Source organism: Hypanus sabinus, chromosome 8 (genome assembly GCF_030144855.1).
Source record: "Hypanus sabinus isolate sHypSab1 chromosome 8, sHypSab1.hap1, whole genome shotgun sequence".
Taxonomy (NCBI): Eukaryota; Metazoa; Chordata; class Chondrichthyes; order Myliobatiformes; family Dasyatidae; genus Hypanus; species Hypanus sabinus.
In genome coordinates this window covers 157,215,194-157,351,652 of record NC_082713.1, presented here as the reverse complement: position 1 = coordinate 157,351,652, position 136,459 = coordinate 157,215,194, and the positions used below count along the sequence as shown (strand labels likewise).

At 40.2% G+C, this 136,459-nt stretch overlaps 2 protein-coding genes across 9 annotated transcripts; one reads left to right on the top strand and one right to left on the bottom strand.

Moving 5' to 3' along the window:
* Nucleotides 1–15,920: 15,920 nt before the first annotated feature.
* ing3 (inhibitor of growth family, member 3) lies at nt 15,921–59,298 on the bottom strand. The gene is made up of 12 exons (XM_059978317.1): nt 59,135–59,298; nt 58,917–58,988; nt 56,067–56,167; nt 48,724–48,789; nt 41,867–41,963; nt 39,650–39,721; nt 39,059–39,175; nt 35,544–35,707; nt 29,701–29,888; nt 18,614–18,797; nt 16,919–16,957; nt 15,921–16,647 (listed from the first exon to the last, which is right to left on the bottom strand). Exons 1-12 carry the CDS (start codon nt 59,160–59,162, stop codon nt 16,531–16,533), a joined length of 1,245 nt encoding a protein of 414 aa, XP_059834300.1. The 5' UTR covers nt 59,163–59,298; the 3' UTR covers nt 15,921–16,530.
* On the top strand, nt 58,943–132,112 carry tspan12 (tetraspanin 12). 8 transcript variants are annotated; one of them, XM_059978323.1, is made up of 9 exons: nt 58,943–59,070; nt 70,465–71,118; nt 87,058–87,186; nt 89,227–89,309; nt 96,904–97,039; nt 98,030–98,104; nt 110,942–111,049; nt 114,684–114,827; nt 128,582–132,112. In XM_059978323.1, exons 3-9 carry the CDS (start codon nt 87,121–87,123, stop codon nt 128,876–128,878), a joined length of 909 nt encoding a protein of 302 aa, XP_059834306.1. In that variant the 5' UTR covers nt 58,943–59,070; nt 70,465–71,118; nt 87,058–87,120; the 3' UTR covers nt 128,879–132,112. The 8 variants fall into 8 exon arrangements, with proteins under 8 accessions (XP_059834306.1, XP_059834308.1, XP_059834301.1 ...); XM_059978318.1 differs by lacking the exon at nt 58,943–59,070 and adding an exon at nt 59,474–59,833; XM_059978319.1 differs by lacking the exons at nt 58,943–59,070; nt 70,465–71,118 and adding exons at nt 85,780–86,190; nt 86,369–86,591.
* The last annotated feature ends 4,347 nt before the right edge of the window (nt 132,113–136,459 follow it).

The following is a 136,459-nucleotide window of genomic DNA, read 5'->3' as shown; positions in this document are numbered from 1 at the left end:
CAAGCACTTAGGCCTGCAAGAACTGCGCTTAAACGAGAGAATCTGCAGATGCTGGAAATCCAGAGCAACATACACAAAATGCTGGAGGAACTCAGCAGGCCAGGCAGCATCTATGGAAAAGAGTATACAGTTGCCGTTTTGGGCCGAGACCTTTCATCAGGACTGCGCTTTCCCGCACCGTCAGGAGGGTAAAATAGGATTATTCAGAGAGAATATACAGGCCTTTTGTGACACCAGAGACACGAGGCGCATGGGGTGAGGTGCTCGGACTATATTGGACTACAAGTCTACCATGCATGTCTATGACAGTGATGCCTCTCTTCCAAATAAACTGAATGTATTTTATTCATGGTTTGATGTATGGTGAGGAAGGCCCCTGTCCCCTCAAGGAGCAGGTACTCTGGCTGCAGCTAATGTGAGCAAGACCCTAGCCAGGACCAACCCATGTAAAGCTGTGGGGCCTAATAATATGCCTGGTTGGGTATTGAGGGACTGTGCATCTCAGTTAACTGAGGTTCCAATAGACAATCTGCTCGGCACGGACTAGAAGGGCAAAGATGGCCTGTTTCCGTGCTGTGGTTGTTATACGGTTATATGGTTATATCTCTCAAAAACAGTTCACTGTCCCTGCAGGGGCTTCAAGGCAGCCACCATCATCTCAGAGGGCAATGGTAACCTGCCTTAGTGTTTATCATCTGTTGACACTGACCTCAAAAATAATGAAGTGCTTTGAGCTGCTGGTTATGGATCACATTAAATCCCATTTTCCTGCTACGCTGGATCTTTTTGAGTGATTTGCTTATCACTCAAATTGGTCCACTGCCATACCTCTGCCCTCCAGTCCATCCTGTCCCTCCTGGAAAACGGAGCCTTGTATGCCAGGATGCTGCTTATCGACATCGGCTCAGCTTTTAATATGATCATCTCTCAGAAGCTGGTGGTGAACTGTCCTTGTTGGGTTTCAGCGCCTTTCTCTGTAACTGCATCTTGGACTTCTTGACAGGAAGACCACAGTGTTGGCAGCAACATTTCCAGCCCCGTCACTCCGAGCATCTGCAGCTTGCGCAACCCGCTGTTGCCGACACGGCTCAAAAAGTTCGCTGATGACACAACAGTGGTTGGCCTAATCAGTAATGACAATGAGACAGCATACAGAGAGCAAGTGGAACAGTTTATATAATGGTGCAAGCACAACAACTTGAGCCCCAACATGGACAAGACTAGAGAGATGAACTGACAACTCCTCACTGCACAGTAACATCCCCTCTGTGGAGTGTTGGAGTCTACTTCAGCCAGACAAGTTTCTGGGAGTGCACATTATGAACAATATCACCTGATCCCTCAATACCGCCTCTTTAGTCTTATAAGTCTGCACTTATTGTCAATCTTCTGGAATATATTTTAGTATTTGTTAGTTTATTTGTTGTCATATTCTATGTGTTGTGGGTGAATTATATGTACTGTATTGTGCACCTTAGAGCATTGTTTTGTTTGGTGGTATACATGTATACAGTTGAAACCAAGTATGATGTTATCAAGGTTCTGTTCACTGAAGGAAGGTTTCTCTACCATTTTACTTAAATCCTATTCCAATCAGTTTCTTGCAGCGATTCATGTTCAAGGGCAAATGGGTATCTCTTTCATTCACCTAACCTTCAAAAATACTCTGCCTTTCCATTTTTCTGTGGCCCGTTCCTGTTCTGTACTGCTCTATAGTCTATTATATCTGATCGTTCATCCTAAATATTTGATATAGATTGTAAATGGTGGGGCCTCAGTAAAAATTCTTGTGACATTCCACTTGTCATAGCCCCTCAACCCAAAAATTACCACTCTGTTTCTATTCCCCATTTTCTGTTCATTAACAAATCCTCAATCCACTCAGGCACCTTTTTCCTAAAATCTCAAGCTCTAAATTTCGCTTAATAATATTTTGGGCCTTGTCTTACTGAAAGTTCAAGTATACCGCATCGTTTGATTTGCCTTATTCATTCTGCTAGTTACAACTTTAACAACATTTAAGTTTTGTTAAATTCATGTTGGCTCTGCCTAAGTCTGTTATTGTTTTCCAAGTGGCCTCTTATACTTCCCTTATTAATACTACTCTCAGCCTGAACACAGTAACATTGCAAAACCATTTGTCCTATTAATATAATTAATATTAAATTCCTGTAAATCAATAGCAACAAAAGAAATGAATTTACTATAACTTTCAAAGACTGGCTATGTTAATCACCCATGTCTTTTCTGATGTCCCTATCTTCCTCTATTTCTTACTTAATGTATTTTGTATGGAGGCATTCCCGAAGCATTCTGGTGGTCCTTTTTGACTCATGGTGTATGTGCACTAGCCCGGATCTTCACGGAAACCCTGACACTTCTATTTACTAATATGGCCACAAACACATATTTCAAGCCCACTGACAGATTCATGGTGCCTTATTTCCCACGGAGTCACAGGATTGGTGAGATTTCCTAGGATTTCTGCTTGGGGATCGGTTCTTGGATACTGTGTGTATTTAGACATAATGCAGGATCCAGAACTCCAGCGATCTCAATGATAAATGAAAGACTGGCCGATCAAAGAGCAGAATTTATTTTTGGTTTTGATTTAGTTTATACTGTTTTAAGTAACTGTGCTTGCTTAATGTTTTTTTGAATACTGTCTTAAATATGTTTTAATTCTTTGCTTGAAGCTGTTAAGTGCTTTTGAATGTTGGGCTTTGCCAGATGTTAAAACTTTAAATGCATTTTGGCAGTGGGGCATCTTCTATGTGCCTTTGAAGGCAATGTTACCTTTAGACACATCAAAAACTCAAGAGATTCTGCGTGCTGGAAATGTTGAGCAACAGGCTCAGAATGCTTGAGAAACTCAGCAAGTCAGGCAGCATCTGTAAGTGGGTATAAATAGTCAACATATCAGTTCTGTGGAGGGTCTTGGCATGAAATGTTAACTATTTATTCCCCTCTACAGATGCTGCCTGACTTGCTGAGTTCAGACACATCAAGATGGGCCTCCACACCTGAACCTGGTAAGTAGAGACATGGAGTTGCATGAGCAGTGATGCTGGTCAGCTGGCCCAGATCAGGAAGATCTGTTGCATTGTCTCGTGGCCAGAAAATATTATTTTGTTATTATTAATCCTCTGCATTTTCACTTTTCCAGTGTTCCTCTCAAAAAATTCACCTCTACTAGTCAGAACTCTTCATCAACTTTTCACTTTCCACACCAATATCCAATAATGTGAAACATTCCTTTACAAGTTCTTGTCTTCATTAAAAAAAAACCTTAAACAATCATAAGTGGTTTATCTTCAAGAGCTGAAAAAGGAAACCTTTCTTTTGATGTCTTCTTTCCTACTCCTGTTCTCTATCACTGACACTTCAAGGTACAGATAGGTTTTCAAGCAATTCAACTACATTTCCTTCATTCTTTATAAACCATTCTCAACTTAGATATGTTGGCTTCTTTATGTTTATGGTTAAAGTTTCTCCTCTTCCCGTTTACCTTATTAGTTAGTCTCCACAAATACTATTTAAAATGTACCCAGCTTAAGTAATGCCTCTAATATCAACTGCTGGGGTAAAAGTTATTACTGTTTACAGTACTAGATTAAATGGATCAGCTGGCAGCACACATTACAGTCTCAATCAAAAAGCTGACCAAAAGCATACCACCGAGAGGACGAACACTGAGTATCTCAGGTGATGAACTAATTTCAGTTTTGAAAGCCAATATGTTGAACAGTTCATTCAAGTTAACTGATTTTTGGCAAGAATTTTAGTACTTGAAATGCACCTTATTTCTAATTACCAGGTGCATATGTTGAGGGAGAAATTACCAAACTATATTAAAAAGCTGTCAGTCAAATGTCATGAATTTTCTTTCCAGATGAATTTTATACCATTTTACTTTCATTTTAAAGTTCAGTGCATGTCCATTCATATTGAACATTTGGATTTGAACCAGGCTAACGAATGAAAGATGTTGTTGAAAGATTACAAAGTAAATAATGAGGTTCAGATTCAACATAGATTCTTGGAATCTTGAATTTGACACCACAGAATCAAATATGGTTTTAGTTCACATTTCAGGATGTGAAGATGCATTTATTAATAATCTCTGTGCCCTTGCAAATGTGATGGTGAGGTGTCTTTGCTTAAACCACTGTAGTCCTTCTGGTGAAGATACTTACATATTGCCCATTATATCACTTGCGCGTAGAGCAACAATGAAGGTCCTCCACATATGATGGCGTTCAGGCCTTCTTTCATTGTGCCAGTAGCTTCCTCTCAGTTTTCACTACTGTCAGTCCTGTAAGTCCTGGGTGTAAACCCAGGAATACCGTCACACTCAGATGTAGGATGATTCATCATTGCTGTTTCCATAGCAATTTTGTTTCACAACTTGGGGCTTTTTGCCCTGAGCTGAACCCCTGACCTGGACTGGTGGACCACTCTTTGTCTGGCTTCTACCCTTTGACCTGGTTGTCATGGGTGACCCTACCAAGAGTCAAAGCATAAAGCGCTGACTCCAGCCAACATAGCTCTCTGGGTCATTGAGGCACGTAAGCCTCCAAACCACAACATGGTTATAGTCTTCTTGGAGGTCTGGTGAAGATACTCCCATAATAATGTTGAGTACTGAATTCTAGGTTCACACACAGCAATAATGAATTGGTGACTTATTAATCAGGGTGACATATGGCTTGGAGAGAAATCTGCAGGTGGTGGTGTTCTACTTGTCCTTCTTGGTGATAGAGGTCATAGTAATGGAAGATAGTGCCACCATAGTAGGGGGTGAGTACCATATTTTGTACATGGTACACATTGCAGCCACGGTACAACTGTGCTAGATGGAATGTGAAAGAGCTGACGGTGGATTCCAGAAGGGTCAGACAAAGGAACACATACCAAGCGTCATAGAGGGATCAGAAGTGGAGAGAGTGAGCAGTCTCAAGTTCCTGGTTGTCAAGATCTCTGAGGATCTAACCTGGTCCCAACATATCGATGCAATTATAAAAAAGGCAAGACAGCAGCTATACATCATTAGGAGTTTGAAAAGATTTGGTATGTCAACAAATACACTCAAAAACTTCTATAGATGTACTCTGGAGAGCATTCTGACAGGCTGTATCACTGTCTGTTATGGTGGGGGGTTGGGGGGAGTTGCTACTGCACAGGACCAAAAGAAGCTGCAGAGGGTTGTAAATTTAGTCAGATCCATCTTGGGTACTAGCCTACAAAGTACCCGGGACATCTTCAAGGAGTGGTGTCTCAGAAAGGCCAGGGCATGCCCTTTTCTCACTATTACCATCAGGTAGGAGGTACAGAAGCCTGAAGGCACACACTCAGTGATTCAGAAACAGCTTCTTCCCCTCTGCCATCCGATTCCTAAATGGACATTGAAACCTTGGACACTACCTTAATTTTTTAATATATATTATTTCTGTTTTTTGCACAATTTTTAATCTATTCAATATACGCATACTGTAATTTATTTATTTATTATTATTATTTTATTTTTTTTTCTTCTATATGATGTATTGCATTGAACTACTGCTGCTAAGTTAACAAATTTCACGTCACATGCCGGTGATAATAAACCTGATTCTGATACTGATTCTGATGAATGCTAAGGGTGGTCAGTGGAGTCCAAATGGCTACTTTATGCTGGATGCTGTCGCGCTTCTTGGCCTGCACTGATCCAGGTGCAAATATTAACTGCCCCTTTTTAACCCATAACTAAACGTTGCCTAGATCTTACTGAGTGTAGGTATGGACTGCTTCATTTGCTGAGGAATTCCTATTGGAATTAACATAAAGCAATTGTCAATGAATATCCCAACTTCAGAACTAATGATAGAAGGAAAGTTATTGACGAAGCAGCTGAGAGTGTCCCTGATGTGAAGGTGGGATTTAGCATCCGCAAGAATTGTGCAGTGGTCGCTTCTAACAATTCTGTCACGGACAGGTCATTCTTTAAGGAATTTAGTTGCATCTCTCAATTTTATATACTGCATTTGCTGACTCTAGTCTGGTCTGCCCTTCAGTGAAGAGACCAAATATAGATTCTATTTCCATTTCATTGACTACATGTGACCCCAAATTTTGTAGTCACTCATTTTAATCCCCATCACTCCTCTGTAGTAGGCCTTCACTGCTTCAAGTGATAGAAACTCATTCAATTGGACGCATCACAGCCTTCTGTACTCACAATGGTTAGTTTAACGTGTTATGGCTTTACCTTCAAATTTCCAGCATCCACAGCGTTTTCCACTTCAAATTCAGGATAACAATTCTACTTCTATGATCTACGTGCCCTAAACAGATTTTCTGCTACTTTGAATCCCAATACCTCTCCTTATCTCATTGCATCATCAAACCTTCTGTCATTTTGTTTGCCCCCTGCCCTACACCTTTTCACCTTTTACCTACATCTTAAAACCTGTTTGTAACTTCTCCCACTTTTGATGAAAGGATATTGACCCAAAACATTAACTGATCATGTTTGTACAGGTATTGCCGACCTTCTGATAATATTAAACATTTTCTGTCCTCTTTAAAAGAGCTGTACTTTTTCCAGCATATTGAGGAAGTTGTGGATATTTGAATTACAAAAATTAAATTATACATCAAAAACAGGCCATGTAATCTTGTAATAAGCATGGGTTGAAGATTGTTTATCTTTTCAGTATGACAATATAATAGTGGAATATATTGTAAGTTTGTGCAGTGAGCAAAAATTTCCTGCTACGTTGAAACAGAAGCTGGTAGAATCACCAGAAGCAGATAACATCACTTCCTGTGCAGATAATAGTTTGGTAAAGTTCCTTCTGATCACTTTTGTCATGCAACCAAAAGCTCTGTGGGGATTGTAGTCAGAAAGGAAGCTTCCCTCCCACAATTGTCTGACTTTTTCTGTTTTTTCAGTTCGTTGCTGTCCTGCCCAAGAGATTAAATGCCTTCTAGTGAATTTTTTTAATATTTGTTTCTGTCCTGTTCAGGAGATTACATTGGCATCTAGTAAAACTGTGGGGCTAGAAATTAATTCATATGTCTCCAAACAAAAGGCATTGGAGATTTGAAAGAAGGTTTAACATGGGATTCATACAACTTGGCCTTTTATGTCAGCGTCTATTAGAATTAACAGTTTTTTTTCCTGAAGATTGTCTGCATGATCATTTCCTTTCCTAGATTGTTGGACTAAAAACTTAATGATTCAGGAAGTAGTACAGTAGAAACACCTTCCGTTCTTTGCCACTTACATTACTTCTCACCCTATTTATCTTTTGATGCTATTATTATGGTCGTGCAGTTTTATTACATGTTGTTCTTCTTGCTTTCACTGCAGGATTGTTGACCATATTTTTCACTTCCTTTGGTGTATTAGTTTCAATCCTGTCCAGTAGGGTGGCTTTTCTCCTGGTGAGAACAAAAGTCCTCATCCTACTCCAGTGAATTTGATTCTGCTTTTCAGGCCATCTCCTTTCTACAGACTAATACTGGTGTTCCAAAACAAAACAGATTTTTATTTATCATATCTCTCTGGAGTTATGCTTCCTTTGTTTTACCATCCCTATGCTTAACCAGTGTATATATAAGCAGAACCTATCTTGATATTAATACCTTAAGTATCACACTTTTTAATCCATCTCATTTGGTAGACAACAGTTTTATTCTTAGTGTATTACTTGTTCCATCATGTATATAATAGATAAATATCTCACTTCCTCAATGAATATTGTGTATTTCTTGGCCTAATTCTTCGCACTTCTTAGCAGCAGTTACAAAAGTAATTAATTTATTTCCCCCTGCAACTCATCCTTTTTCCACTCTTCCCTACTTTGTACTCCAGTCTTTCTGCCTTTCTCAAAAGTGTTTTTGTAATCAGGGTATTGTATGGTAGAATTTGGTTTAGTTACAAGAGGAGTATCCTAAGTTCAAATTCCACCATGGCATCTAGGAAACATAGATTGAAATAACTCTGGAATTGTAAACAAAACTAATGGTGACTACTCCACTGTGATAAAATCTTAGCTGCCTATTTTTTTAAAACAATTTTTGCCTTCTGATCAGGATTTAGCATGATGCTTGACTCTTCAATGAACCTGAATAGAAATGGCCAAGTAAGCCTCTCACAATAATGCCCATATACTCTGATGGACCTTTTCTGAAGGAAATAACTCTAGACAGATTTAACTTTTAGTTGGGCAATCTGTTCCTTTTCTAACTTGACTGATGGCCACTTTCATGACTAGCTTACTTTCCCTATGGGATGACTACTTTATCAAATATACGTTCTCCACAGCTTACTGCAAGTACTCTTCAAACTCCAGGACATTGCACTGTGCATTTAATCATCTCAAATACACAAAACATCCAAGGCATGGCATTTCAAATACCACAGGCTTGATAATTTTTTCCTATCCAATCTAAACCGTACTGTCATAAAATTTTAATTAAAGGAAACATAGTCTCTGGAGTATAATTTAGGCCAACTGCAAATCAAATGTAAACTCCATCCCATGATGCTCTCTGGCTGAACTGAAATCCATAATAAACTAACCCTTTACAGTCTGTTGGCTTATTGCTGCCAAGACAGGTGGACACCAATCTACAGGATGATTATCATTCTCTGGGCTGATGTATTGTACTCCTGATAGCTTGCTGAACAGAATTAATAGTCTATAATAAAAATAACATCACATGGCTCTACAGGAAATGTACAAAAAGTTTGGTTTTATTCATTATCTGATCCATCCTGTACTTAATTGGAGAGAGAATAAAATAAATTTTTGATTTTTCAATTATGATGATGTTCCAGACGGATTTAAAGTGTTAATTGTTCATATTTTATTTTCATCAAATCACTTACTTATTTTTGGCTTCTTAGATTTCATTATACAATTAGCAGAAATTTAACCATCAGTCATATTTTAGTTGCCATCTCACCAATTTAGCATACAAATGAGTTACTTGAACTATATAAATAATATGACTAGAAATATTAGTGACATATGCAAGTGCCATGTGAGAAAATACAGCACGATGGCTAAAATAGATTGGGCTGTATAATTTCATATACTTACAATATTTAATTGCAATCTACGTGAAAACAAATGTGGACTGTATTTTTTTAATTCAGTACAATCTACAGACTAATGAGTGAGTCATAAACACAGGAGATTCTGTACTACTTCCACATAGAAGGCAGAGGGACCTTGTAGATAGAGCGTATTCTGCCTGAAGGTTGATAACCAGTTGTGTTCTGCTGGAATCTGTCTGGGACCCCTGCTCTTTGTGATTGTTGTAAGCAACTTTAATGAAGAAGTGGAAGGGTGGGTCAGTAAATTTATAGATGACGCGAAGGTTGGTGGTGTTTTGGATAGTGTAGAAGGTTGTTAAGGATTATAATAGGACATTGATACAATTTAGAGCTAGGCTGAGAAGTGGCAGGTAAAGGGTTCAATTCAGAAGTATGTGATATGATTCACTTTGGAAGATCAGATTTGAAGGCAGATATAGGATTATTAGTAGTATGGAGTAACAGAGGGATCTTGGATCCCATAGTTGTTGAGCAGGTTTATTGGGTTAAGGGGTATGTTCTCTTGCCTTTCATTAGTCGGGTGATTGAATTTAAAGGCCACAAGGTAATGCTGCAACTCTGTAAAACCCTAGTTAGTCCACACATGGAATATTGTGTTCAGTTCTGGTTGCCTCATTATAGAAAGGATGTGGAAGCTTTAGAGGGGATGAGGAGGAGATTTATTAGGATGATACTTAAATTGAAGAGCCTGTCTTACGAAGATAGGCAGAGCGAGCTAGGGCTTTTCTCTTTGGAGTGTAGGATCAGACATGATTTGATAGAGGTGCAAAGATGATAAGAGGCATAGAACAACTGAACAACCAGAGCTTTTTATCCAGAACGGCAATGGCCAATATGAGGGTCATAATTTTAAGGTGAGTGGCAGAAGGTAAAGGGGTACGATGTCAGAGTGGTGGATGTGTGCACTGCCAGGGGTCGGGGTGGAGGTAGAGGCGGATACATTAGGAACATTTAAGAGACCCTTGTTAAGTACACAGATAGTAGCAAAATAGAGAGTATTGTGGGAGGAAAGGGTTAGATTACTCTTAGAGTAGGTTAAAAGATCAGTACATCATTGTGGGCTGAAGTAGACAAGGCTTTACTGGCAAGTTTGTAAAGAATTTGGGATACTGAGACTCATGAGGGTCTAGATCATCTGAATAACAACATTATGCTGAGTTAATTAAATTAGCCACACCTAATAGCTTCTACCCGCACACGGTCCATATCCATCTATTCTCTGCATATTTAAGAGCTCCACCACCACTTTTGGCAGCGCATTCTAGACACTCAGTACTCTCTGTGTATTTAAAACAAATTATCTTCCCTTGCCTTAAATGCATGCCGTCAAGTATTAGGCATTTAAACCTTGGGAAAAATATACCTGTAGTCTCTCTATGTTTCTCATAATTTTATTAACTTCTGTTAGGACTCCTCTCGGCCTCTGTGACTGAGAGAAAACAACTGTGATTTCTCCTTATAATACCTGTATAGGCTCAATCAAGGTCTGGGAGAATCCGAAACTCACTACAAAGACCAAGATTTCCCTGTAGAATGCATGCATTATCAGCACCCTCCTTTACAGTAGTGAGAGTTGGACCATCTACTCCAAACAGGAGAGGAAAATCGATATCACCTGAGCAGCCTTCGCTGCATCCTCGGCATCACCTGGAGAGATGAAGTCCCAAACTCTGAGGTCCTCTCCTGCGTTGGACTTCCCATAATGTTTACGCTTTTAAGACAAAGCAGACTGTGCTGGCTGGGCCACGTCCGTCGTATGAAGGATGGTAGACTGCCAAAGGACATCCTCTACAGAGAACTAGCAACAGGCAGGAGGAATGTTGGTAGACCCCAGCTTCGCTTCAAGCTGTAAGCATGACATGAAAGCCTTAAAAATCAACACAGAGTGCTGGAAGGATACAGCAGATGACCGTAACAAATGGCAAGGTACTCTTCAGCAATACCTCAAGCAAGGCAAAAGAGTGATCCTGAGTCAGTTTGAGGAGTAGAGAGCTAAACGGAGAGCACAGCAGACAGCGGACAACAATTTCATAACACCCTACACATGCAGCAACTGTGGCAGAGCCTACCGTTCCAGGATCGGCCTCAATGGCCACAGTTGATGCTGCTCAACAAACCAGTGACTACCAGAGGCGCAGTACCCATGGTCGACCATGACCAACAGAGGCCACACACACTTAGTGGTATTGGCTGGTAAACCTCCTTGGAACCTTCTCTACAGATTCCACATCTTTCCTATATCTGGTCAATCAGAATTCATTATGATACTCCAGATGCAGCCTGATCAGAGTTCTATAACACTGCAACGTAACTTCCTGAGACTTGAACTCAATGCCTTGACTAATACAGACAATTATTGGCATGCACCTTCTTTACCATGCTATCAACTTGTGACACCACTTTCAGGGAGCTATTGACTTGGACTCCAAGATCCCTCTGTACATCAGTGCTATTAAGATCCTACCATTAACTGAGTACATTCCCTTTACATTTGATCTCTCAAAATGCAACATCTCACACTTAACTCCATATGTTATTTCCCTGCCCATAACTATATTGTGCTGAATCCTTTGGCACTCTTCCACCAAAGCACAAGTATTTAATTATCTGTAAACTTACTAACCCATGCACTGCCATTTCATCCAAGTTGTATCACGAACAGCAGAGATCCCTGCAAAACATTACTTGTCAGAGACCATCAGACAAAGTAAGACCCATTGACCACTACACTGTCTTCTATGGGCAAGTCAATTTTGAACTCAAACAGCTAAGTCAGTTTTGATCCCATGCATCTTAACCTTTTGGATTAACCTACTGTAGTGTAGTGGTTAGCACAATGCTTTACAGTACCAGTGACTCGGGTTCAGTTCCCGCCACTGTCTGTAAGGAGTTTGGATGTTCTCTCCGTGACCACGTGGGTTTCCTCCATGTTCTGGTGTCCTCCCACAGTCCTACGATTTATAGGTTGGTGGGTTAGTTGGTCAATAAATAAATAAATAAGTTGAGGGAACTTGTTGAATGCCATACTAAAATCCACTGTTCTACCTCATCAATCAGCCTGGTCAACCCTTCAAACACTATCAAATTGTTTGTCTAAATACTAGCCAACTAAATGGGGGAAGAATTGCTCCTAATCTTGAAAAGGTTTTAAAATTTAAATTTTTTTTAAAGTCCTTCTTTTTCCCGGATAACAATGGTGTCATTCCAAGTTGTTTACTTATTTTCTAATTGCCAAGTGCATGGCCACCTTCATGATCAAAGGACACCAGACAAGTGACTTCATTAAGATTTTCCAAGTCAATCTCCTGCAAGGGCTAATTGAGCCATGATTAGTCCGGGGTATTTAGAGGGAAGCTTGTGTTGAGGAGTTCCAGGGCAGATATTTAGCACTTTGGGCAAAGATTTTGAATAGTTGTAACACTTACCCAACAGGCTGGTATGTGACTAGGGGGAAAAGGAGATCCAGCCACTCACCAACCCCACCTCCCGTACACGCAGGTGCTGTGAGAATCAAGTTTATGCCGCGCGCACACACACTATATCAAACTCACACCAGATACTGTTACGGAATACACTTTAAGATTTTACTAGAAGAGTACTATGCAATACAATACATTTGAAGGAAAAGAAAATAAAGTAAAAGGAGCCAACTTATCAAAGTTCAGTCAGTTTAGTGCACATTGTTGGAGCTCAACCATCGAACCATTCGACCCTCTTCACTTTCCTCCGACCTCCACGTCCTCGCAACTGGGACCACCCCGGTGGTCGACTGAGCCGTGCAGCGCCTGTCCACCTTCCTCGGAGTCTTTTTCCCGACTCCCCTGAAAAGACCACGTAAACCCCCAAGCTCCCAGCCTCACAAGACAAAATAACATTCCCCATTGGTTAACAAATGAATACAATCCCGATATCACAAGTCTAAAGCTAAACAACTGCGAGAGAAAGCACTTATCATACAAAGCATTCCTACTCTTAACATAACAAAGAAGCCATTTTAATTAACATACACAGTACATTGTACTTAGTTAAGATCTGAATCTTATTATCTGTAATTGTGGTTGAAATAAAATCAATCAGTGCCTTCTACAGGAAATGTATAAGCACCTTAAGAGAGAATAAGTTGGAAAATGGAGAGTCATCAGATTAATTAATTTATTTATTGAGATACAGTGCCGAGTAGTCCCTTCGAGCTACACACTTCAGCAATCTCCCAATTTAATCCTAGCCTGATAACAGAACAATTTATAATGACCAAGTAGCCTTTCAACCAGTATGTCTTTGGACTGTGGGTGGAAAGCAGAGCACCCAGAGGACACCCGTGCAGTCACGGGAGAAAGTACAAACTCCTTACAGGCAATGGTGGGAATTGAACTCTAGTCACCTGCACTGCGAAGTGCTAACCAGTATGCTACCGTGCTGCCCTACTGAAATTAGTATGGATTCAATGGGCTACGTGGCCCCTGATTCTATACCCTGACAACATTATGTTCCAAAAACAAAAATATCAAGTAAAGAAACAAATTTACAAACTAGTCCACTACTTAGAACATTTACTTTCCTTATCTTTGTACTGACACTGGTTATGTGCTTCTGAATATATGTATTTAAGATACTGAAAACATCCATTTCACAGTTAAATTATTCAATACAATGAATTCCAAGGACCAGTGACACCCATTAACAGGTAACTAATACGGTTAATGTTTCTCCAGGAGTCCTTTTAGGGTTTTCCTGTGTTAAATTGTGCAGTTAAAACATGATTAAATAGAGTCAGATTCTTGGAATGGAAATTATTCCCAATTTAAAAATGTTTGTATAAGTCTATACGTATTTCACATCAAATGGTCAGAAACTTATCAAAACCTGGCTTGGTACAGCATTATTGTATACCTTCAAATGCATGAAGAAGTGCTGGAAGTAGTTTTGTATGTAAGCATTCATGTACAGAGCTTTCCAGCACCTGCAGTATTTTGCTTTGGTGGTCTTGGAGTAAGATGGGACCAATATGGAATGACAGTTTCTTAAACTGATCTTATTCCCAGGTCTCACTTTCATAGCCTTCTACAGCACTTCACCTTTCGACAAGGCACATTGTAAAGTTCTTAATTCAAAGCTCAATAATATTATATCTTAACTATTTCTCCTACTTTTTCAGACAGCAGTTCTGGTGATGGTTCTGCTGTTTATTCAGTCCAGTTCTTCAAGATTTTTCAACTACCCCCTTTTGTTTCTTCATCCTTGTCTCTCTGCATTGATTTAAAACTTGCTATAACATTTTCTGTATCACCCCTTTTTATTTCTGCCCGCAAATGCTTGTTTATATTTCATATTTCTTGCACTTGCAATGTTTTGCCTAAGTAATTTCAAAATAACAGTGACTGTACCAGTGAACTTCAACTTTACACATCAAGAAATCAACTATCAAAATTTGTACAAGATTAAATAAAGGGAATAATTTAAATAGGTATTTTCTGCTGACATATGGAAAAGAAGATTTATGTGTTAAAGGGATCTATTAACTCTTTTCAAACAGATGTTAATATTAGTACCCAAAAGTGCTCACTAGACTTGTACAACTTAAAATTTCTTCCTTACTGAGTGAAGTTAACTTTACAATCAGGACAAGAAATAATAAGATACAACCAAGGACAAAAAGATCTAGAATTGTCAGTTGCACGAAGTTTCAACAGTTAAACAATTATGAATACTCATTCAGTGGTCACATGTATCATAATCGTAAAATCATAAAACCATGCATCTTCAGAGTAACTGCTGGTGCATTGTATTGAACTGTTCTGTACATATGGAAAACAGGATTTCATGCACAGAATTCAATATATCTTTAGTAAACCTTATAAAGTGCATTGTCGCATTATTTACTCTCATGTTTCAAGTGTTGCATGAAGCCTGTATATAGTATAGTTGCAGAAACATTATGACCTTTTGTAAGATTGCCAAGCAAGAATAAGTTGACAACCATCACTACAAATAGTAATACATCACATGCTTCCAGAATAAAGTCAACGGATCGGATTATAAAGCCCAAACCAGAAATCAGGTCTGATGACATTAACTTGTAAGTGCCAGCAGCTGATCAGTTTGTAAATCTAGCAATTCTTAGTTGAAACAGCAACCATAGACATGTGTAATAACCTTGTTGTACAATAACCAGCAAGTATCACCTGCTGCTTAGATTTGAAAATACTTTAAATGCAATGCCTGTAATGATTTGAAATCTGAATTCAAGTGCCACTTCTTACCCATTCTTACGAAGGAAATGTTAAGACATTAGTTCCTTTAACTTTAATGCTTGTATCAACAGTCCACATATAATGTTGAACTTCACTTTGAGGACTCTTGGAGGAGGAGTAATTCAGTGTTTAATATACTGAGACTGTACGCTGATTGACTCAAAGTCTATTTAAAATACGATAGGTTAGGCATAGATTTTTAGGGTAACACCAAGTATGAAAGTTTAAAAATATTAGGAACTTAGTATAATCTGTACATGAAAATGAAGACAAAGAATAAAGACTGAAGTAATGGAAGTTGCAGAAGCATATTCTGTATGAAATATTTACATTTGTATTGTGCCTTTGATTTTAGGACAATCAATCTATAGAGAATATACTGTTTTGAAGTATTAATACTTCTGTAATATGTGTGTAGGCTAAATTTTTACCAATTTAAATATTATCTTACAATGGAATAAAGAGCACTAAGCCATGTTTCCATGAAAACTATTTTGCTATTCTGTAACTGTAATCCAATTTTGGTTCCAGGTACAGTTAAAAATGAAATCACACTTCACCAATTGTTATACTTTTACTGGTCAAATACTAATGCCATGTCTTACACAAGTGGAAAAATCATTTTTCCATAAACACATCATAACATTTTCAATCTGTTTAGTATCAAAGACATCCTGATAATTTTATTTTTATGTTCTTTATAAGAAACGTGCTGCACCAAAACAATGAACACTGATGGCACAAACTGGCATTCACATGATAAAGAAATATTTGTTTATGTATCAGGACATTAACATCTGTCAGCTCTACAAGATTTTATTGCCAATATTGCATTTTACTTCAGCCAGCTGAACTTTTAGTTTTCCCAGAAGTAATAATTAAACACAAAAGTAAAGCATCTTTAAACAAATATTGACTATACATTTAGGATTTTTTGCTTCAGTTAGGTAATTGAGTATTATTAAGAGACTGATAATTAATCCTGTGTCTTAAAACAAAAATTGAAAATCCAATTTACATCAGTAAGCTGTACATTCTCAGATAGGAACACATACAAGAGTACTGCACATATGTCACTCATTGCAGTGATTTGTTGCTCCCATTCGATATTATTAAAGTTTGTTTGTTTGGACAAAGCACCAGTCACATTAATTCCTCAGTCTTTGAATTTCACTTGTGGCGACTGCCACGCCTCTTCATTGCTGCAGTGCATTGTGGACAATACCATTTTCCTTTAGGAGCTTCTGTTAGTCCAACACATCCATAATGAAACCACTCAATGGGGCACTTTAAAAGAAAAAAATAAATGTCGTTAGCCTGATTACAAATCAGTCTCATTTTATCAAGTTAAACTTTTTTTAAAAAATATGCAATATTGTATGTTCTGAATATGCATTCTACATTTGCCCTGAGTACTATTAATCTGATTTTTGTTTATTAGCATAATATTTTGAATGAACATCAATGATAAGTAACACATGGTGTGATGTGCATTGTTTTGTGTTAAACAACTTAGTTAACTTAATGGTTAAAAAATAGATAATGGAAAAATACTTACATCTTGATTATCACATCCTACCATTTCTCCATAGGACACCTGTAAAGATGGGGTGGGAAAAAAAAGCTATATTTAAGCTCAATAAATTATTGGTTGTCTATATTTAACTAACAGGTGCATCAAGTTAAGATAGACTGTGCCTTATTGGGGAATTCCTCAAGCCTATCTTTCAGATTTATTGCTGCATTAACACCAACTTTAATAACCAGGTTGTTTAATTTATTTTGTTTCATGTCTGGCAATGAAAACATTCACATCCATAATTACACCAATGTGACAATTTTTTATGCTTCAGCAAGTTGTACATTCTTGAGTGTGGATAATTCATGCTGACGTTCTTCACCCCTTTATAAAGTTACAGAAATAATACAGTGGATTGTGGTTAAACCAGAATCAGCCAACGGTTAACTGGGGTATCAGCTTATTTGTGACTACTCTTAAAAGAACAAAAACTAATTGAAAATAGCTGGGATTTTTCTTCATTTATCTGGGACACAATGCTGCTTAACTGGGATAGGAGACCATTGCTGAAATTTCTAACTAGCATTAGTGACGTGAACTTGTGTGGCAATTAAACCCTACACTTCGCTTACAGTGAAAAGTTTTTTTTTTAAATAGCGTCAGCTGTGTTTGTGTTCAAAACGTAGTGATTTTTGTCACTGATAGTTGGCAGGAAATAAGCAGTAAAGCAATTTGGAACAGTTTTGCTCACTGTAGTTTCAGGATTGGAGATGCCAGAAATGGCTGGGAGTGAAAATGAAATTACTTCATTACTTCAAGTTACAGAACTATGCAAAATTTGAAGGTATCAACAATAATTTTGAATGTTATAATGAAAATGAAGATTTTGAGAATGCAATCATCAAAAGCATTGTATGAAGGTAGTCCAATATCTGTACTAGGTGTCTGTGCTGATTTTGATCATTTACAGTCAAATAAAAAAAACACTTACGAGTACATTGGATGAATTCCTCCATTAATAACTATTAGAAACTAATACAGTTTTATTCTAATGCAGTAATATTGGTAGTGTTCTAATTTGCTCTGTATTTCATTTAAATACATTTTTTTTTAACTCAGTTAAACAGTAGTTTATCCTTTTATACCCTTTTAACTTTGGGTAATTAGGGCAATCACTTAATTAGGCCAAAATGTACTAGTTCTGATGTGTTCTAATAAACCAGAATCCACTGTAGTTATAAGTGTGTTTAGTCATTATCTTCATGAAGCTTCCATTATATTTTGATCCCACAGGAAAAATCAAGAGTTTGAATAAACTGGTAGTTAGAATTAGGTACATTAATCTATGGCAGCATTGGATTTGATTTATTCAATAAAAATGTGTTTCATGTAATGTTTGCTATATACAGCCAAGTAATCTTGTACATATTTGTAGCAGGTACACTTTATGATTTATATTAAATAGAAATTAAACCACCATTTTCTTCCACTCAGTAAATGCTACAATATATTCTTATAACAATATGTACCTCCAAACTATACACATTTGTAAAGTGAACTTCATTTCTAAAAAACTGACATTAATATTTAAAGCAAAAAAATCTGATTTGTCGCTCCAGATTCCAGTATTTGCAGTCTCTAGTGTCTCCACTGAAAATAACAGAACATAAAGTGCACTTACATTGAATGCATTTATATCTAAATATCCATAATTACCTGCTTCTACAAACTTACCTGATTGCATATACAGTAACGAGGTTCATTGGGATCATATGTCCAATCGACTTGGCTATTTGAATCAGACTCTGGTAAGACTGGGGTCTGCTGAGGGATTTCCTGTGTGACCACTGATGATGAAGATGATGATGATGAAGATGATGACGACGATGATTGGTGATTCGAAGACTTGTTGCTGTTTCTGGGGAAAAACAGATCATTAAAAATAGCAATCTAATTTTTTTGTATTTTACTAACTTTTAAAAGTTATTAACTGTAAAAAGCAATTACTTTGAGAAATACCAGCAAAATAAGCAGAAAAAAAATAATTAAAACAAACATATATCCTCATGATATTTGAGGACATTTTGGCTGAGTCTATGCTCGCACATAGAGCAATCACATTCCCTCAGGAATTTTTCCTTTAACCTCTTGTCACATTCTCATCAACTTTCCCCGGATTTCACCACACATCCACACATGAGCAACAGTTCAGTGGTCAATTAATACAAAGATTAGGATTGAACATGAGTCACCAAACCTGTGAGGCATTACTTCTACCAACTGTGCCACTATTTATCACTGATATGCAACAGAGCAGTGAAGCATAGAATCCTCTTTGGTGTAGCAAAAAATGTGATCTGAGTATTATGCAGATATGGGTGTTCCTTGGTTTACATTAAATGGAAACTCAAGATAAATGGAAGATATAGATTACTAGGCTTAACATGATGTGGGAATTATTCAAAACAGCCATGATGCAAAAGTTTGAGTGACTACATACAGTGTCTATAAAAAGTATTAAACCCCTCCCCCCCGTAAGTTTTCATTTACTAATTTACAACATTGAATTACAGTGGATTTAATTTAGTTTGGCTTTTTTTTGCACTGATCAACAGAAAAAGACTCTTCTGTCAAAGTGAAAACAGATTTCTACAAATTGGTCTAAATTAATTACAAATATAAAACACAAAACAATTGATTGCATATGTATTCACCCCTCCCCTTAATATGACACATCAAATCTTCACTGGTGCAACCAACTGGTTTTAGAAGTCACATAATTAGTTAAACAAAGATCTGTTTTTGGAGACCTGTGTGCATTTAAAGTGTTTCAATTGCTTGTAGTAAAAATACACCTATATCTTGAAGGTCCAACTGCTGGTGGAGTCAGTATCCTGGCAAAAACTATACTATGAAGACAAAAGAACACTCCAAGCAACTTTGCAAAAAGGTTATTGAAAAGCACAAGTCAGGAGATGGATACAAGAAAATTTCCAAGACACAGAATATCTCTTGGAGTACAGTTAAGTCAATCATCAAAAAACGCAAAGAATATGGCAAAGCTGTAAATCTGCCTAGAGCAGCCCATCCTCAAAAACTGAGTGACTGGGGAAGAAGGGGACTAGTGAAGGAGCCTACCAAGAGACCCATGATGACTCTGGATGAGTTAAATGCTTCAGTGGCTGAACTGGGAGAGACTGCACATACAACAACGTTGCCTGGAAGCTTCACCAGTCGCAGCTTTATGGGAGAGTGGCCAAGAGAAAGTCTCTGTTAAAAAAAAAACTCAACCAACATGACATCTCAGCTAGAATTTGCCAGAAGGTATGTGGGAGACTCTGAAGTCAGCTGGAAGGAGGTTCTATGATCTGATAAAACCAAAATTTAGCTTTTTGGCCATCAAACTAGCATTTAGTTTGGCGTAAGCAAAACACAGCACATTATCAAAAACACACCATCCCTATTGTGTAGCATGATGGTGGCTGCATCATGCTGTGGAATGCTTCACTGCAGCAGGCCTGGAAGGCTTATGAAGGTAGAGGGTAAAATCCTGGGGGTAAACCTGATGCAGTTTGTAAGAGAACTGCAACTTGGGAGAAGATTTGTTTTCCAGCAAGACAATGACCTGAAGCATGAAGCAAAACTACACAGGAATGGCTTAAAAACATCAAAGTTAATACCCTGGAGTGGCCAAGTCAGAGTCCAGACCTCAATCCAATTAAGAATTTTTGGCTGGAAAATGGCTGTTCACTCACAATCCCCATGCACTCTGGGAGAACTTGAGCAATTTTGTAAAGAAGGGAAAAATTACAGTGCCCAGATGTGCAAAGCTGATAGAGACCTATCCACAGACAAAAAGCTGTAATTGCTGCCAAAGGTGCATCCACTAAATACTAACTTAAAGGAGATGAATACGTATGCAATCTTTTTTATATCTGTAATTAATTTAGATCACTTTGTAGAAGTCTGTTTTCAGTTTGACATGAAAGAATCTTTTTTGCTTAGTATCAAACAAGCCTAATTAAACCCACTGTGATTTAATGTTGTAAAACAATAAAAGATGAAAACTTCCAAGGGGGGGTGAATACTTTTTATAGGCACTGTGTATGTTCTATAGAAGCTCCTGATTCATATCTTCACATACAAGTAGAAATACAGGTTGACATGGCAGTAAAGGAGATAATGGTTGGGGGGGGGGGGGGGGGAGGGGAGGAGGAATGGAGAGTTGTCACTAGTATTTGGCTGTTGGTATTGCTGGTAAATTTTACATTTGCAGTTCCGTGGGATTGAGAGCAACTTGGTTCCAATGCATGGCCTCAAAGTTTTCAGTTTGCAAATGCTCTTCTCCTTTATGAGCTGAAGCCTTGAACTTTCTCTCCACTCTAGTTTTCTCTTAGTGTGCAGAACGCACACCCTGATGGACAGTTTATTGTCGCCGGTGATTTTAACCACGTGAACCTTAAGTCGGTACTCCCCAAATCCATCGTATGTGGACTTTGCAACGACAGGGGAGAACGCATTGGACCTTGCTTATACAAACATCCCCGCGTGTACCAGGCACAGCCCCACCCAAACCTCGGTTACTCAGACCACATCTCTGTTATGCTAATCCCAGCATACAGACTGCTCATCAGGTGCTACAGACCAGTTCAGAAGCAGGTGAAAACCTGGCCAGCAGGAGCCATCTCTGCTCTTCAAGACTGCTTTGAGCACATTAACTGGCACATGTTCAGGGAGGCTGCAACCGATGGTGACTCTACCAGCTTACAGGAGTACACAGCATCAGTGACCAGCTACATCAGCAAGTGCATTGATGATGTTACTCTGTTCAAGACCATCACTATACACTCAAACCAGAAGCCATGGATGACCCCAGAGGTGTGCATGCTGCTGTGGACCAGCGACTCCACCTTCAGAGCAGGCGACAAGGCAGCCCTAACAACAGCAAGGGCCAAACTGTCCCGAGCTATCAGAGGGGCAAAGCGTGCACACACCCAGCTAATCCACACCCACTTCCAAGACAGCAGCAACATGCGGCACATGTGGAAGGGCATCCAGGACACACAAAGTACAGGACAACATCACCTGACTGAGCAGGTGATGCCTCCCTCTCAGATGCGCTGAATAACTTCTACGCCTGTTTTGAGACGGAAAATGACGTGGTGGCGAGGAAGTCCACCCCTCCTACAAATGACAAGGTGCTGTGTCTCACTGTGGCCGATGTGAGAAGAACCCTGTGCAGGGTCAACCCACAGAAGGCTGCTGGTCCAGACAACATCACTGGTAGAGTGCTAGGAGGATGTGCAGACCAGCTAGCAATATCTTCAATATCTCCCTGAGCAGTGCCACCATTCCAATGTGCTTCAAGGCCACAACCATAGTCCCGTGCCGAAGAAGTCTTCAATGTCCTGCCTAAACGACTACCGTCCGGTGGCACTCACATCCATCATCATGAAGTGCTTCGAGGCTCGTCATGAGGCATATCAAGACCCTGCTGCCCCCCTCACTGGACCCCTTGCAGTTTGCGTACCGTCCCAACTGCTCAACAGATGACGCCATTGCCACCACCCTCCACCTGGCCCTAACCCACCTGGACACAAAAGACACATACATTCGGATGCTATTCATAGACTTCAGTTCAGCATTCAACACAGTCAATCCTCAGAAACTGATTGGAAAGCTGAGCCTACTGGGCCTGAACACCTCCCTCTGCAGCTGGATCCTAGACTTCCTGACTGGGAGACCTCAGTCAGTCCGGATCAGGAGCAGCATCTCCAACACCATCACACTGAGCACGGGGGCCCCCCAGGGCTGTGTGCTCAGTCCACTACTGTTCACTCTGCTGACCCACGACTGTGCTGCAACACACAGCTCGAACCACATCATCAAGATCGCCGATGACACGACCGTGGTGGGTCTCATCAGCAAGAACGATGAGTCAGCTTACAGAGAGGAGGTGCAGCAGCTAACGGACTGGTGTAGAGCCAACAACCTGTCTCCGAATGTGAACAAAACAAAAGAGATGGTTGTTGACTTCAGGAGAGCACGGAGCGACCACTCTCCGCTGAACATCGACGGCTCCTTGGTAGAGATCGTTAAGAGCAGCATAATTTCTGGGTGTTCACCTGGTAGAGAATCTCACCTGGTCCCTCAATATCAGCTCCATAGCAAAGAAAGCCCAGCAGCATCTCTACTTTCTGCGAACTCATCCTCATCACATTCTACAAGGGTTGTATTGAGAGCACCCTGAACAGCTGTAACTCTGCCTGGTTCGGAAATTGCACCATCTCGGATCGCAAGACCCTGCAGCGGATAGTGAGGTCAGCTGAGAAGATCATCGGGTCTATCTTCCCACCATCATTGACATTTACACTACACGCTGCATCCGCAAAGGAAACAGCATTATGAAGGACCCATGCACCCCTCATACAATCTCTTCTCCCTCCTGCCGTCTGGGAAAATGCTCCAAAGCATTCGGGCTCTCACGACCAGACTATGTAACAGTTTCATCCTCCAAGCTATCAGACTCCTCAATACCCAGAGCCTGGACTGACACCTTGCCCTATTGTCCTGCTTATTATTTATTGTAATGCCTGCACTGTTTTGTGCACTTTATGCAGTCCTGTGTAGTTTTCTCTGTGTTGTTTTTTTACATAGTTCAGTCTAGTTTTTGTACTGTGTCATGTAACACCATGGTCCTGAAAAACATGGTCTCATTTTTTACTATGTACTGTACCAGCAGTTATAGTCAAAATGACAATAAAAGTGACTTGACTTGACTCTTCCCATGTCTGAATTTTAAGTAGAGAGTCTGCTTCATGAAGGTCAGACAAGCAAACAATATGGCCTGCCCAACAAAGTTAAAAGAATGCAGCTGGCGCTTAGGATTTTGCTGGGGAGAGGACACTGATGTTGGCTCACATACATTTCTAATAAATTAGAAGAATTTTGTAGTGTTACGTATCCCGTAACTGGATCACTTACCAACAAAGATAGAGAGGTCCGTTGGAGTCTGATGGCACTATTTTCAAACATTTTTATTCATAAAGGGGCACAAAAGTAGGTTAATACAAACATTCAGATAATATACGTCGTCAATACTCAATCTAAAGTGCGGGTATAGTAATAATCATCATTAAGAAATAAGCCCTACTGTTGTCTAGGGGATAATATATTGTCCGTTGGAAATATAAAAGTCACTCAGAAGTCTGCAGGCTTCAGCCTTTTGGGAATCGCTGGGTTTCATGTGTTGGACAGAGAGAGAGAGACTGGTGAGAAAAGGAAAACTTGCCCAGGTCTTTATGAAGCAAATCCGTTGAATCAGGGAAGCGGGCTCCCCCCGATGTTAGTTAAAAGCGGTTTTCCGTGATTCCAGCCACAGATTCCAGGCCCGGAATCTAACGCACGTGGCTTCCTTCAAAATGGCTTCCCACTACGACCGGATCGCTACCGTGTCTTCTTGGTGCGTCTGAAGGGGTTGTCCCCCCCAGACCCTCCTTTATAATTCCTCACGGGGTCGCAGGTGTCAATCAGGTTGGGATGATGCAACCTCTCTCTCAGCCAGCCCACTTTGCCCGAGGGCTTTACACGTGGTCTCCATGAGACAATAGTCAATGTCGCCTTGTTTTGCATCCCGGTGGAACGTGGTATTCAGCACGTCTCTCTCTCTTCCACTTCCTGGGTCTACTAACCCCCCCCCCCCCAACTAGTGCTCTTGCGATTCTCTCAAAGGAGGGGGCTGCGGACATAACAGTAGACAGCATTGATATAACTTTTCTTGTGCCTTGAGATATCTAATATGGGTAGCCCAGATCTTAGAAGCTTATAGTAGTGCTTGGTAGACCAAAAGTTTTCTGCTAGGTCTGAGATCTTTTTCTCCTATCTTCACCCTCAACCAATCATTGGTTGTGGTGATGCATTAAATATAGTCGTCAATTTCAATCAATGATGTCTGCATACGATGGGAGGTAAAGGTTAAAGATTAGCTTTACTCATCATGTGTACATCAAAGTATAAAGTGAAATGTGTCATTTTTGCATCAACAACCAACACAGTCCAAAGACTGAGCTGGGGGCAGCCTACAAGTGTCACCACACTTCTGGCGCCTACATAGTATGTCCACAAGTCACTAACGCTAACCTGTAACGTCTTTGGAATGTAATAGGACCCGGTAGCACCTAGAGGAAATCCACGCTGTCATGGGGAGAATGTACAACCTCTTTAGAGAGCCACAAGAAACAAACCCTAATTGCTGATTGCTGCCACTGTAAAGCATTTGTACTAATCATACCACTCAGGTAACACTTGAAATAATCCAAGTTTTCCAGGGTCTTGCTGTTAACCTTTCTTTGCTGGAGTCAGAATAATGCAGTAGGAGCAAATTGATACAAAAGTTTCATTTCTGGATCCTGAGCCATGCTTTATCCTTTGGCGAACAAGTTGACAGTGTCTGGTAGATCAGCTTCCAGATTTGGGCAAGTTAGTGTTGTCTATATGACACATTAGCTCTTGAGTATTGGGTCAGCTTGGTTCTGGGCAGCACCTGCTGTATGTTGTACAGTTTCCTATTCATTTTTAAGATTAACTCCATGCCAGTGAGAAGATTTGTTGAGAAAAATGCCGGGCAATGATCAACCTTGTTTGACATCAGTTTTCAAAGAAACTGGTTCTGTACAGATCAATTAGTAAGTATCAAGGGGTTCATACCTTCATTAAACAGAAGTAAGTTGGAGATAACTTCCTCTGGGCAGCTAAATTTAAGATGGGTGTTTTGAAATTGATCCTAATTGATGGGAATCAAAATACTTACTTAAGTCAAAGGAGTTATTGGATTAAGTGCTCTCCCTGCATTTTGCTGGTATTGTCATGTGAAGGTCATGTTCACTGAACTTCCAGATGGATGGAATCAATGCTTTAGCCCTCTATACACTTTTCTCTTAAAGACAGTCTTGATTATGGCATCTTGGAGGTCCTATAGTACATGTTCTTCTCAGATGTAGACACCAAAATTGTGAATTTGTGACTCAAGATTTACTGCTGAATTTTAGAATTTCAACTGGGATACTATCTACTTCAGAGGCTTTGTTTTTTTATGTCAATATTTGGCTTTCTTCTTGTCAGGACTGAAAGACTGGCTAGAAAATATAATAGCAAACACAATGTTGTGAAGAGCACTCACACCAAAGACAGAACTGAGGATGAGAGATCTTTGAGGTTTTTTTCTTCTAATGACAGTTGACTGCTTCTCTGTCCCTGATGAGTTCAATCCTGTTCATGGTTCTTAGAATAGAGCCTTGAATGTTTGGGCCTTAAATGGCTTTTACAATGCTGATCATCAGCACCATGATACACATTATGGCTGTCATTGCTCAGTCTTCTGTTGTCTCCACCACCATCAGTTCTTTAGGTCACTTTTTTTTACTGAGCCTCTCCCTTCAGATGCATGTACACCTTTTTCTTTCATCTAAGTGACAGTGCGATTTCAATCCGGACCACCTTGTTTGCAACTAGTTCCTCAACAACCTTATCATTCTCAGCAAACTGGACTTGGTTCTTTGATTAGAGTCAAACTTCTCATCACAGGTACTAATTATTGCAAACTTTAGAGAAGTCAATAAGCTGTGGACTTCTGTGGCTCCTCTTGTCTCAGAGTTGGCAGGTTATTTGCGAGGCACTGTATGGGAAGAGCGGTATGTGCAGTACAGGATTTCAACACTGATCTTCTGATGCAAGACTTCCGTTGATGCTTGCTTTGAAGACAGGTTGGTAGAGGTAGTACAGCAATCAGGTTGCAGCCATTCCAGTAGGCAAAGTGCCTGTATTGATATGGATTGTCCCAACATCTTTGTGGTCCTTTACTTGGACCATCATCCAACACTAACACTTGAAGTTGGAGTATATCCATGAAGTTTTCTGTTTCTTAAATTCTTATCCCTTTAGATGAATACAAACAAGAAAAAACTTTTCCAAAAGGTGTCTGACCCATTAACATTAAATATTTGTTTATCCAAAGAGCCATCCATGACTTGTTTAGGTTCCTTTAGAAAATATCCTGCTGTCTTCCACCTGCTATGTATTTTTAGGTCTGGAACGTAATTCATCACACTCCTTACAATCTTCCAAGTCTTAGCATAGCATCTTGCATTTGTTTTAACCAATATGAATCTCAGAGTAATGTGCTAGTGCTTCTGATCTTCTAACAGCTTGCATTTTTTCCAATTCTACCCATTATAACACACAATGAATTTCCAGAAGTAACATTCTAGTATAATCAATACGTCTATTTTTAATACAGTACTGAACTCACAATATATATTGTGATTTCCATCCTTGTTCTTTCATTGTCATCTGTTTCAAAGCTGCTATGTGCAAATACTGGGATTAGTTTTAAAAACTAATTACATCAAGAAGAACTTGTTACGTCAAGTGGCTGTGGGCTGTTTAAGGTGCCAATAAGGTACAGTTATCAACCTAGTAGATAGCAGCCTTGTTGATACAGCTACTCTTGCCATTTCCATTGCAACTAGTTACATATCATATTATAAGCCTCCAATATAACTTTAATGTGAATGTAAGATACAGAAGTAGTAGATTGAAGACTGGTGCTTGTTTATTACCCTTAATGGTTTCTACTACTGTAACTTTTGATCATTCCTCTGCATTCTAACATTGCCTTATTTGTTCAAGTGTAAACAGCTTTGTAAATTATCTGTAATGTTTATGTACCCCATTAGCATTTGCTTCGTATAATCTGGTCTAATCAAAAGCAATTCGAATGTTGTCAAATGCATTTTAATAATATTTATACTGTAAGCAAGGTACCCTGTCCCTTCTGAAGCCAAAATCATATAATGCTATGACCTGCAGAGGCATTAGGTTTATCAGGATATTGCCGTTTTTTTTTGATTCTGCAAGTGATTCAATAATTGATCGCAAAATTGTTACAATAGATCAATACTTCCACAAAGATTACTAGGTTACGTATCTTGATATGTCAAATATTAACTGTTCATTAACAATCTTGGTATGGAAAGTGCAAATGGTGTTGGCAGCTTTCCCAATAATATCAAGGCTCAAGGAGCAAATTAAAGGCCTCAGCTCTTTGTAGTTTGGTTCACATTTCTTGAATGGTGCTCAGTTCAGGACTGATAAAAAGTGTGGAAAAATGACTCCACCTCTATTTTTTTTTTAACAATGAAGAACTTTTTGGTGTAAAAAGTATTTTGCTTCTTTGCCATTCCCCCTGCTATATAAGTATCAAAATTATCAAAAGCAAACAACTTCAAGTAGACAGTCAACTACAGGAAAGGTACAAGTCCTAAACATAAGCTCACACTTCAGCAAGATTACCTCACATTGAACTAAAAATAAAGAAACAAAACATAAGCAGAAAACCACAGTCACAATTTACAAGTGAAAGTTTCAGCTTAGAGGTTTTTTGTCATTGTCAGGACCTTTTCTGAATTATTTTCAAAACCTTCAATTCGTTATTTAAACTCAGATGTTAGCTATTATTAATTTTTATTACATGAGAAGGTATTTTACCTTTTCTTAATGAACAGTTTAAGTCTTGATAGGGGTTAGATTCTTTTTTTAGTAATAAATTAGTATATTTCAATATAACTAATGATTAATTTACATGAATATGGGGTAATGAGATTGTTATTATGAACAGATATAATGTAATTGGTAGCTTTTTTTTCCTTTTTGACCTTTTATATACACTTTTTTGAGCTCTGTATTCTATGTAGAAACTAATAAAAAATTGGAAAGGTTTTTTTGTTGTGTTTAAATATGAGCAAGTAAGAAATGAATATAATTTTAAAATAAATTTTCAATACATACAAATTATATCAGATTCAAATAGTTTGTTCTTACATTATACATGAACTGCAAACATACATAACCCTAGAAATTAGATTTTTAAGAAGTTTAATTCATAAGCTAAACCTTACTCAGCCCTGAGTTCTAACAAAAACACTGAAGGTTCTGATAAAGGTTCTTTGGCCTAAAATGTTAACTGCTTCTGTTTTCCACAGATGCTGCCTGACCTATTGAATGTTTCCAGCATTTTTTATTTTTTATGTTAAATTTGAAACTCGTGCAGTTTTCTTGATTTTCAAATTGCTTTTCATTCCTTCTTAATTTTTGACAACTTATCAAACCCAGAGACAAAAGAAACTTCTGCCAATAATTTTTAAATGATTTGGTGAATTCCTTCATCAACAGAGACAGAATAGGTATTACTCACAATAATTTTTCAATTACTGCAATCTTGTTACAAAATAGATAAAGTATAAATAAAATCTGAAATTACAGTCTGGGCTGAATACAACAGTGACAAGAATTCACTGAAGAATTTTACTTCAGCTTGAATTAACAGTTACTCCGCCATGGATGGTCTTAAACCTGGATGCGAAAGGAGGAGGGTAAGGCATGGGGCTGGTAACCTCATCCCATAAAAACCTACTGCTACAGAAGCTCCGAAGACCTCATCCCGGGAGTGAAAGGATCTTTGAAGGTGGGCTACACCTGGGCACATCTTGAAAGGCTGGCCCAGGACAGAGAACTCTGATCAGCGGCTTCAGTGGCTTATGTCCCTATAGGGGTGATGGGCTAAGATGCTATGTCATTGCATTAAAAATGTGCATTATATACATGCTTATAGTTGCAAAATCTATTAATAAAATGAACAAAACTTTAGGATTTATTTTAGCAGGTAGTTTTTACTGGTTAATAATTTGTAAAAGTATTCAGAACCATATTAAGTAAAATCATAGCAACCAAATAAAAATAAACTCACCAATAATGAAAGTACTTACTTATTTTTACGACCACTGCGTGAATCTGTGGCTGACACAGGTAATGTCTGTGTAAGTGTTGAGGCTAGTGTTGAGGAATAACCTGTTGATTCTCTTGAAATAGTGAAATCTCGTGTAAGCTGAAAATCGTTATTTTTGAATGCTTCATAAGTGGCCTTTATAGTAGATGTTCTTCTCCCCTCTTTCATCTTATAATAAAAGCAAATAAAATACAAATATAATAGAGCTGCATCATTGATTTTCAATATTTAACAACACTTTATGATTCAACTTACAAGTGTTTGGATATATAATTCTTAAAAGTATTGTTACCGCACCATCACAATACATTCACACTAATATTTAACATTTGTGTAACTAATACTACACATAAGGCAAGAGTTGAAAAATTGAAATACAGTGCTTATAAAAAGTATTCACACCCCCTTTGAAAATTTTCATGTTTTATTGTTTTACAACATTGAATCATGGAGATTTAACTTTTTGACACTGATCAACAGAAACTACTCTTTTGTGTCAAAGTGAAAACAAATTTCTACAAATTGGTCTAAATTTATTACAATTATTAAACACAAAATAATTTATTGTAAAATTACCTACTTCAGGTCAGTATTTAGTAGATACACCTTTGGCAGGAATTACAACCTTGAGTCTGCGTGGATAGGTCTCTACCAGCTTTGCACATCTGGATTCTGCAATTTTCCCCCATTCTACTTTACAAAACTGTTCAAGCTCCGTCAGATTACATGGAGATAGTGAGTGTACCCCTCTTTTCAAGTCTAGCCACAAATTCTCAACAGGATTGAGGTCTGGACTCTTGAGTTGGCCACTCCGGGACACAAATTTTTTTCTTTTTTTAAGCCATGCTGGTGTAGCTTTGGCTTCATGCTTGGGGTCATGGTCTTTCTGGAAAACATATCTCCTCCAAGTTGCAGTTCTCTTGCACACTGCATCAGAATTTCCTCCAGGACTTCCCTGTATTCTGCTGCATTCATTTTACCCTCTACTTTACAAGAGCAGGGATGTGATGCTGAGGCTTTATAAGGCACTAGTGAGGCCTCACCTTGAGTACTGTGTACCACTTTAGCCTCCACATCTTAGAAGAGATGTGCTGGCATTGGAGAGGGTCCAGAGGAGGTGAACAAGGATGATCCCAGGAATGAAAGGGTTATTATACAAGGAACGTTTGATGGCTCTGGGTATGTATTCGCTGGAATTTAGAAGGATGAGGAGGGATCTCATTGAAACCTTTCAAAGGTTGAAAGGCCTAGACAGAGTAGACATGGAAAGGATGTTTCTCATGGTGGGAGAGTATAGGACAAGAGCACACTGCCTCAGGATAGAGGGGCGTCTATTCAAAACACAGAAGCGTGTTTTCCCAGAAGGTGGTGAAGTTGTGGAATTTGTTGCCACGTGCAGCTCTGGTGGCCAGGTTGTTGGGTGTATTTCAGGCAGAGATTGGTAGGTTGTTGATTGGACATGGCATAAAAAGTTATGGAGAGAAGGCTGGGAAATGGGGTTGAGGAAGAGAAAAACAAAGGAACAGCCATGATCAAAATGGTGCAGCAGACTCGATAGGCCAAATGGCCTAATCCTGCTCCTATGTCTTCTGGTCTAAACTGTCCAGGGCCTGCTGCAGTGAAGCATCCTCACAGTATGATACAGCCACAATATTTCACTGTAGTGGTTGTATGTTTTTTTTATTATGCGCGGTGTTTAGTCTTATGGCCAAAAAGCTAAATTTTGGTTTAATCAGACCACAGAACCTTTTTCCAGTTGACTTCAGAATCTCCCACATGCCTTCTGGCAAAACCTTGAGATATCATGTGAGTTTTCTTTCCAATAGTGGCTTTCTCTTGGCCACTCTCCCATAAAACTGTAACTGGTGAAGCAACTGGACAACAGTTGTTGTATGTGCAGTCTCTCCTATCTCAGCCACTGAGGCTTGTAGTTCCTCCAGAGCTGTCATAGGTCTCTTGATGGTCTCCTTCACTAGTCCCCTTCTTTCACGGTCACTCAGTTGTTGAGGATGGGCTCCTCTTGCAGATTTACAGCTGTGCCATATTCCCATTTCTTGATGATTGACTTAACTGTACTCCAAGAGATATTCAGTGTCTTGGAAATTTTCTTGTATCCATCTCCTGACTCGTGCTTTTCAATATCCTTTCTGCAGAGTTGCTTGGAGTGTTCTTTTGTCTTCATGGTGCAGTTTTTGCCAGGATACTGACTCACTGGCAGTTGGATCTTCCAGATCTACTTTTTCCAGGTCTACTTTTACAACAATCAAATGAAACACCTTGACTGCACACATGTCTCCAAAAACCTATCTCTGTTTAACTAATTATATGACTTCCAAAACCAATTGGCTGCAACAGTCAGTCACAAACAAGGAAAACTTGCAGATGCCGAAAATCAAGCAACACACACAAAATGCTGAAGGAACTCAGCAGACCAGACAGCATCTATGGAAAAGAGTACAGTCAACGTTTCGGGCTGAGACCCTTCGACAATAATTGATACTTATGCAATCAATTATTGTTTTATATTTGTAATTAATTTAGGTCACCCTGTAGAGATCAGTTTACATTCTGACTCGAGTCAAAGTTAGAAAACCAAATTAAATCCACTGTGATTCAACATTGTATAAACAATAAAACGTGAAAGCTTCCAAGGGGGTTGAATACTTTTTATAGGCACTGTATATAGCAGTTTAGGAATTGGAACTTGGTTAATTATTTCCTTGGCTTGTGATACAGGTTTGTATTTGTTTTTAATAATACTTACAGGCAAAGGAGCTGCTTTGCCTTTATTGGCTGTCAGTCTTTAATGGCTATCCCAAGTATCTTTGGTAGTGGAGAGTTTTGTTCCTTAATCACTGAAGAGCCCCCTAATAAACAGCTACTGGGTAGTGCTTTTGGACTGAGTTGAGTCAGAGTATTATACAACACAGAAACAGGCCCATTTGTTTCAACTTGCCCACACTGACCAAGATTCCTACCTGAGCTAGTCCCATTTGTCTGTATTTGGGCAATATTTTCATAATCCTTTCCTATCTATATACCTGTCCAAATACCTTTCAAATGTCACAATTGTATCTGCCCTAACACTTTCTATGACAGCAGATGCTGTACCCACCAGCCTCTGTGTGATGAAGTTACTCCTGAAGCCTGTTTTAAATCTTTTCCATCTCACCTTAAACCCCTCTTTAGTTTTAGACTCCTTTATCCGAGGAAAAATACTGTAATCACCCACTTTATCTGTGCTCTATATAATTTTATAAAACTTTTTCATGGCACCCCCTCAGCCTCCTTTGTTTGAGGAAAAACCAGTTGCAACTTATCCAGCCTCTTCTTATAAGCCAAACCTTTCTGTCCAAAAAAGAATCACACACAGTAATCCAATTGCATCTAACCAAGTTTTTGTACTTCTGTGAGTGTACACTTTGAAGGGATATTTGCAGATGGTGGTGCTCTCATGTACTTGTTCTCCTGGTCATCCTTGATGGGGAAGGCCAAGAGTTTGAGAGGTGCTGTCAGAGATGAATTTGTGAGTAATTAGTTGGAACAAGTCGTAGCTAGTGGTAGAGGGAGTGAACAATTAGTTGGTAGGAGAGGGATCAATCATGCAAACTGTTTTGTTTTGAATGGTGTCTAGCTTCAGTGTTGTTGGAGCTGTGGCAAACCAACTGAAGAATATCCTGTCACACTTCTGATATGTATGTTTTGTATTGGGGAGAGTCAAGAGATGTTCCTCTAGCCAAGATGTTAATGGTGTTAATGCCTTGCAAGCAAAGTCATAGAAGCATCTAACAACTAGCTATGGGATAAATCTAATGGAAACTTTGATAATTCCTACAGTATTGCCAAATACAAAGAAACACATCTCTGATGTAAGAGTAAACACAAGAAATTCTGCAGATGCTGGAAATCCAAAGCCACACACACAAGATGCTGGAGGAACTCAACAGGTTAGGCAGCATCTTTGGAAATGAATAAAGAATAGTTGTTTCGGGCCAAGATCCTTCTTTGGGACTGGAAAGGAAGGGGGACGACGTCAGAATAAAAAAGTAGAGGAGGGGAAGGAGGACAGCTAGAAGGTGATAGGTGAAGCAAGGTGAGTAGGAAAGGAAGGAATCTAACAGGAGACAAGAGTGGACCCATAGGAGAGAGGAAAGGAGGGATCCCAGGGGGAGGTGAAAGGCTGGTGATAAGAGGTAAGAGGCCAGAGCAGGGAATAGAAGGGAGAGGGTGGGAATTTTTTTTCCCAGAAGCAGAAATCAATATTCGTGCCATCAGATTGGAGCCAGAAGGAATATAACATGTTGCTCCTCCACCCAGAGGATGGCCTCTTCGTGGCACAAGAGAAGGCCATGGAACAACTGTTAGAATGGGAACAGGAGTTATAATTAAAATGTTTGATCATCGGTAGGTTCTGCTTCTTGAAGAAGTTGCAGAGGTGCTTGATGAAGCATCCTCCCAAATTACAATGCATCTCACCAATGTAAAGGATGCCACATCAGAAGCACCGGACACAATAGACAACCCCAGCAGGTTCATAGGTAAAGTGTTGCTTCACATGGAAGAACGGTTTGGTGCCTTGAATGGAGGTGAGGGAGGAGGTAAATAGGCAGGTGTAGAACTTTGTTGCTTGCAGTGATATGTGCCGGAATGGAATTAGGGCAAGGGACAAATGCACAAGGTGATCACAGAGAGATTGATCTTCGTGGAAAGTGGAGGTGATGGGGGGGGGGGGGGGGAAGGAGGGGTAAAAATATGTTTGGTGGTATGATTCCTTTGGAGACAGCGGAAGATACAGAGAATGATGTGTCGAATGCAGAAGCTCATGGGATGGTAGGTAAGGACAAGAGGAGCTCTATCACTGTTAAGGTGGTGGGAAGATGGGGAGAGAGCAGATTCAGGAAGTGGAGGAAATGTAGATGAGGGCAACATCAATTTTGGAGGAAGGGAAACCATGTTCCTTGAAGGAGGAGGACATATCTCATGTCCTGGAAAGGAAAGACACGCCCTGGGAACAGATGTGATGGAGGCAAAGAAACTAAAAAAAGGAATAGCATTTTTTACAGGTGACTGGGTGGGAAGAAGTATAGTCAAGATAACTGGGAATTGTTAGGTTTATAAAAGATGTCAATCAGCAGTTTGAGAAAGGGGAGGGAAATATCAGAATGGACCAAGTGAATTTAAGGGCAAGGTTTAAGTTGGGGGCAAAGTAGATGAAATCAATGAGCTCAGCATGGACGCATGAATGCAGATGTAAATGAAGCGGAGAAAGAGTTGGGGAGCATTAACAGCGAAGGCTTGGAACAGGGAATGTTCGGTGTAGCTAACAAAAAGGCAGGCATAGCTGGGGCACACAGCTATCCCTTGAATATGGAGAAAGTGTGAGGAGCCGAAGGAAAAACTGTGAGGGTGACGAAGAGATCTGCCAGATGGAGGAGGGTGGTGGTGGAGGGAAACTGGTTGGAACTTTTATTGAGAAAGAAACAGAGAGCTTTAAGGTCTTCTTGATGGATGATAGAAGTGTTTTGGGACTGGTTACGCATGGTGAAATGTTAGGCAGCCAGGGCCAGGAATATTAAAGTTAGTGAGGAGATTGAGAACTGGAGAACTGTCGTGGATGTAGATGTGAAGGGACTAAACCAATGGGGATAGAATGGAGTCAAAGTATGAGAATATGAATTCAGTGGGGCAGGAACAGGCAGACACAATGAGCCTATCTGGACAAATAATAGGTCATATCGGATAATTAGAGAGATGTGTGTGGTAGAAACAATTTCTTTATATTACCAGGTAATTTCAGTCTATCAATGAAAAATCATTTATTACCTGTGCTGTGGCTTGAACAGCCTGGGCTGCTGCCATAGTAATAGCTACAGCTCCTGGTCCTGCTCCTGGAGATAATGAGGTCAGATTGTATGAGCTGAGGGGTTGTGATGAATTAACATTGTAGGCACTATTAGATGTTGATGTTAAATTGTTATTACGGCACCCTGTAAAGAACAAAAAAAATAAGAAAGGAACAAATTCTATCAATCTATCAATAAAACTACAATATATCTTGTATCACAGACTTGCAAAACACTGTTTTACTTTGTTAAAAGTCCTTTTGTGAACAGAATGACCAGGACATTTTTCTATTCCTTAGTAGAACATGAAATAGAGAGCAAATCAATTTTGGTTCAAACTTCATTAATACTAGAAATAATTCTAATGCTTAGAAATTCATTCCCACTTTTGCTTTTTAAAGGAAGCAGCACATTCTATTCTGTTTCAGAAATTCCTGCAGACCTAGGGTAGAGTGACAAACTGTTACTTTATGGTCCTTTTAACATACTGACCAGCAATTACATTTTTTGGCAAGTATTTTATGGACAAATAACAGTATTCATATTCTTTGAAGTAAACAACAGAAACAAATCCATTTTATTGTTCTTTAATGTATTACTCAAAATGAAAAGATTAGAATTTCCTTAAAATTACAGTTTGAAAGCTATACAATACAAAGAATAATACCAAATAATTAAGAAAATATAAATAAATAAATGTAAATAAATGATCAAAATGTGAATGGAAAGAAAACAAATCATTCCTCATAATACTATCAAATTTGCTAAAGACGCGCTTCAGAAAATATAAATGAAGATTATGTAATCATATCTTAATTATAAGCAACACTACAACTAGGGAATTAGAAAAATTTCACTGTAGGTATGGAAATCTGTATGTTTGAACAAAGAATAGCTGGAACGAATCCTACAGAAGCAATGAAAGGAAGTTAAAAGGGTTGAAAAGAAGTTGAAATTAGCACATGAAAGGGTGTGGTGACCAGGTTAGATGAAGAGGGGTTAGGAGGAAACCCATATGGTGAAAAAAACATCATTTTTCAGATGGGCCAGGCAATTAATTTCCTGGGTTTGCAAACTTAATATAATTGTATATTAATTTACATGGCAGAAAGAAATTAATATTCTATTTAACACCAAATACTCTGAATTTAACAGTTTTCTCCATGAAGTAAATCATACAACTTTAACCTGCTCAGCAACTCTGTATTATTAATGTACAGAAATATACAAGTAGATTTTGCTTGATTCATAAATTTGGAAATTTCAGTCTAAACATTAAAGAACAATTTACTTTGACATCAATTAAGGTACCAATCCAGTACACATATTTCTTAATAATTTAGTAAACACAAAATAAAATCTTTTTAATATGAAAAATGTCTCTCAATTCTCATTAAAAGCTCTTTACCTACAATATTTGCCAGAATTATAGATGATTTTGTAGCAATTATTCACATTTTTTTTTAAAAAAAGTTAGTGCCTACCTCTCTGCTAAGTAAAGTTTTGTGAGAAAATGGCCTGCCCAGTATTGAGAGTGGAAGTATGCGCTTAAGATTAGTTTGCATGCTGCTCTAGACTCCAGCCACTGGGTGGTAGTGTGGAACAAATCTTATATTGTTGGATTATCATATTTGCCCGATTTTAAATCAGGCAAATCCTCAGTTAAATTAATCTTTGCTACATTAGGAACTATATCTTCACCTGGAACTTCTTGAAACAAATTAAATCACTGTAAGAGCAAATTATTATCCTGCATAACACCAACCTGTTACAATTACCCCTAGATTCTGAAGGAGGCTGCCAAAGAGATTGAGGATTAGTACTGATCTTTCATGAAACACTGGAGGCCAGGGACGTTTCTGGAGAACTGGAAAACTGCATTTGTCACACTACTAAGATGGGAGGCAGGCAAAAAAAAAAGTAATTTATAGGCCAGTTAGCCTGACTTCAGAGGTTGGCAAAATATTAGTCTATTACCAAGTATGAAGTTTTGGGATACTTGGAAGCACATGATAAAATAGTGGAAGTCGGCATGATTTCCTTAAGGGGAGATCTTCACTGACAAATCTGTTGAAAGACAAAGGACAGCCAGTGGATTTTGTTTTCTTGGAGTTTCAGAAGGTCCTCAGTAGGAGTCACACGAGGCTGCTAAACAAGATAGGAGTCTGTGGTGTTACAGGAAAGGTACTAATGTGGATAAAAGATTGGCTGACTGTCAAAAGGCAAAGGGTGGGAATACAAGGGGCCTCTTCTGATTGGCTGCTCTAGTTAAGGGAGGTGTTCCGCAGGGATTGATTTTGGGTCCACTATTTTCAAACTATATGTTAATGATCTGGATTTTAGAATTAATGGTTTTGTGACCAAGATTGCAAATGATACAAAAAAAGGTGGAGGGGCAAATAATGTTGAGGAAGCAGGGAGTCTGTAGAAAGACATGGATAGGTTGGGAGAATAGGCAATAAAATGGCAGATGGAACACAGTGCAGGGAAATGTATGGTCATACACTTTTCTAAATGGGGAGAGAATTCAAAAATGAGACGTGAAAAAAGAGACTTGGGAGTCTGAGTGCAGGATTCTCTAAAGGTTGCCTTACAGATTGAGTCAGCAGTAAGAAAGGCAAAAACAACGTTAGCATTAATTTTGAGAGGGCTAGAATATAAAAACAAGGATATAATGGCGAAGCTTTATAAGGCATTGGTCAGACTATGTTTGGAATATTGTGATCAATTTGGGCCCCATATCTACGGATATGCTGGCATTGCATAAAGCCCAGATCAGGTTTATGAGAGTGATACTGAGACTGAAAGTATCAACATGCAAAGCATTTGATGGCTCTAGGCTATGCTTATTGGAGTTTAGAAGGATGATCTCATTTAAACATACTGAATACAAGGCCAGGATAAAGTAGATGTGGAGAGGGTGTTTCCAGTGGTGAGAGAGTCTAGGACCAAGGGATAGTCTCAGAATAAAAGGATGTCCTTTAAAACTGAGATGACAAGAAATTTCTTTAGCTAGAGGGTGGTGTATCTATAGAATTCATTGCAAAAGATGGCCATGGAAGCCAAGTCATTGGGTATACTTAAGCAGAGTAAGTTCTTGATTAGTATGGGTGTCAAAAGTTACTGGGAGAAGGCAGGAGAATGGGGTTGAGAGGGAATAACAAAATCAAATATGATCAAATGGCAGAGCAGACTCGATGGGCTGAATCCCAATTCTGCTCCAATGGCCTTGTGACCAATGGTCCAATGACCTAACGGTCTTGTAAGGCAAGATGAGTGACATGCCTCATGAACGAGTAGAAAGCAAGTCTGCTGAACTGCTCACCCAGAGACTAAGATAAATAGTAGTAGTTATAATATGTGAGTCAGGTCATCCAACCCAAGATCTATTCATTAACTACTTAGAATCATGCACTGTCAAGAACTGTAAAGGTCGTAAAATGTTTATGCCTAAAAGGAAGGTATTAGCTTAGCTGATTAAACAATTCAAATCACCTGGTGTATTTTCTTTTGAAGCATCCGATGTAAGTGTTGATAAAAGAGCTTCTGATTTGAATTTCTTTTCAGGAATGTGGTCCACAGAATGATGTGTAGATGGGTTATATTTCCGTTCTGCAAAATGTCACAAAATAAATCAAATGTGTATCAGATTTGTTTAATGGAAGCTATTTACTTGCACTTTTTAAACTCAGTAACTAACTCTGAATTCACATCAACAAATTTTGTATCATCAGATACAAAATTCTTCAGCGCAGCCTGGTAGAGACCTAACTTTGTACGAGCAAGTGTGGATGATCCCTTGGGTATTACAAGAGTTCTAAAAGATTAATTGCAAGAAATTAACACTAACCACACTAAATTTTGACCATTACTTTCCTCCAATGACACTTTGGAATTCTCTACAAAGTCAGGTATTTACTATTGAGGAATGGAATACTGATCCATGTGAATGTTATGTTGTCTCAATTTCTATAACAAATAATCCCACATTAGGTAGGGTGCATGATGCTACTAAATTTGCAGTTTTTCTGCATGAAGTAAAATCAGCCCAAAAAGTAGTTTTAAAAGCCACTACTCTGCACTTACTTTCGAGTGGAGTGTGTGAATGAGCATGGTGGTTATTAACTGGCTGAGGTGGATTGTCCAATTCCAATGATCCTGAAAGGGAAACAGAAAATATTAACCAGTTAAAGAATTCCTTAACTACAAAGAATTCTTCCCTTATAGCTCCAGGTAAATCTGCAATCTAATATCATTTCAGGTTATATGATCCTAGCTACATAAAAAACTTATTTTAGTAAACCAGCTTTACCAAGTTACCATTTAACATTTATCAATTTATCATTTAACAGAAATATAAGTAGCATGTACAATTACCATTACAGTTTACCAAGAGTAAGGTAAAACATTCAGACAGGCTTATTTTAATGGAAGTGATACAGAACTGGCAATATCAGTCATAATCCTTTATCTGACATACCTGTTAATAACAATTTATAATAGTCTGACTTCAACATGATAGTGCTATTAACTGACAAGCTAAGTAAGCCACCATGGGAATAACTATGAAATAAATGGGAGTACTTGACATTTCTAAATATTTTAATTCAGCAGCAAACTCATCCAATATGCAAATTTAATTTGGTCAACAAAAAGCTTGACTTATTTTAGCATTATGAAAGTTTAATAAATTTGCCAATCAAAACTGACTTATTTCATTCTTTTCATATACTTAAAAAACACTAAAATATTAATTTTTTTACATTATATTTCTTTGGACCAGACTATAGGCAATACTGTATAGCACTTTGCATTTAGAGTGCCAAAATATCTCATAGTTGAAGTTGGCACCAGTGACGTCATCAAGCAATGTCGCTTGTATGCAAATTAGTTTCCTGGAATATGCAGCCTAGAAAAATTAAATGCTAAACTAAAATGCTGCTGGCAGGAAGGTGAGCTTGAACAAAATCATGCCTCATTCATACTACATGGGTTAGGTTTGAAATTAAGGATGGCTCTAAGTAGGTTATTTCCTGTTGGTGATAATAAAATGCCTAAAATCTGGATTTAATGAAGAGTTGAATGTTGATGATACAGTCAAAAACCTTAAGAGATGAAAGGAAAATGTATGTAGAACAGTATAGTACAGGGTTGGGCTCTTCATCAAACATACCTGCACTGACAATGATGCCAATCGTGGTCTGAATACCTTCTTTTTTATTCATGTTTTAAGAAGCTCTAAATGTCATTATTTTATCTGCTTTAACTACCCCACCCATGGCAGTGTTCCTGGCACCTACCACTCTCTGTGTAAAAAAAATCTCCTTTTAACATCCTCCACCCTCAACTTAAACCCATGTCCTCTAGTATTTGAAAAAGGCTTTGACTATCTACCATATCTATTCTCCTCACAAAGAGATGTACTTCTATCAGAAAAGATAGCGAAATGATCTAAGTTCAAATTTCCAATTTAAGATGGCACTGGCGAATGTCAGCAACTTCTGGCTGGTGGCCAATGGAACAAAGGAAACAACTAAATCCTTTGTTAATCACTCTTTTTCTGGTAAACGATCATAACAACTTTTCCAGGCAATTCGATGTGGCAGAACCAAGTTGAGGTGAGGCACCAAGCACATTGCCAAAGCAAGCAAGATCAGAGGTTCGATCAATTTAAGCAGCGGGCTGAAAGTCGGATACGGGCCAAATCGAGACGGTGCGTCCAGGCCCAGAGCATATCAAAGCAACTGAACCTAATGTTTGGATAATTTAAGTGCCAGGCCAGATTGAAAAGGTTTGAGTGTCGGGGCCCGAGTCGGGGGACAGGCTGTTCATTTTGCTGATCCGCTCTGTGCTATCTAAGGGTCTAGGGAGAGGACTGACTTTGTGGACTTCAGTTCAGGACACCATTTGCTTGCATTTATTGTTTGCATGATTTGCTTTTATTTCTCTGCACATTGGGTGTTTGACGGTCTTTTTTCACACTTTTTTGGGAGGTTTCTTTGTTTTATGGCTGCCGGTTAGGAGACGAATCTCAAGGTTGTATAATGTATACGTAAATACTTTGATCATATATGTACTTTGAATTTCTGGTAGTTTGAATTGTATGATCAAAGAAGTTGATAGTATTAGTTGATAAAGTTGAAGGTGTTAGATGCTAGATGTAGACCTGGAAAGCACAAACACTGACAGGAGCAATTTTGGATTAAAATAAAACTTGTGATTAGTCACATTCTTGTGGATGCCATCAAAATTATCATTAATCTCTACCTTAGTGTTTGAGATCATATTGTTTAATGTACTTACTTCTTTCTAATATTTCTGTAATTCCAGCATTATCAGCTTCAAGCTCCATTTTAAATTTCGCAAGTTCTTGGTCTAATTTACGTAGATGTCTATCCACCTAAGTAATCAAAATACAAAACATAATAAATTGATCAATTGTTTACCAGTACAAATCTCTGCTGCTCTTTCTACCATGACCACTTTTATAAGTAAATTGGTAAAATGCAACTAAGGATTGACCATTTTCCCACATCTGTTGAAAACACACTGCTTTTAACAGATTAAGCATGCTGGCAATGTGGGTAATTTAGTAATCTTTCACAGCATTATCATGTTGCATTTGTATTTAAATCCCTTCATGGAGCAACCTGTACAGGTGGCCCCCGTTTTTCGAACGTTCGCTTTACGATAGCTCGCTGTTACGAAAGACCTACATTAGTACCTGTTTTCGCTAACCAGAGGATTTTTGCTTTTACGAAAAAGACGCCCGCTTTATACGTGTGTTTACCCCGAGAAAGACTACAATGACCACGAAGCCTTGTGCGGGCAGTTGTCTGTGCATGTTTGTACGTGCGTATGCATGTACGTACATACGTATGCGTATACATGCATAGGCGTGTATGTGCCGATTTTTTTTCTCCAAATCGATTTTGGCTTGCTGTCTTCCCAAGTTTGATAAGTGAAACTACACCGTACATACAACATTTCTACTTTATATAGGGTGTATATTTATCATATCATTCCTGCTTTTACCATATGTTCAAGTTATTTTAAGTTTTATGTGCTATTTGGTATGATTTGGTAGGTTATTTTTTGGGTCTGGGAACACTCAAAAATTTTCCTCATATAAACTAATGGTAATTGCTTCCTCGCTTTACAACATTTCGGCTTACAGACGGTTTCTATTCCTTCCAGGTATAGAAACTATACCTTCGGATAGTGGGGGAAACCTGTACCTGGCTCTATTTAGGACTCTGCAGGTTGTCTTTTGATAGGTTTAGTGGTCACTGGAATTGTAATTTGCATTTGTCATCCAGGAAAAGGTGTGTATGGGGGGGGGATAGAATAGCAGGCCAGGCAGCATCTATGGCAAAATGTAGGGAAGATAGAAGGCCATGGAAGAAAGAAAAGAGTGGAGGAGCACTAGAGTGAGGGGAGACAAGGTGAGTAAAGGAAAAGGGGATGGAGAATGGTGAAGAGGAGAATGGTGAAGAGGGGCATGGGGGAATCATCACTGGAAGTTCAAGAAATCGATGTACATGCAATCAGGGTGGAATACAAGGTGCTGTTCCTCCAACCTGAGTGTGGCCTCATCACAACAGTGGCCATGGATTGATGTATCGGAATGGGAATTGGAAGTGGAATTAAAATGGGTGGCCACTGGGAGATCTCACTTCTTTTGGCAGACGGAGCATAGGTACTCGGCGAAGCAGTCTCCCAATCTATGTCAGGTATCACCGATATACAGGAGGCCACATCGGGAGCACTAGACACGGTATATGATCCCAACTGACTCACAGGTGAAGTATTGCCTCAGCTGGAAGGACTATTGGGGCCCTTAATGGTAGTGAGGGAGGAGATGCATGGGGCAGGGTGTAGCACTTGGTCCGCTTGCAAGGATAAGTGCCAGGAGGGAGATCAGTGGGGAGGGAATGAATGAACAAGGGAGTCATGTAGGGAGCGATCCTTGCGGGAAGCAGTACGTGGGGGGAGGGGGAAATGGAAAGATGTGCTTGGCGGTAGGATCCCGTTGGAGATGGCAGAAGTTCTGGAGAATTATGTGCTGGACGTGGAGGCTGGTGGGGTGGTCAGTGAGGACAAGAAGAACCCTATCCCTGGTAGGGTGGCGGGAGGATGAGGTAAGAGCAGAGTGCAGGAAATGGAAGAGATGCTGTTGTGAACAACAATGGTGGAGGAAGGGAAGCCCCTTTCTTTGAAAAAGGACATCTCCTTTGTTCTAGAAAGAAAAGCCTCATCCTGAGAGCAGATGCTGCGGAGACAGAAAAATTGAGAGAAGGTGATGGCATTTTTACAACAGGGTGGGAAGAGGTATAGTCCAGGTAGCTGTGAGAGTCCGTGGCTTTATAATAGACATCAGTAGATAAGCTGCCTCCAGAGATAGAGACAGAGAGATCAAGAAAGGGGAGGGAGGTGTTGAAAATGGAACAGGTAAATTTGAGGGCAGTGTGGAAGTTGGAGACAAAGTTGATAAAGTTGACGAGCTCTGCATGGGTGCAGGAAGCAGCACCAATGCAGTCATTAATGTAGCACAGAAAAGGTGGGGGACGGACGCCAGTGTAGGTTTGGAACAGTTCCATGTAACCAACAAAAAGGCAAGCAGAGCTGAGACCCATGCAAGTGCTCATGACTACCCCTTTTGTTTGAAGGAAGTGGGAGGAACCAAAGGAGAAATTATTAAGAGTTAGGACAAGTTCTGCTAGACGGAGAAAGTGGTGGTGGAGAACTAGGTGAGTCTGGTATCTAGAAAGATTCAGAGAGACTTGAGGCCTTCCTGGTGGGGAATGGAGATGTAAAAGGATTGGACGTCGATAATGAAAATACGATTGTATGGGGTATGGACATATAACATAATCATACAGGAACTGTTTAAATTTGTTCTGTACTAAATATAGCACAATAAATATGAAGCTCATCTAATTTTTAATACATGGCTGATATTTTCTTTTAAGTAGAATTCCAGAGTTTTGGTGCATTCTTGCAATGTATTTTGCTAAAAACTCTTACCAGATTATAAAATTTATCTTTGAATAAGTGAATAGAGGTAGTTCTGCTACAATGTGACAGTTAAATTCACAAGAAACTTTGTCTTAAATAAAATCATATTGTAAAAATAATTCTGTCAATAGGATAAAAGGGAGTTAGGGCCTAAAGAGTTTCAGACTCACATTTTTCCCATAGGAAAAATAAAAAAATATATATTAATTTACTGCTAAAAATATTAAAGGCTGTGTGTCAGATTGATTAATAAAGTCTCTTTGCACAGGTGTCAATAGAAGTGATTGTTTGTCAATTTCCAATGGCCTCTCCTGATGAAACTAGCAGCCTGAGTTCTGAAGGAAAAAAGGACAATGACATTTGACTACTATGGAAAGGTTACACATAAACAGCTAACCACATACCCCTGGCATTGTTTTATTCCATGACAGATTTTCTTTTGCTCGTCAATTTCCATTGTAATTCTTAAATTGGTCTCTAGTTCCTGAATTAAATTATGTTATAACCAATTCAACTTATGTCATACACTGTTTTTATTAATCACATTATATCCAATTCACATTATGAATATGCATACTGCAGTAGAAATACAGGTATTATTTAGCCAAGACAACAATGCTGTCTCCCCCTACTATTTTAGCCTTGTGATTGAACTTAATGGTGTAATGTAGGGTGGAATTTCATCTCAGACACTAATAAAATGTGATAACTCTGAGCTAATTATGTTAATACCCGCTAAAAATACAGGCTTAAAAGTTTACAAGTCCTGCCAAACGTCTTCGGCCCAAGACATCAACTGCACTCTTTTCCATTGATGCTGCCTAACCTGTTGAGTTCCTACAGCATTTTGTGTGTGTTGCTAAAAGTTTACAAATTAAGCGGTACAAAGACTTGTCATTAGACAAAGTAATGTGAAAACTTGTTGTGACCATGTTCCATTGTAGCCAATGAAAGAGAGATTCCATTGTTAAAACACCTTGGAGGAAATATTCAAGATTAATTCACTATGAAGTGTGGATTTCATTTTTGGGGAAAAGAATGTGTTACTGATACAGATAACAAGAATTCTGACCTGAACACTATAATTCTCCCTTTTGCAAATTTCTTGTACATTGTGGATATACCTTGATTTCCAACTGATTTTAATTCTTGTAGTCATCTTCTATGGGAGATACGATCAACTGAGGGTAAAATGCTTGAAATACATGGACAGAGATGCAACTGTCTCCGGTAAGGCTCGCGGTGGTGGCTTGTGTGTTTACATCAACACGGAATGGTGTAAGAACTCTGTGCTGGTTTCCAGACACTGCTCATCACTAGTGGAGTTTGTGGCAGTTCAATGAAGACCATTTTATTTGCTGCAGGAATTCACCTCTATTCTTATATTCGGTGTCTACGTTCCCCCCCAGTGCTAATGCTAAGGAGGCGTTCTGTGAACCGTACGGGGCTATTAGCGAACTGCAGAATGCACACCCTGATGGTCTGTTTATTGTCGCCGGTGATTTTAAGTCAGTGCTCCTCAAATTCCATCAGTACGTGGACTTTGCAACAAGAGGGGAGAACGTATTGGATCTGGTTTACACAAACATCCCCGACGCATACCGGGCAGAGCCCCACCCCCACCTCAGATACCCAGACCACATCCCTGTTATGCTAATCCCAGCATATAGACTGCTCGTCAGGTGCTTCAAACCAGTTCAGAAGCAGGTGAAAACCTGGCCAGCAGGAGCCATCTCTGCTCTTCAAGACTGCTTTGAGCACACTGACTGGCACATGTTCAGGAAGGCTGCAACCAATGGCGACTCTACCAATTTAGAGGAGTACACAGCATCAGTGACCAGCTACATCAGCAAGTGCATGGATGATGTTACCCTGTGCAAGACCATCACTATATGTGCCAACCAGAAGCCATGGATGACCGCAGAAGTGCATGCGCTGCTGAGGTCCCGCGACTCCGCCTTCAGAGCAGGTGACAAGGCAGCCCTAATGACAGCAAGGGCCAAACTGTTCCGAGCTATCAGAGAGGCAAAGCGTGCACATACCCAGCTAATCCACCGTCACTTCCAGGACAGCAACGACACGCGGTGCATGTGGAAGGGCATCCAGGACATCACCAATTACAAGACAACATCACCTGACTGTGCAGGTGATGCCTCCCTCCCAAATGCGCTGAATTACATCTACGCCCGGTTTGAGGTGGAAAATGACGTGGCGGCGAGGAAGTCCACCCCTCCTACAAATGACCAGGTGCTGTGTCTCTCCGTGGCTGATGTGAGAAGAACCCTGTGCAGGGTCAACCCACAGAAGGCTGCTGGACCAGACAACATCCCTGGTAGAGTGCTCAGAGGATGTGCAGACCAGCTAGCTGATGTTCTCACTGACATCTTCAACATCTCCCTGAGCATTGCCACCATTCCAACGTGCTTGAAGGCCGCCACCATCGTTCCTGTGCCAAAGAAGTCTTCAGTGTCCTGCCTAAACGACTACCATCCGGTTGCACTTACATCCATCATCATGAAGTGTTTCGAGAGGCTCGTCATGAGGCATATCAAGACCCTGCTGCCCCCCTCACTGGACCCCCTGCAGTTTGCGTACCGTCCCAAATGCTCAGCAGATGAGGCCATTGCCACCACCCTCCACCTGGCTCTAACCTGGACAAAAAAGACACATATGTTCAGATGCTGTTCATAGACTTGAGTTCAGTGTTCAACACAGTCATCCCTCAGAAACTGATTGGAAAGCTGAGCCTACTGGGCCTGAACACCTCCCTCTGCAACTGGATCCTAGACTTCCTGACTGGGAGATCTCAGTCAGTCCGGATTGGGAGCAGCATCTCCAACACCATCACACTGAGCACGGGGGCTCCCCAGGGTTGCATGCTCAGTCCACTGCTGTTCACTCTGCTGACCCACGACTGTGCTGCAACACACAGCTCGAACCATATCATCAAGTTCGCCGATGACACGACCGTGGTGGGTCTCATCAGCAAGAATGTTGAGTCAGCTTACAGAGAGGAGGTGCAGCGGCTAACGGACTGGTGCAGAGCCAGCAACCTGTCTCTTAATGTGAACAAAAGAGATGGTTGTTGACTTCAGGAGGGCTCACTCCCCACTGAACATCAACGGTCCTTGGTAGAAATCGTAAACAGCACCAAATTTCTTGGTGATCACCTGACGGAGAATCTCACCTGGTCCCTCATCACCAGCTCCATAGCAAAGAAAGCCCAGCAGCGTCTCTACTTTTTGTGAAGGCTGAGGAAAGTCCATCTCCCACCCTCTATCCTCATCACATTCTACAGGGGTTGTATTGAGAGCATCCTGAGCAGCTGCATCACTGCCTGGTTCAGAAATTGCACCATCTCAGATCACAAAACCCTGCAGCGGATAGTGAGGTCAGCTGAGAAGATCATCGGGGTCTTTCTTCCTGCCATCAAGGACATTTACACTACACACTGCATCCGCAAAGGAAACAGCATTATGAAGGACCCCATGCACCCCTCATACAATCTCTTCTCCCTCCTGCCGTCTGGGAAAAGGCTCCGAAGCATTCGGGCTCTCAGAACCAGACTATGTAACAGTTTCTTCCCCCAAGCTATCAGACTCCTCAATACCTGAAGCTTGGACTGACATCTTGCCTTACTGTCCTGTTTATTATCTATTATTTATTTATATTATTTGCCTGCACTGTTTTTGTGCACTTTAAGCAGTCCAGTGTAGGTCTATAGTCTAGTGTAGCTTTCTCTGTGGTTTTTTTTTATTACATAGTTCAGTCTAGTTTTTTGTACTGTCATGTAACACCATGGTCCTGAAAAACATTGTTTCATTTTTACTATGTACTGTACCAGCAGTTATGGTCGTAATGACAATAAAAGTTGACTTGACTTGATATATAATTATATATTTTTAAGCAATAAATGAATATTTTTATAGGTATGGAAAACACTTCAAAAGTCACTTTTTTAAAAAAAGTTAAAGCATTTTGCCAGGCAGAATGATTGCAATTAATAAGTGTTAATAATTTTGGACAGGTGATCTTTAAAATTTCCTCTTAATTGCAATGTATTTCCAGATATTATTGGTAGACATATGTAGATGCTGGAGATTGGTTTGAACTTTAAAAGATACAATTTGACATTTACTCACCAAATCATAAATTTGATTTGCTAACTGGACTTTTTCATCAGCATCTTCCAAGGCTTTATAGTAGTCCTATAAAAGGATAAAGACATTAAAAATACAATTATTAAATACTGCTAAAGAAAAAAATGGCAAGGTAACTTTTTCTTTTTAAAGGTTTGCCTAAAACTGCTATGAACTATTTTAAGTTATTTAATTATCCAATTGTCTATTACTGAATACAAAATTTTTCAAGAATTTCAGATTAAGAAACACGACTGAAAGCAGATACCTATAAGACTATAAATTTGATATTACAATTGCGAAACTATTAATATTAAGCTTTACCAATTCACAAGTCCCATTTATTTAAATATTTTAATTATTTTAAAATAATTAACTTTCTGCTGCACATGTTGTCATATGAATGGTTTGATATAGCTTCAGAAGCTTTACAACTTGGTCAATTTAAGGTGCTTGATACGGTAACAACAGAGTTTGCATAAAGTGTACAGATATATAACCATATAACAATTACAGCACGGAAACAGGCCATCTCGGCCCTTGTAGTCCGTGCCAAACACTTACTCTCACCGACCTGCAATCAGCCCATAATCCTCCATTCCTTTCCTGTCCATATACCTATCCAATTTTTTTTTTAATGACAAAATCGAACCTGCCTCTACCATTTCTACTGGAAGCTCGTTCCACACAGCTACCAGTCTCTGAGTAAAGAAGTGCCCCCTCGTGTTACCCCTAAACTTTTGCCCGTCAACTCATGTCCTCTTGTTTGAATCTCTCCTACTCTCAATGGAAAAAGTCTGTGCACATCAACTCTATCTACCCCCCCCCCGCATAATTTTAAATACCACTATCAAGTCCCCCCTCAACCTTCTACGCTCCAAAGAATAAAGACCTAACTTGTTCAACCTTTCTCTGTAACTTAGGTGCTGAAACACAGGTAACATCCTAGTAAATCTTCTCTGTACTCTCTCTATTTTGTTGACATCTTTCTAATAATTCGGTGACCAGAACTGCACACAATACTCCAAATTCGGCCTCACCAATGCCTTGTACAATTTTAATATTACATCCCAAATCCTATACTCAATGCTCTGATTTATAAAGGCCAGCATACCAAAAGCTTTCTTCACCACCCTATCCACACGAGATTCCACCTTCAGGGAACTATGCACCATTACTCCTAGATCACTTTGTTCTACTGCATTCTTCAATGCCCACCATTTACCATGTATGTCCTATTTTGATTATTCCTACCAAAATGTAGCACCTCACACTTATCAGTATTAAACTTCATCTGCCATCTTTCAGCCCACACTTCTAACTGGCCTAAATCTATGTTCACTGTTCTTCCATAGTAACTTAAAATTGATTTTTCAATGCTAGTTTTTTTTGCCACTTAAGACTATATTTAAGACTCCAGAATACGAACCCCATCCCTACACAGCTGCCAAGTGTTACAGTCAGCAGCAACATCCGACAGGTCCTCAGGTCTGATCTTGCACTTCCTTAAAGCATTCTTCATCTGATTCTTATAGCGCTTCTTCAGCCCTCCAGCTGAGCATCGACCATGAAGTGGCTGGCCGTATAACACTCTGCGGGGTAGCCGACATGGGTGCATCCTTATCACTTGCCCCAGCCACTGTTACAGACGCTGGGTGATCATGGCCTCAATACTTCTGCAGTTGGTCTTTACAAGTATTTCAGTGTGAGGCACCTGCTCACGCCAAGTAATTCTTAGGATGTGCTGAAGGCAGCTTCTGTGGAAGCGTTCCAAGGACTTGATGTGATGGCTGTTGGTTACCCAAGCTTCACAGCCATAAAGGAGGGTGGTGACACAGACTGCTTGGTATACAGCGACCTTTGTGGAGGGACGAAGGCTCCTGTTCTGAAAGACTCTACGCCGAAGTCTCCCAAAGACAGCTGATACCTGTTCGATGCGGCTCTGGATGTCATTGTCAATGCTGCTACCCTCAGACAGAATGCGCTCCGTCTGAAAGATAGCACTACTGACAGCTTTTCATCACCAACTGTGAATGCAGGTAGGGTGGGTGAGACACTAGCAAACTACTTTGAGACATTGGCAAACTACTTCTGTCTTTCAGTACCAAATACTGTTACGAATGTGCCACAGCTCTGAGGGGCCGAAGGGTGCGGGGTAGCCCCCTCCTTTGTGAGAATTGCAAGATCACTATTGAGTCAGTTCAGGAAACCCAGGAAATGAGAGAAAGACATGCAGAATCCACAAAGAGTTGGAATGTGTCCTGGCCTCCGAAAAACGGAGCCATCGATACCGGCTATTGTCTCTTGGAGACGGAATTGTGTATTGAATCCTGTACAATGCATCGAATCCCCCAGGCAATGAACCAAGGGGGAGGTTGGTGGAGGGATTGCATCATCCCAGCCTGATTGACATCTGAGACCCTGTGAGTCAGGATAAAAGAGGGTCTGTGGGAACAGCCCCTCAGACGCACCAGAAGAAACGTTAGCGATCCCGTAATAGCAAAAGCCAGTGGGAAGTCCACGTGTGTCCGCTTCCATTTGCCCCAGAATCGGTGGGCCTTTACCACGGAAGAACAGTTTTTAGCTAACAACGGGGAAATCAACTCCCAACGACTTATATGACTTATATTATCTGTATGTTTGCATTGATATTATTTTTGTGTATCTTTATCAATAAATATTGTTAAAAATATTACCATCAGACTTCAACGGACCTCTCTATCTTTGCTGGTAAGTGACCCAGTTACGGGGTACTTAACAATACTCATACACTTCCTGACACTGTATTCCATCTGCCACTTCTTTGTTCATTCTCCAAATCAGTTTAAGTCATCCTGCAGCCTCCCTGCTTCCTCAACATACCTGCCCCTCCATCTACCTTCGTATCATCCACAAACTTTGTCAGAAAGCTATCAATTCTGTCATCCAAATCACTGATATATAACATTATAAGAAGCAGTCGCAACACATACTCCTGTGGAACACCACTAGTCTCCAGCAGCCAACCAGAAAAAGCTCCTTTTATTCCCATTCTTTCCTCCTACCAATCAGCCAATGTTCTATCCATGTTAGAATCCTTCCTGTAATACTATGGGGTTTTAACTTGTTAAACAGCCTCATATGTGGCACCTCATCAAAGGCCTTCTGAAAATCCGAGTATACAACATCCATTTTGTATACAACACTCCTTTGTCTATCCCACTTGTTATTTCCTCAAAGAATTCCTACAGATTTGTCAGGTAAGATATTCCTTTAAGGAAACCATGCTGACTTAACCTACTTTATCATGTGTCTCCAAGTACCTTGAAATCACATCCCTAACAATGGACTCCAACATTTCCCTGTATGGCCTGTAATTTCCTTTCTTGTGCCTCTTCCTTCTTGATGAGTGACGTGACATTTGCAATTTTCCATTCCTCTGGAACCATGCCAGAATCCACTGATTCTTGAAAAACAGACCATCTGATCAAGGTGACTTATCTACCTTCAGACCTTTCAGCTTCTCCAAGCATTTCATTCACTTCTGCTCCCTGACACTCTTGAACTTCTGGCATACCACTAGTGTCTTCGACAGTGAAGACCAATGCAAAAGACTTTATCAGTTCGTCCATCATTTCCTTGTCCCTCATTATGACCTCTCCAGCATCATTTTCCAGTGGTCCAATATCTACTCTAGCCTTTCCTTTAAGGCTGATTAAAACTTGTGTGTACGGGCTACGCCGCAGCCTACGCTGTCGCGAGCATGCGTTGGTGTGAGCCAAAACACTATTTGGCGGTGGTTTCTATGCCACTGTGTTGAGTTTCTTCGTGAGAGACACGGACAAGGAAATGCATTTGAAACAGTGTTGCATGTCGGCAGGTAGATATGACCATCTGGTTCATCTATTTCATATCAGTGTAGGTGTACGCACAGCCTACAAACATGACGCAGAAGAAGCAACCGGAAATGCAATGCTACCAAGCAGACCAATCACAATTGTTGTGGTCTGTGTCACTGTGACACGTAAGTAACTTTTCTGGAGAGGTGCACGTCACCCTACGGCGTAAGGTACAGTGTAGGTACGGCGTAGGGTACGCGATACCCAAGGCGTAGATGCGACGCACAAGTATAAATCAACCTTTACATATAATATATCTGAAGAAACTGGTGTTTCTTCTGTTCATACACTAAACTTACAATTTGAGAATGGATTTATCATGTGGACTTTATTTCATGGATTTTCATTGCCAGTATCTGCCTTAGAAGTAATTAAGGAATTTAGACACTTTTAGTCAGTAATCATCTAATTAAAAAGGAAGACAAAATGTTCCTTAATGATCTAAGAAATGGGAAGATATTGTAGTTTAACACATGGCTAAGGGGATGGTGCAAGAGGGAGGGCTTCAGGTATTTGGATCATTGGGCTGTCTTCCAGTGCAGGTAGGACCTGTACAGATGGGACAGTTTGCATGTGAACAAGAGGGGGACCAATAACTTTGCAGGAAGCTTTGCTGATGTCACCCAGGTGGGGGGAGGTTTAAAACAGAATTGTAGGAGGGGAGTGGGAACCAGAGTGCAGGGCAGCCAGTGCAGTGGCTTTGAGAAAATTAGACATTAAGCCTACATTCAAAACAGAAATCAACTGGTTGATAAAGATAGTGAGATTAACGTTGTGAGATAGATCTATTTCAATGTAAAGAGTATTGAAGGTAACCCAAACGAGAAAATTTGCAGATGCTGGAAATCCAAATCAACGCACACAAAATACTGAAGGAACTCAGCAGGCCAGGCAGCATCTACGGAAAACAGTACACAGATGACGTTTTGAGTCAAGACCCTTCATCAGGTCCTTATCATGTGGAGCTGAGGTCTACTGAGAGAGGCACAGGAATTTAAACGGCACACGTAAGGTCACCCTCTACTTTGTTGCCATGTTAAGTGTATTTCACAATCATAGTCAATCACATTTCCTTTTTCTGTTTCTGATGCTGACGAAGTTGACAACATGGAGTATGTGATGATTTGTCTGCAGATTTTAGAACTGGCTTATTTATACTGTTTTTATTGAAGAAATTATTGATTCACTATGACAAATTCCAAAGAAGCAAAGGGTGTGAAGCACAAAAGAACTGCTAGTTCATTTAATGAAACAGTCGAAGCTGCTACACTGAAAGCTCACAAGGTCAAGAAGGTGGAGCTATGAGAAATATTTATGTACAATACAGAAACTGGTGTTCTCTGCTTGAGTTGTCATGATGCAAAAGTTGCTGCAGAATTTGCAAGTGGGAAGAAGTGGAGTGAGATTTGGAAACTTGGCTTTTTAAAAATCATTGAGAAGCAAATTGCATATGGGCAGTGTGCAAAACCTCCGGCGAGAATGAAAATGATCAAACCCAGACAAGATCAAAGTTCTAATTGACAATGTTTAAAATTAATATCTCTATATAAAAAATTCAGTGCACACGTGTTGTCACCGAACAAAAAAATTGCGTAGCACAAGATCTTTGAGCACACTGGTCATTACAAACTAAGAGTGAACATTGATGGAGTGCTAGTCTTGCATGATGTGGTAAATCAGTGAGATCTCCAGGGAGGCAGCTACATACTCCAAAGTTGCAGGAAGCAGATAACTGGGTGACTATCATGAATAGGCAGTCACTGCTGGGTACCCATGTGGCTGCTCCCCTCAATAAGTATATCGCTTTGGATACTGTAGGGGGAGGGAGAGAAATTACCTAGCAGAGGAAAGCCAAAGCTGTAAGGTTTCTGGCACTGAGTCTGGTTCTGTGGCTTAGAAGTGGAAAAGAGACAGACAGAAGACTCTGTGAATGAGAATGCGACTCACAGTTGGTATGTTGCTTCCCAGATGCCATGATCAGGGAAGTCAAAGAAAAAGTTCATAGCGTTCTTAAGGGTGAAAATGAGCAGCCAGAGGTCGTCATCCACATTGGTACTAATGACATAGGCAGGAAGAGAGATGAGGTGCTGCAAAGAGTCAGGAGTTGGGTGTTAAATTAAAGAACAGGACCTCCAGGGTGGTGATCGTAGGATTGCTATCTGTACCAGAAATAGGAAGGTAATGCAGTTTAACATGTGACTAAGCAGATGATGCAAGAGGGAGGGTTTTAGGTTTTTGGATCATTAGTTTCTCCTCCAGGGAAGGTGGTACCTGCACAGAAAGGTCGGTTTGCACCTGAATCGGAGGGTGACCAATATCCGATGGGAAGGTTTGCAAGTGCTGCACCAGGGGATTAAAACTAGAATTGCAGGGGCAGTGAGAACCAGAGTGGCAGGTCAGCAACTGGAGTGGCTGTGGAGTAGTGAATGTTAAGCCTACCTGCACAGCCAAAACCAAACTGTTGAGCAAAGTGGGACTAATGTTCCAAGTTGCATATATTTCAATGCGAGATGTATTGTAGGTAAAACACATGATGAGCACAAACCTCCTCACCATCAAGGATAGCTTTAAAATGCAATGCCTCAAGAAGGCAGCATCCATCGTTGAGGACTCTCACCATCCAGGACATACCCTTTTCTCATTACGTACTACCATCAGGGAGAAGGTACAGGAGCCTGAATAGTTTTTTAGGAATAACTTCTTTTCCTCTGCCGTCCGATTTCTGAATGGCCGTAGACACCAGGTGTATTGATCTCTTTTTGAACCACTTATTTATTTTTTATATTTCTTTTTATAACGTATGCCAATTTTTTGGGTTGCACTGTACTGCTGCCGCAAAACGTATGTCAATAATAATAAACCTGATTCTGAACTTAGAACACGGAATAGCAAATGGAATTACAATGTTGTAGCCATTAGTGAAACTTGATTGTAGGAGAGCAGGACTGCCAATTCAATGTTCCAGGGTTCCATTGTTTTACATTTGATTGAGGGGGAGGTATTCGAGGAGGAGGGGTGGCATTACTCATCATGGCAGTGCTTAGAGAGGGTATACTGGAAGGCTTACCTACTGAGCCAATAAGGATGGAACGGAGGAATAAGAAAGGGATAACCATGTTAATGGGTTTAAACTGTAGACCTCCAAATCCTTAGCAGGATTTAGAGGAGTAAACTTGTAGAGAGAGAGCAGACAGTTCCAAGAAATATAAAGTGATTGTAGATGATTTTAACTTTCCCCATATGGACTGAGATTCCCATACTGTAAAGGGATTAGATGGGATAGTTTGTCAAATGAGGAAAGGCAGAAAACTGGTCAAAGGAGAAAACATTACAACTGAAAAAATTTTATTAAGTTGTTGATATTGTTAGATTAACATATATGATTTTACAACATTACACTAGGTTAAAATTCTTTGATATACAATGAATATTTTACTTATTATTAAAAATTAACCCAAAGGTACTTGCCTTCTTTATTGCTTCCATCTGTTCCTCTCTCCATTCTGGCTTGTTCTTTTTTGCATTGATAAAGAACTCATTCACTCTTTGTTCTAACTGATCCATTGCATCTATGTGGGAAGGAAAGAAAACCAGTTATTTTCACAAACTACATGGGAAGTAGATTTAATCTACTTTAATGTTTTTGATAGTTCATCATTAGGAAAAGTAAATGAAATGGGATCTTATTAAATTTTCTGATGTTCAGATTGGTTTATAATAAAAGAAATCAAATCCAATGAAGGAGCATCTCAATTGCAAGTTTTTGGTTTAAAGTAGATCTTTACAAAAGAACTTGGTACTGTAATAGCGATGATTAACTGATAATTTGATTATGATTACAGTTTAAAATTGGCCACTGCCACTCTATAATTAATACTAATTGAGAGACCACCACACAATTTTGACTGTTGACAATGAAACTTTGCCCATTTCTTTCTCTGGTGGGTATTAGACGTACAAAAGTTTATACTATTTTTCAAGTATATCTGTTTAAATACCTCAACTCAATTAAGATGCAGTTAAAAATAAAGAGTTAATGTAGATGATAAAATGCAGCACTTACTTATTACTCAAGCTGCCATTACATATCAAGATACATTACGTGCATCACTGAATAGGAAGTTGCAAACAAGTTTATCTACTTTCACTACTTTACTTTCTTTATCTTCTGTTACATTTATTAGATTACTATTTAGTTTTTTTTTCTCATTTTACTACATTATTTAAGGATGTTTTGAAAGACTTGTGAGGTGCACAAGATTTTTAAAAGGATCACAAACTAATTACATCTTGAGGCAGTCAATCTTCTAAACCCTTCTCATAGGTGCTAAGGTCCTTCCACTAGAACAGTAATTGTTAAATTTTGAACTTTGCTTCCAGCAGTTGAAAAAGTATGATAAAGATCATGGAGTCTTTGACAATACCAAAAGAGAAAACCTCTCCAGAGTGGATTGCCAGCAAGAATGCAAAATTATGTAACCAATAATGTAGCAAAAGATAATTATGTATATTAAAGGTATTTCAAAGGATGTTCCCATTCTAAAGAAAACATACTAATCAAAATTTTAAAAATCAAATTGTGCTTTTATAGAATATAAAGGACTAATGGGTATTGAAAAAATTTGAAAATTAAGTGTTTTCATGAAATAGTGATCTCATAAAACAATAGATATTGCTGTATCTGTGGACAGAGAAACTGAGTTAATGCTTCAGATTAAAGCTCTCTTTAAAGCATCTTTGACTTGATGTTAACTGTTTTTTTCTACAGATGCTCCCTAACCTACTGCCATTATCCAAGATATTCTCTTTTTACTTCCAATTTCTAACATTTGCAGATTTTTTAAAATTTCATATTCCTTAATTCTCACCATCTCAACTTTAGTCCATGGTTTCTAGTGAATATTTAGAAGATACTCTTTTCTTCCCAGATTCAGCTGCTACATCCATTAACAAAACTAGCATATTTTAGAAATGGGGAAAAATGCCTAGATAAAAATCTGCTAATGCATGTGGTTTGTAATACTGTTTTTGAATGTTTATCAAATTGGTTCGTGTTTTATGACTATACAGTATTATTAATTTGAATTGAATCAGCCTCAGACCAATTCATACTTGAAAGCTTTGTGGAAAAAAAAACTCAGCAAAATACTGCAGTTTCATATCGTACAATTTATTAAAATAGTCGTGGGGGTAGCTATCACAGCAAGTTTGATCAGTGGGATAATAATAACAAAAATAACATAATCCCATCAATTTGTGTCAATTTAATTAATTGGACAATTTCAAAATTAATTCAACATTTTGAAGGGTTAATTATAGCTTCTGTTAAGTGACTCTGCTTAAATGCCAACAGCTATAAACTTTTATTCAATGTGCATGGAAATCGAATCAGGTTTTAATCAGACTCAAACTCAACTTGCACATGTTTAAGCAGTACTGACCAAAAGCTGGCAGTAGAGTAGTTGTAATAAGAATTTGCAGAAGCATAAACTCATTAAAAAGTCGAATACGTTGAAAAAAAATCTTTATTTATTGTTAGTTACTAATCCGTATTTAAAAAATTAAATTGCATTTTCCCATTTATTGCGCAATTAAAAAAATAAATATCCTAACCCATATGTACTCAACCTCAGAACTCATTTACAAAAAAACAAAAACTTTTTTCTATAGTTGGATATTTCATTATTCAATGGGTGGGCACTGTGCAACACCTAAAAATAACGCAATCCTTCATTACTTTTAATGTTTTAACTGTGCAGACAGCTAAACGTCAACTTAGAAAATGACCTATATATTTCTTACAGAGGGCATGAAAATTTTTCATTAAGACTGCGTGCACAATTCCCATTTAAAACGTTTGCACCGTGGATTACATTAAAAGCACGATCCAAGCTTGGAGAAAAACTTCCTCGGAGGTAAAGCAATAAGCAGATGGAACTGGGCACGCTGTTGCTATGGTGCATGCTAGCACAACTCTTCTCATGCCGACCGCAGCCTCACAATATAAAGAAATAAAAGTGGTAAGAGCAAGTGATCGGATTATGCCTACTCCTACTTAATGACACCAAAGTAGAACATTGTGCTCAACTTTTCTTTACATGTGGATTGAGAGTAACTGTGGGGGGGGGGGTAGTTCTTTATTGATAATATTGCACTGTACAAAGCGGCATTAACTATGATTTTTGAAAAGAGTTGTGGCGCCAGCTGCGTGTTCACCCCACCCGCACCCCTCGCCCCAAAGATATCCCCCCGGCAAGTACTGTCAGCGTGAGGTGAGGTGGGCAGTGAGAGCCGAGCGACTAACGTGGCGCCGCATACTCTGTACTTGCAGGTCCATCTCCCTCATTTCCGTAAACCTGTCGCGGAGATCCATGGGAAGTTGTTCGATCACTGTCGAGAGAAGAGGGAAAAAAAACAGCGGCGTCAATGGAGGGGCGGCTTCGTTTTCCGTCCGACATCTCTCCCTCAATCGGTACATCTTAAAAAAAAACTTTTCCTCACAACCCCGCACCGTTGCCATATCCCTCAATACTCACTCTCCAAGTAATCCTCCAAGTACAGCATGTTGGGAAAAGTGTAGGTTTTACACCGGACAGATTTTTACTGTTTTGTTTCCTAAAATGGTTCCAATATGGCGCCTCAAACCAACGCCGTTCGTTCGTTGAAAAAAGACGATGCGGGGGGGTGGAGGGAAAGACAAACCACGGCTGCTCGGGCCGTCAGCCTCGCGCGTTGGAAGCTCGTTCTGCCATTGGCTCACTCGGGTGATTTGTATGCGTCGTCACGGGACTAATAGAACCGCCATCCGCTCGCACAGCATTTTGGGAGGTGTAGTCCGGTCATTGTGCCGTAGCCGGGGGGCGAGGAGCGCTTCAGGGTCGCCCTTTTGCGCCTTGGCGGGTAGGGTGCGTAAAGCCGGTGGACACTGGATGGCGAACGATGAGGGGATTAACCGCCGCGTTGGTGGGTCGTGTTTTGGATATTGCATCAGATTTTGTTATAATAAAACGCATTTCCGTTTCCGATTCCACTGCAACTTGCGCAAACCAGCGCGCTGTTTAATTTGAAAGTCAAACACTGCAGATGCTAGAACACGGGAAAGCACCCACGAAAACTGCTGAAAATATGTATTAGACAGCATCTGTGGAAAGGGAAACAGAGAACTTTTCAGGTTGAAGACTCTTTCCAACGTTTGAATTCTGGTTACTTGCGCATTTGGCTTTTAGAGTTTACCGGTATGTTGGTCAATTAAAATAACTTTGTAGTTTCCGACGATGGAAAAGAAAATCCAAGAAAAACTTGGACTATAGTTTATTCCCCGTATCCTTACCATTGCTTAAAAATAGATTCCTTTTTGAGGGTGGTAAAATGACAATTTCGTAAGATACCATTCCTCATTTAAGGAGCCTTACTAAACTACAAGTTTTTTCTTGTTAAGTCAATCAATTGATAAGTTCTGTTATCAGGTGTAATTTTCCAAAATAGAAAAGGAACATGCCACACTGAAATGTAACACACTGATTTATTTCAAATTGACTTCTTAAGAATAAAGAAAACTTTACACTAATAGATGGTCACAGATGTAATTCTCAAAGGCATCAGGTTAGTATAGGCACTATTTATACTCTTGGGTTTGGGAACATTCTCGAGGTCTGAGACTGATAGTTCACTGAAGATTCTTGCAATCTTCAGGTGATAATAATAAGCTCTCCACACAGAACAAACATTTTAAACATTAGATTAGGCAGCATCCTTATAAAATAATATTTTGTCTCAATTGAAAAAGTGATACATTTTATAATGCAAGGAAAGAAAGGAGATGAAGCAAAAACAACAGAAAGACAAAAGGTAGGAGAGATTAAGTAACATTGAAGGCAAAGTGAGATGGTAATTGCATTACAGAAAATAGTATAGTGTGGTAATTGCATTACAGAAAATAATTGGTATAGTGGATGTGTAAATGGGGAAGATTTGTTTGTGTGTAGTTTATCACTGATTTTAGTGCCAAGATGGCGCTGGTGAACCACAGCGATATGTAGCCAGCTGCTTACTAAACTTCTAAATATAACTCTTTTGAATAACATTTACTGCAATCTGCAGCCTGTAATTTCCCTGTAAGCAGTGTACCTTTGAACTGTCTTAATGAACTGGCGATTTCATGATCTTCTGAAGGACTTAGTGAACGTGGAGGTATGGCACCTTTGAATGTACATCACTATATCCAGAGGAGGGGAGGACTCTAAGCCAGACTGATACTCTAAGCAATGGAAGCTCCTCTACCCAGCATTTTGTTAGCAAATGTAAAGTCTCTGGAGAACAAGATTGAGGTCCTGAGGGCAAGATTGCTGTACTGGAGGGAAATGAGGCATTAGTGTGTTCTGTATCTCACAGAGACATGGCTTACTCCAAACATGCTGGATTCAGTGATCAAGTCAGCGGGCTTCTCAATACACAGGATGAACCAGACTGCTGATTTGCAGAAGGCAAAAGGTGGATGTCTGTGCATCATGATAAACTCTCTTTGGTGCTTGGACACGGTGGTTTTGGTCTTACTGCCCTCTTGTTCCCCTGATCTGACCTGGAACATCTAAAGATTAAGTGCCAAATGTTCTCTGTACCAAAAAGTGTTGGCATGTGGTCTAGTGGGCAAGGCATCAGACTAGTAACCTGAAGGTCACTGGTTCGAGCCTCAGCTGAGGCAGCGTGTCCTTGTGTCCTTGAGCAAGGCACTTAACAACACATTGCTCTGCGACGTCACCGGTGCCAAGCTGCATGGGTCCTAGTGCCCTTCCCTTGGACATCATCGGTGGCGTGGAGAGGGGAAGGCCTGCAGCTTGGGCAACTGCCGGTCTCCCATACAACCCTGCCCAGGCCTGCGCCCTGGTCTCTCCATGGTCTCTCGAGACCGACGGATGCCACCACCACCACCACAAAAAACTGACATTAACCAGGCATTCAAGATATTGAGTGCTGCCATCACCAAATAAGAACAGCCCACCCCGATGTACAGTATTTCAAATCGTAGTCAGGCTTGTTTGAAGAAATCTCTGTCCAATTATCATGAGCATATAACCTGCAGCACCTGAGACCCAAACACTTGTACTATGATCAGGAATGCCTACTGTACCAAGTCTAGACCACATTTCAGGCAATCTGATCACTTAGCTGTTCTTTTTGCATACAGGCTAAAGAGCAAGGCTTCAGAGATGAGGACAACAAAGGTCACATGAGGCAGAGGAGTAGCTATGGGATTGCCCTGAGTTGATAGTCTGAACCATGTTCAAAGACATATTAGTGCATCTGAATATATACACCAGAGTTGTCATGGACTTTATAAAAACAGTAATGGCCGTGTATGTTCGCACAAAAGCAAATCCTCCAGGTCTATGACTTCAAAGGAAGAAATTTATCCTTATCTTAAACTGAATCTGTGACTCTTGTGCTAGGTAGTTAAACATGTCTATCTGCATTCCTCATCCTTCCAATATGCCAATAAGAGTATTGTACTTTTTAATTAGATCCCTCCATTCTCAACTCTCAAACTTGATTGACATAATCACTTGTAAGTTCAAACTTGGTTGACATAATCACTCATTATATACACTTAGATGGCCTTCTGTCCTCTCCTATTAGACTCCCCCCTTCTCCAACCCTGTATCTCTTTCACCAATCAACTTCCCAGCTCTTTGCTTCACCCTTCCCCCTCTCAGTTTCACTGATTAGTTTGTATTTCTCCCTCCCCTCCCCCACCTTTTAATTCTAGTCCTGCTGAAGGGTCTTGGCCCGAGGAGTTTACTGTACTCCTTTCCATGGAAGCTGCCTGACCTGTGGAGTTCCTTCAGCATTTATGTATGTTGCTGGGATACACTTGGTGTCAGCTTTATCTGTTACAACTGTACACCTGCTCATTACTACAAAGATCTAATCAATAATCATATGGTGGCAACAATGCATAAAAGCATGCAATCATGATGAAGAATTTCATTTGTTTAGACCAAACATCAAACTGGGAGAGAAATGAAATCTAAGTAACTTTGACCTTGAAATGGTTGTTGGGGCCAGACGGGGTTGTTTGTGGATCTCAGAAACTGGTGATCTTCACACACAACAGTCTCCAGAGTTTACAGATTCAAAACAACATCGAACATCCAGTGAGCAGCAGTTCTGTGGGTGAAAATGCTTTGTTAATGAGAGAGGTCAAAGGAGAATAGCCAGACTGGTTCACGCTGACAGGAATGGGACAGTAGCTCAAGTAACCACACATTACAGCAGTGGTGTGCAGAAAGGCATCTCTGAATGCACAACATGTTGAACTTTGTAGTGCATGGGCTACAGCAGCAAAAGACCATGAACATACAGAAATACACTCAGTGGCCACTTTATTAGGTACTTCGTATACTTAATAAATTGACAACTGAGTGTATAAAACCATAAAATGGGAGTAGAATATGCTATTCAGCCCATTGAGTCTGCCCCACCATTGGATTATGGCTGATTTATTATCCCTCTCAACCCCATTCTCCTGCCTTCTCTCCAAAACATTTGATGCCATTGCTAATCAAAATCCTATCAACCTCCACTTTAATCTGAGGAATTACGATTTTTCATCAGAAAAAAAATAATTATAGGAGAGAACATCACTAGTGAAGCAGCTAGGACACAGCTACTCCATTAATATCTTGGGAGTGTGTTAATTGGCATCCCATAATCATAATCTTCCATTGAGTTAGTTATGCATTTGGCTAATGGAGAGAATTTCTCTTGATTTCCATTGCCTTGAAATATATTCATTGGTATCATTGTTGGTTAGGTACTGCTATAGTATTATATTTATCACTAAGAATCTGATCTTTTGATTTTGGTTAGACCAATCTTTACAAAATATTTCCTATGATTAAGCTTAAAATATCTCAACATCATGTAATATTCAAATTTGTTGCGCTCCCTCTTTCCTAGCCCAGAATTCAGTCTGATGAATTTTCATCGTATCCTCTCCATGCAAATATATCCTGGCAAACTTTACTTGAAGTGTGGACTCATTAAAGCCAAGAACCACTGTAGCAAGATATCTCTGCCCCTTTTTCAAATCCCCTTGATATAAAGGACAGCACATGATTTGCCTTACCTATTTGTCAGGAGCATTTGAGGGGAGGGTGAAGGCAGAGATAGCCAGGAGAGTGATAAGTGGGAACACAAAGTTGCAAGTGTTAGAATCTGCTAAGTCAGGAAGGTGATGGATGGAATCGGTGAGGGATAAAATAGATAATGGAGGAGCTAGAATGGGGTATGTGAAATGGGACAAAATACCAAGATGGGGTGGCGGTGGAAGGAACACAGGAGGTGAAGGTAATCAAAGAAGGCAACTTAAAAAAAAAGCCATAAGGAGTGAAAAGATGAAATATGAAGTAAGCTATGCAACAATATAAAAGGGGATACTAGAAGTTTTTTTCAGATATATAAAGAGTAAAAGAGGCGAAAGTGGAAATCTGACCTTTGGAAAATGACTGGAGAGGTAGTCATGGGGCACAAAGAAATGGTGGACAAATATATTTTGCGTCAGTCTTCACCGTGGAAGACACTAGCAGTGTACCAGAAATACAAGAGTGTCTGGGAGCAGAAGTGAGTGTAGTTGCTATTACTAAGAGGTTGGAAGCTAAAAGGTCTGAAGATAGATAAGGCACCTGTTCCAAATGGATTACGCCTCATGGTTCTGAAAGAGGTAGCTGCAGACAGTGTGGTAGCATTCATAATGATCTTTTGAGAATCTTTGGAGGATTAGCAAATTGCAAATGTCACTGCACTCTTTAAGAAAGGAGGAAGGAAATTATTTTGCAAGTTAGCCTGACTTCAGAGGTTGGGAAGATTTTGGAGTCTATTATTAAGGATGTGGTTTCAGGGTACTTGGAGGCACATGATAAAATAAGCCGATGTCACCATGGTTTCTTTAAGGGGAAATCTTGCCTGACTGTTGGACTTCTTTGAGGAAATAACAGACAGAGCAAACTGAAGGAGAGTCAGTGGATGTTGTATACCTGGATTTTCAGAAGGCCTTTGTCAAGGTGCCGCACATCAGGCTGCTTAACAAGATAAGAACCCACGGTATTACATGAAAGATACTAGCATGGATAGAAGATTAGCTGACTGGCAGGGGGCAAAGAATGAGATTAAGGGGTGACTTTTCTGGTTGGCTGCCAGTGACTAGTGGTGCTCTACAGGGGCTGGTGTCGGGATGCTTCTTTTCAAGCTATATGTCAGTAATTTGGATGATGGAATTGATTGCTTTGTGGTCACTGTTGCAGATGATACAAATATAGGTGAAGGGACAAATGGTGCTGAGGAAGCAGAGAGTCTGCAGAAACTCATAAACAGATAGTTATAGAACACCACAGCACAGAAGCAAGACCCTTGGCCGATTTAGTCCATGCCAAACTATATATCTACCTAGTCCCATAACCTGCATCCAGACTATAGCCTTCCATATCACTCCCATCCAGGTACTTGTCCAAATTTCTCTTAAATATTGAACCCACATCCACCACTTGTGCTGGCAGCTCATTCCAGACTCTCACCAACCTCTGAGTGACGAAGTTTCCCCTCATGTTGCCCTTAAACATTTCACCTTTCACCCTTAACCCATGACCTCTGGTTCAAGTCATTCATCTTATCAATACCCTCATAATACTGTATACCTCTAACAAATCTTTCCTCATTGTCCTACATTCTAGGGAGTGAAATCCCAACTTTATGTGTAACCCAGGTCCCAGCAACAAACTTGTTATTTTTCTCTGCTCTCTTTCAATCTTGCTGATATCTTTCCTGCAGGTAGGTGAGCAGAACTGTACACAATACTCCAAATTAGGCCTCACTGACATCTTCAATATTACATCCCAATTTCTGTGCTCAATACTAAACAAGAGGAAATCTGCAGATGCTGGAAATCCAAGCAACACAAACAAAATGCTGGAGGAACTTAGCAGACCAGGCAGCATCTATGGAAAAGATTACAGTCAACATTTCAGGCTGAGACCCTTCAGGAGGACTGGAGGGAAAAAAACATCTTTTCCATAGATGCTAGACACTGCCTGACCCGCTGAGTTCCTCCTGCATTTTGTGTGTGTTATGTATTCATTACTTTGATTTATGAAGGCCAATGTGCCGAAAGCTTTCATTATGGCCCTAACTTTATGTGATGTTACTTTCAAGGAATTATGTATCTGTATTCCCAGATCTACTCTGTTTCACTACACGCCCTACCATTTACTGTGTAAGACTTACTCTGGTTTATCCTCCCAGAGTTCAACACACACGTGACACTTTTCTGCTTTAAATTCCATTTGCTATTTTTCTGCTCATTCTTCCAGCTGTTCCAAAACCCACTGCAAGCTTTTATATCCTTCCTTGCTGTCCACTACACTCCAGTGTTGGTGTCACCCCTAAATTTGCAAATCCAGCTTACTACATTATCACCCAGATTGTTAATAAGAATGACAAACAACAGCAGACCTAGCACCAATCCCTATGGCACACCACTAGTCTCAGGCCTCCAGTCAGAGAGGCAGCTCTCTACTACAAACCTCTGGCTTCTTCTGCAAAGCCAATTACCTCCTCATCTTCATTGTCAAGCATCTGAACCTTCTTGACCAGCCTCCTATATGTGCCCTTGTTAAATGACTTGCCAAAGTCCATGTAGACGACATCCACTGCCTTGCCTTCATCAACTTTCCTGGTAAGTTCCTTGAAAAAATATAGGTTTGTTTAGATGTCACCTACAAAGCACAAAACCATGCTGACTATTCCAAATCAGTCCCTCTCTATCCAAGTCAGTCAATTACAGTTAATTGGGACACATCAGGACCACTATGTTATGGCCCAATTAAGTGGCTGCCCCAATTACATGAAGTTTCTTGGAAAACAGTTTTTATTAAAAAGGCAATCTACCTTTTAACTGAGGAACATGTTTGTATTTAAATGAAATACCTAACAAATTAGAGCACAACCAATATTACTACTGGGTATTAATTGCTAATAACTCTTGATAGAGGAATTCATATAGTGTATGCTGCCATGTTCTTTTGATTGCCTGTACATGAACAAAGTCAGCACAGACACCTAGTGCAGATAATGGCTGCCCAGTGAACTGGAATCCACTGTACTTATATATCCAGTTCCTTAGAAAATCAGCAAATAACTTACTGATAATATAAATGTGCAAAGAAGTGGCAGGTGGAATTTAGTGTAGGGAAGTGAATCATCATGCATTTTGATAGAAAGAATAAAGACATAGACTATTTTCTAAATGGGAAGAAAATTCAAAATTCAGAGGTGCAAAGAGACTTGGGACTCATTGTGCCAGCTTCCCTAAAGGTTAACTTGCAGGTTGGAGGCCGGGCCCTTCTGTTGGTGCTGCCCCCAGCGTTTGCTCCATGGAAGAACAAGCTGGATTGGGCAACTTACCATCTATCTACAGTCATACCAAACTGGCTGGTGATGTAGTCGTACCAGCACCAGATGCCGAGATGAATGGACTGAGTTTGAATCCAGTCGGCTTCTTGCATGCTTTCTATCCATGCTGGGTTGAGCGTCAAGCTAGCAAGTCAGTCTCATTAAAAAAAAGTCAACTGTAATGAAAAAAATGTTGCTCGATGTGCCGTAGAGCGTAAAAAGGAACGACAACAATAAAAGTCATGCCACTCAGGGACTTAGCAATTCTTTTTCTTTGTGACTGTATGTTTTCCTGAAATTGTAACCATATGTGTAATTTGTTCTATGTACACTCTGCTGTTGACCTTGGCCGAAAGGAACACTGTATGGTTTGGCTGTAGTCATATATGGCTGAATGATAATTGAACTTGAGATTGAGTCAATGGTTAGGAAGGCAAATGCAACATTAGCATTCGATTTGAGAAGACTAGAATATATTTTAGCAAAAATGTAATGCTGAATCTTAATAAGGTAGTGGCCAGACTCTACTTGTTTTGGACCCCTTATCTAAGAAAAGATGTGCTGGCATTGGAGAGGTTCCAGCGGAGGTTCATGAGAATTATCCCTGGAATGAAAAGGTTAAAGTATTAGGAGCTTTTAATGGCTTTCGGTCTGTACTTGCTGGAGTTTAGAAGAATGTGGGGGCTTCTCATTGAAACCTATTGAATATTGAAAGGCCTAGACAGAGTGCATGTGGAGAGGATGTTTCCAATAGTGAGTGAGTCGATAGCCTGACGGCACAGCCTCAGAATAGAGGGATACCCATTTAGTACAAAAATGAGGAGGAATTTCTTTAGACAGAGAGTGTTGAATCTGTGGAATTCATTGCCACAAGCAACTGTGGAGGCCAAGTCATTGAGTATATTTAAAACGGAGACTGATAGGTTCTTGATTAGTCAGGCCAGCAAAGGTTACCAGGAGAAGGCAGGAGAATGGTTTTGTGAGGCATAATAAATAGGCCATGATAGAACTGTGGAGCTGACTTAATGAGTTGAATGACCTGATTATGCTCCCATGTTTTATGTTCTGAAATTGGAAATTCAATATTCATCCCATTGGTTTCAGACTACACAAATGGAATATGAACTGTAGTTCCGCTAGTTTGCACTCACTTATGCACTCAGTGGTGAATACCAATGATGGAGAGCTCAGAGTGGGAATTGAATGGAAAGCTGAAACGGCATGCAACTGGGAGCTCAGACTGGGCGTTGCTGGTATTCTATAAATTTGTTGCCTAGTTTCTACTTCGTCTTGCCGATGTGGGGAAGCCACGTTGGGATTACTGAATGCTGTAGATGAAAGTTGGAGAAAGTGCACGTGAAACTTTGCTTCACCTGTAAGAGCTGTGTTAGTACCTGGGTGGTGGTTAGGGAGGAGGTGTGAAAGCAAATAAAAGCAGCTGCAGGGGAAAGTGCCAGGGGTCAGGGAATTAGGGACATCGGTGGGCATAAGGGATAAGCTGTCCAGGGAGTCACAGAGGGCGTGGACCCTGCAGAAAGATGGGGAGAAGTTGTGGCTAATGGTGGGATGTTGCTGCAGCTAGCATATGTGTCTAAAGATGATGTACTGGATGCAAGGGCTAGTGTAATTAAGTTTAGTAAATGACATGGGACTGAGCTACTATATATGATGGCCTGCATCAGTATAAGGAAATATCAAACAAACGTTGGAGTAGAACATTCACACTGTTGTATCTGCTCCATCATTCAATAAAATCATTACTGATTTTTACCTCAGCACTACATTCCTGCAGTAAAGTGCATCTTTTCTTCCCATATCATCTGAAAATCTATTGATCTTTGCTGTGAATAGAGCCAGTGACTTAACTCCTACTCTTGTCTTGAGTATATAACTGTAGGATTCATATCATATGGATGAAGAAATTTTCGTCCCATTTTAGCCCTCATTTAGAAAGGCTGACCCCTTATTTTCAATCTTTAACTCCCGACGCAGGACGCAGCCACCATATCCCCATAGCTACCCTGCCAAGCTCTGTAACAATGTTTATACTTCAACAGGGAATGGGAGCAATGGTGAGGAGTGGGGTTGAGAACGGCTGAGGCTCCAAACAAGTGAAGAAAAATAGCTGTCACAATTCAGACATCTGTTGAAACCAAAACAGAAAATTAATTGCATTACATGACCTTAATGTGCTTAATAAATATATGGACCTCACCAGTAGAATGCAGCTAATCTGAACTGGGAAATAGATAACTTTGACTTTCCACTAATTATTCATGGAAATTCCTCTTGGATCAGCCTGTGAAATGGGAATTCTCTTAAGGTGAAGACATCATGATCTGCATTATCAGTTGGTCTGTTACACAGGCTAGAAAAGAATTAGTACTTAAAAAACCTTTAACAAAAGTGAAAAAATAGTGCTCAATTTAGTTTACTGTATAAATAAATAGCAACAAGTGTTAATATTTCTGGAAATCTATGAAATTGATGGCAGATTCTACATATAATTATAAAGGCATCTGTTGAAATCCCTGGAGATACTAACATTTGAGGAACAAATTTCCCATCCTTGAGTAAGTTCTATGGTCAACTAAAGTGATATAACAACTGTTGTCAACAAAACTACACTTTGAAGTATTAAAAGATGTTGTTTTAATTTATTAAACTAGCAACAGCTTCATGAGCCATTAAATTTGCATATATTTGTTCATTCACTGTAATGGCAATTATATGTTTGCATCAAAGGCTTGACATTATCATTAAATTAAGATACCTTAAGGTAAAACAAGGTGTTCTTTTCCCAATAGGGAGAAGAATTGGAGTGCAGGTTTGATTGAAACCAATCAGCTTGAAACTCTCCTACATTGATTGAAACAAAAATGTTTTAAAAAATCCTAAAAGCATGTTTACAAAGTTAATTTTAAATGAACTGACACATTTGTGAAAATATTGTTATATGATGAAAAAAACATTAAAAATAGGCAGTCTTTTCATGACTCTGAAATTTAATGTAAAGAACTACATGCTCTTTGTTCTTTCTCTCTATACCTTGATATTAGAAACTATTTAAATAAAAGCAGGACATGCTGGAAATACTCCTACATATCAATAAATAAAACAGGTCAGGCATCTTCTCTGGAGAGAGAAGAGCAGTGTTAACATTGCACATTGAAGATCTATTATCACAATTAGCCAGCTGACATAAATACCGAAAAAGCTGGTTAATAGAAATAATTGATTTCAATTTGGAATCATGGTGGAGGGAGCTGTCATTTGCTTAGTTGGTAATAAAAAAAAACAAAGTGCTCCCTAAATTATTTCCACTGTTTCCCCTTTTCTAAAGCTTGAAACATTTTTGATTTTTACCTTAAATTTGATGAGGGGCCATTGACCAAAAATGTCAATTTTGCTTCTGTCTCCAAAGATGCTCTCTGAATTCACCCTGCAGTTTGAAAGTGTTGGCCAGAAAGAACAACAGTCTACAAATCAGTGAATTTGAATGAATCAAGGACAGTGGAAGCAGATGGACCAATTGCCTTTGTTCTTGTCATGATGAAGGAGATGAAGGCTGTCATTTTGTGAAGGCACTCTGTTCTCCATTTTAAGTCAGTTGCTTGGCTTGATCAGTTTTTTAAAGAAGACACAATGATGCTCCAGATTATCTGCTGGACTACAGATAATTTCCAAATAAGTTATTTGTGATTTGTTCTTTGGTTGGATATAACATACAGGTTTTTGACTGTCTTACGTGAATCAAGCTGTTTGCTGACTGACAATAAAGAGCCATAAGTTATCAATTGTCATCTGCGGGAAGACCCTCTTATTGAATGGATGCTGGCCTGGAGCAGAGCCAATAAAAACATGTTAAAGGTCAGGCACATGACCTACAACCAATGACACTGAAATACAATATCTGAATTGGTAAGAAATAGATATAAAGCAGATGCTTCAAATGTGCTGGAGGCATTAACTCTGTAGGAGAACAAATGTCATAGATGTGCGGTGCCCCATGGACACGTGGAGATTTGAAACTGGAGTACAAGGAACATGTGGCCAGCAGCAGAAACTCCTTTTTATGGTAATATCTTTTCTAATCTTTGACTGTTCGTAGAAGATTAGGAAAACTTAGCTGTGCACACAGGTATTGGTTCTGTGAGTTCATGTGTTCTTCCATTGATAGAAAAAGGGTACTTGTTGGTAAATACAGATCTCTCTGTGCCTCTCTGATTATTATTACAAGGGTTGAGTCATGTGACAAAAGGGATAAGCTAAGTCTGATGTATCAGTATTACAATGGAGTAAAGGGAATTATGAGGGAGGAGCTGGCCAAAGTTGATTGGAAGCGGACATCAGCAGAGATGACGGCAGAACAACAATAGCTGGAGTCTCTGGGAAGAATTTGGAATATGTGGGATAATACATCTCAAAATGAAGTATTCTAAAGGGAGGAAGAGATAACTGTGGCTGACAAGTGTAGTCAAAGACAGCATAAAAGGAAAATAGAGGGCATCTAACATAGCAGCTATTAGAGGGGAGTTAGAGGATTGGAAAGCTTTTAAAAACAACAGAAGGCAACTGAAAAAGCCATAAGGAGGGAAAAGATGGAATATGAAGGTAAGCAAGCAAATATAAAAGAGGATACCAAAAGCAGCAGGAAAGCATTGACCAACACCTCCCCCATTTACTTCAGCAAAAAAAATCAGCACCTCCACCCACCAAGCAAGCAATAGCAAAGCCCCCAAGAAATACCATGATCTGCAGTTCAACAAAAACTAATTGTTCACCTGACAATACCACATACCAGAGGCTCTCTCTCTCCAATAAATGGGCAGAGAGATATCACACAACGTGAGGAGAGACCAACATGACAAAGTAAAAACACTCGCATTGTTCAAATCTGCCACATTGCTTTTTTCCCCCAAGTTCTCTGACTTGAGAATGGCAACAAACTCTCCCCTACCAATGGGAAGGGGGGGGGGGGGGTATCCAAGTACAGAGCCTTCCAACAGCTGAACTGCTGTTCCTGATATTCCATCTTGTCACACAATGCTTCAGACAGCAGCACTGGCTTAGAATCGGCACATCGCTAGGGCCACAAAGCCTCAGTACTCTGAATGTAAGCTTGGCTTGTCTTCTAGGCCATGTCCTTGGGATATCGATAAATGACCAGTTGGTGAGCCCCGAGAGCGGAAACCAAAGTCATAAAGAGCCGAAGTCTGCAGACATCTGTAGGTCAAGGTCTTTGACAGAATCTGATCCACCTTGAAAAGGGAAAGGAGAGACATTAAAGGTAGAAATTCAGCTGTTTCTACAGATGAGATTGAGTAAGTTGCTGTCTAATGCCATTGTAGTTCCACCTAAGGAGAAAGTGCTTGGGAAGCTGAAAAGTTTGAAGGTAGATAAGTCACCTGGACAAGATGGTCTACACCCAAGGTTATGAAAGAGGTAGTTGGAGAGATTGTGGAGGAATTAGTGATAATCTTTCAGGAATCACTAGATTCTGGAATGGTTGAGGATGGGAAAATTGCAAATGTCACTCCATTCTTTAAGAATTGAGGAAGGCAGAAGAAAGGAAATTATAGGCCTGAGAGCCTGACTCCAGTGGTTAGGAAGTTGTGGGAGTCCATTTTTAAGGTTGCAGGTTCAGAGTACTTGGAGGTGCATGATTAAAATGGCCGAAGTCAGCATGGTTTCCTTAAGGGGAGATCTTGCCTGCCGAATCTCGTGGAATTCTTTGAGGAAATAACAAGCAAGATAGACAAAGGAAAATTGGTAGATATTGTATACTTGGATTTTCAGAACGCCTTTGATAAGGTGCCACACGCAAGGCTGTTTAACAAGTTAAAAGCCCATGGTATTATAGGAAAGTTTCTAACATGGATAGAGCATTGGCTGATTGGCAAGAGGTAAAGAGAGGGAATAAAAGGAGCTTTTTCAGTTTGGGTGCTGTGACTAGTGGTGTTTCACAGGGGTGTGTATTGCGACCGCTTCTTATAATGTTATATGTCAATGACTTGGGTGACAGAATTGATAGCTTTCTGGCAAAGTTTTGAACGATATGAAGATAGGTGGAGGGGTAGTGCTGAGTGAGGAAGCAGGGAGACTGCAGAAGGACTCAGATGGCAAAGAAGTGGCAGATGGAATATATGGTCATACACTTTGGTAGAAGGAATAAGGGCATAGAGGGAAAAAAATTCAAAAATCTGCCGTGTAAAGGGAATTAGGAGTCCTTGTGCAGGATTCCTTAAAGGTTAATTTCCAGATTGAGTTGGTGGTGAGGAAGTCATTTCAATGTTAGCATTCATTTCACGAGGATGAGAATATAAAAGCAATATTGAGGCTTTTTAAGGCATTTGTTAGACTGTACTTGGAGTATTGTGAGCAGTCTTGGGCCCCTTATCTAAGAATTGTCCAAAGAAGATTCACTGGAGTGATTTTGGAAATGAAAAAGATACATATGGGGAGCATTTGATGACTCTGGGCCTGTACTCAACTGGACTTTAGAACAATGAGGGAGATTCTCTTTGAAACATCGAATATTGAAAGGCCTAGGCAGAGTGCACATGGAGAGGATTTTTCCTTCAGTGGGAACCTTAGGACCTAAGGACACAGCCTCAGAACCGAGTGCATATAGAAGTCATTGAGTATATATAAAGCAGAGGTTAATAGGTTCTTGACAATGGGATGGATGGGATGGGGGGGGGGGGGGGAATAATGAATCAGCCATGATGGAATGGTACTGAATGGTCTAATTCTGTTTCTATGTCTTATGGTCTTATATTTGTTCCCATCTGTTAAGGCATATTAAGCGTGTTTGTTTTTGTGTGCAACCATTTAGTGTTGAATAACAACCATTTCTGGGATATCAATAATTTAAAGTAAAAACTAGAAGGATTAGGGAGAATGGGGATGTTTTTCCTTGGAATATGTCTAAGCAGTGGAGTTGGAGGTGTAGAACACATTGTCCAAGAAGGAAGTAGGGACAGAAAAGTACTTGGTTATATCCCTGTAGAGGTAGTAAGCTGTAATTCATCAGATTGGGACACCAGATTTTGCTTTTGTTTTCACCCTCCAAGGATGTGATGGCTGAACGGTCCTGTTGTGTAATTTCCCTGATTCTTTTCAACATGTGTTAATTTGCCTTTCAGTTTGCAAATGCTTTGAGAAGTGCTGTAACAAAAAAAAACTGGGCAGAACAAGAATATTCATTTGTTTGATGAGGTTTAGTAGATGCATTCAAGCTTAATTGATTACTGAGACCAAGCTATCCGAACTCAGAAGAATTCCCTTTTAAGCATCACAACTAATAAAATGGAATGGCTGTACCAAACCAATAGATATCATTTAGGCATTCAACCTGTGCCTTTCTAGTCATGTTCTGCAGTTGGTAGAGTGAGAGTAGTGTATCAGGTGTGTCCAAGAGGAAGGTGAAAGCTTTTGACAATAGAAAGCAGATTTTCATATTGTGGACAATTATTTTTGTAGTAATATGCATTGTCCATCATTTTATCTTCTGAAGGGTGAGATTTATTCCATTGCCAGTTGCAATGACAAAGTTTCCAAATTCATGTTAGCACATTTGTTATCTGATTCCTAATTGCAGATTTCACTAGCTATTGCATCTTGTCTTACTGCTGTAACATTTCTGAATGTTTTACTGACACTTCTGAAATGTTTTAAACATATATAACTATGTGATTTACTTACTTTGATAAATAAGCAGTTTTATTGACAGCCAGAGTCTTCTGCTTGTTGAAATAAGATATACATTGTCAATTTGTCTGATAATTTGTTGTAAATTTCTATGTATTGATATAAATATTTACATACCTAATGCATGCTTAGAAATCAATTATATCACTATTTGTTTTGTAAATATGATATAATTCTGTTATTTTTACAAACTAAAGCAGATTAGATAAAATAAGCTCAAGTGCTCCCTCTACCGGTCAATGGGCTTACTGTATACAGTATACCATTGCTCCTTCATTCCAACTGCAATATTAAACAAATAGCATGCAAAATGTTATAGGTGTATATTAACTGAAGATGTTCTGTAATTGAAATCATGATGAACAAAATACACTGAAATGCAAAGGAACAGTACCCTTTGCTACAATAGATGTTTAAGAGCTTTGGGTAGCCAAAATAGAGTTATAAATGAAAACTATTTAAGTCAGTGCTTGAGGAATGACCGTTTAGAGTATTGTTAAGTAATTATTAAACTACCTGCTGATGCTCATTAAGATGGCTTTTGATGGATTGTGCCTTCTCAAAATACGGACTAGTTGACTGAAAGACAATAGGTTGTTGCTGCAGGGCAGTTTGTGTGTTTCTTGCAATGATCACCAGGTAGCAAGAGTTTTGAAAAAAGGCTGAGAAGAAATCTGCAAGAAAATCAAAATGAAAAGAAAAGATTTTTATATTTACATAATGAAAAGTAAGAGCCGTAAACATTGAGATCAATTGGCAAAAATCGAGGAATGGGTGCATGTCTCTTTGACCTTGCACTGCCGTTTAACAAAATCACAGCTGAATCTTACATTTCCACTAATCACCATATCTAATAATTGGTTTTCCATAAGAACAAGCACAGGGATAAGATATTTTCCCCTCCAAGTAATCCTTTATTGATTCTTGAACTTGTTTCTAAAAAAAACCTAAAGAACCCATTCAGAGTGATTTTGTGAAGAAAAATAAAGAAATGGCAAATATGGTGAATAATTACTTTGCATCAGTATTTCGAGTAAGAGGACAAGATAATGACCATCTGAGAACAGTGCATAAAATCAATTGTGAGCAAACAGCAGCAATGAAAAATACAACAGCACTAAAGCATGAAAAATCGCCAGAGTTGGATGATTTCCATGACATTTTAAAGGAAGATGACAACACTATAGATACTCCAACTATATTTTTCTAAGTTCTTTTTTTCTAATTATAGGAGATATTTTGGGAATTGTTTCTTTAAATTGGAAAACTTTGTACTTCACTTATTTTAAGGAATGTGAAAAATGGATTCTGGTGACTTGTAGATGAATTACAGTTTAACTGAGTTTTTGAAAGTGCACCTATTTCCATTTCCTGATACAGGGGTGTAGAAGCCAACTGAAACACTGTTCTTATCACTGTTCTAGCTGGGTTCAACCAGCACAGCTTCAGGAGTAGATCATGTGCGCATTGCTATTCATCAAGGCCGTGACTGAAACCCTCATTCCCACTGACTTGCCATGAACACAAGGGGTATTTTTTGTCTCTGTGTGAAGCTTTATGCCATCCTGATTTCAGTAGAAATTGAATCATTCTGAGCTACCTTGGTTAAATGGATGAAATTAAGTTAGTAATAGATGTAATCATTAATATGAAAGAAACAGACAAAATCACATGTCATAGCATATTTAAGTGAAATGAAATGTTCCTTACATTGGCATATACTGCCTCCAGTATATAGATGGTTTAATGATTTTTAAAATTTGCTTATTAAATCTATTGCTCTTTGCATTATTCAAACCTGATGGCATTTTAGCTTCATTATTAATGTTGACATTTATTTAATGCATTTGTGCTACTGACATTAATTGTGTAAATTTCCCAATAAACTAACTGTACGATGTTATGGATATAAAGTACGTATATTCTACCAAAGTTTATATCTGCTCATTTTTAAAATATATTACTTAACATCATAAGTCTTAGTCTGAATCAGATATTATTATAATAGAAACATGCTATTTGGTCGCCATGTTCACACCAACTGTCAAGTATCTTTATATAAGATAATTATGTAAGGTAATTCCATCTATTAGCACCTGGTTGATAACTTTCTATGCTCTGGTAGTTCAAATGCCTGTCCAGATACCATTTAAATGTTACACATTTGTACATGTTATACATGCTTCTAGCACCCATTCAGGCAGTGAGTTCCAGATTCTGGGTGGAGAAGTGCTTCCTCAGGATCCCTTAAATCTTTCACCCCCTTACTTTAGATATAACTGCTGGGAGAAAAGCTTCTTACTCTTTACCCTATCAATACTCCTCATAATTTTATATACTCTTGATTAGGCCTCCCTCAGCCTCCTTCACTGCTAGGAAAACAAGCCAAACTAGCCTCTCCTCATGACCAAAACTCCCCCCAAAATGTTGCTATTGGCATCTTGTTATTGGTATTGGTTTAGTATTGTCACATGTATCCATATCTAAGAAAGGATGAGCTGGCATTGGACGTGGTCCAGCAGAGGTTTACGAGAATGATCTCGGGAATGAAAGGGTTAATGTATGAGGAGTGTTGATGGCTCTGGACCTGTACTTGCTGGAGTTTAAAAGAATGAGGATGGATCTCATTGAAATCTACTGAATATTGTAAAACCTAGATAGAGTGGATGTGGAGAGGATGAAACTGATAGTGGGAAAGTCTACGACCCAAGGGCACAGTTTCAGATTAGAAGGGCATCCATTTAGAACAGAGTTGTGGAGATGTTTCTTTAGCGAGAGGGTGGTGAATCTGTGGGGAATTCATTGACACATAGCTGTGGAAGCTAAGTGATTGGGTATATTTAAAGTGGAGATTGATAGCTTCCTTGATTAGTCAGGGTGTCACAGATTACAGGGAGAAGGTAGAAGAAAGTCTGGAGTGGGAGCAGAAATCATCCATGATGGAATATTGGAGCAGGCTCGATGGGCTGTGGCCTAAATCAGCTCCTATGTTTTATGGTCTTATGGTTGCAAGATACAGTGAAAAGCTTGTCTTGCACACTGTACATACAGCTCAAATCATTACACAGTGCATCAGGCTAAAAGAATACCAATTAAAAATAAAGCTACAGAATAAGTGAAGTGCAGTTAAATAATATAATACAAGATCATAACAAGGTATTTGAAATTAAAACGGTTTCTTTATAGTACCTGGTTGTCCTCTTCAACTGAGAAACTATTGGTTACGTTTACTATTCATTTTAAATATATTTTCAGTTTTGCTGAATTACTTTAAAAGTATTTATACTATTTAGTTGGGCTTTTACTTTAAATAATATCTTCATTTCAGTTTATGGCACTTTTTTTCCATCAGAATAGTTTAAAATAAGTAATCACTTAATTTCCTTTGAGGGAATTCTCCAAAATTGCATGACAATGGTAACTTTAATTACCATGCTGTAATATAAATGTTCAGCATATATTGAGAAATTCAATATCAGCAGCATTTAAATACATTGTTGTAATTTTATTTAAAGCCAGATCAATGTTGAGATAGGCTAAGTGTTGTTTGAAATGGTCACTTCACTAGACTAAGCATTTTAACCCATTGCAAGTTTGTGCAATTCTACCTTGTGCATCTTCCCATGATTAATTTTCATATAATATGAGGATCTTTGAACAGCACTTAGTTACATTTTAATATTTTTAGCATTACATCATTCATCACCCATCAGGACATACAATATCAGGTCAACAACTGATGTTTATGAAGCACCCTTTACTGAGTACAAGATCCAAATCAAAAGTGAGATTGGATCAATGGAAGAAGTATTAGGACAGGTGATCAAAAATTTATTTGAGGGGTTGGTTTTAAAATACATCTTATGGAAGAGATAGAAAGGTTGAGGAAGGATAGGAAGGACCTGTAAGATATGAGCAAAGTCCACACACCACTCGTAAGCAAAAGGAAATGTGGGATGCACAGGACATCAAAATTTAAGATTGATTCTTCAAAGGTTAAATTGAAAGATGTAGAAGGATACTGACACAAAATTCTGCCGACGTTTGAATCTGGAGCAGAAAAAAACTAAACTGCTGGAGGAAGCTAGCAGGTCAGGCAGCATCAGTGGAGTGGAATAGAAGGGCAGGCTGGATATGGAAGCATTTTAAAAGAAAGACAATTTCAAATTGAATGTCTTGATGGAGAGGAAGCTGTTGTTGTTAGCAATCTCAGAAGGATGAATGGGATTTAATGTGAATTAAAAAATGACACAAAGAATTTTGGATGGAGATTTATTGGAAGTGATAGTTGGGAAGCTCACTATCTAATCAATGTTACAGTTGAGGCGATCGTGAAGAGAAAAAAAATAGTACATGCTAGAAATACAAAATAACGTCAGGAAAATGCTGGAAGTACTCAGAAAGTCAGGCCAGACCTGTGGGAAGAGAAAAAAATTAACATTTCAGTTTGATGAATTGTCTTTGATCTGTTCAAAGGTCCAAGGTTCATTTTATTATCAAAGTATGCATGTACAATACAATTTTGCTATTTGTCTTCTCCAGATAGCTATTAAATACACAAAAATCATTGGTGCCAATGAAAGAAAAGACATTAACTCTACTTCCATCATGAAAAAGAAAAGAAACAAAACTTGCAGACCCCAAAATCCTCCCTCTCCCAAGCAAAAATAAAGACAATAACAGTCCCTGACTTGGTCACTTGCAGAGAAAAGCAGCAACAATAACAGTCCCTAACTCTGTCACCCTCAGAAAAAAACAGAGATAATAATGGTCCCCGACCCCATCTCTCGCAGAAAAACCATTTGATAATAACAGTCCCCGACCCCATCATTTGCAGAGAAAAACAGTCCCCAACCCTGTAACTCCCAGAAAATACAGTGCCAGTGGCACCAAACTCCTAACCTTCACTCCCCCAACACAAAAATTAATGGTTCACCCCCCTCCCACTGCCAATTGGCCACAAGAAAGAAAGCACCAAAAAACAGAAGGAAACCAATATGAAGTACAATCCAATAATCACATAAATCTCAGAATATTGGAAACTTTTTCATCTACATACGAGGAAAGCAGCTGCATGGGCTGAATGTTAACTCTAATCTCTCTTCCAATAATGGTGAACAAATAGGGTATTAGCAACAGATAGATGAAACAGGAGTGGAGATGGACAATATAGAGCTGAAGATCAATGATCTTTATGATTTAACAGATCTAGGGTTGAATATTTCGTTCAGCATCAGACAGACTGGAGGCTGTGAACAAATTGATTCAACCTGACACAGTGACCTCGGATGATGGTGGAAACGATGGCTATGGAATATGGAATGGATCTTCATAATATTTAATTGGAGATAATCTCTGCTCACCTGCGTTACACCAGCAAGTTAAGAACAGAAATAAATGAAGATGCAGATAGTATTGAGGAAGCAGGGAGACTACAGAAGGACTTGGACAGGTTCGGAGAATGGGCAAAGCACTGGCAGATGGAATATATAGTATTGTAGGGAAACGTATGACCTTGCACTTTGGTGGTAGGAACAAAGGCATTAACTATTTTCTAAATGGGGAGAAAAAAATTCAAAAATCAGGAACAAAGGGACTTGGGAGTCCTTGTGCAGGATTCCTTAAAGGTTATCTCGTAGGTTGAGTTGATGGTAAGGAAGGCAAATGTAATGTTAGCATTCATTTTGAGAGGACTAGAATATAAGAGTAAGGATGTGACGTTGAGGCTTTATAAGGCTTTGGACAGACCACACTGATATTGTGAGTAGTTTTGGGCCCCTTATCTAAGAAAAGATGTGCTGGCATTGGAGAGGTTACAGGGGAAGTTTATGAGAATGATTCCAGGAATGAAAGGGTTAACATTTAAGTCCATTTAATGTCTCTGGGCCTGTACTAAATGGATCTTAGAAGAATGAGCAGAGATCTTATTGAAACCTATGGAATTTTGGAAGGGCTATACAGAATGGATATGGAAACAGTGTTTCCTTTGGTGGGTGAGTCTAGGATCAGGTGTCAGAATGGAGAGATGTCCATTTAGAATAGAGATGAGAAGAAAACTCTTTAGCCAGAAGGTGGTGAATCTGTGGAATTCATTGTCACCCATAAATATTAGTCTCTGAATTTTTTAAAGCAGAGATTGATAGGTGTTTGGTTAGTCGAGGCGACAAAGGTTACAGAGATAAGGCAGGAGATTGAGAGAAATAATGAATCAGTCACAATGGAATTTCAAAGCAGACTTGATGAGCTGAATGACCTAATTCTGCTCATAAGTCCTATGGTCAATGAAGTTGAAAGGTTTGGGAATGATGTCAGTTCACCTTTGGAATGCAAAATTGCAGCTTTGGTCAATGAGTAGAAGTGCATTCGGTGTCAAAGATAGATCCTTGGGAGGGGATGGAGGATAAATTTAAGAATTAATCATAATATTCGCAAAATGCTGGAGGAACTCAGCAGGTCAGGTAGCATTGTCAACCTAACCCTTCATCAGGACTTCCGGTCTTTTGAGATATTCGATCTCGGCCTGAAATATGGGCTGTTCATTACCCTCCATAAATGCTGCCAGACCTGCTGATTTCCTCCAGCATTTTACATGTTATCCAACATTTCCAGCATTGCAGAATCTCTTGTGTAATCACAATCCTCTTTTTCTCAAGTATGACGTCGGCAATTGCTCAGTCTTTAGCCCTTCTCCTCCCATACCCACTTGAGACCCTTGTCACCACTCTGAGTTTTATTTTGCCTCAGTCAATCACATTAGGACATCCATTCCCATGATCTGGAAGTGTGAGGCCCAGAGGCAAGCGGCCTCTGCAGAATGCAAACTGAGAAATGGGTGAGATGGTTCATAGAAATATAGAAAACCTGCAGCACAATACAGGCCCTTCAGCCCACAATGTTGTGCTGAACACGTACTTACTTGAGAAATTACCTAGGGTTACCCATCACCCTCTATTTTTCTAAGGTCCATGTAACTATCCAGGAATTTCTTAAAAGACCCTATCGTATCCGCCTCCACCACCGTCACCGGCAGCCCATTCCATGCACTCACCACTTTCTGCGTAAAAAACTTACCCCTGACATCTCCTCTGTACCTACTTGCAAGCACCTTAAAACTGTGCCCTCTCATGCTAGCTATTTCAGCCCTGGGAAAAAGCCTCTGACTATCCACATGACCAATGCCTGTCATCATCTTGTATACCTGTATCAGGTCACCTCTAATCCTCTGTCTCTCCAAGGAGAAAAGGCCAAGTTCACTCAACCTGTTCTCATAAGGCATGCTCCCCAATCCAGGCAACATCCATGTAAATGTCCTCTGCACCCTTTCTATAGTTTCCACATCCTTCCTGTAGTGAAGTGACCAGAACGGAGTACAGTACTCCAAGTGGGGTCTGACCAGGGTCCTAAATAGCTGTAGCACTACCTTTCAGGTGTTAAACTCAATCCCATGGTTAACAAAGGCCATGCATCATGTGCCTTTTTAAAAAAAAATTATTTATTAGTTTTTCAAAACATTTTACAAATTAAAAACCCCAAATCCCAATGAGGAACATTAAAACAGTGCAAAATTAAGCATACAATAACAATATGCTACAAAGGAAGAGAATTTAGCAAAAAAAAAAGCACCTAAATTAAAGACAAGTAAGCTTAGTGTCCTCCCCAAGCCCCACAACACAAGAAAAAACAACAGCAACTCCAGACCAACCACAACACAATATAGAGAGTATAAGTCAGGACAGCCAGACTCCCAGACTGTGAATACACTCAGCAACAGAGGATAATAATGCCTTCTACCAGAAAAAAAAAGGAGCTGAAAGCAAGGGACCGAAAAGAAAAAAAAAAACCCTAGTCAAGAGGAAGGTTATGAAAGTACTCGATAAAAGGTCCCCAGACCTTATGGAACTTTAGATCCGAATTGAGAACTGAATAATGAATTTTTTCAAGGTCCAAACAGGCCATCATGTGCCTTCTTAACCACAAAATCAACCTGCACAGTTTTGAGCATCCTATGGACTCAAACCCCAAGATCCCTCTGATCCTCCACACTGCTAAGAGTCTTAGCATTAATATTATAATCTGCCATCATATTTGACCTACCAAAATGAACTTACCTGGGTTGAACTCCATCTGCCACTTATCAGCTCAGTTTTGCATCCTATCGATGTCCTGCTATTACCACTGACAGCCCTCCACAGTATCCACAACACCCCCAACCTTTGTGTCATCGGCAAATTTACTGACCCATCCATCCACTTCCTCATCCAGGTCATTTATAAAAACCACAAAGAGAAGAGGTCCCAGGACAGATCCCTGAGGCACACCACTGCTCACTGAACTCCATGCAGAATATAACCTGTCTGCAACCACTCTTTGCCTTCTGTGGGCAAGCCAGTTCTGGATCCACAAAGCAAGGTCCCTTGGATCCCATGCCTCCTTATTTTCTCAATAAGCCTTGCATGGGGTACCTTATCAAATGCCTTGCTGAAATCCATGTACACTACATCTACTGCTCTACCTTCATCAATGTGTTTAGTCACATCCTCAAAAAATTCAATCAGGCTCGTAAGGCACGACCTGCCTTTGACAAATCTATGCTGACTATTCCTGATCATATTATGCCTCTCCAAATGTTCATAAATCCTGCCTCTCAGGTTCTTTTCCAGCAACTTACAAAACACTGAAGTAAGACTCACTGGACTATAATTTCCTGGGCTATCTCTACTCCCTTTCTTGAATAAAGAAACAACATCTGCAACTTTCCAATCCTCTGGAACCTCTCCTGACCCCATTGATGATGCAAAGATAATTGCTAGAGGCTCAGCAATCACCTCCCACAGTAGCCTGGGGCACATCCCATACGGTCCCAGAGACTTATCTAACTTGATGCTCTCCAAAAGCTCCAGCACATCCTCTTTCTTAATGTCTATATGCTCAAGCTTTTCAATCCACTGTAAGTCATCCCTACAATTGCCAAGATCCTTTTCCGTAGTGAATACTAAAGCAAAGTATTCATTAAGTTCCTCTGCTATCTCCTCTGGTTCCATACACACTTTTCCAGTGTCACATATGATTGGTCCTAATCTCTCACGTCTTACCCTCTTGCTCTTCACATACTTGTAGAATGCCTTGGGGTTTTCTTTAATTCTGGTGGCCAAGGCCTTCTCATGGCCCCTTCTGGCTCTCCTAATTTCATTCTTAAACTCCTTCCTGCTAGCCTTATAATACTCTAGATCTCTATCATTATCTAGTTTTTTGAACCTTTTGTAAGCTTTTCTTTTCTTCTTGACTAGATTTTCAACTGCCTTTGTACACCACGGTTCCTGTACCCTACCATCCATTCCCGGTCTCATTGGAACCTACCTTTGCAGAGCACCACGCAAATAGCCCCTGAACATTTGCCACATTTCTGCTGTACATTTCCCTGAGAACATCTGTTCCCAATTTATGCTTCCAATTTCTTGCCTGATAGCTTCATATTTCTGCTTACTCCAACTAAACACTTTCCTAACTTGTCTGTTCCTATCCCTCTCCAATACTATGGTAAGCGAGATAAAATTGTGTTCACTATCTCCAAAATGCCCTCCCACTGAGAGACCTGACACCTGACCAGGTTCACTTCCCAATACCAGCCTCCCTCTTGTAGGCTTATCTGTATATTGTGTCAGGAAACCTTCCTGAACGCACCTAACAAAATCCACCCCATCTAAACCCCTTGCTCTTGGGAGACACCAATCAATATTTGGGAAATTAAAATCTCCCACCATGACAACCCTGTTATTATTACACCTTTCCAGAATCTGTCTCCCTATCTGCTCCTCGATCTCCCTGTTACTATTGGGTGATCTATAAAAAACACCCAGTAGAGTTATTGACCCCTTCCTGTTTCTAACTTCCACCCACAGAGACTCAGTAGACAATCCCTCCATGACTTCCTCCTTTTCTGCAGCCATGACACTATCTCTGATCAACGGTGCCACACCTTCACCTCATTTGCCTCCCTCCTTGTCCTTTCTGAAACATCTAAAGCCTGGCACTCTAAGTAACCATTCCTGCCCCTGAGCCATCCAAGTCTCTGTAATGGCCGCAACATCATAGCTCCAAATACTGATCCATTCTCTAAGCTCGTCCGCTTTATTCATGATAGTCCTCGCATTAAAATAGATACATCTCAAACCATCCGTGCAGGGAGGGAGGCAAATGAGGTGAAGGTGTGGCACCCTTGATCAGAGATAGTGTCATGGCTGCAGAAAAGGAGGAAGTCATGGAGGGATTGTCTATGGAGTCTCTGTGGGTGGAAGTTAGAAACAGGAAGGGGTCAATAACTTTACTGGGAGTTAATTGTTTTGGGAGGAGGGGTGACATAAGCCTTCATACTTGGTAAATTAATAAATTTGACCACTATTGTCACATGTACCAAGGTTTAGTGTAAAACAGTTTTGCACGCCATGCATTTCATCACATCAATGTATTGAGGCAGTGCAAGGGGAAACAGTAAGGTAGTGCAGAATAAAGTGTTACAGGAAGTGCCATATAGGCGGCAATAGGGTGTAAGGCCAAACCGATAGAATGTGAGGACAAGAATCCTTTTAATTTTAGGATCGTCTTTTAGCAGTGGGCCAGAAGCTATCCTTGAGTCTGGTGGTCCTGCTTTAAGGATGTTGTGTGCTCTGCACATTGGTCAGGGGAAAGAAGAGAAAATGATTGGGGTGGGTCTTTGATTACTTTGGCTGCTCTACCAAGACAGCCAAAAGCCTAGACAAGTCCACGGTGGGGAGGTTGGTTTTCAAGTTGTTCTGAACTGTGTTCCCACCTCTCGGCAGTCAAATGCCAAATGCACTTTATTTTTTTTTCTTGATCGGGATTTGACGGGATTTTAAAAGTAATCGAGAAGGAACACATACTTGGCAATTTTGACATATTTTGAAGAGGGAGGCAAATCCAACAGGGAAGTGTTCGTCGGGAAAACGTACTCCCTAATGCGTCCAGTTTGCATCATATACAAAAGATGCATCGACAGTACCGGCATTTTTTTTTTTGCGGTACTGTTGGAGAATCGGATTTATTTATGGTCTATTTTTCAAACGATGAAGAGATTTATTTGGAGTGGCTTGCGGAGCAGAAGCTCCCTATTGGCGTCAGCGGCTGCAAATAATGAAGCTTGCGAGAGCTCTCCTGTGATCGGAGGCAGGACGTAAAAGCACAGCCCAGCGCAGCGTGAGGTCGATTCGGCTGTCAAAGTGCTCGGAATTCAGGGAGCCGCTGTGTGAGAGGATCCCGCTCCTGCAGGAGTTTAGCCAAGAAACTAAAAGAAAGTGCGAGAACCGAACAAGGACAGTGTAGGAGCACTGCTCCAATCTTGCTGTGTATACTGCGTTTTATACCTATTTCTCCACTACCAGGAAGTTGAATATCGCACGTCACGACCAGTTTTATTGAAAGTGTAGGTAAACTCCACTTCAGTCAGCTGGCAAACTCCGGCTTTTGGCGTGCAGTTTTCTCTGAAATTATGTTTGGGATATTGTAAGTTTCGACGCGTGGTAGTGTAATTTGAACACAGGCATTGATTAAAAGCAACAAAACGTGCAGTTTGATATTTTCTTATTACTGTTTATCGATAGATACTTGGAACGGGAGGTTTGCCACTGGTAAATAAGTAATGAGTTGTCCGGTGGGACAGTTGCGGAGATTATTCATTGCCAGGCATTCTGGGTTACGAGCTGCGGAGGAAACTTGCTCGATCAATTGTAAAGTTCAAACACTTGGAATTAGGTAACTAGCTCAGTGATTCAGCGGTGCGAAATGCAATGGATTGGCGCAACATATGAATACAGAGAAAGAAAGGTCAGTAATTTAACTGTCAACTGAATGTTTTGGTGTCCAAGTGACCGAGTACGTTTCTATTGCGGTGGTACAGAACAACGATTTTTGTTTTGTAGAAATATAGAGGCTTAATTTCTTTAGAAATAAGTAAATCCGTACCGGTTTGGCAGTTACACTGGGCAATGATGGTTCATCTTCAGAAACGTTCACAAAGCTGTTGTAAAATTTACAAACCAATTGTAAAACTTCCGCAACTTTAAAGCGTGATAACGTACTAACTTTATTCTGCGATCTGGCACATGCATGCGAATCCATTCATTCTGTATTACTTGCAATGATATGGTGCCTTTGGTAAGTGTGAGAATTGAAGCCGCCATGCGTAGCAATCATTGAACTGGACATAAAACCAAATCGATTTTGAAGTAATAATCGAGCCTTCGATGATTTCATGTGATCATGGTTTACCTTTTTTTTTGCCTTTTTTAAGATGACGGGGTATGGTCTGGTTGTGAAACACAGCGATGGCTTTCACCCTTGAGGTTCAGTCAGAATGGCCAGGGAAGATTCCGTTAAATGTCTACGCTGCTCGCTTTATGCTTTGAATTTCCTTTTCTGGGTGAGTATGATTAAATAAGTTAGGTAGCTCTACTTCTCTACACAGCTGCTATCGAATTCGATTGCCTTTATGTTCACCACTAAAGCCTGTTCAATTTTATGAAGTTGCTAACGCGTTTTCCATCATTGTTGAACTAATCGATTTCTACCTGAACTTTGGATATTGTGGAGGGAGATTGTTTCTGATAGAGCAGATATCTATCAACAGAAAAGCAAACTCTACCAAGTCAGCATGCTCTTGCTGTTATTTACTCTCTGGTTAATTTTTCTAAAATATTGATAGTTTTGGTCAATAATTGTTCATAAATTTTATGTAACTCTGCAATCCTATTAATGTTCAAGTTGAGGTTTGAACTTACAAAGATATTTCCATAATTATGCAAAGAACTTCAAGTTTCTGAAGCAAAATAAATGCACATTTTTTGCATTAAGTGGCAGTGTATCCATATATACTAATGATCTGCATCTTTATCTCTTGGGTCCAAACAGGGTTACTGATGTGGAATGTGACTTTTCCAACGCCAGTCACTGGTACCACCTTGTTCCAATTCCACCTTGGTATCACTGCCCAGGATACCACTCCCATCTCATCAATGGCTTTATTTACTCCCATTAGTGCCAACTGCCACATAAACTGTATTACACTGTGGAAATATTCTAGGATTTATTTGCTTTTTTAATTGGCTGCGGGGATCTTCATTAATTATCTGCAATTTGAAAGGAGATATGCTTAAGTGGAAACCAGTTAAATGCTTGGGAGAAAGAAATAGTAAGGGAAAATTTAGGTGGCTGTGGGGTGGGAGGATGCCTGTGAGCATCATTAACTCTGACAGGGACCGTTTCTATTGAAAGGCCTGCTTCTGTGATGCTAATTCTATGCAATTCGCAGTTGGGTCATTTAATTATGGAGAATCCTAACATTGAATTGGGAATGTAATTGAGCTCTTCAAATGAAAAGATAACAGGAACTATTCCAGTTTATTCCTTAAAAGACAACTGAAAATACTTTTTGGAACGCTGAGTTATTGTCAGTGTTAGGTGAATTTTATCATCTGGGATTTATCATGATCGTGAACTTGAACATGATGATCTGCAGCTGATGGTTCTGTAGAGAAACTGTGGCTAGCTGCAGTGGTTAGGTCAGCTTGCTCCAGACTTGTGTGACTGCAGAAATTAACTGGAGGTCAATCCTTGTATACATCTGTTGTACAGTTGGACTCAACGCTGAGTCCACAGCCTGAACAAACTGCCCATTAGCTTTACACCATGGATGGCTGGTGCACTAATAAACTCCCCTTTTTAATTAAAAGGTAAGTGCAGTTAAGGAGTTTGTTTTTCATTTTTTTTCCTTAATGTTTTAAATTTCTTGTGCATGCATTTTGATTTTAAAATGCTTTGTACTACTGAACTTTATTTGAATTTTATAAACTGTTCAAATACCTTTTAACTGTTAAGCTGGCAAAAGCCTTTAGGGTGATCTGAGGGCTGGTTGCCACTGAGCTTGCCACATTGGGGATGACCATAGTAAGCAGGATTTGAGGGCGGCTGCACCCATGGGAGTGCTCAAAGTGTATGGATGCAGATAAAGTGCAGGTGGCAATCCAATTTAAGCATGATCCAGTCCTGTGTCTGCAGTTTATCACAAGACTGAATAGAAGGTTCTTGTCTTTATAAGGTGTTTTATCTTTCTAATCTTGGTAATTGCAACTCTATGCAAAGTTGCATCTTTGTCAGAAGGACCAAGTTAAAATAGGTCTTGTGTTTTCAGCCATTTAACACTTCTCCCAAATTTGATGTGAAACGTTTTGCAGTTGGGAGCAGATGACATTAAACACCCTTAATTTGTTTAATATTTGAATAAAAAATTCTTGATGGAACCTTGGATTTCTACACTTAGCAAAAGAAATAAGCTTGCGTTTATACCTGCAATTTAGTAAAATAGCCATTTGTGGCAAAAAGCTGATAGGTTTGAGCAAAAGGAAATTACTGTACAGTTTTAAATATACAGCTAGAGTAAATGAAAAATGTGCATATTTTGCAGCTGATGTCACTCTGTGTTCTGGGTGTGTCTGCGTGGATGAGGGATTATTTGAATAATGTGCTTGTATTGACAACAGAAACCAGGTATGTATAAACTAATTACTGGATAGATTCTACAAAATGTATGTATTGTAAATGCCTAATATAGTTGATGGCATGTGGAACTACTTCTGTCAAGCAGGTTTTACGACTTATCTAATACTACTTGATGTATGATTTGAGGTGAAGTATTTTAAATGAGACCTGGTTTGAGGAGTTTTCCTATCCTCTATTTCACTCTATTTAGCATATTGAAATTTTACATTGCCTATTCTCTGATATTTTTTAGGGTAATGTAACAAGATCACAATTGTCCATACCAATGTTCCCTCTAAATTTTTACAGCTGTGCAGATCAACCATTGCTCTGAGCAGGAAATTTTTACGTGGCCTGAAAACGGCGCAGCACTTTATGTAAAAGAAAATTCCATCTACATGGTGACGAAGGCTATGTGCGTGGGGGCATTTCAGTCACTGCACAGCCATGCACTTGCACAGCTTAGAGGGAACAGTGGTCAACACATCACTACAAATTTACTAATCTTCAAGATATTTTATGAACATTTGGTCTTCTAGAGTCATAGCTTCCGCCTGCTAAAGGGAAAGCTTCAGTTAAAGCCGTAAGCTATTCTTCTTACTAGCATTAAACCTCTAACTAATGAGTTACAGGTCCAAGTGGAGTTGTTTCTTGCTGATTTTAAGAGATAGTTTTCTTTATCTTTTCATTAGCTAATGTAGTAAAAGAATAGTTTTCAGACTTCAAAACTGCTGTTATTTACCGCAATTAGGTTTTGGGCTTTGAAGTTCAAAGTATATATATGTCACCGCGTACAATTCCCAGATACATTTTCTTAGGGGCCTACTCAATAAATCGATAATAGAAACAACAAAAGACCACACCAGCTTAGCCATTCAACCAGTGTGCAAAGGACAACAAACTGTGCAAATTCAAAAAAGAAAGAATAATGAAGGGTTAAATAGGCAATAAATATTGAGAACATAAGGTGAAGAGTCCTTGGAAGCGAGTCAATAGATTGTGGGGACATTTCAATGATGGAGCAAGTAAGGTTGAGTGCAGCAACACATACAACACACTGGAGGTACTCAGCAGGTCAGGCAGCATCCATGGAAACGAGCAGTCAACGTTTCGGGCCAAGAACCTTCATCAGGACTGACATAGAGGGAAACATTGACTGCTCATTTCCACAGATGCTGCCTGACCTGCTAAGTTCCTCCAGCATGTTGTACGTGTTTCTTTGACCACAGCATCTGCAGTGTACTTTGTGTTTAAGGTTGAGTGAAGTTATCCCCTTTGGTTCAAGAGCCTGATGGTTGAGGGATAATAATTGTTCCTTAACTTGGTGGTGTGACTCCTGAAGCTTCTGTACTTTCTTCCTGAAGGCAGCAATGAAAGGAGAGCATCACCTAGGTGGTGAGTGTTCCCGATGATGGATGCTGCTTTCCTGCAATGACACTTCTTGCAGGTATGCTCAGTAGTAGGGAGGGCTATAACCGTGATGGACTGGGCCATATACACTACTTTTGTAGGATTTTCCTTTCAAGGGCATTGGTGTTTCTGTATCAGGCTGTGATGTGTATACATCTATAGAAGTTTGTCAAAATTTTAGATGTCAGACTGAATCTTTGCAAACTCCTAAGGAAGTAAAGGCAGTCTTGTGCCTCTTTGTAGTTGCAATTCCATGCTGGGCTCAGGGCAGGATGACAACTGAGGTACTTAAAGTTGCTGACCCTCTCCAGCTCTGATTGTTCGTTGAGGACTGGTGCATGGACCTCTGGTTTCCTTCTCTCAAAGTCAATAATTGGCTCCTTGGTCTTGCTGACATTGAGTAAGAGGTTGTAGCTGTAGTACTACAACCTCCCCCCAATACGTTGATTCATCATCACCTTCGATTCAGCCTACGACAGTGGTATCATCAGCAAACGAATATGGCATTGGAGCTGTGCTTAGCCATACAGTCATAAGTGTAAAGTGAGTAGAGTGAGGGCTAAGCACACAGCCATGTTGAGATTCTGGAGGAGATGTTTTGCCAATCTGAATTGGCTTGGTAAACACAAGGTACACTGCAGATGCTGTGGTCAAATAAAGATGTGCAAAAAAGCTGGATGAACTCAGCAGGTCAGGCAGCATCCATTGAAAGAAGCAGTCAACGTTTCGGGTCGAGACCCTTCGTCAGGACTAAAGAAGGAGGGGCAGGGGCCCCTTAAAGAAGGTGGGGGGAGGGTGGAAAACCAATCTGAGGAAAGATCAAGGGGTTGGGGAGGGGAAGCAGGGAGGGGGTAGGTAGGAGAGGTGAAGAAGGAATCTAAGGGGAAAGCACTATGGATAGTAGAAGAAGGCAGAGTCATGAGAGGTGATAGGCAGCTAGAAGAGGAGACTGAGTGAAGGTGGGATGGGGGAAGGGAGAGGGAGGGAATTACCAGAAGTTGGAGAATTCGATGTTCATACCAAAGGGCTGGAGACTACCCAGACGGGAAATGAGATTTTGTTCCTCCAACCGAAGTGTGGCCTCATCATGGCAGTAGAGGAGGCCAGGTATGGACATATCTGAATGGGAATGTGAAGGAGAGTTGAAGTCAGTGGCAACCGGGAGATCCTGTCTGTTGTGGCGGACGGAGCAGAGGTGCTCGACGAAGCGGTCCCCCAATCTGTGTCAGGTCTCACCGATGTAGAGGAGGCCGCACCAGGAGCACCGGATGCAATAGATTACCACAATACTCACAAGGAATAGAATTTTTGCATTTGGCAGGGTGGGAAGAGGTATAATCAAGGTAGTTATGGGAGTCAGTGGCTTTATAGAAGATGTCAGTGGACAGTCTATCTCCAGAGATGGAGACCGAGAGATCAAGGAAGAGGAGAGAAGTGTCCGAGATGGACCAAGTGAATTTGAGGTCTGGGTGGAAGTTAGAGGCAAAGTCGATGAAATTGATGAGCTCAGCATGGGTGCAGGAAGCAGCACCAATGTAGTCGTCAATGTAGCAAAGGAAAAATTGAGGAGCAGTACCAGTATAGATTTGGAGCATAGACTGTTCCACATAACCCACGAAGAGGCAGGCATAGCTAGGGCTCATGCTGCCTGGTCCACACATCCCTCCCCACAGATCTCCCCACCTGGCATTTCTCCCTGCAAGCGTAAGTGCTATACCTGTCCCTACACCTCCTCTCTTACCACCATTCAGGGCCCCAAACAGTCCTTCCAGGTGAGGCAACACTTCACTTGTGAGTCTGTTGGGGTAATCTATTGCATCCGGTGCTCCCGGTGCGACCTCCTCTACATCGGTGAGACCCGATGCAGATTGGGGGACCGCTTCGTCGAGCACCTCTGCTCCATCCGCCACAACAGACAGGATCTCCCGGTTGCCACTCACTTCAACTCTCCTTCACATTCCCATTCAGATATGTCCATACATGGCCTCCTCTACTGCCATGATGAGGCCACACTTCGGTTGGAGGAGCAACATCTCATATACCGTCTGGGTAGTCTCCAGCCCCGTGGTATGAACATCAAATTCGCCAACTTCCGGTAATTCCCTCCCTCTCCCTTCTCCCATCCCACCTTCACTCTGTCTCCTCTTCTAGCTGCCTGTCACCTCTCATGACTCTGCCTTCTTCTACTACCCATAGCGCTTTCCCCTTAGATTCCTTCTTCACCTCTCCTGCCTATCCCCTCCCTGCTTCCCCTCCCCTACCCCTTAATCTTTCCTCTGATTGGTTTTCCACCCTCCCCCCACCTTTATAGGGCCCCTGCCCCCTCCTTCTTTAGTCCTGACGAAGGGTCTCGACCTGAAACGTTGACTGCTTCTTTCAACGGATGCTGCCCTACCTGCTGAGTTCATCCAGCTTTTCTGTACGTCTTGAATTGGCTTGGGTCTGCAAGTGAACAAATCGAGGATCCAATTGCACAAGGAGGTATTGAGGCCAAGGTTTTGGTACCTATTGATTAGTCTAAAGGGGATAATGGTATTGAATGCTGAGCTGCTGCCAATAAAGAGCATCCTGATGTATGGATTTTTGCTGTCCTGACGTTCCAGGCTTGGGTGAAGAGCCATTGAGATGTCATCTGCTGTAGACCTGTGGCTCTGTAGGGAAATTGGAGCAGATCCATTTGCTTCTCAGGCAGGAGTTGATGTGTTTCATTACAAACTTCTCAAAACATTTCACCACTATGGATGTAAATGCAACTGGACAATAGTAATTTAGGCAGGTTACCATATTCTTCTTGGGCACTGATATAATTGAGGCCTGCTTGAAACAGGTAGGTCCCTCAGAATGATGAAGTGAGAGGTTTTTTTTTTAGTGTGTCGCACCAGACAGTCAGCCATTCTTGTTTGGTGTGTGGTGTCAGGTTTGGTCTCCTTTCGGATTAACCAGGTCAGGGTATGAACGTTCCTGACTCGACCCTTGTATTTTTTTTACGAGGTCGAGTGGCTAACTCGACGCTCAACCCGGCACAGATGGAAAGTGTGCTCGGGGGTGGCCCGACTTGGATTCGAATTCACTCCGGAGTCCGGCGCTGATGGCCGTTGAGCCACCAAGTGCGAGGTTAAAGATCTCAGTGAACACTCCGGCCTGTTGATCAGCACAGGGGTTTAGAGCTTGGCCAGGTGTCCCATCTAGCCCGATGCTGTTTGTGAGTTTACCCTCCTGAAGGCTGCTTGCATGTCAGCCTCAGACACTGAAAATCACAGGATCATCAGGGACTGTGGGAGTTTGTGATTGTTCCTCCATGCTTTGACAGTCAAAATGAGCATAGAAAGCATTGAGCTCATCTGGAAATACTGTTGTCGCCTATGTTGCTTGGTTTTACATTGTAAGAGGTGATAGCATTAAAGCCCAGCTACAACTGTTGAGCATCCTTCATTGATTCTCAATAATTTGAGATTGTGGTGGTAGAAACGGAATGTCTGTAATATATATCACTGAATTTTTGGCAAAGTTATTTCTCATAATAAGTTTATTAACTAAAGACATTTGAGAAAAGGTTTTGTGGAGAATTAATACCTCTTCTACTCTTTACCTTGGCCAGCAGTGTTTAGATGAGTTAAGCTTTTGGTGAGCATCAAAAAAACTATGCATCTTATTTGTCAAGAAGGAATTCCTTGCTGTTAAATGAGAATATCATTTGTATTCTATCCATAAACAAGAAAAAATCTGCAGATTCTGGAAATCGAAGTAATAGACTCAAAATGCTGGAAGAACTTGGCAGGCCAGGCAGCATCTATGCAAAAGAGTAAATTGCGTCTCTATCACCTATCAGCTTCCCAGACCCTCCTCCTCTCCTGGTTTCACCTATCACCTACCACCTTGTACTTTTTCCCCAGTTTTGATGAAAGATCTTGGCTCAAAATGGCCTGTTTTCTCTTTTCCATAGATGCCGTCTGGCCTGCCGAGTTCCTCCAGCATCTTGTGTGCAATGCTTTTATACTATCCATTCTATTTTTATTTTTGCTTATTGTTTTATTGTGGGTCCTGAGCTAATTTCCCCATCTCACCTGGAAGTTGAGCAGAGTAGCAGCCGAAAAGGTAGGTATATGTCATGGTACGGTCTGTGAAATCCACATTCTGGTCCACGGTCCGGTCCATGTTCCATATTCCAGGTTTTCTGGGTTTGCCCAGTTTCTGTTGAGGCAGGTAATTCTTGTTCAGGCTGGCTTCATAAGTAGCTTCAGGATTCAGCCTCTGGCTGCTGGATTGTTCCTGTCAAAACCCCCTGTCAGTATCCCTTCCCTTCACCTTCCTGCCTGGAGCCTCGTCTCGCCTCTGCCTGGAGCCTCGCCTCGCCTCGCCTCGCCTCGCCTCTGCCTGGAGCCTTGTCTCGCCTCGCCTCGCCTCTGCCTGGAGCCTCGCCTCGCCTCACCTCTGCCTGGAGCCTTGCCTCGCCTCGCCTCTGCCTGGAGCCTTGCCTCTGCCTGGAGCCTTGCCTCGCCTCACCTCTGCCTGGAGCCTCGCCTCGCCTCACCTCTGCCTGGAGCCTCACCTCGCCTCGCCTCACCTCTGCCTGGAGCCTCGCCTCTGCCTGGAGCCTTGCCTTGCCTCGCCTCTGCCTGGAGCCTTGCCTCACCTCGCCTGTGTCTGGAGCCTCACCCTGTTGGAACTGTCTGTCTGTGTCCACGCCTTCGCTAGGTAGGTCCGGCTGTTTGCTGCTACCTAGCGTGGGAACTGTCTCGTCGTGTTCAGTGTTCTGCATGATGAGTCCTGGCCCTACGTCCTGTACCCAAGGAGGGGTCCCGGCTCGGTGTTCCATGTTCCTGTCTCTCTCTTGGCTCTGTGTTCTCGCCATGTCCACATGCCTCGCCCAACACAGGAGTACCTTGCCCAGCCCGGTGCTGTGGTTCCCTTGTCCCGTCCAGGAGTCTCTCGTCCCGTCCTGTGCCTCTCCTCGTCCTGTAACCTCGTCATGTCCTTGCGTAGTTCTGGGGTCCGAGCCCGAGTAAAGACCCAGGTTCTGGGTCCTTGTCCATTCTCTGGCTCCTAGTTCCCAGTTCCATGTCCTGGTTCCTTATCCTAGTCAGGTCCTAGCCCAGGCCCGGAGTCCTTGTCTCATCCAGGGCCGGTGTCATGTCTAGTGTCTTTTCTTCCTCTCTTTCCCTGCTTCCTTCTTACGCCTAGTCCTGTTCCTGGTAGTAGAGTGTCTATGTCTTGCTTTTGGGTCCACTCCCAACACCCCCCCCCCCCCCGTCCCCCCCGTATGACAGTATAGGAGCAAGACAGGGCAATGAAATCTTGATTGTACTTTCGCTTTTATCTGTTTTCTGTGGGACTGGTACTGATTTCCTTTCTCTAGAATAAACATTACCGAAGATTGTAGAGAATTCAGTGTTAGATGCGCATGGGAGAATTGATGGCAAAAGTTCTTCTAATACTTAGTAGTTCAGTGTGTAATTTGTGCTACTAGTCTCTCAATTTGCCAGGGAGTTGTGAGACTTTCACTCTTGGTAGCTCTGCAGTGGAGTCCCACAGAAGTTGTGCGTGAAAGAGAACTTCGCAGTGCACTTCTAAAGTCCTGCTTAGACTCGGGTAAAATGTGACCACTAGTACAAGATGCTGAAGTGCAGCAAGAACTATGGGACCTGTGAAGCAGAGAGAAATCATCGCCCTTGGGGAAAGTTAGGAAATGGGCATCAAGATAAAATTAATAAAAAAAGATGAAAATAAATGTGCTATTAACATAAAGAGTTGAGTTGAGAAGACATATTTATGTAATTGGTAGTATATAATCCATTATTAATGGCTACACAAGAGTTTGGGCATTCTAATTAGTACGTTTTATCCTGTGAGTTGTGTGCATATCGAAAATATTAAACATTTCTCCTCATTTTGATTATAGTCCTGCCTTCTGAAAATGATCATCAATCTTTTCATCTGTAAAGCCTTTCATTTGTTTATCGTAACATAATATCACATAGACTGAAAATGTGTCACACTTAAGTAACTATTATTCAGAATGTGGTTATAAAACATAGTGTACAGGAAATTATTTTTTGAGGTGTATTCCATAATTGACCATAAGAAGTACAAGGAGCAATACAGTTGCAGGCATATATTAATGCAAAAGGTTATGTTATCAATGACTATTTTGTCTTTTGTATGCTATTAATGGAATCTTAATGTTCTTCTGCAGGCTGGAAGAAGCATTCATTCTGACGTATTTTCCAGTGATTCATCCCTTAATGATTGCAGTGTGCTGTTTTTTAATAATAGTTGGAATGCTAGGCTGCTGTGGGACACTGAAGGGAAATCCACTGCTCCTTGCTTGGGTAAATATGCTTTCAGAAAAGCACACAGTGTAAATTAGATAAGTGAATGTTCAAATGCCTCTTCAGATATGCTATTGCTTGTAATACATTGCACAATTTGAGAAGAATAAATAACAATATAAATTTTTGCAGTATATATGACACTATGCCTTATTAATTAATCTTTTGGTGCACATTGCAAGTTTAAAATCTTGGCCCAAAATATTGTTTGAAGTGCAAGATGATAACTGTGTTGGATTACAGCAGACATCTTGACAGCAGAACAAACGTCAACTCCTTAAATAAAGCTACTTGCAGAATGATAATGGCAGAATGATAGTGGAATGGCAGGAGATTGAATTAGTGCATGAATTTGGTCAGACCTGGAAAAGATTAAGGGAAAAACAGATTGCATTGATATAGGGGAGAAGAAAAGAAAGTATATATAAAGGCATATATAAAGATACAACTCACAGCCTGAAGAAATGAAATCATTGTCTAAAAGTTGTTTATTTGGTCAGAGAAGGGTCTTGGTAGTCCTTCATATTTCTCACACCATTAAAAGTTGTACACTAATTTAATTGCCAGGCCACGTTCTGTGGTTTGTGTACTTTGCATGAATAGCTGCTACCGTTCCACATTACATCAGTGGTTACTTAAATGTCTTAAAGTACTTTGCAAGATCCTGAAATTGTGAGAGGTTTTATATTCTTGGAAATCCCATCTATTCCCCTCCATCGATACTGCTTGCCTTGCAGAGTTCCTCCAGTACTTTGTGTATGTTGCTTTATATTTTTATTTTTGATTTGTATTAATAGCAACTGAGCAAATCAAATGAAGAAATTATGCAGTTCGTAAACTGATACAACTTGTGGGGAATTCTGACTTTACTTTGAGATTTTTCCATGTGCTAATTTGCAATGACAGATGGATGACTGTGGAAAATATTTAATAATTTAATTCAGCCACAAGAATTGCCTCATAAAAATGATTCACCTTATGCTTTTTCAGTATTTTGGTATCCTGCTGATAATTTTCTGTGTGGAATTAGCCTGTGGAGTATGGAACTATGATCAGGACTATTTGGTGAGTAGCAATTTGATAGTTTTAGTAAATTATATTTAAAAACTAAAATAAATTCATATAAATTTAGTTATATTTTTATTTTAAATACTTAAACCCCTGTAGTGCAGTTGCTTTAATCAATATTTAGCCCAAATTAGTTATATTTGGGCTAAATTTTGTTGAAAATGCCAGCAGACCCATGGCAAATGGCTGGTATGCAGTTTACTAACATTCACCCACAAAAATGGCAGCATGTTCTGGCCTTTGGTATATAAATATATAAACACTGAAGATGTAAGTGTGCTGAGTGATTCCAGTGGGGAATCAGTCAGTTTGCATGTGGTCATGAACACAATAACTTACTGAGATTCTTTATCACTTACACTGGGAAATTTGCTCACAGACGTCCACGAGATTACATCAGCAGCAAGGAAATGTTGCATTATGTCACTTCAATTAGATGTAATTAAAAAATTTCAAGTGTGCTTTGACGATTTTCTAAAAAATCTTTCTGAGGTAGGGCAAGCCTTCTTCCGGTTAACTTTGTGGCTAGGAAGTTGTCATTAAAGGACTCAACAATAATGCTACCTTTGAAGGTGGAGATGGTTAGACTTTCAGTTGTTGGAAATACTCATCGTTTGGCATCTTAGTGGTACGTGTCAGGAACAACAAACAGTTTAGGTTTGATAGCAAAGTGGAGGGTGGGGTTTTGACATCTGTCAGAAGTTTCAGAATGGGTCTCTAACTGTTCTCTTACCACCTGATTAAGACACATAATTGTCAAGCTCCAGGCGGAAACTCGTCAATCAAGTCCTAGTGGCTTGTAGCTATCAAAAATGTCTTTTCAGATTCAGACCAGGGAAGACTGGGCCAGCTGCAGATGAGCGTTGTGGGACCATTGCCACTCCCCTCTGGTGGTCACACGGTGTTCCAAGTTTTCGATGGCATCGCAGGATTAAAATGACATCCTGCCATCGCCTTTCAACACAGATGTCCCCGGCTGTGAACCTGGAAGGGGTTGCAGACTGGAATGCAACCTTGCCACCGGAGCATCCAGATGTCGGGTGGCTTTTGAGGCAGGGTCATCCTGAGTTGTTAAATGACGCCATTAAGGTTCCTGTTAGAAAGGATCGACTTCATTCTTACTGTGAAACCATGAAAGATTAGAAATGCACTCAATGCACTGGGCTTCCTAGCAGGTTTCTCTTCTGTAGGCTGCCCCATCTAAATCTTCACTTGAGTACCTGCAGCAGAGTAATTTTCAGCCTGGTTCTCCAGCAAGCTAAAGTACACATTGCCCTTTCTCTTTTCCTCGGATGGAGGCCATTCGTGCCTGGACGCTGACCGTTCACAGATTCCGCTCTTGTGGAAGATGCAGATAACTTGTAACTGAGCTAGCCAGAGAGTGCAGTGGTGTTGCTACATCTTCATTCTTTTCTTCTATCACCCAGAGGGAGAAAAACTTGTAAATGATAGGCTGGCGAATGGTTGCAGTGGGAGGTAGGGGGAAATTAATAAGTACATACTTGGGCCGTTTGTTGTCATAGATCTGAGGAGATAATGGATTAGCAGTAACAGGATTGTGAGAAATGGGACTGAGTGTGATGATGCTAATTCCCCATATTTCAGCTGTCTTTGGTCAACAGGCATGCGGAAGGCATGGAGGTGCGTTCGCGGCGACGTTGTCTGGTCCCTGAGGGTTTGTTGTGCTGAGATGAGGTCACCTTATTCTGCAAGAGAGGGGGAAGCATGAATCGCTGTTGCTCATTTGGTGCATGTAATGGCTGTACAACTGGCAACTTGGTTAAATCATGAACAGAAAATAGGTCATACAGCACAGGAACAGGCCTTTCAGCCCATTGTTACTGCGCTGACCATGATGTTAATCTAGCTAATTCTATCTGCCTGCACTTGGTCTATATCCCTCTTTTCCCAGCCTGGTTGTATGCCAATCTGAATGCATTTCAAATGGTCTGAGGCTTGTAACAATGTTTAGTGTGTAGGTGTGATGGAGCCCTTTAACATAGGGTTCAGCTGATGGGGATTGGTGGTAGGTAAGTGATGTAGGTATAAAAATTTAAAAATTTTATCAGGTTTAGGATACAAATAAAGGTCCATGGCATTTTCATGTGTTCAGTGTCTAATAAATAAGGTCACTGAAGGTGGTCCTGCAACCTCATCATTCACACTTTTAGCAAAGACTGCCATTGCTTCCATCTTTCTCTCATTGCCTTTGTGACTATGTGCCTGAAAAACCTGCTGGTCTCTTAAAGGATATCTCTCCTCCTGTTTATCACTTAATTTATCCCTCAGCTTAGTAACTGTTCCAGCTTCAATGCCTCCATGATTTTGGGACCTTGACTAATGCAAGGAGCTAAGGTACAGTATGGTTAGGATCGATTGTATGTAGCAATCATAGAAATAAGTTGCAATGGTAATGGCTGGACCCTACATGGAAGCTGATGGGAACAAAATACCACATTTGCAGTTGCTTTGAACAATGTGAGAGATTTTCAAGCCACCTTAATCAGATTTCTTCCAAAACTTCTTTCAGAAAATCACAAACAAGAGAAAAACTGCAGATGCTGGAAGTCTGAGCAACGCACACAAAATGCTGGAGGCACTCAGCAGGCCAGGCAGCATCTGTGGAAAAAAGTATAATCAGCTTTTCGGGCCGAAACCCTTCAGCAGGACTGGAGAATAAAAAAGCTGAGGAGTAGATTTGAAAGGTGGAAGTGGGGGGGGGGGGAGGGGAGGGAGAAATGCCAGGCTTTAAGTGAAACCTGGAGGGGGAGGGATGAAGCAAAGAGCTAGGAAGTTGACTGGTGAAAGAGACAGAAGGTCATGGAAGAATATTGAATGTTGGGGGAGGGGGGTGGGAGAGAGTTGTGGAGGAGAGGAACTGGTTGGGTCTGCCTACCAGGGATAGGGTTCCTCTTGTCCTCAACTACCACCCCACCAGCCTCTGCGTCCGGCATGTAATTCTCCGAAACTTCCATGACCTCCAACTGGATCCCACCTCCAAACATATTTTCCCAATCCCCCCACCCACTTCCTGCTTTCCGCAGGGATCTCTCCCTATGCGACTCCCTTGTCCATTCATCCCTCCCCACTGATCTCCCTCCTGGCACATATCCTTGCAAGCAGAACAAATGCTACACCTGCCCTTACGCATCCTCCCTCACTACCATCAGGGCCCTAAACAGACCTTCCAGGTGAGGTAATACTTCACCTGTGAATCTGTTGGGGTCATTTACTGTGTTCGGTGCTCCTGGTGTGGCCTCCTGTATATTGGTGAGACCCGATGTAGATTGGGATACCATTTTGTAGAGTATCTATGCTCCGTCTGCCAGAACAAGTGGGATCTCCCAGAGGCCACCCATTTTAATTCCACTTTCCATTCTAATATGTCCATCCATGGCCTCCTCCACTGTTGTGATAAGGCCACAATTAGGTTGGAGGAACAACACCTTTTATAGCCCCCAATCTGATGGCATGAACATCGAGTTCTCAAACTTTCAGTGATGCCTCCACCCCCCCCCCTCACCATTTCCCATCCCCTTGTCCCTCTGTTATGCTATCTCCTTGCCTGCCCATTTTCTTTCTCTGGTGCTCCTCTCTCCTTCCCCCATCTCTTCTTTCTTCCATGGCCTTCTGTCACTTTTCACCAATTAACTCTTTGCTTCACCCCACCCCCTCCAAGTTTCACCTATCGCCTGGCATTTCTCCCTCCCCTCCCTCCCTCCCTCCACCTTTCAAATTTACCCCTCAGCCTTTTTATCTCCAATCCTGCCGAAGGGTTTCAGCCCGAAACGTGTACTTTCATAGATGCTGCCTGGCCTGCTGAGTTCCTCCAGCATTTTGTGTGTGTTGCTCAAAATATATTGGAAAAAGAGTAAAAGAACATCAGGTACAATATTCAACATTTCAGCTTAGTTGATATCCCAGCAGAGCAAGTCATATGCTTATGTTAGAACAAATTATGTTTTCAGTTAATTGGTATTTAAAATCTGTTAAAATCATCAAATGAAAATGATTGCTTTTTCTTTCTTCAAGAAAAACCATTGCTTTGATTCATCAGGGTCTCCATATGCACCTTTCTCAATCTTTCAATCTATTTCTTACGTAAAAGTCAGATTTGGAGTGGTTTCATTTTCTGGCTCCCAACAAAGCACAGGTGATAATAGTTCATTTCCTGTGTTTTGCTTCAGGATTCACCTTGTGCTAACAGGAGACAGAACACAATATTTCTGCAAGGATCTTTCAGTTTCCCACATTGGGATGGGTGATCTGAAATAGTGAAGTAATTTAGTGCCTACTTTTACCACTCCTCTGAAGCTCTGTGAATGATTCTAAATTAGTTTTAGCAATATAGGATGTATGGGGCGTTTCATCTGAATTTAGCTGAGATCATAGTGGAAAATAAAGATAAGGTTAAAGGTGCAAAAGTCATGAGGTAGCTGATAATTAAGTAAATGTGAAGAACTGTATACCTGACACTCCCAAAGGACCTCTGACATGGATTCTGTCCCAAAATAAGAGTTGGCATGCATTTAACTGGGGTTAAGTACTTATGGCAGAATATCTTCAGACAAGCAACTAAGGCTACGTCCACACTACGCCGAATAAATCCATAACCGAAGCTTTTTCTCTTCGTTTTTACCCTCCGTCCACACTAAAATGATGTTTTCGTCCCCTGAAACTGGAGCTTTTCAGAAACGCTTTCCAGTGTGTGTATTTTTGAAAATGCCGGATCGACCGGAGCAGTGTGGAGGGGGTAACCGGAGACTTCTGAAAACGCTGTCAGACGGCAGCGCGCTATTTCATTGTTTTCTTGAACACAACCTAACAATTTCAGAACAGACAGCAATGAGACTGACCCCAGAAGAGTTAGAAATGCACTCACCAAATACTTTGACCCATAACTTACTGAATAAATAAGTATACTGTACTCACTTTGCTGTTTTCTGTCCTTGCTCGTTTGAAAGTGGTTTTACCTATTCATGCAAGTATTTCTTTGACAATAGATGTGTAACAGCCTAATATAACATTGTATGGAAATACAAGATAACACCGCTGAAGACATGTTTTATATATTTAACAAGGGGCTTTATTAATGCAACAGAGTTAGTCAGTTTTTCAATATTCGTCGTCAGCCGGGTCAATCTTCTGTGAACTCCCTGTCGGTTGCCTCCGTACACTCCAGTATTTGTTTTTTTTTACTTTAAAGTTCTACTGCGCGAGAGCCAATAGTTGTCTGTCGTTTTAAGTTTTTTTAGTCTGTAACTACATAGACGCGCACTTTCACAGTGAGATTCAACACCAAACATCTCACTTGTTTTCAGTAGATGTGTCCTGCGCATGCCCATTAAGAGGAGATTCACCGAAATCTCCATTTCAATGTGGACAGAAATATTTTTAAAAATGCATAGTGTGGACGCCTATCGTTTTTATGCGAAACTGGCGTTTTCAAAATGATCTGGTCTAGTGTGGATGTAGCCTAAAGTGTCTTATTGATGAAAGACGCAGTAGAATTTTTTCCTATCTTGCACATGGTTAGAACCTTATTATCACCCTACCATGAGTGATTCTTCTGCTTTGTGCACTTCAGCCTCCAAAAATCTGCATCTAATATCCAAGCGGAACTGAAGGAAATTAAAATTTAATTCTAATTTTGAAGTAAATGACATACGTCAGAACAGGATTAAAATTTAGCAATTTTGTGAGCCTGATACCTAATACTAATACTCCATCTTTCTACCCCTCCAACCACTCCCAAACTTGGTGGACTTAGAATAATTAAGGGAGAAAAAATTTTTCTTGATTCTATTGTGATCTTGAAATGTTGGCATGTAGATTCTCAACTTAAAAGAAATTACTAACTGTATTTTAAGATTACTTATGACATTCACAACAACATGACTGACGAGTGAGAAAATTCCTGAAAATGCATGAGGAAGTTGCTGGGGGTGACATTTGACCACTACCTCAAATAAACCATCTGATGAAATATGGATGCAGAATATCTGTCAGAAATATTGTGATTTTTGATATCAGAGTGCTGTATACTGTTTATTGATTCCCAACAATCTTGACATCTTAATGATGTCCGTTTAAGTTTAATGTTTATCAAATCACAGTTTTCTATTTCAAATTGCATTTCTTTTCATCTGTCGAAAGGAGGAGGAGGAGATGGGGAGAATGTATCACAGAGGTAAGATCATGTAATGTATAGTTTGGTTGCAGGTTTAATTCTAATTGGATGTTCAATTACATTTCAGAGTGATTCTGTAATATAAACCTACTATTCTTAATCGATCATTCAATTTTTTAAACCTGTTTACTTTACTTCTTGAGGACGGATTCCACCTATTCCAAATTGTTTTGTTAAACACATGATTTTGAGAAGGACTAATATTCTGCTTTCTTCCCCTTTGGCTGAAAAGTAAGAACAAAGGGTATAGTTTCACAAAGAGAAAGCTGTCATTTACGACAAAGATGAAAATAAACTATTTTACCCAAAGAATAGATTTTTCTGTCTTGGGATTGTGAATGTTCTGCCTTGGAACATATAAAATTGAAATCAATAAGTTTTTGGTGTTTAATGGAAGCAGGTTGTAAAGAGATCTATTGGGAAAATGGAGCAGAGGTTGAGGAACAGATAATTTTACTAAATGGAGTAGCTGGCTTGAGGGACCATATAATCTGTCTTGTTCTTTTTGCTTGTGTTCGTACATCTCACCATCTTGGGGAATTTGTGGACTGTATAAATAGCCCACTGACAAATCTTAAACAAAATCTTGTGACATTCCATTGAACAGTAGTAGAATTTTTGATGTTATTGAATTTTCCAGTCTATGAAGTAAAAACTGTTGCTAAATTTGTGCTTGGCATTAATAACATCTATTAGCCTTGTGTCATTGTTAGTCAATTCCTTCCCGTTTGATTAGTTACCTCTTCTCTTAGTTGCATCAGGTCTGTTTAAAGCTTTGTACCATTTTACAGGCAGCAACTATTTAATAACTTTGTACCCTGTTTCTATATCTTTTTCAGAAGCAACTTTTTAAAATATATTTATTGGAAAGGCCATAAAGATGATTATTTATAACATTTGGGAGATTTTAAACATCTTCTGCTGGAAAATGTCAGAGAGTACTTCTTAGTAAAAATAAACATGAATCATTATGGTGGTTTTCCAAAATTATGAGCATTCTGTGCATGGAGAATTAAAAATAATTCTTCCTGTTGATGAAAATGTTAAGTTCTAGAGGATACAGATTTAATGTGATTGGCAAAAGAACTAGGGTGATAGCTGGAAAAATTTTATCCTGCAGTGCTGTGGTCATTTTCCAGATTTCACAGTGTGAGGTTGCATTTTCAACCATTGTTCTTCAAGGGGGAAATGTGTGAAGGGGAAAAAAAAAACTGTGGGGTAACAAGAGCTGGGTGTGGACCAAACCAGCACAGGCTCACTGGGCCAAGTATCATCCTCTTCCTTCCACGCCATTACAAAACTCTGATGTGGAATTCAGTGTGCCAGGACCTAAAGTGGGTTTTGGGATGCCTGCTTAACCGAGGCAGGTCATTAATTCAATTTGATGCTGTTCCGTTCCTTAGATTATGGAATTTGTTTATATTTGAAAAGTGTTTTCCTGGAACTCGGATAAGAGGAGGATCAGCTGGATTCTGTAGGGTAACAGATTTTTCTGGAGAACCAGGAGCTTCCCCTTAGCTCAGCTAGCAAGTCTTTCATAATGTCTTTCTCAGTGCTAAGTTAGTCCATCAGTTTCTCGTTTTCCTTGTGATCCTAATACAGAAAATGTGTGCAAACCTGGAGCTGCTGGAAAACTCACACCCTAAGTCTTCTCAATGCTTGTTTGTATACACAGGCTTTATGTAAGTTGGATGTCATAAGCTGGGGAGAACCTGTATGTGTAGTTTACTCAGTCAAGAAGTAGTTGAATGTTCCTGAAATATCTTGGCAGCCCAGGGAAGAGTTAGTCATATGACATTGTTGAGCACCTTTGCTCTGTCTGCAACAGGGAAAATTTCCAGATGGTGAACTATTTTAATTCCACTTCCCATTTCCATTCTGACATATTGGACCATGGACTCCTCTACTGCCATGATGATGCTAATCTCAGGTTGGCCTCATCTTCCATATGAGTAGCCTTCAACTTGATGGCATGAACATTGATTTCTCCACCTGGTGATTTCCCCCACCCCTTTTCTCCTTTCCATTCCCCATTCTTGGTCCCCTCTTACTCCTCCCTTACCTGCTCACCACCTTCCTTTGGTGTCCTTGCTCCTTTCCATTCTCCTATGCTCAGCTCTCCCTCCTTATTCAGCCTTGTACCTTTTCTACCTATCACCTCCCAACTTCTCACTTCATCCTCCTTCCCCCTCATCTGGCTTCACCTCTCATCTTCCAGTTTGTACTCCTTCCCCTCCACTCATCTTCTTACTGAGTCTCCTTCCTTTTTCCTTTCCAGTCCTGATGAAGGGTCTCGGACTGAAACAGCAACTCTCTATTCCCCTCTGTAGATGTTGCAGTGACCTTCTGAGTTCCTCCAGTATTTTGTGTGGATTTCCAGCATCTGCAGAATCTCTTGTGTTTACATCTTGAATCATTGAGTCTTCTGTAGCGTTCTGCATGGACTGTAGAACTTCTCATCAATCTTCATGAGACAATTCCTATAACGATTTATCTTCACTATTTCTTTGATATGTCATCTGTGACCTACCAGGAGATCTCAGAAGACAAATTCTTTCATACAGACTGTTCATCTCCAGTTATGATTTAAATGTCAAACAAAATACACACCTTGATATGCTCATCCCTCAATGTCTATATAAACCTGCTTTTTGTGGTTTGCATTTGTTCTTCCATAATTTTAACTTGTAATCAGTTCAGCTCTACAAATAGAGACTTTGTGCATTTGCTTTTCCCTAGGGTAAAGCTAGGCCAGCTGGTGGCGCAGTGACATCAGCGCCGGACTCCACAGCAAATGTTCCCGGTTCGAATCCAGTCGGGCCACTCTCGGGCACGCTTTCCATCGTGCCGGATTGAGTGTCGAGCTTGCAACTTGGCCTCGTTAAAAAAACAAACAAACACTGCGCTGTGAGAAGGACATGGGATCCACTCACAGTATCTTTTCTCCAAGACAACCACTTGGAAAAAAAAGTGGTCGCCGAGGCTCTGGCAGAATATGGCACACAAAAAAAAAAGGGGAAAGCTACAATGTTCTTCTCAGGGAAGGGAGTCCATAGCTTGAAGCCATGGGTTTGAAGTGAGAGGGGTAATTTTAAAGGGGCCCAAGGGGCATCTTTTTCACATAGAGGGTGTCTGTAAATGGAATGAGTGCTAAAAGAAGTGGCAGAAGCAGTACTTTTAGGGCTTTGAAAGATATTTTGACAGATGCATGGATAGGAATGTTTTAGAGGCTAGATACAGGCAAATGGGACTAGTTCAGTTAGATACCGTGGTTGCCATGGAAGAGTTGAGCTGGAGGGCCTGTTTTCCATGCTGTATGGCTCTGTGACAGGTGGTGTGCTGCAGGGGTTGGTGCTGGGTCCTTTGTTGTTTATCATCTGTATCAACGAAATGGATGATAATGGTGGTTTACTGGATCAGCAAATTTGTGGATGACCCAAGAATGAGGGTGTAGTGAACGGCAAGGAAGGCCATCGTGGCTTGCAAAGGGATCTGCATCAGCTGGAAAAATGGCAGATGGAATTTAATGCAGACAAGTGCGAGATTTTGCACTTCTGTAGGACCAACCATGGTAGGTCTTACACAGTAAATGTTAGGGCACTGAGGAGTGTGGTAGAACAAAGGGATCTGGAATACAGGTCCAGAATTCAGTGAAAATGGTGACACAGGTAAATAAGGTCGTAAAGAAAGTTTTTGGCACATTGACTTCCATAAATCAAAGTATTGAGTACAGGTGATGGATGCAGTTCCGACTCGAGGATTTCTTTGAAAACGAATTGACTGAGATATCCACAGCTGATCCTGTTCCGCACCCTAAGCTCCCCTACCCTCTCTTCAGATTTGAGATAAACGGTCAGCTGTTGCACAAAGAGATTGACGGTAAAGTGACTCATTGGAGTTTTGATCACCTACCTACGGGAAAGATGTAAACAAGGTTGAAAGAATGCAGAGTAAACTTACAAGGATATTGCTGGGTCTGGAGGACCTGAATTATAAGGAAATACTGAATAGGTTAGGACTGTATTCTTTAAAACGTATAATATTGAGAGGAGATTTGATAGAGGTATACAAAATTATGAGTGGTACAGATAGGGTAAATCCAAGCAGGCTTTTTCTGCTGAGGTGGGTTGGCACTACAACCAGAGGTCATGGGTTAAGGGTGAAAGGTGAGAAGTTTAAGGGGACCATGAAGGGAAATTTCTTTACTCAGAGGGTCATGAAAGTGTGGAATGAGCCGCCAGCACAAGTGGTGCATGCGAGCTCAGTTTCAACGTTTAAGAGAAGTTTGGATAAGTACATGGATAGTGGAGGTATGGAGGGCTATGGTCCCCATGCAGATAAATGGAAGTAGGCAATTTAAATAGTTTTGGCATGGACTAGATGGGCCAAAGGGACTGTTTTTGTGCTGTACATCTCTATGACTCTATGTCAAAATGCATGTCCATCCTCTTCCCTGCCTGTAATCATTGGGAAGTTGGATCAGTGATAGTTATGTTCATTGACAGCTTTGGATAGTAGTATTTCTAATGTGTCAGTTTGACTGTGAATTCTGTTGTTGGAAGCATGCAATAAATGTATAATAAGGTTTTTTAAAAAGTCTGCTAGTAAATAGTACAGGGTAAGCCATGGTGGCTTTGGCAAGAAAGCTGTAAACTGTGATACCTTAAAGAAACTGTTTCAATTATTATTCATTTAATCTTTAATCTTTGCTTTTCCAGGATAAAGCTGTAGTCTTCCCTATTCAATTGAACAAAATGTTGGAAAATAAATTACAATTATTTCTCAGCACATTTAAATTTCTGAACGGAGCTTTAAAAATCCTTCTCTCGAGTGCAGAATCATGCAGTATAATTTAGTTGTATGGTTGAGTTTCCCCTGTGATTCCATTTATCCGTTGTAGAATCGTTGTATGATTTTTGGAATGGGAATGAAATAGGGTTTGCTCTGAACCCTCCATGCATTAACTTGGTATAACAGAGCTTTCTGACAATGTTATTATGTTTCCATGGTTGCTTGGCTTGGTGGCTGCTTCATTTACAATGTACTGTAGTTTCAAAGGCTTTGTGGTTGGAATTGCTGGTGGGGGAAAGGACTGAAAAACATTGGTTCTGCTGCTGAGGAGCTGGGTCCTGTATAACAGACCCTCAAAAATGTGAATGTTTTGTTCAAGGAGACCATGTGGGTAGCATGTATGGACTTGATGACACTATAAATAATTAAAAACGTGTACTGATTATATTATACTCTGAGTATTTACTTCAGAAATAAATTACTGTGCCTTCGCCAACGTGGCAAAATCAGAAGCCAGAAAGTTCAGGCTCTGGAGCGCAACTTGCAAATAACTCAGATTTTTTTATTATACTTTTTCCCTAAACATGCATCTTGTCACAGCAAGTAAGAATGGCAATCACTGCTTTTTAGGACAGTATCTGAATTGATCATCGTGAGAGTTGGTTGTAGCAGATTGGTAGAGTTGACATCCTGCAACTAATCCTTCTTTGGCAATTGCTCTTGAAAACTGACAGAGATTGGATATTTAACATGCACAAAAACTCACTCAATATTTTCCATAAATGCTGCCTGGCCTGCTGAGTTCCTTCAGCACTTTGTGTGTTGCTTGGATTTCCAGCATCTGCAGATTTTCTCTTGTTTGTGTGGAGAGATTGGGTACTTCCTGTGCAGAGAATTTCAGACAGAGGCATAGGTCCAATTTGATCTTTGCTATTTTTATTCTGTAACCTGAAATATTATTTAATTACTTGAATGCAGTTCTTGATCTTAGTCAGTCCAGAAGATATTAACTCGAGCTTATTTTGAAAAGCAAATGTTGGGCATTTGTTCTTCATTAGTTTGATCTTTTTGCTGAAAAAGCAAGTCATGTAATACATCAAACACAAGGAAATCTGCAGATCTGGAAATTCAAACAACAACACACACAAAATGCTGGTGGAACACAGCAGGCCAGGCAGCATCTATAGGGAGAAGCACTGTTGACGTTTCGGGCCGAGACCTTTCGTCAGGACTAACCAAAAGGAAAACTAGTCCTGACGAAGGGTCTCGGCCCAAAATGTCGATAGCACTTCTCCCTATAGATGCTGCCTGGCCTGCTGTGTTCCACCAGCATTTTGTGTGTCATGTAATCATGGTTATTTTAATATTAATCAGTACCAGCAAACAAAATGATGGAAAGAGCTACTTCAAAAGCATTTGTTGATTGTTTACAGAAGTGCTGGTGTGATTCAGTTAGTGCTTTTGCATCAAGACACTGCAGTGCTAAGTTAAATATTATGTATGTCTATTTGATCTGCAAATAAACAGTGACACTAGCTGTAATTTTTCTTTAGGGTTATGGGAAGGATAACATGCTAATTAAATGCAATTCTGATGCAGATGGAGATTTTTTTAGATCAGTATAGATTTGTCATAATGCCAATTTAGACTAAAAGATTTGTCCTTAAATGTGAGCATATAATGTTAATTTTGAAGTCAAATTTATATTATAACTTAAGGATATCTGCAACAAGTTGTTATTGTACTAAGGTCAGTATTTAGTACATGGTTGATAATTTGCATTTTGTTATACTGGCCAAAAAATTCACTGTTTAATTACAATGATGTCACTAAGTGGTTACTCTTTGTTTCAGATCTCCATACAAAAGTCTGATATGCTTGGGTTAAAATCAAGAATGTCTCATTTTGGTATGGGTACATACCAGTGGTTAACCCATGCCTGGAATTTCTTTCAGAGAGAGGTATGTTATCTCTTGGAGTTTCAGTGTCATGTTTCCTTTTACTCGAACAATGCAGTACTTTTACTGACGTTGATTCGCCCACTAGTGTCAGCAGAAAGATGAATCAGACTTATTTTTAAGCAAGTGACATAATTGTAATTTGATCTGTCATTTGAAAGAGTAGATGTTTAAAAACTGTTATTTTTGCATTGACAAGTCTTTTTAAAAGTAGATGGAAGGTTAAAATCGGATGCATGTTTTCAAGTTTTTTTTGCTCGTGCACTTTATTATAATGCGTTAACTGCATAGTGGTTTCAAATGTAATTAACCTGTAAATTTGTAATGGAGGTAGCAGAAATAAAATTGAACATATTTGTTTTTCGTAGTTTTGAACATACTGTGAATATTAATCTAAAAATTAGCAGAGTTTCTTTGAATGAGAGTACATGCAAAAGAGTTGGTTGAGTAATGTAGCATCAGCAATCTTTACAGGAAGTCTGGAAAGAGAAGGCAGATTCGTCAGTTGGGAATAGAACTTTAAGGACCTTCTTAAAATCTGCACATAAGTTAGAGAAGCAGACAGACAGACAGACGTACTTTATTGATCCCAGGGAAACTGGGTTTTGTTACAGCCGCACCAACCAAGAATTGTGAAGAAATATAGCAATAGAAAACCATAAATAATTAAATAATAAATTAATCATGCTACGTGGAAATAAGTCCAGGACCAGCCTATTGGCACAGGGTGTCTGACACTCCGAGGGAGGAGTTGTAAAGTTTGATGGAAGGTACAGTGTTTAAAGAGGAGCCTCTCAAAGATCTGCAATACAGATACAGTATGTGCTGGTATCATCATTCAGTGAGTCATAGACTCAAATCCCTGGCTTCACCTTCCTTTCCCCAAGGAAGACATTTGGCCTGATGAATATCCATAGCAATTTCTGGTTTTATTTGTTCCAGACAATCAGATTTCAATAACTTGGTGGTTACTGTGTAGGATTTGGTCAATTATGGTGTGTATTTGAAAACCTGTGGAGGTTGAGTCAGGATAGACTAAAGAAGGATTTATAACTAAGACAAAGGTCCGAGTATTTTGAGGAAGAGATGTTAGATGGATATGGGTTAATATAGGATAGGGCAGTTACAGCACAGCTTTGAATGATTAGGGCAATTATGTAGGTGGGACTCAGAAAAAATGGAAACATTGGTACTCATTTTGTGAACATTTCAAGCAGAAAATTGATTTTCAAAAATGGCTTTTTTTGATGCCGCATTTAATGACTTAAGTAATTTTTAAATATCTGGGTTAGTTGGCCCTTTGGAAAAATTGGTCAGTGCTGAGAAGACAGGTTGACAAGCTGATTCTGAGGTTTTCTATTATTAGCCATAGCCTAATCACCAGCAGGCATCAAACTGCAAGTATTATTTTGGAAAAACTTTCTTTAATTTACAGTACTTAAGAATAGTAATGCTCTTTCTGGTTGAGGAGCTGTGGCATAGGCCACAAGCCATCTTTACTGCAGCCGAATAATATTGTCATCTGCCCCAGAGTCTTTGGCCTCCCGGTTCAGAGTCATACTGAAACTTCTCCCATGGTTGAATACCACAAAGCTGCTCTTTGCCCATTCATTCTTGGTGCTGTGGATTAGGGTTTTGGTGACAATCAGGGAACTATGAAATCTAAGAGCAACAATAATGTGCAGGTGGATGTTAGTGGGTTCTGCTGGTGATAACCCTTATAGAATCTGAAGCTTAGCTTTACATTAAATGACCACTGAGATCGGGAGCCTGGCTAAGTAGTCTCTGATAAGCATTGACTCTGTTGTAAAGCAGTATCACTTCATAACAATTCAAAAACAATTTATCATGACTGCATCTTCCTCTCAGTTAATATTATCAGATATTTGGCAAATGAAAACTCACTTCATTAATATAGGTGATGCCACTGAGGGGCAGCATGATTAGGCATGGAAGGAATGAATATCTTCACACCAGGCATGGTCCAAGGGGAAGAAAAAATAGTTGTTGGAGTGCAGGCTAGGAAAGGGTGTATTACAGATAAAAGGCAATAGAAAGAAATGTTGGGATTCATTAAGGCATTGGAAGAACAAAACACAAACTCTGCAGATCCTGGAAATCTGAACCAAAAAATAATAAAGGACTAGAAACATTCAACTAGTCAGGAGACAGGAACTGTTTGCTCTTTAGTTCCTAAATCTGATCTAGTGTTCCCACCATGAAACTGTGACTCTGTTTCTCACTCCACAGACATTTACTAACTTGCTTAGTATTTCTGGCATTTTTTACTTTTATTTTGTTGCGATGCTTACTGAAATGAAAGAGGCCAAGTATAAAGGGATGTTCCGTCACTTTTGGGAAAGAGCTTGTGGCCGTGAGTCAGTGATAAATAAAAAGCCTCTGGGCAAGGAGGGGTAAGTGTTGGTGAACAATTGATGAGTTCTGATTGTCAGCTCTGTCACATAACCTGCGGGTTCTGATGATGCACATGAGAGGAAGAGTGAAAGTGCCTAAAGGTGGAAAACCATTAGCATTGTTAAAAATACTTTGGCCCAGCAAGATGGCAGGATACAGGAATGGGAAAAGGGCAAAAGTAAATGTGTTTAAACTTTCATGGAAGAGAGAGCTGGGAGAAAGTAGGACAAATATGCAGCAGGTATAATCTGTGGGCAGACCAACAAAGATGTGCTGATAATCTAGAGAAAAATCTAAGATTGCCTATGGAAGGGAAGAGCAGTGGGGTAGCTGCTTCCCATTGCCAGAGACAATGATTCAGTCCTTACTTCATGTTCAGAGTTCTTGCACACCCAAAAACGTGTGCATGTTGGGAGGTTAATTAGCCACTGCAATAGTGTGTGTGTGTGGAAGATTTGTAGAATCTGGGAGGAGTTAATGAGAATGTGGAGATAATAAAATTGGGTAGCTGATTGTTAGCAAGACTTGGTGGGCCGATGGGCCTGTTTCCATGCTGAAGCGTCTGAGTCTATTACAAAGAGAGCATGCATTGATGAAGCATTTTTTTCCAGTTGCACTGTCAGGAACAGTGATTACAACTCAGTGCACAGAAGGATCCCATAAAAAGCAATGCAGTAAATAAGTTCTTTTATGGTGTTGGTTTGACGGAAAATATTGGCAGAAGTATCAGGATGTGTTGCTCTACTTTGAATTGTACTTTAGGAACTTCAGCCCATAAATTCTCGATGATGAGAATGCTACTATGGAGATAAACCTGGTGGCAGTATGCACAGTAAGGATATCTACAGAATAAAAGGATGATGATTCAAAATTATCAAAACATCAAAGTTATTGTTTATATAGATGAGAGAAATTTAGATCCTGTGTGAAATAATGAATAAAGCTTAATTCCAGCTCTTGCCTATTTTTGAGAAAACTAGGTTTGTTCTGTTCTTACTTCATTAATTGCTTATTCTAGAACCTATTTCCTCATTTTATGATGTGCAGAAGCTGTTTCTAATGTTGGTTATTTGTTGAAAGAAGTGAATGGCTAGTCCAAAATTGCAGCCTATTTTAGGTGTGGTAATATGTAAAACAAAGGTAGTTACTTACTGTGCATAGCTTCTCTAGCCAAGAATTCCATGCTCAAGATGCTGAAAGCTTTGTCGCTTTTTACCCCCAGTTCAAATGTTGCGGAGTAGTGTACTTCACAGATTGGCTAGAAATGGCAGGAATGGAATGGCCTCCGGACTCCTGTTGCATCAGAGAATTTCCAGGATGCTCTAAACGAGCACATTATGGGGATCGTGTTGACATTTATCAAGAGGTAGGAGTGCTTTTCCTTTCCAAATTGTGGGTTAGAAATGATTGTCTACCCTATTTGTAGCAGTACACATTTTTAAATGGATAGCTCATTATAGTAATATCTACTTTCCAAATGCATGCATGGATAGGTATGAATGTGATAAATTATCTGCATGTGAAATTTAGTAGTGTAGAAATAATGGTAAGTAATTTGCAGTACAGGTAAAGCTATTCACTTATTGGCAGCTATTTCTGAGACTGGAAAGAAAAGGTAAAAATTATGCTATAAAATACACATAAAACCCTGACGCACGGGTCTAAGCCTTTAGGTAGATGGTGGAGCAGTATAACACCTGTCCTATTTCACCACTAAAATAATAGTGCAGCATGAGATGATTGAGCGGGCAATGGTCTCTTTCCCTGCTGGTGACATCGGAGTAAGTCAGAAAGCGTTTTAGGAGCAAGATGCAGATAGCTGATGTGATCATTAACTCTGACAGGCATTAGCTTCATGCTATCTCATACGCACTTGCAATAGGCAATGGAACCCTGTATTTGGCCATTGTCCAATAGAAATCCTGTGAAGGAAATTCCTTTATCCTTTTTGCTAAATTGTTTTCCATGCCCGGAATGTGATTAAGGCCAGCATTAATGCCCAGTCCTAGTCACTGTTGGAAAGTTATGATAGTGAGCTGCCTTCTTGAATAGCTCCAGACTACAAGCTGACAGGACTGTACAGGACCGATAGGTAGGAAGTTCCAGTGACAATAAAAGCACAATTTAATTTGTGTTGGAAAGGCATAGGATGTCTACGTCAACAAGCAGGTGGTGGCATCCTCATTCTCAGCTGCCCTTGTCCTTCTGTTTGAGAGACTGCAGAGGTGAAACCTGCCATCAAATAAGCCTTAGTGAATTGTTGCAGTTCACTTTGTAGCTGGTGCACTGCTTGTGAAGATGTGGTATGATTGTCCAATGTGCTGCGGGTCAGGCAGGCCAGGAATGGTACTGAGCTTCTTGCGCATTGTTGGACCTGAATTCACACAAAGTAAGGCATTCCATCCCCTCTTGACCTTTACTTTGCTAACTGACAAGCCTGGGGAAATGGAACCACTCATCTCAGACTGTCCTACACCAGATCTGTATCTTCAGATCTTTATCTAATAGGCTGAAGGTACAGGTCTGAAGTAGGGCAGACCAGAACCTACTGCGCTCTTCCAATTGAATTTCTAGTCAGGAGGTTGACATTAAGAAATTCAACAATCCTGCTTCCTTTGAAGATGGAGGTGGCTAGATGTTCACATATTAGAAACAGTCATTTTTGGCATCTTTGTGGTACATGCCAATTATTACTACAAGCTTAAGTATAGTCTAAATCCTTTTGCATGTGGCACGGGCTACATCATGAAAGCATTTAGTGAACCTTCCCTTCCCACTTGCTGTGGAAGGAAAGTTCTTGATGAAGTAGCTGAAGATGATTAGGTGTACTGCATTGATCTGAGCAACATGAGACATAATGGAAAGGATTTGACTCCTGCTAGTCAAGAGTTTATCCATCATTATTTGTTGACAGATCTTACTGGATTTACTAATACAAATGACTCAGCCATGCAAACTTTGTCGAGTGTTCGCTTGATGTGAATAGAACTTGCTCAAATCCTGACTTTTTTTTTGTTCTCATGTTTGGACTAAACAAGATATTTGTGGCAAAGTAATCTTGGCAAACCTTAATTTAAGCTTTTGAGTAGGTTATTGATGAATCTTGCTTGATAATTTGATTGCTCATAAAATGAGGATGTTGTGGCATTGCCAGCATTTATTTTTTTTCTGCAATTGTGAAATAAGAAGGCATTTATGCCTTGCCACGTTAGACTGTCAGGATTTGTAAATGGACCAGTGGGAGAAGACGGAAGACTTAATACCCTAAAAATGTTGATATACCTGATGGGGTTTTAATAATAATCTGATAATTTTATAGTTATTGTTTCTGAGATATCATTTAATTAGGACTTTTATTTAATACTTGAATATAATTTCCCTACAGACCACACTGGAATTTTCTGGATCAGCAGTCCAGAGTCCTTGCTGCTGGACCATTAATTTGAATTATATTTATCCAACACATCCCGGCAGACAGACCTGTGTAAATGTGGACTGAATGAAAAGCTTTTTTTTCCTCTACTTTAACGCATTTGATCAGAATCTACTGATAAGAACATAACAGTCTCAAATGTTTTGCCAGGCATGGCTAGTGTTTCAATTGTCCACCCATTTAGGTGTCCAATTTTCATCGTTTCCTCGTGTTGATGAGCAGTAGTCAAATAGCGGTGGTCATCAATGCGAATGTCAAATTATTTATGTCAAAATAAACCTAGTTACGGAGTATCGTGGGGCAATGATTAGCAAATTTAATTGACTTGCTCTCACGTGTGGCACTGCTTTCGGTATCTGAGCAGTAAAACTTGGCTTTGGTATCGCTGAAATTCTGAAGCAGTAGAAGAGCTGAGAAGTAAAACTGCAGAGAGAGGAAGAAATAACGAAATTATAATTTTGTATGTGCCTTGAATAAAACTGAAGGATAACAGGTTTAGGGAACCTTGATATTTAAGAGATATTGAGACCCTGGTTAAGAAAGAAAAGGAGGTGCATAGCAGGTATAGGCAGGCAAGAACAAATGAGGTATCTATGGAGTGTAAGAAATATAAGAAAACACTTAAGAAAGAAATCAGGAGGGCTAAATGAAGGCATGAGGTTGCCCTAGCAGACAAGGCGAAGGAGAATCCTGAGAGATCCTACAGATATGTTAAGAGCAAAGATTACAAAGGACAGAATTGGTCCTCTGGAAGATCTATGCGTGGAGCCAAAAGAGATGGGGGAGATCTTAAGTGGATATTTTTTGCATTGGTATTTAGTCAGGAGATGGACACAGAGTCTACAGAAGCAAGGTAAAGCAGCAACCAGGGCATGGACCCCATACATATTACAGAGGAGAAGGTGGCTGCCATCTTGAGGCAAATTAAGATGGTAAATCCCTTGGGCCTAATAAGGTAGCAGAGATACTAAATCTCAAAGTTCAAAGTAAATGTTATAATCAAAGTACATACTGTATATGTCACTATATACAACCCTGAGATTCATTTCCCTGTGGGCATACTCAGCAAATCAATGGAATAGCAACTATAACAAGATCTATCAACCAGGGTGCAGAAGACAGCAAACTCTGCAAATGCAAATATAAATAAATAGCAATAAATAATGAGAACATGTGATAAAGAGTCTTAAAGGGAGATCATTGATTGTGGATATTTAAATTATCATTAGCAACAGTTGAGGTAACAGAGGATTGAAGAATAATTAATGTTGTTCTGCTGTTTAAGAAAGGCTCTTAAAAATAAACCAGGAAATTATAGGCTGGTGAACCTGACATCAGCAGTGAGAAAGTTATTGGAAGGTATTCTAAGGGACCAGATATGTGAGTATTTGGATAGAAATTGTCTGATTAGGGATAATCGGCATGGCTTTGTGTGTGGTAGGTCATGTCTAACCAATCCCAGAGAGTTTTTTGAGGAAGTTACCAGTAAAGTTCATGAAGGCAAGGCAGTGGATGTTGTCTATATGGACTTTAGTAGTTGACAAGGTCCCGCATGGGAGGTTGGTCAAGAAGGTTCAGTTGCTCGACATTCAAGATGTGGTAGTAAATTGGATTAGACATTAGCTTTGTGGGAGAAACCAGAGTGATAGTAGAGGCTTGCCTCTCTGACTGGAGGCCTGTGACTAGCATGGATCATTGTTGGGTCCATTATTGTTTGTCATCTATATCAATGATCTGGTTGGTAATGTGGTTAACTGGACCAGCAAACTTGCAGATGACGCCAAGATTGGGGGTGTAGTGGACAGCCAGGAAGACTATCAGAGCTTACAGTGTGATCTGAACCAGCTGGAAAAATGGGTTAAAAAGTAAGATGGAAACCAACACAGACATGTTGGTTGGACCAGCAAAGGTAGGTCTTGCACAGTGAACGGTAGGGCACTGAGGAGTGTGGTAGAACAAAGGGATTTGAGAGTATAGGCCCATTGTCATTGAAAGTGGTGTCACAGGTAGATAGGGTCATAAATAAAGCTTGTGACATATTGGCCTTCATAAATCAAAGTATTGAGTACAGGAGATAGGATGTTATGAGGTTGTATAAGATGTTGATGAGGCCTAATTTGGAATATTGTGTGCAGTTTTGGTCACATACCTTCAGGGCAGATGTAAATAATGTTGAAAGAGTACAGAGAAAATTTACAATTATGTTGCCGGCACTGGAGTGCCTGAGGTGTAAGGAAAGATTGAATAGGTTAGGTTTTTTATCCCTCGGAACATAGAAGACTGAGGGGATATTTGATAGAGATATACACAATTGAGGGGTACAGTTAGGGTAAATTTAAGCAGACTTTTTCCGCTGAGGTTGAGTGGGACTACAACTAGATATCATGGGTTAGGATGAAAGGTGAATAGATTGTTTGCAACGTCACTGTTAATGAGGTGAAATAGTTCAGAGTCCATTCAAAAACGTATTTAATATCTCTCCTATAAAATTAAACTTCATATATTGGGTGGTGCATTTCTCTGCATTACCAGAGGAGTTCTTCAGGTGGATATGTACATTTTGCTTCCAGATGAGCTCAAACCTTCTATGATCGCTTTGTCCACCAGAACAGGGAGGAACCATCACTCACCCCCATGTCGCCAGACGATCTTTTTGTCTCAGTATCTGAGGATGCCTTCAAGAGAGTGAATCCAAGGAAAGCACTTGGTTCTGTGCTGACCAGCTGGCTGGTGAGCTCACAGATGTCTTCAACCTCTCCGTCCGGCAGTGTGTGGTACCCACTTGCTTCAAGCAGGCTTCAATCGTACTGGTGCCTAAGAAGAGTGTGGTAACCTGCCTCAGTGACTATTGCCCAGTGGCACTTGTATCCATAGTGTTAAGTGTTTTGAGAGGCTGGGGTTGAAGCATATCAGCAGAGTGGCAACATGGATCCACACCACTTTGCCTACCGAAGCAACGGTTCCACAGCAGATGCCATCTCACTGGAACGTCTGGACAGCAAAGATGCACACATCAGGGTGCTCTATATTGATCACAGCTCAGCATTTAATACCATCATCCCCTCAAACCTAATCAGTGAACTCCAAGACCTGGGCCTCAATACCCTCTTGTGCAATTAGATCCTGGATTTCCTCATTTGCGGAGCCCAGTTAGTTTGTATTGGCAAAAACATCTCCTCTCCAATCTCCATCAGCACAGTGGCACCACAAGGATGTGTGCTTAGCCCCCTGCTCTACTCACTTTACCCCTATGACTGTGTGACTAAGTACAGCTCCAACACTATTATCAAAGTTTGCTGATGATGCCACTGTCGAGAGCTGTATCAAATATAGAGGGAGATTCAAAATTTGGCTGAGTGATGTAATAACAACAACCTCTCACTGAATATCAGTAAGACTCGGGAACTGTTTGTAGACTTCAGGAGAGAGAAACCAGAGGTCAATGAGCCAGTCCTCATCGGAGGATCAGAGGTGGAGAGGGTCAGTCACTTTAAATTCCTGGGTGTCACTATCTTAGCGGATTGGTCCTGGACCCATTACATAAATATAATTGCAAAGAAAGCACAACAGTGCCTCTTCTTCCTCAGGAGTCTGTGGAGATTCAGCTAATCATCAAAAATCTTAGCAAATTTCTCTAGAAGTGAGGTGCAAAGTGTGCTGACTGACTGCTTTACAGCCTGGTATGGGAACACCAATTGCTTTGAGTGTTAAATCCCACCAAAGGTAGTGGATTTGGCCCCAGTACAAGTAAAACCCTCCTACTATTGAGCAGATCTACATGAAATATTGCTGTAGAAAAGCAGCATCCATCATCAGAGACCCTCACCACTCATGCCATGCTCTTTTCTAACTGCTGCCATCAGGTTGAAGGTACAAGTGTCCCGGGACTCACACCACCAGGTTCAAGAACAGTTACTACCCCTCAACCACCAGGCTCTTGAACAAAAGGGGATAACTACATCTGCTGTTCCCATAACAGATGGTCCCACTTCAAGGACTCTTTATCTTGATATTTCATACTTATTATTTATTGCTATTTATTTATATTTGCATTTGCACAGTTTGTTGTTCATTGATCCTGTTCTATAGATTTGCTAAATACACCCACAGGAACAAGAATCTTAGGGCTGTATGTGGTGACAGTACAGTATGTACTCTGATAATAAATTTTACTTTGAGCTTTGATTTACTCCATCAATACCCATTTTGCTGAAAATATTTCATATCCTTTTACTGGCATTATTCTGTCCCCATGCTTCAATTTCCACATACTCATTACCAGGCTTAGAGACTCTTCAACTTAGACCCACAACAGTAATTATGCCTTATTTCTTTAGCTTTAGCCCCGTGATCTGGAAGTATCACCTTTAGTTATTAGTGAGGAAGCAGTGTGAAGTGCTGGAATCTGCTTAAGACAGATAGCAGCGTTATCATGAATGGGGTCAATCTCAATGAGCTTTATACTTATTTATTTATTGAGGTATAGTGCCTTCTGGCCCTTTGAGCCATGCTGCCCTGCAACTCTCAATTTAATCCTAGCCAATGATCAATTAACCTACTAACTGGTATGTCTTTGGAATGTGGGAAGAAACCTGAGCAGCCGGAGGAAACACACAAATTCCACAGGGAGGATCTACAGACTCCATACTGATGACATCAATGTCACACCTCGCTATCAGGTGTAGGTAAGAGTGTCCGATGAGGGTCACCAGTTGGAAAAAAGAACAGATGGTAAGCCGCGACAGCACGTTAGGGCAAGGGGTTTTATTTAGTGCCAGGTGGAAAAAGTGCAAAAGTTGCCCAAAATTTGTGGAAGAGAAAAGTACTTACAAATAGAAAACTGAAAACAAACATGTAGAGAAACTTACAAATATACAGAAGCTTTCTTCATGTCACGCTTTGTCTTTAACTTAACAAAATATAACTACTCAAATCCAACTTTGACACCTCTAGCAAAGCCAGACTGAGAGTTTAAATCTGCCTCCACCCAGCCTAGAAGGAACAGGAAATTCTACTGTTGGGCTGGTGGGTGGATGTGGGGTGGGTGGAATCCTGTGACCAGACCATAATAATTATTTCAGATTCAGAACTGGAACATCTTAAATAGGGATTCTAACATCCTACAGTTTTATTCCACAACAGATGCCTTAGATAAGCCCATAGATCAGTGTCCACATGCTGAGATGAATATAACAGAATAATGCCTCCCCACCAGTGGTGTTACCTATATAAGGTGTGTAGAGACATATGTTCTGACCGTCTGAAATGCTTCTTCTGGGCTGGGGGTACCTCAGGAATTTAGTGATTTTGAAATTCTGAAGAATTCTTAAATGAATTCCATCAGATCTTCCAAGCATAACACAAATCAGCTCTGCTAGACTGCTTGGTAGTAATTTGAATCCTTGGCGAAGTGTTAATGAAGTAAATGGCATGGGGAGTGTAGGCTGGTCATTTGAAATCACCACTGATGGCCATCTGAAGCTTCCCCTACTCAAAGGAACAGCCAAGAGCACACATGTTAGGATTATTACGATGGTGGCCATAGTAGAACAGGTAAGGCACACAGATGATAGGCACTTAGGAATGCATATTGGTGATCATTCAATAATTGATTGGATATAAAAAAATTTGATAGTTGACTATCTTGTTCTTAGCTTTTCAGGAAAGATCATGAAATTGGGATTCATAAAGAGATGTTGATAGGGTACGATGTAATCATAGGGGTTAATTTCACTTTATTTATTAGTATATGTAAATAGTAGTCCTCTAATTGAGTGTTATCAGTATTTACATTCAAACACATAGGATTTGTTCTCTACCCTAGAAGTGTGCATGGAAGGTGTTGTTAAGTTTTCATTTTTTTTGCAATGATTACCATTGGTTCCCAGTTATATTTTCGATTCACAGCAAGCAGGCAGTGGAGTAAGTCGCCGTTTTTCGGGAGAAAATTCAGATTTCTTTTTAACTACTTGGGATAAAAGAGGCACGACTGAGCAGGTGCGTGACCTCAGAGCATGGAAGGCTTAAAAAGAACACCGCCATATCAAGCGGGCAGTGGAGTGAGAGGGTGCAGAGTGATAGGGCTTTGGCTCAATGAGTTTAGGTGGAAATGGGAAGAGGCTTCCTGCGACCGTTGAGTCTTATAGTAAAGGGGTAAGTTACAGGTTTATTTATTTAGTAATAACAGTAGCTTTAGAGGCATGCATCTAGGATTAGTGTTGTGCTTGGAATGCCAGATGTGGGGACCCTGGGAAACTCCCAGCCTCCCCAAGGATTACATCTGCACCAGGTACATTGAGATGAGGCTCCTTAAGGACCGTGTTAGGGATCTGGAGCTGTAACTTGATGACCTTCAGCTAATTAGGGAAAGTGAGGAGGTGGTTGATAATACCTATAGAGAGATTGTAGACAGCACCTTTGTCACAGTCCCCCTCAGAAATCGACATATAGTTTTAGATATTGTTGGAGAGGTTGACCTAACAGAGGAACACTACAGCGAACGAGACTCTGGCACTCTGCTGTGATCAAGAGAGCAAGGAGAAATGCAGTAGTTATAAGGGATTCCATCATGAGGGGAACAGACAAGAGATTCTGCGAGCCAGACACGGATACCCGGATGGTGTGTTCCCTCCCTGGTGCCAGGGTACGGGATATCTTGGATCGGGTCCAGAGTATTCTTAGGAGAGAGGGCGAGCAGCCAGAAGTCTTGGTACATGTTGGTACCAATGACATAGACAGAAAAAGAGAGGAGGTCCTGAAGGAAGATTACTGGGAGCTAGGAAGAAAATTGAAAAGCCAGACCTCCCGAGTACTAATCTCAGGATTACTGCCGGAGCCACACGCTAATGAAGGTAAGAATAGCAGAATTAAGCAGATGAATGTGTGGCTAAGTAACTGGTGCAGGGGGCAGGGCTTCAAATTCTTGGATCATTAGGATCTATTTTGGGGGAGGTGTGACAAACAAAAATGGTGGGTTACACCTGAACTCAAAGGGTACTACTATCCTGGTGGGATTGTTTAATATAGCTGTTAGGGAGGATTTAAACTAAGTTGCCGGGGGAAGCAAGCCAGGGTGTTGGGTCGAGGAAGAGGAAAATAGAAATAGGTCAAAGATACTGTGCAGCAAAGATGGTAAGAAGGACAGGCAGGTGAATAGACAGGATAATTTGCTGTGCAATAGAAATATAGCAAAATCGGTAACATACTGATCTAAATGCACTGTACTTAAATGCATGCAGCATTAGAAATAAAGTGGATGACCTTGTACAGCTACAGGTTAAAAGATATGACATAGTGGCCATCACTGAGTCATGGCTAAATGATAGGTATGATTGAGAGCTGAATGTCCAAGGATACACAGTATATAGGAAAGATAGGAAGGTAGGTAAAGGGGGTGATGTGGCCCTGATGGTAAGCAATGATATCAAATCACTAGAAAGAAGGGACATAGGATCAGAAGAAGTAGAATCCTTATGGGCCGAGTTAAGAAATGGCAAGGGTAAAAAGACATTAATAGCAGTTGTATACAGGCCTCCAAACAGCAGCTGGGATGTGAGCTACAAGTTCCAGCTAGAAATAGAAAAAGTGTGTCAGAAGAAAATGTCAAGATAATTATGTGAGATTTTAATATGAAGTTGGATTGGGAAAGCCAGGAAGGTACTAGATCTCAGGAGAGGGAGTTTGTAGAATGCCTATGGGATGGCTTTCTGGAGCAGCTTGTCCATAAGCCCACCAGGGGATCAGCTATTTTGGATTGGGTGCTGTGTAATGAGTCTGAGGTGTTTAGGGAGCTAGAGGTAATGGAACCTCTTGGAAGTAGTGATCATAATATGATCGATTTCAGTTTCAAATTTGAAAAGGAGAAGCTGGTATCAGGTGTATCGATATTTCAGTGGAACAAAGTGGTATGAGAGAGGAACTGGCCCAAGTTGATGGGAAAAGTAAGCTAGTTGCAGGAACGGTAGAGCAGAATTGGATGAAGTTCCTACAAGAAGTAAGGAAAATGCAGGAAAAATATATTCCAAGAAAAAAGAAAATCATGAACGGAAAAATGGCAAAAATGTGGCTAAGGAGAGAGGTTAAGGCTAAAATAAAAGCAAAAGAGAGGGCGTACAAGGAGGCAAAAATTAATGGGAAAACTGAGGACTGGACGACTTTTAAAAACTTACAGAAGGAAACTAATAAAGTCATTAGGAAAGAAAAGATGAATTATGAAAGGAAGTTGGCAATTAACATAAAAAAGGATACTAAGAGTTTTTTTAAATATATGAAGAGTAAAAGAGTGACACAGGTAGATATTGGATCGATTGAAAATGGTGCTGGAGAAATTATAATGGGTAACAAAGAGATGACAGAGGAACTAAATGAGTATTTTGCATTAGTCTTCACAGTAGAAGACATTAGCAACGTACCTGATAGCCAGAGGTCTCGGAATAGAATTAGGTAGAGTCAAGATTACTAGAGAGAAAGTGCTTGGGAAGCTAAGTGGACTGAGGATAGATAAGTCTCCCAGACTGGATGAGGTGCACCCCCAGGTTCTGAAGGAGGTGGCTTTGGAGATTGTGGAGGCATTGGAAATGATCTTCCAGGAATCAATAGACTCTGGCATGGTTCCAGAGGACTGGAAGGTCGCAAATGTAGTTCCGCTGTTTAAGAAAGGAGGGTGGCAGCAAAAAGCAAATTACAGACCTATTAGTCTGACATCGGTAGTTGGAAAGTTATTGGAGTCGATCCTCAAGGACGAGGTTATGAAATACCTCAAGGTGCATGACAAGATAGGCCCAAGCCAGCATGGTTTCATGAAGGGAAGATCCTGCCTCAGCAACCTATTGGAATTTTTTGAAGTAATCTCAAATAAGATTGACAAGGGAGAGGCTGTGGATGTTGTGTATTTGGGTTTTCAAAAGGCCTTCGATAAGGTACTGCATAAGAGGTTGCTTAATAAGATGAGGGCCCATGGAATTACAGAAAAGGTATTGGAATGGGTGGAGCATTTGCTGATAAGCAGAAAGCAAAGGGTGGGAATAAAGGGATCCTATTCTGGTTGGTTGCCGGTTACTAGTGGTGTTCCGCAGGGGTTGGTGTTGGGGGCGCTTCTTTTTACACTGTATATCGATGATTTCGATTATGGATCAAATGGTTTTGTGGCTAAGTTTGTGGATGACACCAAGATAGGTGGAGGAGCAGGAAGTGTTGAAGAAACGGAAAGGTTGCAGAGAGACTTGGTCAATTTAGCAGAGTGCGTAAAGACATGGCAGATGAGATACAATGTTGAGAAATGTATGGTTGTACATTTTGGAAGAAGAAAAAATTGGGCAGATTATTATTTAGATGGAGAGAAAATTCAAAAATCTGAAGTACAAATGGACTTGGGGGTCCTCGTGCAGGATACCCTAAAGCTTAACCACCAGGTTGGATTGGCAGTAAGGAAAGCGAATGCGATATTGGCATTCATTTCAAGAGGAATAGTGTATAAGAGTAAGGAGGTGTTGATGAGGCTCTGTGGGTCACTGGTGAGACCCCATTTGGAATACTGTGTGCAGTTTTGGGCCCCCTATCTTAGAAGGGATGTACTGATGTTGGAGAGAGTTCAGAGAAGATTTACGAAGATGATTCCTGGAATGCAGGGGCTAACATATGAGGAGCGTCTGTCGGCTCTTGGACTGTATTCATTAGAAGAATGAGAGGGGATCTCATAGAAACATTTCCAATGTTGAAAGGGTTGGACAGAGTAGATGTGGAAAGGCTGTTTCCCTTGGTGAGTCCAGGACAAGAGGTCACAGTCTTAGAATTAGAGGGTACCCATTTAAAACAGAGATGAGAAGAAATTTTTTTAGCCAGAGGGTCATGGACTTATGGAATTCATTGCCACATACAGCTATGGAGGCCCAATCATTGAGGGTTTTTAAGGAGGAGATTGACAGGTATCTAATTAGTCAGGGTATCAAGGGATATGAGGAAAAAGCCGGAAATTGGAACTAGTGGGAGAATAGTTTAACTCGTGGTGGAGTGGTGGAGCAGACTCAAAGGGCTGAATGACCTACTTCTGCTCCTTAGCCTTGTGATCTTGTGATATTTTGCAATCAATTTTATGCAAAGCACTAACAGTATAGTACAGTTCGCTCTGTATGAGTTTGTAGGCCAATGTGCCAGTATCATGCTAATTAAAAGCAATATGATTTTAGTTTTTGCCTTCATAATAATTGATTTAATAAGAACATTTCTGAGACTGATGTAGCCCATAGAGAATTACTTGTCAGGTACTGAATGCATCAGTTTTCAAACTGTCATGGAAATAAATATACATAAGATATTATGAAAGTGAACTCATTGGGGAATTGATCTAGCTGTCCAAAAGGCCATTTGGGAGACAAGTATGTCAGCATGCTGGAAATCATTACATCAGATGTCATTGTAAGTGTCCTGTTTCTCTCATACTTTCAAGAATAGAAATATCTTTCAACATACAGTACAATCAGTGGTAATCTTACTTCAGTTCCTCTGCAATTGTACCTGCAATGATCATTTTGTTTTTGAGCAAATTACGATCTAAGTTGCCATCAGTAAGCTTTCTGATTTCTTCAAATGTAAATGTGTTTGAGGGAAAAACTGGGCAATGATAACTGAATTAAGTGGATGAGGTCATTGTTAATGAGAGAAATGTGAGCAGCCTATAAACTGCATTTATACTGCAAGTACCAGGCTCATAATTAAGAAGCATGGATACCATTGAAACCATAAATTCACTTCTGTGCGTCAGGGAAAGATATTTGTCATTCTTGTTCAATCTGATCTCTCTGACTCCAGACTTATCACTGCGGTTGTCTCTAATTGCCTTTGTATTTCAGGTGCAATTCACAGCGGATAATATAAATGCTAGTGTTATGAAAAATATCCAAATCCTGTCAATGTGTAAATGGAAAGCAAAGTTTGTTGATGAAAATTTGTTTGACCCCTTTTTATAAGTTAGCTGACCCAGATTAACTGACATTATTCCACTTTTCTTAAAGAAAGCACAAACTTGAATAAAGATTTCCAGTTTATTTTTTTAAAGAAAAGTTTAGAGTTTGCTGGAGCATGTCATCTTGGCTTGCACTCCATGGTGTCCCTTACTCCAAGCATTATATATTGAAATTTTCTGTAGGGATGAGCTGCCAAAGCCTCTTGGTTATCTGGGACTATTGGATGTCAAGCCCAATACTCTCTCCCTTTTTATTCAATGAGATTTGAGCTTTGAGAGAACGAAGAACACAATGGAAAGTAGAATGAGCTTAGAAGGGGGAAAAAAACAGGGATTCATTTTAAATGTTGAAAATGAATCTCCTGCTTCAGATGTGTGACTCTATGCTTATAATTATTCCCTCCTTTGATTGTAGCAATGCAGCTTCAGCCATTCAAATAGTTGTGATACTATTTAGCAGATCTACCATTTTGCATTGACTTAGGGTAGTAGTCAATAATACAAGCAGCAATTTCTTGAAGTGCCGTGCATCTGAAGGCGTCACCAACAGAGCAAAAATTATCCTACACCTTGCACCAATCTGCAAATTGTGGGGCATCTCTCAGAGTAAATCGCTATACAATTTACACAGCAATGGGTTGCACTTTAAACTTCATTTTTTTCAGCAGTTAATTGCAGGATTTTATTTCCATATTATTCACCATAATATCTTTTCCTTTTGATGCAGGGCTGTGGACAGAAAATGTACAATTTTTTGCGTGGGACCAAACAACTGCAAATGTTAAGGTTTCTTGGCATATCCATTGGGGTAGCACAATTACTGGCCATGATACTCACTGTTACATTCCTGTGGGCATTGTATTATGACAAAAAGGAGCCACAGGCTGGTCAAAAAAAGACTACTTCCCAGCACCTTGTCTGCCATTCAGTAGAATTACTGAAACAAGTCCCCAGAAGCAGTGAACTGAAACAGGCAGGTGCAACAACCAGCTTTTACACACAGTTTGAGATCGAGGAATTGTAGCTGAACTTGGTCAAATCAATAGAATGCTGAACATATTGGACAAGAACAACTTCGGCCTTTGCACATCAATTGTCTACTAAACCACCATTCCAAGCAAAGAAACTGGAGACAGGAAAAAAAAAATGACTTGATGAAGTAATCTGCAAATAATTTATTTTGATTAAGGCACTTTTATTCTGCCGCTACATAAGATCTGCACTCGAGTGCCAGTCTCCCTTGGTGTCATTCCATCATTACAGGATTCTTATCCTTGCCTCTGTAGAGATCCAAAGCAAAGGTTGATTTCCAGGTAGTGGGCTTTGCCTGTTTCATTAAACTGCATAAAGATGTCAAGCATATAGTTCATCTTTTTTCAAAAGCATTCTGACCAACATAGGAGATTTTTAATTAACATTGATTTTTTTTTTAATGTTATAGAATACTGGAGCTGCTGTAATAGATCAGGTGATTAAGCTTGGCAATGAAAATTGCCAGAAATGACTGATGACTGTATTTTGGCCTGGTGGGGGGCAGGGGTGTGTTTGGGGAGAGGGAAATGCAGATTCAATCAAAGCTGGTAGTATTTGTGTGTTTATGTTCTGCATTAACAAATGCTGGTGTGAATGATTTGTGTTCTGTTTTGCACATAATTGCAGTCCAAATTCTCAATGTTTAGAATTAACTTCTTTCTAATTCCATGTTGCAAGTCTTCACCTTTCTTATTAAAACATTAGATGTATGAGGAGCCTAATAGGATTTCTTTACTCAGAAGGTAAATGCAAATGATCTTTTATGCAATTAGCATTTAATAACTAAATATTACAGAATACATGTATCGTAATTGTCCTAATTGCGGGCTGTGTTTCAATAATATATAGTCAAAAGGATTGTAAAAAATATTTGGGGAGTTGGCACACTCAGTATAAGGTGTACACTACAATTTATTTACTGTTTAATTTTGGAAGTTGTTAATAAATTTGTTGACTATGATGCAAAATAGTTTGGAATTTGCTACAAAATGATAGTATTAGCTGTTCTTATTTTTTGTTCCTTTTTATTTCTTTATTTGTGCCTCCTGAGTGTGAAAAGGCAGTGGGGAGAATGAGTTACTGGCCTGGATCTCTCTGAGTTTAACTTGTCTCTTGCTCTTGCAGCCTGTGTTCCTTATTCCCCCAGCTTCTCTGCACTTGGAAGGTCAATCTCGCTGGCCGAGAGCATCTGGCAGTTGAGTGCAGCCCTGACAGCTCTTGGGGCTCCAACACTGCTACCAGCTGAAGTGAGAAGGGAGAATAAGATCCACCCATAAAACAGTGGGTACAAGCTCAAGTGACCCAGATTTGATCTAATCATGAGTGTTGTTTCAGTGGATGTGCAACTTGCTCCAATGCGCCAAAGCTCTGCTGGCTGGTGTGTTAATTCAGTGCTTTAAGTTGTTTCTGGTATAGTTTAGGTGGCAGGAAAATTGGGGAAGGGTGACTGTTCATGGGTGGTGGGGGAAATAATTGGGATGTTTATTTTGGGTGCTTGGTGGTCAGCATGAAAATGGTGAGCCAAAGGGCATGATTGTTATGACTGTGGAAATCCTTGCGCCTATCTAATGTCATCATCTGTGCTTCTTTCAGTTTCTGAATGCCTGATGTTTCAAAGAATTGTTTATTTTTTTATCAAATGTAAGTAATGAGTTTACAAAATCTAGAAATCCTGTTTTAAGGAAAAGGTTTAAAACACCTAAAGATGATTTAACTAATTAAAAATTCTTGTTTGTGTTTCACCTGATTGTATCTCACCGTGGAGGTGCAGGTGTAGTGAGAACACTGTTAGTGGGAGGAACAGGGAAAGTTGTGCAATTACAAGACACATGACAAAATGAACATGGAGGCAAAATGAACTGAAAAGGCCAACTTTGTGCTTAGTTTGCAATTTATTGGGTGGGTGAACTGAGATCAAGTTTGGAGTGCACTGATTTTTCAAGATCAGAGAAGGACATTTTTTGCCTTATTTTAACACTGAAATTGGAAGGAGGAATAAAATCAAACGGAAGTTGAGAGGTAAGAAGATTTATAGCATTGATAATAAAAAATATCATAGCTTGCACTTTAAGGCAACTTTTTCATTAAACTGTCAAACAAAGTGAAAAATGAAATGGATTTGGCAGGAGCAATTTTGACATTGAACAAAATGTTGGTGCTGAAAGAAGAAAAGTGTATGGCAACACAGGCCCCTATGATAGTCTTGGGGAACAGGAGGAGAAATGGTTCAAGGAACACTGTTATAAATGTCTCTGTGCTTCTCCATGGATGGATCCAAGACAAGAAAGTTGGAATCCATGTGAAAGATGTTTGAGATGAATGGTTACTAAGAACTTTGTAACTATGAAAGGAATTTTAAATAGAAAGTAACTATTACCCTGTTTCCTCTTAAAAACCAATAGATTTGCTTGAGTATGGGAATAACAAGGTTGAAGTCACTTGACCTGGAGCAGTAAACCACAGACTATTGTATTTTGTAACTCTAAAAGCTAACCAAAAGAAAAAAAACACATGAGCCTGTAAATTCTTGTGTGTATTTGGCTTTCTTCTTTCAGTGAGGCACTCAGATATGACATGGTGGCATGATAACGTAAGCCATTCATGTACTTCTTGTATTTAACCCATAATAAATTATGTAAACAAGAAATCTTAATTAAGCAATATATTTACAATGTTACTCAAATGACTGGAATATTAAATACACAACACACTTTCCCAACAATTAGGCTGAGAGATCTGTGTGCCAGCAGAGTCAGGGATGTTAATGAGGAGAAACAACCCCGGACAGAGTGATGAGCACAAATTGTCTTTGTCTCTCAAAAACCAAAGATGACCTGGATATTCTGGGAATCTGTGGAGAGCGAAAATCATCTAACGTTGTAGGACAAAGATCTTCATGCCTTCTGTGAAACCACAATGTCTGACCTGCTGAGTGATTTTACCATTTTTTCTATTTTCATTTTAATTTGATTTTTGGTGTGCTCCACAGCAGGTGGGTTTGTAAGCAGATGATCTGAGGCAATCAGAAATCTAGTGTCTCATTTGTTAAAGTTTTATTTGCTAGAAATTTGCTCAATCTTTCTTTTTCTCTTTATGAACATTGAATTCATTATTTAATCACTTTGGTAATCATCATGTTTTGATTTTATACTTGGTTAAGGTGAAGAAAGTTGTTCAACCTGTCCATCTCTTGCTCTTCAGCAACTTCAAGCTCAAAATATTCATATGCTTAAATGATTTAAGGATTAAAAGTAACATCAGTGGAATCTGGTCAAAGCTTTGGATGACATTTTGGATTTCTTTAACTCAGGAACTGAATTTCACCTGTTTTTTTTAATCAATTCAGCCATTCTGTATTTAGTATCAATTCCCAGAAAAAGCAAATTGTGCACTTGATTTGGGAAGTGGTGGGGGGGGGGTGGGGGTGGAAATTGAAACAGATTTCATGTGGTTTTCCAGAAAATAGTCCATACATTGTTTGGGACGGAGCCACATTTGGTTGAATGCAGCTTCTGCCAATTTATTGTGCAGATATTAAAGACACACTCCCTATGGCAGGCTGCTGCAAATCACACTATGGTTGCCATGGAGGAAGCAGTTTTCGCATTAATCAGGAAGGCATTTCAAGTCCTGGTCAATGCAATGGATGGCAGGAGAGAAGCTTTGTGTGTTAAAGGGGACCGGCAGCCCAGTTGTAGAGGCCTGAAGGCAATGGCGCCAATTGTTTACTCCAGGTTTACCTATGAACGGAACAATGCCCAGATAAATTTTGCACCCTCATACCTTGTGCCAGGATGACCTGCAAATCACTGAAGACAGGTGCATTTCAGTAACTAGATCCAGAATCTATTCTTTGAAAATCCCTTGAATTACTGTGCAGAGATTGAGCTCTGCAGCTTTCTGGAATAGAGAATTCCAAATTCTCGCCATCTTCTGAGAGGGGGAGAAAGAGTTTTACTTATTACGATTCTCCAAATGACGAACAGTGTAGCATGCGATGACCTAACATTCACTGATGATTTATCTTTAAATAACATCTCAATATTAAAAACCTTGAACAGATAACAAGAAAGCATACACCGCATGTGGCTAGATTACTTGGACAAAACATTTTATTGTAACGATTTAAATGAAATAGTGGAGTTGCAGGTTTTACATATAGAAGGGGTACAGGAGTTAAACTTACTCAGCATCGCATTGACTGATTGATGTAAGTAATCTCTTCTGCCCATTTAATTAATTCCAACTAATTTAATTTGTTTTTGATTTATAACTTCACCATTTTGATCTTTTATTTTATTTAGCTGTCGGGAAGCCAATCAACAGTCACTAGCAGGACTAATTTTAGTTTTGTTTCAGTGAGTGACCTGAATTACTGATGCATCAATTTTTCTTAAATCTGAAATATGCTGCCTGAAGTGTAAATTAATTAAATAATAATCAGCAATGATTATCTCAAGTAAGTCATGCTTGAATTCCTTTCCAAACAGAACAGCTGCATTAATTGTTTAATGGAAATACATTTTGAGTGTAACTTGTGCTGAAGTCTCCTGACATGTAATTAACTGATCAACATCAGGTATCTAAAGTCTGAAGTTTCACAAAAATATGGCAGACTTTGCAATAGTGCCTTTGATGTGCACTGTGAAACAGTAAAATGTAAACAGTTTAACATTTGGATGATCTGTCACCTTTACGAAACACTTTGCAACATCTCTGAGTGATAGAGCTGACCCCAGGGGTGATTGCATTGTCACCATCGATTGCAACATTCTACACTCATTCCCTTGAAACTCATCACTAAGCTCCAAGACCTGACCCTCAGTGCCTCCTTGAGCAACTGAGTTCTCTATTTCCTCATCAGCAGACCCCAGTTAATATATCTCCTCCTTACTCACCTATAGCAAAGGTGAGTGAGGAGGATGTATATTGTGTGCTTAGCCCCCTGCTCTTACTCATTTTATACCTGTGATTGTACTGCTAAGTACGGCTCCAATGCCAAATTTAAGTATGTTGATGACACCACTGTTGTTGGTGGAATCAAAGATGGTGACAAATCATTATTTAGGAGGGAAATCGAAAATCTGGTTGAGTTGTGTCACAACAACAACCTCTCACTCCATGTCAGCAGAGCCAAAGAGCGGGTCATTGACTACAGGAAGAAGAAGCCAGAGGTCCAAGAGCCAGTCCTCATTAGGGAGATGAAGATGGGGAAGTCAGTGGTTTTAAATTCCTTGGTGTTAACCTATCAGAGGATCTGGCCTGGGACCAACAGATGGCCATCATCACAAAGAATGTACAACAGTGACTCTACTTTCATCAAAGTGTGCGTAGGTTCAACAAATCACCAAAATTTCCGTAGTTGCAGAACAGAGAGTATCCTTAAATGGTATCATTACCACCTGGCATGGAACCACCAGGAACAGAAACAGCTACAGAAAGTGCTGGATGCAGCCCTATCGATCCCAGTGACACTTTCCCTACTATGGAGTTCACTTACATGGAGCATTGCCACAAGAAAGCATTATCAAAGATGGTGTTAGTGTAAAATTGGAACAGCTGATGTCTTATCCTTGATTACTTTAAAACACCTTTATTGATTTGTTCTTGAACTGTTTTAAAAGGAGTTCTTGCCCTCAGAAAGCAAAAGGGAACTAGGGAGGTGCAAACACAGCTGAATCAAAGGCCTGATTGGGAACCACAGTGATACCTTTGCAGCAAAGAGGAAGTGTTCCTTCACACAATTGCCTCCACACCACTGCATGCTGGGAAAAGAGTAAATGTATAGGCTAACAAATGAACATTGCTTTACTGTGGGCACGTTAAGCTTCCTAATTGTAGTGCAAAACAAAACACTGTTGGAAGAACTCTGCAGGGCCAGTAGCGTTGCCAGAGGGATGGATGACATTTTGGATTGTGACTGCATCAGGTCTCATCATGACTATCTGCTCCAGATTCCAGCATCTGCAGTTTCCTTTCTGCTACATTCATCTAAAAAAAACAGGAGAATGTACATATTTGCTTGACTTGTACTTTTATTAGATTTTTTACTGACGAGTTTACGAGGCACTGTAAAACATATTGCCTTTGGTCTAGTATGATGGTATTTTCATGACTGATCCAGTCGTCCTTTTAGGAGACAAGATTTGGTTTGCGATAGTAGGAAAAGCAGCAATGATAATAAAAATAAATGGCAGTATTGGGACTCTTTCTGGTAATATTGATTGATATGGCAAATAATATTTGAGTCACATAAATGCCTGTCTTAGCATAGGCCTGAATATTGTCCAGGTATTGCTGCCTATGGGCATGGGGTGGTTAATTATGCAACTGAATTTTTGAATGAAGAAGGCCACTGCCGAAATTGTGGGTTAATACACTGCCCTGGATGCTTCTGGCTGAGTATTTTAGTTTTATGAAATTGTCATGAATGTGTATGAGGTTGGCATGAGATATTCTAAATTGAGTTTCTTCGTAAGTACCATTTTACATAGAAGCAATGAGTAGTCTCAAAAGGCCCTAAAACACACAGAAGGCATTCTGTTTCTGTGGAGTACTATTCAAAAATCAGTATGTAAAGATCCTCTTTAAAAGACAGCATATGTATTATTATACATATTATTGGTAAAATTGCTCAGGGTCAACACGAGTGAATCTGCAGCTGCTGGAAATAAATAAAAAACACAAAATGTTGGCAGAACTCAGCAGGCCAGACAGCATCTATGGGAGGAGGATCTATGGGAGCATCTATTGCTCCATCAACCTCCAACGACATGTCTGTCCACGGCCACGCTCGGTCCTCCAGCAGTGGCGGGATCTCCCCATGGCCACACTCTTCAATTCCACAGACCACTCCCACTCCGACATGTCTGTCCATGGCCTCCTCTACCGTCAAGATGAGGCCACACACAGGTCGATGGAGCAATACCTTATCTCCCGTATAGGTAGCCTCCTACCTGCCGGCATGAACATCCAACTCACTGACCTCCATTGATACCCCTGCCCCCCACCCTTACCCCCATCCCTATCTATTATTTTAGTCTGGTTCTCTTTCTCTCTCTTTTCTCCCCCTCACTATAATCTCTCCCCCAGCCCTACCTTTCTTTCTCTTTTATTTCCCATAATTCTCCACCTTCCCCCTAGCCCATTTCCCTCCAGCCTATCACTTCCCAGCTCCCACTTCTTATCCCCCCTCGACCATCCCATGTTACTTCACTCCTGATGAAGGGTTTCGGCCTGAAACGTCTTTATAAATGCTGTCTGGCCTGCTGAGTTCTGCCAGCATTTTGTTTTTTTTTATTGGCTCGGTGTTTGACAGTCCGAGGGAGGGGTTGTAAAGGTTGATGGCCACAGGCAGGAATGACTTCCTATGACGCTCAGTGTTACATCTCGGTGGAATGAGTCTCTGGTTGAACGTACTCCTGTGCCTAACCAATACATTATGGAGTGGATGGGAGACATTGTCCTAGATGGCATGCAACTTGGACAGCATCATCTTTTCAGACACCATTGTCTGTCACCGTCAATACTTTGTATTGCACATGCTTTTTATTTGGTCATCCTTAGAAAATAT

Coding starts and splice junctions, on each gene's coding strand:
- ing3 (XM_059978317.1), bottom strand. CDS start 59,162: ATGCTGTACTTGGAGGATTACTTGGAGA. Junction 41,964..48,723: donor CAAATCAAATTTATGATTTG/GTGAGTAAATGT, acceptor TTGATTACTTAG/GTGGATAGACATCTACGTAA. Junction 29,889..35,543: donor CTGTTCAAGCCACAGCACAG/GTAATAAATGAT, acceptor TTTTATTATAAG/ATGAAAGAGGGGAGAAGAAC.
- tspan12 (XM_059978323.1), top strand. CDS start 87,121: ATGGCCAGGGAAGATTCCGTTAAATGTCTACGCTGCTCGCTTTATGCT. Junction 89,310..96,903: donor GTATTGACAACAGAAACCAG/GTATGTATAAAC, acceptor GTTCTTCTGCAG/GCTGGAAGAAGCATTCATTC. Junction 111,050..114,683: donor GGAATTTCTTTCAGAGAGAG/GTATGTTATCTC, acceptor TTTTACCCCCAG/TTCAAATGTTGCGGAGTAGT.